We start from the raw sequence: 144,179 nt of genomic DNA on the forward strand, positions 1-144,179 counted from the left end.
CCTTCCCCCACTGCCCCTGTCCCCTAGCAACCATCATTCTGTGTTCTGTCTCTATGAATTTGCCTTCTCTAAGTACTTCATTCAGTTTCCAGAATCATACAGTATTTGTCTTTTTGTGAAAGTGTTCCCTTCCTCGAAGCCCCAGCGCAGGCCAGGCCTCTTAGTTGAAAGGGCTTGGAATGGGAGGCCCGGGGTCTGCTCTTTCACTCTGCTCGCTCTCCAACAACCTGAAGTCAAGGTGGGAGACACAGTCTGGTTCTGAGATTCTCTGCATCACTCCCCTGTTTTCAAGGTTTGATTGCCATCGAGGGCTGGACTGGGGTATGGACACAGCAGGTGCATTCTATGTAATTGGCCTGGTGGTGGAAAGTCCTCTCTTCCTGGGTTGGCTAAAATGGTGCGTGGGGCCATTTTAGCACCAGCCAGATCCTCCAAGGATTCCTTGAAGAGGAGCAGCCATAGCTCCCTTTGGCCCTTCTTGCCCTATCTCCAAGTCTTCTCCAGGAGGGGTGACTTTACTTGCCCAGGGGCCTCAGAGGCAACTACTGGCTCCTGCCTCCCACCAACCTCTGAGAGCCTTCTGATGGGACTGACAATGAATGACCTTTTCCAGGCCCCAACGGCTGAAGGGGACCATAGTGAGGCATCCCCATCCTTTCCTCAGGTACCCCACATTACCGCTTCTTCTCGTCTTGTGGGCTAGGCTGCTCCAGAAACCTCCAAGTGGTTTGATATGATTTCAGACCCACTTGTTTATCACTAAAGTGAAGTTGTTGAAATCCAGTTGTTTATGGCAAAGACAAAATACAAAGTTTTTTTTTTTTTTTAAGAAATAAAGCAGTTTTTCTATAAGAATGAAAGTTGTATCAGGATGTCATTATCTCATCTGTTGTGATCAAGAAGCAGTCAATAGCTCAGCTGCTGAAGATCCCCACTTGGGACTTATTAATAAAAACAGACTAAAAAGCAACTATGGTGAGGAAAAATATAGACAGTAAGTACCTAGAGTTTGTGAGGATTGTCCAAGAGTTTCCACCTGGGCATGGTGACTCTTTACTGACCTAAACAACTCTCTGAAGACCCTGGGGCATTACGCTCCTGCTGGGGTAAAACTGACTCTTTTACCACAGTGGTGAAAGCTGCGCAGCAACCTCACAAAGATCACTTTGCCCCTCAACAAGGCTTCATTCCCTACCAACATGCTCTACCATCAGGGGACTTCTTACTTTTCTTTAGCTACCAGCTAGACATCAGCTTGTGGTTAGCTAAGCCAACTCTCCTAAGAACCAACCTCATAGGAAAGATACACTTCAACTGAATTTGGACTTTATTTCTCCTATCTCCCCTTGCCTGGAACAACAGTGTAACCAATCTATCATTTACAGTAGGTTATTTCTTTATTGGCTTATTAAGAGACACATCCTGTATGCTATTGGCTTGTGAAATTATAATTCTCAGTGAACCTACAGTAGATAAAAATTAGCAACAATTTCAGTCTCGAGCATAATCTGCCTCAAAAGACATCTCTATCTCTGTGTCCATCTCTATTTCAATATCTCTTCCTCAGTGGGTACACAAGAAATTGGTAACAGTAATTGCTTAAAGTAAGGAGTTAGGGGTCAGTGAGAGATTTACTTTTCACTATTTATCTTCTTATATTGTTTGAATAGTATTTTCTTAGGGGATATATATGCAATGAATTCCAAAACGCTTTATAAATCATAAAGCATTCTACAGTTATTAGGGTTTTATTGTTACTAGTATTTACTAAGGCTTCCCAGGTGATACTAGTGGTAAAGAACCCGCCTGCCAATGCAGGAGACATAAGAGACCCAAGGGTTCATTCCATCCCTGGGTTGGGAATATTCCCCCAGAGGAGGGCGTGGCAATCTACTCCAGTATTCTTGCCTGGAGCATCCCATGGACAGAGGAGCCTGGTAGGCTATACTCCAAAGGGTCACAAGGAGTTGGACAGCACTGAAGCAACTTGGCACGCGGGCAAGCACCAGCAACAACATCTCAAACATTTAGCCTTTGTGAAAATTTGAATGAGTTAACTTACTACTACATATGTTAGAATATGAGGCCGTTTTTTCTTTTTAAAGTCACCCTTTGGCATATTTAATGACGTTGGAAAAATACTCAAGGTGAAAAATATAAAAATTGTACAAGTGTCTGATTCCAATTTTGTGTGTTCCCTGTGTAAACATAATATATAAAAAGAGACCGGAAAGAACCATCCACAATGCTCTGGCGGGGAGAAGGGAGACATCGTGTTAATTTTAATTATATTTTCCGATATATACCACGTTTTTTACAGCAAATTAACAAATGCTATTTGGAAAGAAAAAAATCACCATTAAACCTTAAAACTTGGCCAGAAATGAATTTTTTTTAATTTCGTGAGAATGACTTGTTGCAGACCGAGAGGACATATGGCAACAATCAAGGATAGTGCTAAGGGAAGACTGGAACCCTCCTTCCAGGCCCGGAAGTCAGTTACAAACTACAAGGAGAGGCAAGCGAGATGCTGGCCTCCACTATGGCTAGAGCGACCACGAAAAGACACAGGAACTTCCGGGGCGGAGCTCTCTGTTCCGTTCCCTACCTTGGGGGAAATGTGGGCTGCTGGCGCATTGAAAGTTCGCGATTGCTTGGCTGCTACTTCCGTCACTCTGAGACGGTGCTTGAAATTGGGAGCGACCATGGCAAAGAGCAAATTCGAGTACGTGCGGGACTTCGAGGCTGACGACACATGCTTGCCCCACTGCTGGGTGGTGGTACGACTGGACGGCAGGAATTTCCATCGGTGAGCGAGCTCGGCCCGGGGTGCGTGCTTCGCAGGCGTTTCCGGTGAACGCGGCCTCTCCGTAGCCGCCCGTAGCTTGTGGTTACCGTGGTAACGCGGCAGCCAATGACTGCGCGGCTTTAAGCATCACTCTGTGCTGGCTACAACTGGCTTGAACGCGAGTAGTCTGGATAGTTAAAATGAGACAGGGTGTTCCCCTGGTGACGAGCTGTCCATTGACAAGGCTTTGGTGGGAGAAGTCACGCTTGGGCGCTTTATTTCAGCTCTTCAACCGATGGCCAAACTGGTTGTTAGGTATCTTTGAGGGCTTGCTGTGGACAACGCTATACAGAGCATATTCTTGTTTCATTATAAGTAACAGGGCACATGGACTGGATTCAGGAGGGGAAAAGTCAGAAAAAAACAAAGTAACAGAAAGATGGGAATTTCTTTAAAAATACTACTTTGGTAATGATTACTGTAGTTAAAATTTATTGAGCAGTCCAAGGAGCCAGGCATAGTTGTGTTTGTTACCTCCCTCTAACCTGCAGGACAATCCTATGAAGTAAATTTATCCCCATTTCACAGAAAAGGGAATGGAGGATTAGTATATATGTTCCTTTTTCTCAGTTGGTCAGAGCTAAAAAAAAAAAAAAACTGGAGTTCTTAACGAAATGGATTGGGTTGTGGCTCCTGGATTGTTTGGACTCACAGCACTATTACAGTGTCTTCCTTTATGAACAGCCTATTTAATCTGTGTATTAATGACAAAGTCTCTTGCAGCCATGCCCTTTTCCCTTTTCTTTTTCCCATTTGAAGGTTTGCTGAGAAACACAGCTTTATAAAACCTAATGACAGCCGTGCTCTTCATCTAATGACCAAATGTGCCCAAACTGTAATGAACGAACTGGAGGATATTGTGATTGCATATGGACAGAGTGATGAGTACAGCTTTGTGTTCAAGCGAAAAAGCAATTGGTTTAAAAGAAGAGCCAGGTAATTATGTGGCCTAGCTCCTTCAGAAAATTTCCTACCAGCATCTGGCTTCTGCTTGGGCTTCCCTAGTGGCTCAGCTGGTAAAGAATCTGCCCGCAATGCACGAGACCTGGGTTCGATACCTGGGTTGAGAAGATCCCCTGGAGAAGGGAAAGGCTACCACTCCAGTATTCTGGCCTGGAGAATTCCTTGGACTATATAGTCCATGAGGTCGCAAAGAGTCGGATAGGACTGAGTGGCTTTCACTATCTTAATCATAAACTTGCAGACTGTAGTATTTGCAACTGCAGAATGTGTGTGTGTGTGTATGTATGTCTATATATGTATATATACACATGCACACACATTGGTAAACTGATAATATGTATAGAAGTTGACTGTTGTACTTCCGTATGTTATCTGGGCATTGTATGCTGCTTCCATTTCACATCACCTTAGCTTCTAAGCTGAACATGAAAACTAGAAACAGAAACAAAACGTTTAAGTAAGGAGGATCTCAGTACAAATTAGATCTCATATTTAATTTGGCGGTATGTTGAAACTTTCACAGAAAATAGGTCATGTAATGAGTTGGTGTGTTTTTAAAACAGTGGTGTCCCTCCTCCCAAGACTTGAAGAAAATCCTCTTGAACCATCAATTCACATCACATCCTATAGAAAACCATTTGATAATAGTAAACTACTTTATAGGACTAGAAAGAGAGGCAGGCTGCATTTTAAATATATAACTGAAATATTAAAATAGTTTTTCTTGACTCAATTTATATTATCTCTTGGCTCTCCAGACAGTTTGTGTTATCACTGTGTTACACCCACAGACCCTGTCATGGCGTTGAATTAATACCATGTATTTTCTTTTTTCTTGCTCCACCCAACCTGCCTTCTGCAAGTAAGTTTATGACTCACGTGGTTTCCCAGTTCGCCTCCAGCTATGTGTTTTATTGGCGGGATTACTTTGAGGACCAGCCCCTTCTGTATCCCCCAGGCTTTGATGGAAGAGTCATAGTGTATCCTAGCAACCAGACTCTAAAGGACTATCTCAGCTGGCGGCAAGCAGATTGTAAGTGAAACCAAATAAACAGATGTATTAATAGTTACATCACTAATTCGTTATATTAGAGGTGATGCTCTGAAATAGTTTTGGCTCGTGTATTTTGTTTGGAATGCAGTATTTCAGGTTTTTAAAATTAGTTGAAAATACTTGAAAAATTGGGTATTTTTATGTAAATATTCCTTATTTTTAGCTTTTTTTTTTTTTAATCAGAAGATCTGGCAATACTAAGTCTGTATTTCCACTTAGTATTGGTCAGACCCTGTGTAGTGACTTCTGCCTTTACACACACACACACACACACACACACGCACACACATGTGCATGTACACAGGAGCCAGTGTGCCTCTACTTCTCCGTTGTTCCTCTGGGATCACCTACTCTGCTTTCCACATTTAGGTTCATGCTGGCTTTAGTGGGTATTTGAGTTGTGACCCTGCCTTACATGATGAAATATTTGTGAGACTTTTACTCATTTGATGTGTCTTGATTTTTCCAGAAGAATTGGAAAAGAGGTGGGAATAATACACATCAAATAACTTTGAAAGTATTCTTTAGCTTAATGCACAAGTCAACAGACTTGTGTGAAGCATAGCTGAAACGAAAGGATAAAACTGTTAGAAAATAAGTTTTTTTTTCTGCTTCACTGCTTCCCTGTATGTTCCCTGTGTGTGACTTTTGACAGGTAACTAAATGTTTCTGAGGTCTCTGTACTTTAAAGAGGAGAGAGATTGGGCTCTAGTACTCTTGGAAGGGTGAATATTAAAAAAAAAAAAAAGATTCGATATCCCTACACAGTGTTACTCTGTTTTCCTTACAGGTCACATCAATAATCTTTATAATACGGTGTTCTGGGCACTTGTACAGCAGTCTGGCTTAACACCATTACAAGCCCAAGAGAGATTACAGGTATATAGATCTTACTGCATTAAGACTTCAGGGGGGACAGTTTATAATCTCTCATGACATTTTGCCTTCTTTTTAAGCTCTTAAGTTTTTACAGCTTTGTTTTGAAAAGTTACAAAGATCACACTAGTAGCAGATCTGCTGCTTGCTTGCTTTGTGACTGTGGGTAAGCTGTTAACCACTCCCTGAGCCTCAGTGTCCTCTGCTGGAAAATGGAATTAATGGCTCTACACTCCCACATGGTAATGCTTGGCTGGAGCTTGATATTGGCTGCCCTCTATACAGGGCACATGCTCGTCTTTTCTGTCAGCCCCACCTGGCTGCTGGGGACCTGGAGTTTGGGGTTAGGACTCTTGTATATCATTAAGACCCCAGACTCTGGGGAGTCAAATAATTGTACTCAGATGTTTTTGTTTAATTTTACCTCTCTGCCTTAGTTTTTCATAGGTAAAATGTGGACAATAATAGTTCCTACCTTACAGGTTTATAGTGAGAATTTTAAGTGGCATGATGCATGTAAAACACACATAGACTAGTACAAAGCACACTAAGTACCTAATAAATACTTTTGTTATTAGATGCTATTTTATTATTAGATGCTACTTGCAGGTAAACTGTGAAATGAGATGTGTTGTAATAACTCCTAATACAATGCCTGGTACATTATAATGACTCAGTAAACGGTTGTCATTATTAACAACAGTGATAAAGATGGGTAGCACTAATAGGAAGACTAGTAGATGTAGCCAGAGTTTGGAAGCGCTGAATTTAGATTTTGATTCTTATTCTTAAGTGTAAGAGCACCGTTGGCTTTGGAAACTTTATATAATCTTTCTAAGCTTCTGAGCGCTCATCTCTAAAATGGAGATGGTTATGAGCGTCAAATAAAACATACAAACTATCCAGTACAGAATCAATGCTCTTAACTATTAGTGCCTCTCACTCCATCACAGTAGTGATTGGGGAAGCCAGTTACTTGCTACAGAAGAGAACTTTATGGACTTTTGTATTTAAATAAGATTTGAACTGCTCTTAAAATTCATTAATACCTATATGATGTTTGATGAAATGCTTCCGTTTCTTGATTTGTTGCTAGCAGTTTAGATAGAGAGTGGAATGGATAGGTGGAGCTAGGGGAGAGAAAAGACCTACAGAGCCTTTTATATTTGTTTTTATTTCTTCAGGGAACTCTTGCAGCAGACAAGAATGAGATTTTATTTTCTGAATTCAACATCAACTACAATAATGAGCCACTGATGTATAGGAAGGGGACTGTGTTGATATGGCAGAAGGTAATGCTGTTATGTCTAAGGGAAAACGAAGGTCAGAAAGAAAGCCTGTGCCTAACCCATGCTTTGTCTTGCCTGCTGCCTGCGTGCTGATGTGACTCCAGTCATTAGCACAGATTAGACCCTTTCCAAAACGAGATGCTATAGATTATTATTATGGATGCTTGCTTCGTCAGTTCATCAGTCAAGTTTGTGATCTGGACTCCCCCCTTCTATAAGCAGAATTGCAGAATTTTAGAATTTATTTTTTTGTGTCATAAGCTCTCCCCAAATCAAATCAAACCCCTTTAACAGGTTTAGTGCCGATAAGAGAATTTTTGCATTCAAAGAACATTTAAAAAAAATCCCACACTGGACCATTAAATGGCCCACCCATCCCATGAGAACTATAATTTGAGGAACTGATGTTGTATGTGAAGGTTCTGTCCCTTACAGAATGTTTGAGAGATTCTCTAGACAGTCATAGTTAACTTAATATTCTGTCTCCTTTCATCTAAATCCTTAATTCTACCAATATTTTCTCTCTGATCCAGCTCCTGGGCATAATGATGTCTCTAAATTTATTTCCTTCCGTCTAAAGTATTTTTTTCTGAAATGAATGTTTTTAAGTATTAAGGGAGTAAGTATCCTAAGAGCTCAGGATCTCACTGGCAACTTCAGCTCTTTTATTAGTATTTTTTAAGTATTTGTTCTTTGGACCTGCAGGTGGGAAAGCAGAAATATCTTTAATTCTATGGTTATTGCTAACAGGTAACAAAGAGTCCCTTCTGTGTTCCTAAGATCTCCTCTCAGAATAGAGCAGCATAACTGTTTAAAAAGTGTTTTTAGTTGTAAAGAAGTTCAGGCATAGTAAGATATGTATCTGTCTGAAAATATATATTTGTCTGGGTTGGCTAAAAGTTTATTTGGGTTTTTCGAAAAACCCAAATGGATGTTTTGGCCAACCAAATATATAGCCGACTTCTCCGTCTTCTGTCCCAAAGCCACTCTCTAGTTAACAATGTCAGTGTTTTAACTTTACCTATAGGTGGAGGAAATCACAACAAAAGAAGTTAAGCTGCCAGCAGAAATGGAAGGAAAAAAGATGGCGGTGACCCGGACCAGGACTATGGTGGTGCCCTTACACTGCAATATCATTGGGGATGCTTTCTGGAAGGAACATCCAGAGATCCTGGATGAAGACAGCTGACCCTTTGCTTTTCAGTCCTGGCGTGCTTAACCATCTCGGCCCCCAAGTCTCCAGGCCTTTGCAGGCCCTAGCATCTGTGCCATGCAGAAGTGTCCCGGGAGTGACATGCCTCTGATTGGGAGGGGAGCGGAGAGAAAAGGGGTGGATGTGGGTGGTGTATCTTGTTCTGCTTTAAGTGGAACACCTTTTTTGCAGTGTTCAAACGTGGTTCCTTTGGTAGAAGTACATTTAAAAAAAAAATTGTGGTACTCTTTTTATAAAGCAAGAACTATGTTATGCCTTGTAGATGAATCATTTTTAGATTGTGGCATGGGTCTTACAAAAACCTGTCAAGCTTTTTTCACCTCTGCTAGAAGATGAGCCCAAACTTTACTGTCACCTGCTCTTTCTTTACCACAGAATCCAGTGACCCCGGTCACCTCACCTTTCCCAGCCACCTAATTGCATTCGTCTTTGGCAGACCTGGAACTAGTATAGGTTGATGCCTTCCCAGTGCCTCTGAATGCAGGAATTCCAGGGCAAACTCAGGGCTTTGTGCCATTATCCAAGTTGGCAACCTGCGCTGAACTAACGAGTTGTAGCTTGGGTGTCCTTCATAAATATTGCGTGGACTGATGTTGTGGAGTTGTCAGCATGACCCTCCTCATCTCACCAGGGGCGGTGATCACAAGGCTGCTTACTCTTTCTCAGGAGAAAGAGAGTTACATGTCTATATGGGAGAAGGAAAATGTGAGATTGAATGAGCCAGGAGGAAGATACTCTCTGTCGTCTTGGCACTTCAGTTTTGAAAGTCACCTTCCTGTTGGACTTCCTGAAAAAGATTCTCAGGTAGCCTCTGTATAATAAAACAATGGCATTTGACTTGGAGAGCAGAGGGACCAACACTCATCTTTGGGTCACAGGTAGTAGAGGAGCCCTAATGGTTCTACCTGCTGACGTGGAGTTGGGCGAGGAGCCGCAGGAACTGCATGTTGCTCGTGGCCTCCGAAGCGAGGAGGCAGTGGGGATTGTTGGTCGAGAACTCACATTTCCTTTTATGTTCATTTCATATTTTAGAGGGAAAAGATTAATTTGGCTCTATAAAGAATTAATTAAAAGCCCACATCACAGTGCCTGGTCTTACACTGTAGAATTTACAGCCAAGAAAATGTATTTTTGAAAGAGCGATGACTGGTCTCATCTCACTAATTGACACCCCATCTGTTGATGCCTTTTTTTCCCTCCCTGTTCTCACTCCACGGGAATAGGAGACATGGCTTACAGTTGGTAATTGATAAAATTTCTTTGAGAAGAAAAAAAATAAAGGTTTCAACTCCCTTGGCCTGATTTTTCTTTTTTCTTTTTTTTTCATACAAATTCAGTATATGAGTCCAACTTCCATGTGTGAACGTCCTTACATAAGCCAGGCTCACATCCCTTCATCACAGTGGTGGTTCACAGACTTCTAGATACAAAAATTTACTTGAAATGCTCTTTTAAAATGCCAGTTCCAAGCTCTCTCCCCATGAAGAGTTTGGGATTCAAAGACTTTTGATGGGTGTAGTCAATATACCACACTTTGGGTAACTATACTAAAACCTAGACTTGTACATCTAGATACACTGTGATAGGCCAAGTAAGGCAGTAAGAATGTAGCTCTTGATTGGCAAACATAATAGTAAATAAATTTCAGCGTTCTATATCAAAACAAGTATAGATAAGTAGGTGTACAAATTTTTAAGACGGCCACCCAAGAAAGTTTTGTTTTCTGTGGGTGTTATGTGATACTACAAAGGTATCACTTGATTTTGTTATAAAATAGGACATGTGCTTGCTGGTTGAATTGCCAGCAGTTGGCAGGAGTGAGGTTTGTCTTGGGGAGGGTGGTTTTGAGCGGAGGAATATCCTGGGTTTAATATTTACGCTGTAATACCTGTTGAATTAAGTAATGCTGTCAGAAGAGGTAGTATCTGGACCTTTGATGTAGACTACACTATTTTAACATCAAGAAACAAAAAAGGTTCTGCTAAACAGAGGCTCTAAAGTACAGCCAGGTTTTATAAATATGCCATCCCAGTTGGATCCTCCTTTCCTCCAGGTGCTTAGCAATACTTAGAAGATCAGTGGTGGTGAATTTTCTTTAATACTAGCATCTTTCTGGGGTATGTGTAAATTTCTTTTTGCCTAGGTGTAAGAAATGCAGTACTAGGGTCCACTCATCGTCCTTCACTTTCATTGTACACTTAATATTCCTAGAGCATTTATTACGCCCCATATGCATATCTTTCGTTCTTCAGACAGTTCCTTGAAACAGTTTCTAGCAAAGAGTCAGACACGACTAAGCGACTGAACTGTTTGTATCTCAAAAGAATGTAAAGCTCAGAGAAGCTAAATAGTTGGAGCCCAGGCGTCTGAACTCCAGTGATGCTCAGCATTAGAACAAATTGGGACATTCCTTGCCCTCTTCCTCGGCTTCCCTGATAGCTCAGTTGGTAAAGAATCCGCCTACAATGCAGGAGACCCCGTTGGATTCCTGGGTTGGGAAGATCCTTTGGAGAAGGGATAGGCTACCCACCCCAGCATTCTTGGGTTTCCCTTGTGGCTCAGCTGGTAAAAGAATCTGCCCACAATGCGGGAGACTTGGGTTCGATCCCTGGGTTGGGAAGATCCCCTGGAGAAGGGAAAGGCTACCCACTCCAGTATATGGGGTCGCAAAGAGTCGGACGCGACGCAGCGACTTTCACTTTCACTTTGCCCTCTAGCCACTGCTTCCCGCCAGTCCAAGCTACTAGTAGAACATAATACCGTAGAACCGAGAAACACCTGGGGAGCTTGTCAAGCTGACGGGCCCAGCCTCCATCCCCAGGGAATCTGGACTATCAGCAAACACCTAAAGTGATAATGATATTGATGGGAAAACGCTGCGTTAACACAAATGAACCTCTTCCCCCGCACGCTGATGCGCTCCGAGCCCCGGGCGAGTAGCTGCCGCGCACCACACCCCTGGCGGCGCAGAGCGCAGGCAGATGCTGCCCCCTGGCGGCCGCCCGGGCGCAGTGAGACACCCCGCGCCGCGGCTGCGCAGTGACGCCCTCTGGCGGCCCCGCTCCTTCTTCCCATCGGCCTCGGCTTGCGGGCCTTTCAAACATGGAGGAGCGGGAGCGGGGGGCGAGGTCGGCTCGCGCTGGGAGCCCCGCGCGCCCGCCCAGCCCGCGGCTGGATGTCAGCTCTGACAGCTTCGACCCGCTGCTGGCCCTGTATGCGCCCCACCTGCCTCCCATTCCCTACCCCAACGCGCCCTGCTTCAACAACGTGGCCGAGTACGAGAGCTTCCTCAGGACCGGGTTACGGAGCGGCGGGCGCGGAAGGGCGCGGGGCGCGGCCGCCGGCTCAGGGGGCCCCGCTGCGGCCGCCGGGCCCTCGGGCAGGACCCGCCGCCGCCCGGACGCCCCCGCCCCGGACCCCGAGCGCATCCAGCGCCTCCGCCGCCTCATGGTGGCCAAAGAGGAAGGGGACGAGGCCGCCGACGCGCGGCGGCGGGGTCCGGGTCGGAGCAGGAAGGCGCCGCGCAACGTGCTCACGAGAATGCCCTGTGAGTCCCGCGGGCGGGCGGGCGGGGGCCGGGCCGGCTGTCCGGAAGGCGGCGGCCCTGCAGGCGTGTCCCTGGTGACAGCCGCTTGGCGCGGACCTGTGTGTGTGTCAGGGGGAAGGTCTTGGTGAAGGCTGAAGAGATAACCAGCGACCGTGGGGAGGGTCAGCTTGAGGAATTCAGGGTCTGTATGGGCAGTGAGGGAAGAGTGGCAAGGCTGTAGAGGGAATAAGTAGCCCTGGGTAAGATCTGCATAACATGCGTAAAGGTGATGGGGGCCACAGAAGTGACCACAGAGGTGATGAGGAACCTGCTGAAATCGATCTGCAGGAGTGATTGGGGGGTGGGGGGTGGCCGGGGGATTCTGGAGAGGTGGTGAGCCTGGAAACGGGACATCATGGGGAAGGTTTGCAGAGGGTGATGAAGTCTTGGGGCCACGCATGGTGAGAGGAGGGAGGGCACAGCCAGTATTAGGGGAGGGAGAGTGGTTCGGTCAGTGAGATTTGTGGGTGATGGGACGCAGTATGAGGAAATTGTTCAGATAGCACAGGGGACGTAATCTCATGACCTCTGCACATTAAGTGACAGCTCGTTCTCAGTGCTGTAGGCAGAAAGGGCTGCAGGGTCTTGACACACATGTGTTCACTGGAATGCAGCAGGCACAGAAGGCCACTAAAGGGCAGACACTTTTACAGCTTCGCTGCCGGGGTGAGTGCAGGGACTCTTGTCTGTCAGGCTCCTATTACCATATGCACAGGTTATTTTGAGTTCTGAAGGTGTAAATGGCACTAGGGGATTTCTTGCAGCCTCCTAATAGTTCCTTAGAGTAAAGCTGTAAATAGCAGAGATTGCTAAGTGTGAGTTAGGTCTTGTATAAACGGAATAGAAACAGCCCAGGGTCATATCTTTGTCATCTGGCAAGCAGTTCTGACATCTGCCCCATGAACACAATGACCTACTTAGCCATTCAGAGCATCTGTATCCTGATAACTAAATTGTGGCATTATTAAATCACTGCCTTTGGAATGGAGGGTTTTGCTACGTAAAGGAATATTTTGTTTATTTCCTAGAAGTGTGTTAAGAGAGCAACATCCTAAAAAACTGAGTGTTGTTAGGGGTGCCTTTGTGATTCCAGTGCCAGAGCATCACTGCCTGAGCTAGGGTTTACTCCAGTTTGCTTGCCCAGCAGTGACACAGATTATGCGTGTGCCTAAATTAAGAGCAGTTTGGGGGAGCTTATTTTGCCCGTAGTTTTTGCCACTATCAGATCTTTGAAATGCCCTCCAAGTCTCAGATTGTAACATTTATTTCCATTTTGCCAAGTATTGCTTTGCTGCCAAGATTTTCAAGACAAAAAGAAGTATTTCTATGTGGTCAGTGGTTTTGGCTCCAGTAAGGTGGAGCACTTTGCCATATTTTTAGGATGAAAGAGTGTGAGGGCCAGCTTTATCAACTTTCCACAATTAAATGTATGCCTGGAATCAAAGTCTCAAAATGTGCTCTAGGCATTGAAAATTTTAATCCTACCTCTGGAAACAGTTGGATGTACATGGTAGAGATGAGTAGATATCACAAAAAATTGATGACCTTCAGGAAGCAAAAAAAAGTATAGAAGCAGGGATGAGGATTAGGTTTTTTCCAAAAAAGAATTGATATAGAAGTCAGCTTTAGGTCTTGAGGTTAAGAAAGGGCATGCTTGACGATAACAGCAATTACTTAAAAATAAGGCTGTTGAGCATGTAATATATGCTAAATAAGCATATAAGATATGCTAAATTACATATAGCAAAATTCACTCCTCAGGTGAGTAAAAAGGTTGTGAATTCATCACCACATTCAAGATACAAATCAAGGAGTTCCCCAGTGATCTAGTGGTTAAGATGCTACACTTCCAATGCAGGGGATGCAGGTTCAAACCCTGATCAGGAACTAAGATCCCACATGCTGTGTGGCAAAAAAAATAAAATAACATGTAAAGTTAAACTTATCATAGGGCCTGGCCCATACTGAGGGCTCAGTAATTGGTGATAATATTGGTGACAGTGATGCTGCTGCTGCTGTTGATGTGAAGGAGAGGAGCTTGGAGACTCTTGAAGTGAACCAATAGTATGATGAGGCTCTGGACTGTATTGTTGGTTGTGGAAACAGAAAAGAAAGGTCAGGTCTTAGTTATTGAGAATCTCTTGTCTGGACTTAGTATTGGCTATTCTGCTGCTGCTAAGTCGCTTCAGTCGTGTCCAACTCTGCAACCCCATAGATGGCAGCCCACCAGGCTCCACCGTCCCTGGGATTCTCCAGGCAAGAATACTGGAGTGGGTTGCCATTTCCTTTTCCAATGCATGAAAGTGAAAGTGAAGTCACTCAGTCATGTTTGACTCTTCACGACCTCATGGACTGCAGCCTACCAGGCTCCTCCGTCCATGGGATTTTCCAGGCAAGAGTAGTGGAGTGGATTGCCATTGCCTTCTCCAAAGGGAAAGATAAAAGAGTGGGGTTAAAAATGACCTGAATTTGGAAGGATGTGGCCCAAGGGTAATGGCAGTGGAGAGCGGGATTTGGAAGAATAACTTCTTCAAAGATAAGGCATAGATATAGTTTTAGAAGCCTGGCTCATATCCATTTGGAGTTTGTCACAAATACTGCTGAGAAGAGATTCAAAATGTGCCTTGTGATTCTGAATGTGGAACTTTTTTTATCTCTTGGGATTTTTGCTCTGCTAGGTGGTGTGCCAGTGTTGTATTTTTGATCACATGAGAGAAATATTCCCTGGAATTATACCTTGTTAAATCTTTGGAAGAAAAAAAAATCAAAGGTACAGATATGAAGGTTGAAAACCTGAGTTTACCATTTGTTTAATTAGAATAAGAGATTTTTGTTAAGGTACATGCTTGTCCTTTCTCCCTGATTTGGGGGTGTGTGGGGAGTAATGCCCCTGTTTTCTTCTAAGTTAGAAAAAGAGTGGCCTTTCCAGCCTTTGTGGAACATGTGTGTATGGTGGGAAAGAGGAGTGAATGTGGAAGGCAAGTAGAGTAATTTAGGCATTGTGACCAGTTTCTAAGAAATTTAATTATTGGAACTTATTCATTACATGAAACTAGAAGTTACCTAGTCTAACCTCATCTTATGAATGGGGAAACTTGGACTTGTAGAGAAAAAGTTGCCCACCAAGTTCACACAACTAGTTATAATGACCTAAATGTTGTTTACAGTGCTTGATTTGACACCATCTGTAACATGTATCCGGATATGTGTATATACACATACCTTAGTATGTCAGAGGTTCACAGAATTTTAAAATATGGCTAGAGGAGGGATGGATGGTGAAGGTCAGGCCAAGGTTCTCGTGTTCCTTTCTAAGGCCACTGTTTATGACACTCTGCCTTCTTGCTGAATCTTCAATCTGACAACCTCCTATTTCTCATCTACAAAGTCACTTAATCCAAGAGTATCTTCTTTTATTAACTTATCCCTGCCCTCATTTATAAGCCAGTTCATGAGTGAGGGGTAAGGAGGTTAAGAGTAACCACCTTAGGTATCCAAATTGAAGTGCAAGACACTTGTTCTATTTTATGCTTATACTAAAAATAAAACATATATTTTTGTTTGTTTACTATCAATGACAATAACTTCCAAAGAACTGTGCCTTTCAGACTTGAGGGGAAGAGTGAGATTGTGTAACTGTGAGTGTGTGTGTGTGTGTGTGTGTGTGTATGCATGCATGTGCAGTTTTCTTTAGGGAGGTTTTATGTAGTACAGTCACCATACTGTGATGGCTAAATTAATATAAAATAATAAAAATAAAGCTCAGTCTTGCTTTCAAGCTCTGAAAAAAAAAAGAATCCATCATAATAAAGGCTGAAGATTATAGTCCCAACATTCTTTATATGAATTGTCATACTCCTCTTTTCATATGATGCTTATCAGCAATTTCATTGGAGTCAGATACTCGGCAGGTGCCTTTACATCAGTGAGGCCTGGAATACAACCAGGCCTCCTCTTCCTCATGTGAAAATAATGTTCACTGAAACGCTAGTGGCCTAAGAGCATGGGCTTCTGCGTAATGTAGCTTAGACTGAGAGGGCCAAAAAGCCATTCTCTCTCAGATGAGATTGCATGTGTTTCAGGGTGGACGAGTCACACGGTTCATTTCCTTTAAACCTATGACCAAAGTTCTTGGTTCTTTGGAAGGCTCAAGCTGGATGATATGCAGTTCATGAGATTTATCCTGAAAAAAGGTTGTTATACAAGGCAGAGAACTAAGAACAATCTAGCTGCTGATGTGCACATTTAGTATAGTGTTTTTTTGCCCCCAAAAGTTTTTAAATGATGCTGCCTCTTAGAATCAGAGACATCATAGAAATCGCATATGGAGGTAGTGAAACATTTGGATGGTAGCCACGCAGGGGGTTTATCCATGTTCCGGGGAATCTTGTCTCATTTCAGTGTACTGTGCCTGCACTTGCCATGCTGCCCACTGGGCCTTCCTGCTCCTGTGGTGTGGTTGCCAGTGCCATACCATGTTGCCTTGTGTTGCTGGAGATGGCTGGGTGGTCTTGGTTGTTAATTCTGGGAATGAGAGCAAGTATTCATTCTGTGCTGATGGTTCTTCTTGTTTCAGTGCACGAAGGCAGCCCTCTGGGTGAACTCCATCGTTGTATCCGGGAGGGGGTGAAGGTGAATGTTCACATCCGCACTTTCAAGGGACTTCGGGGCGTCTGTACAGGCTTCCTCGTTGCATTTGACAAGTTCTGGAATATGGTAATTAAGCCTTCCTCAAGGAACTGGAGCACCTCCTAAGGATTAAATCTTTTATATATCTCAAGGACTTTATTCAGCAAAACCTCCAGAATAACTTCCTGGAAGCCCTAGAATCTTTGAACTTTCTTGGACAACAACAGAAAAGTTCTTTTTATTGTTTTCCCTAAAGGCAGTGGCTTTCACCTGGGATGATTTTACGTATGCCTCCTTCCCAGGGACATTTGGCAGTGTCATTTTTTGATTGTCACGACTGTGGGACAGAGTACCACTGGCACCTAGTGGGTAGAGGCCAGGGCTGCTGCTTCGCACCCTACAATCCACAGAATATCCTGCCAACAACAGAGAATAATCTGGTCCAGAATGTTACTAGTGCCAGGGTTGAGAAATCTAGGGATAATTACTTATTTCTTCTTTTAGTAATTTTATATTGATTTCTTACTGGTTATTTTTCGTTTGTTTAAAAATATTTATTGACTTCCTACTTTGGCTGGGCATATAGGTACAGAAATTTCAGGAAGGAACTTAAACTGCAAGTTTTGGAAGGAGAGATGAAGATAGAGGGGAAGCAGCCATATTAATAAGCCAGACACTTTGCATGGTGTTTGCTTATGAAGGAGTGTATCATGCGCCCTCAGTCTTCTAGAGGCTTACTGTCTATTTACTAGACAGACATTTGAAGAGAAAAAGGACACACAGCACAACTACGATATGAGACCGTTAGAGTAGGAGCCACCGGGCCTTTCTAGTGTTTCTTTCCATATGATCTTCCATCGCCAGTTTTTCTTCTCTTTGTGCCTTATCTTCCTCTGTGCATGCCCCTTGATAAGCACTTGCTATATGCCAGATCCTGTACAAAGGACTTTATATATAATAACTCAGTAAATGAGTTGTAAGTCTATCACTGTTTTATTTCACAAATGAAGTAACTGAGGCTGGAAGGTTGGTCCCAAAAATCACACTCTTAGTAAGTGAAAGGGACTGTAACTTTATCTTTTCTGGCTTCTGAGACCATGTTTTAAACTGTATGGAGTCATAAAACTTGGATTCAAATCCTAGCTTAACGTTTGGTGGCTGTGTAACTCGAGGCAAAGTAATTTCTCTGAGCCTCAGTTTTCTCATTTCTAAAATGTAGGGGGAAAATGTTTTATTATTGTAAGTTTACCTTTGAAGGGAGAGATTTAAGAGAATATATTTGACAGTGGTGGCAATAACAATACTGTCAGCTTATGTTTGTAAGATGATTCACACTTTTCAAAGTCATTTCTCATCCATGATCTCATTTGATCCTAATGGCTGTCCTGTAAGGTTGATCTCTCATCAACAAGAATTCACCGGCATTTCTGTGTATTATCCTGGCTAGTCTCTTCATTGCTGTCATAAAGCAGAGAGACTGAAAAGGGAAAATCAGCAGTAGTGTTCTTAAGGTGTGGTCTGAGGCTGTCCTGCATTCTAATCATGGGGTTTCTGGTTAAAACAGAAAGTTCCTGGGCTTCATCCCAGATGTACAGAATCAGAATAGCCTTAGATTTATATTTTGCCATATTATTGACCAGAGGATTTTTGCGGAAACTAATGCCTGTGGTGTTAATGCATCTCTGGTCAGTAATGTGTTAATAAGCTTCCTAGATTATTCATGCTCCCTGAAATTTAAGAGCCTCTACCCTACATTTGCAATGGCCCCTTACCATAGGAGAACCCCATCTTACATGGTCGTAACAGCTTGGCGTTCCTATTCAGAGGGGACCGTGTATTACCATTTGTTCCTGCCCAAGAGCTGAGTCACCTGTTAAGTTTAGACTGGTATAATTAGATGGTATTCTGCCATTTAAATTTTGTCCTGAAAGCTATAAAAATAATATTTTGAATGATACCATATTTTTCCTTCCTTTGGTCTCTTTTTCTCCAGGCACTTACTGATGTGGATGAGACCTACCGAAAACCTGTTCTAGGCAAAGCATATGAACGGGATTCTTCGTTGACTCTCACCAGGGTAAGCAGTTTCCCCTGACTTTGAGTACCCAGTGTGCTTTCAAGCTTAGGAATTAAGATCACTGAGCCTAGGGACCAGGATTTCCCAGCAGTAAAGCCTTATTGCTGTCAACCAGGCATGCTTGGACCAAGATCTTCATTAGTCTCTTCTCATGCATCCAGTGAGTAAAAAATGAGTCCGTATTTCTTACTTGCACATTGTTTGAGCAACAAGTTACCTCATCAGGTCTGAATGTCTTTCAGTTTTATACCATAGAAAAAATGGGTACTTTTCCTCTTGACATACTTACTGTTTTATCTGAGTTATGGCTAGAAATAGAAAATTTGTTACTCTTTTTTAAAATTGCAAAGCAGACAGTCTACAGAGCATGATTAAGGAATCTAGTCTGTCCTTTGTATGTCGAAAAAAAGAGATGTTGAAAACTGAAGAGAAGGCTAATACTTGTCATTGCTTTCCTTGCAGCTCTTTGATCGACTAAAACTGCAAGATTCCTCCAAGAAGGAAACAGATTCTAAGTCTGCAGTTGAAGACTCCACTCTCTCCAGATACTCCCAGACATCCACATGGAAGGTGGCTTCGGTGTGGGGAAGAGGAGACACCGACCGGAGTTCACGCAGACGTTCCCGCTCCGTCCCTTCTTCCTTGCAGGCGTCTGCAAGGGAGGAGTCCAGGTCAGAGCTGTCAGGGAGGACTACACGGACAGAAGGGTCCAGTGCGGGGGGTACCTTTTCCAGGGCTACCACCCTTTCCAGGGGCCCGTCCCATAAGAAAAAGAGAAAGCCCAAAGTGGATTACCAGCAGGTTTTCACTCGACATATAAACCAGATTTTCATTCGAGGTGAGAACGTCCTGCTGGTTCATCTTGCACAGTGACTGGCTCAGTCTCACTTGAGCTTTGGTTTTAGAAATACAGTGCATGAATTGCTGCTATGCTTATCCTAGTGTCCCAGTGTAACTCGAAATTGGAGTGATCCCTCTGGTCCAGCATGTGCAGAGCATAGAGCCAGGCTCAGGCCCTCTGGGAGATGAGGTCCGGAAGGGAAAACAGGGCTTGAGAGGGTGGTGGGTGTTTGCATTAATATCACAGCAAAAGTTGTACAGAGCATGGTCCATGCATCTGATTTGGTATCACGGTCTACTGCATACACTCAAACCAAATATAAGATCTTGAATTGGGGAGCATGGTATGAATTGAATTGACTCCACAGACACTATAGCATGGTGAAGGAGAAAGCCTCCTCAGGAAGAATGATCTCATTTCTAAAAGCTAGTGCCCTGAGTACTCATCAACTTGTATCTAAGAGTAGCAGTATAAATTGCCTCGAGCCCTTCATGCGCACCTTGTAACTGACCTTTAAGTTTCACTCTACACCACTCTCTCTTGATCGAGGAATGTACTTTGCTATCTCTTAATATCTGTAGGATATAAGAAGGTTGCACATTTATGTAAGAGTGAAATCCGGGTGGGTGGCATGCTCCAGTGAATGCTGTGTCTTCACCCCTCTCCATGTTATGGGAAGAAATAGGGGACCTTGTTGTTTTTCCTCTTGCCAGAGGGAGTTTCTGCAGATGGTGTACCAGTGGGACTGGAAGATGCGCTTGTCCTCTTCTTTCACTTTTGTGGCATGGTGCTAGTGCATGTGCCTGCATATTGCCCCCTGTGTATAGTGTGACCTGTCCTGTGAGCTTTATAGCAGGAGGCTGTCACCTTCATGACTGGCTGCAAAGAGTTCTGCATGAACTCAAGAATACACACACATCATGTGGTTGAGAGTACCCTTTCCGGGCAGGGCTGGCCCTGCCTCGAGTGTCTTTCAGGATGGTTTTCCATGAAACCCGGGTGGAGTGTTATTCCCTTGTGTCAGGCCAAAGAGGTTCTCACAACGTACAACAGCAGTGTCTGTAAGGGACACGTTAGTCAGCCCGGCTTGAGTAACCAAACACCAGACCACCTGCTACTATTTCTACTTGAATCATATGCTTTTTCAATCACCAGTGCAAAATAGGCTATATCTCGACACAGACTGTTAGGCAATATTGACCTTTTGTTTTGTTAGATTATGTTAGGTTTTATTTTAGATATCTTACATTCAAAGTGAGAATGAGAAATAGCTCGCTAGTTAAAATGTTTGAAAAGAAAAACTTCCTCTGCTGTATTTGTTGTGTAACTTAAAGGAGCCTTCTGAGAAGCAGGTGAGTCACGCTCAGAGAGCTGAGCCGGGACTCCTGGTCCTTCGACTGGCTGGGCCTCTGGAGTGAGAGGAGAGCAGACTAACCCCTCTGTGCCTCAGGTTTTCCCTATCAGACACCTACCTCACAGGGGCACTGAGGAACAGAATCTGGGGAAGGCATTTTAAAGTCTTTTAACATACTTAAGTGCCATGAGTAATTTTTACTCACTCTGTTTCATAGCTTGCTAGAAGTTCACTGTCTCATGAGCAAAGTAGGTGCTATATAATATAAGAACGTAATCTCTGTAGGTGTTAGCAGTTATGATCTTCTTGTCATCAGAAGGCAGTGATATTTTCAGGAACTACTTTCCATGTTCCATTCCTTTCTCCTAAGGGACAATGGAAGTTCTCAGAAGAATATCTTTAGTGAAAGAAAAGTAACAATTTTTTTGCTGCTCTCCCATATCCCAGCCCCCACCCTTTTCTGGTTGTGATGAGAGGGAATTCCCCTGCGCTTTTTTGGGGGTTTATATTGCCAGCACTGAAGGAAGGATGTGAATCTAAAAACAGCACATCCCTGAAAGGGAATCTGTGGAAGTTGTTTTATTTGATTTTGTTTCAAAATGGGCTTTAAGTATACTCTTTAGAACCAGATGAGATGCACTAAACATTTAGAGAGGTTCTAGGTTACACATGCAAGTGAACAATTATCTTTGGACACTGCCAGTCTGAGTCTTTTTAAATAGTATGTTGTAAAATCAGTCGTCTTGTTAATCATCAGGCACCCCACCTTTACCCCTTTACCGATCTCCCCTGTTTGGTTGTCCCCATCTGTCTGTCTGTCTTGTCCCTCATCTGGAAGCTGTAATAGTTACTAAATTTTCACAATAAAGGAGAAATTTGAAATTAAATGGAATATAATCAATTTCTATTCATCGTAGTGCCTGATTAAATCTAACCTGACTTATTTTAAACACATGCTCATTTCCTTGTTTGCATATAATTTTCATGTGTCCATATAACGATTGATTTACTGCTTTTCTGCCCAACTTAACAATTCTGGCTCTAAAAATTATTTTAAAACTGTGTGCGATCTGTCTTACGTGCCCATATTCCCCATTTATTGGTTTGGACAGTGATTCTGGGATGATTACTGTCTAGTAAATGTGATATTTTGTACAAAGCATGATAATCATTATTTTATAGAAGTAGATTTTTAAAATTATTGCCTTTTCTTTATTATTGGAGAAATTTTTCAAAACGAAGGAAAAATATATTCTAAAAATGTATATGCTGCTCAAAAATGTGATCATCTAAGACATTTTAACAAATTGCTATGGAAATAACTGAAGTCTTCCTCAAGAGAAGACAAGGAAAGAAAAAGGGGAAGTAACAGCCAGAACGGTAGATTTCTGGAGGCCCCCCATCAGCTCGCCAAGGGGCCCTAAACAGCCAGTATACACCACAACTGGCTTCTAGTATTCCCCAGGGATTTGAGATTGAGACTCTAGTTCTTATTTTTTTTAACATTGAACTGAAGTTCTTCAGAGTGATCTCTAGACAAGGGAGCGTGTTTTCAGGGCAGACCTATGAACTTGTTGAGGTCTTCTCAGGGGTATCCAGGTTTGTTAGAAAGTAACAAGGGACTGAGAGATGGAAGGTGTGGCTTCACCCCCAGGACGATTTCATGGGCCAATATTTGTGCACAGAGGTGGTTCTACTGCTTCACCACTAGGAGAGGCTGCACTTTAGGTTGTTTGTGCTGGTATTTAGGAAGTATTTCTGCTTTCTTTCAGAGACCAGTTAGGATAGAGGTGGGCGGTTTGCGAGATGGTTAGCTAGAGTTGTCAGTGGCAGGTGGCCCTGGACCAGTTGGTTTCTTTCTCTCTCTGCATGTTGCGTGTCAAGTCAGAAAGCCTAGAAACTGTTAGCATTAAAGTCAAGGTGCATAGGAACCCTTGCCAGTGTCGTTAGTGAATGAAGAAGGGCTTTACCTATCTTCATGGTGAAAAGGTCCAGGAGTACCTTTAGGGATTATCAGCCCCAGCCTCAGAAGCCTTACACAAACCGAGGTGTAGTGCCTGTACCCCTTGAGAAAGAACCTAACTTGATGCAGAGTGGATATTTGTATTTCTATTTGTACTATTTTCATAGCAGCAGACATGGGCAAAATCATGAAATAGAATCTGTTCTGTAAATTACTTTTAAAAATTTTCTTTTATTTTTGCCTTTAGGAACAAATTTAAATTATTCAAAGACAGCTAGCTGTCACTGGTGCTGCCCCAAAGCTTTCTAATCCTTTATGTATTTTTATGAATGAAATGGTTGCTGTGGGAAGACGAAGATTCATCTAAGAGTGTCATGGTATAAACAGAATGGTTTGTAGTTGTTTGAATTTTTCTTTTCCTGTGCCAGGTATAGAATGCAGTCGACCCCTTTTCAGTAGCTTCTGTTCATCAGCTTGTGTGTTTCTGGGTAGCAACTCCCAGAAGGCTTTTCTTAGTGTTTGTGAAGAAAGAAAATCTCATCTAGGCCTATGTTACAAAGGTGGGTGGTCTGTCGTTACTTCCTGGCAAATTGAGTTGATGGATTTAAGATAAGCCTTTGGGGTTCCTCCATCGTTTCCTGGGCTTTGAGGAAGGGTTGGGCCTCCTTTACTCCTGGTGTTTTGAGTATGTTTCAAATGTTTGTAAGTTCTCTTGCACTCCTCTAATAAAAATGAAAGCTGTCTGTCAAGACATGGCTTTGGATGGTTTGGAGATCTATCAGGAAAAAAAGAAGTACACCTGAGACCTTCAGTTGGTCTTTTATTTATTTAGAGTAAAAAGTAGTTTGATAAGCTACCAGAGCCAGTGCTTCTTTAAAAACATTCTCTGAAGAGATAGGAACTGTCCCACAGGAAAGCTATAAAAGCTATTCCCAGTACATTGCAATTGCTTTTGATTTTTAATCCTTTGGAGCAAATGTCTGATGTTATGTTTTTAGAGCTGTGGGGGTAAAATGTATTTTTAAAAAATTTAGGGGTGTTACTGAAACAATGACTGGCTGAATTATGCGTGAGCTAAGCTCTAGGGCAGCTGTCCAGTTCTTTTTCTGTTGTCCCGACAGTAAAGCAGATAGTAAGTGATGTCTTGAAAAGTGATTTGCTTATTCCATCCTGACATCTAAAGGCATTAGGCTCCTATTTGGCAGCCCTGGGGAAACCCCTCCGCACCGTGACTGATTACCTTGTTTTTTAGACAAGGCTAAACCTGGATGACTCTGTGTATTAATAGTTTCACTCTTCATATACCAGCTGCTACAAGAAAAACCATGACTTTTAATCTTGTCTTGAAATTACTCCTCATTGTTAAATTCACCTAAACCCTTCCTGTATATGGAGGGTTGCTGCTAGTAACATCAGTTTGCAATGTTCTGCTTTCAGTATTTGTCATACAGGAGTCTGGAAACTATAATAAATATGATTGTCTTAATAAACTGGCTGCTTTGTCTCTGCTAATTGAGGAGGGATGGGCGGAAAGGAGGTGGCAGGGGAATCTGTTACCCATGAAGACACCCATCTAGAAAGTTAACACGTCACAAGGCTTCTGCAGTCTCATTGTTGTAATCTTGTGCCTTTTCTTTAGCAAAGCACATGTATCTAGATCATTATCCAAGTTTATTTGAAGTTCACACTTAGAAAAGGAACTTGGCCCACGTTTGTGAATTCTCTTCTCTAAGCCCCAAGCAATGGTCATTGCCCTGTGAATTTATCCTATCTAGTAGCTCACTGGTGTTAATCCACTCTCTTCACGACCTGCTGAGATCACCATTGACTCACTCCCCTTGGAGGATTTTACCACATCTCGCTGATTGACACACTTCCAGGAATATCTGAATTTGCCACTGGTTCCTCTGTGCACATACAAGAAGTTGATCTGCCCAGAGATTTGCCACATTGATTACTTGACATCCTCTGTGTGCTTCTAGCCCTGAGTCACCCAAATAAGGTGGACAAACAAAAATGGCATTGATTCTTAGAGGGGGGAACCTCAAGTTAACTGTAAAGACCCAATTCCCTACTTTCAAAGGATACATTAAATTTGGCACAATTGACATACAAGAAGTTTGTAGCCATCACAGTGGAAAAGAGAGGCAAGACCCACATGTTCCAGTTCTGGCTCTTGCTTGTTTGTTTTATATCTCAAAGACTTGTGATTAAATAAAAATGTCCTCGCTAATCAAAATAGTCAGAAGAGTCTCCTAGCTTGACATACAAAATATTCAGTGATGGGTAAATATTGGCAGGGAGTGGAGGCCAGTGGAATGAAATTTATCATCTGTTACTCTCCTTTTGCTTTCTGGATAGGAGTGGCAAAGAGAAAACAAGTGCTTTGTCCAGCCCCGTTTTCTCCTTGGATAGATGTGAAGGGTATTTCAGTCTGCTCAGTTACCACTAGATGGCAGTAGCTTAAAGAGAACTGCTTAAGTGTAGAATCCCAGAAGGACCTGAGGCTCCAGATCTCCAGTTACTGCTACCATTTATTGCTAAACACTCGCCAGTCTGAACCTAAATAATCAAGGAAAAGCAAACTGTAATCAACCCAAGTGGCAATATAACCGTCTCTTACCACTGCTGAATTTCCATAATGTGAAAGGAAGCCTGATGGCAGCCATTAGCCAGTGAAAGTGCCTAAGGAAGAGAGAAATAGGAGAGTGTCCACTATTTCAGGGAGTCTGCTGATATTCTCACATGGTGGAGTTCCTCATTTCTTCTCAGAATGCTGTCAACTCCACCTGTCCCCTTCCCGCCTGCTGGCGGGAGATTACTTCAGAAAAACTGACTTGATTCCCCTATTTCTCAGCTGCTGTCTTGCTTTTGGAAACAATTCACTTTCTCCCAGTGTTAATGCCTGATGCTCCTTTATGAGAGAGGTTGCATTTCTCTTGTGATTCCATAACCAGTATAAAACCTCCAGTCCAAGGCTGCAAGCAAGGAAAATTTCTAATAGACACAGAAAAGTGTGGTGTTTTAGGCTGTGCTCTGGGAGCAGGAGAAATAGGTGGGAAGTGCTGGTAAGTCTCCCAGCACTTCGCATCAAGGCCTTCAAAAGACCTTCTTCTCTCTCCATCAAGGAATAATTTTCCAGCAGCCTCTGGTGAAGAGGAATATACAAGTGCCAAACCTATTGCATGCATTACCTTGTTCAGATAAAACCACAGCAAGGGGGAGATTTTATCCCCAATATGTGTGTGAGGAAACTGGAACAGATTAAATAAGTTACCAACATCTCACCTGGTAATAAATGGTAAATTTGGGGTCTGTCTCTCTGACTCTTAAGTTTGTTGCTAGCCAGTTGTACCTTAAACATATCAAATTTCTCAGGCATTGAATAGGAAGCTTTGAGGACAAGTGGAGTTAATCCCCTTAGATTAATCAGAAACCAGAGAGCTGAGTTAAACTTGAGCTTTTGGTTTTTCACATGTCTAGTTCCTTTTGCCCAGTTCTTTGACTGAAAGTGGACATATACACAGGGCTTCATGGCTCCCAGGAAGGACTGTGGCGGTGGGCACCCCCAGGGCAGTGGTCCAGCTGTGGTAAGAGTGGCTGCCAAGTGAGGACCATGTGGTATTTCATTTCACCCACCGGTTGGTTTGGCTCTGGAAGGGGTATCAACCTAACAGTCTTGTTAAAAAGCAGGTGGGACAGCTAGTGATCTTTCCCAAGTCTTAAGAACGCATGTAGAAAGCCTGCCAGCCCTTTCTTTCCAGTGTTCTCCAAAACCTGGTAAGAATGCTTTCTGCAGGTCTTGACTTATTCATCTTATTAAAACAAAACAACAAAACTTTTCTCAGTGCTAAACTCTGGACGTGCTAAAGCAGGACAAAAGGATTAGCTGAAGGCCTGTAGTCTTCCTAGAAAGATTGACAAGCTGTCTTGTAAAATTTCCCTTCAACTTGATGATGTGTTAGTTTCCAGAATATGACAATCCTAGAAGGAGCCCTTATCTTAGATGCTTACTAGTGGTTTCTAAACCTCAGTTTCCTCATCTCTAAAATAGGGATAATACCACCTGTCTTATAGGGTTGGTGACAAAGTACTCAGCCCAGACAGCAAGTTTGAATGTCATTTATGCTATGATGAGCTTGCTGTGCGATGCTTAGCTGCTTTCTTTACTTCCCTGTGCTTGTGTTTCACGTCCTGAGACCAGGCAAACAAGTGGACGCAGCACAATGCTGTCATCCTTTTTTTCTAGCACACAGACAGACCTTGAAAGATTGTTCTCAGGCTTCCTGAGTTCTTGGCACCTCCTCAGTTGTTTCTCCCTAGGTTAAAACTTGAGGATATCATCAACTTCTTCACCACTGGGAGAGTGTTGTGCTCCCCCAGGAATGACATTAGGCTCCACGGGACATTCATTAGTTGGGGTTACAAGAGGACCACAGGGCACTGGAATGGTAATTTCCTACATGCGACCCCAGTGACCCAGAGGGAGCTAGCTCAGCTGGTCTGAGCATGTGGTTAATGAGGGAAGGGTCATGGTTTCACTCCTGTGTGGGCCAATTAGTGTCACGTGGAAAAGCATGCTCCTGGGGCCCCAGGCAGCAGCTTTACACTGTGGCACTGGTCTCCAGGATGACTGTATGGCCATCATTGCTATCAGAATCCCAACCCAAAACGTACATCTTCCTTATTATTACATAGCCCATGGTTTCCAAGACTTGGGTCATTTGCAGAGCATCTCCATGATTTTTCTGTTATCCCAAGCAGACCACTGTATTTTTATTTCTTTGATGTTTTTCTACACATTGCCTCACTTTTTTAGCTAATACTTAAAAGGAAGCCGTGCGTTACTACCATCAATGCAAATTAGGGAAATTTGCCTTAAATTGAAAGTACACATAAAAATAAATAGGCAGTAATTGAAATTAAACTGTTTATCTTCAGATTATAGGCAAAGACCTCCTGAGCCACAAGTGATCGATATCCTCCCATGTGTTAATAAATGCATGGATATAAACTGCATGTCTTACATAATAAACATACTGTTCTGTAATAAAATGACCAAGTCAGCAAAAACAATATTCTAAAGCAATTGCTTCCATGGGAAAAGTTGGGATCAGTGACTAGGGAGTTTCACACTTGATGAAATTATTCTTGCAGAAATTTCAGCGCCACAAGTCTTTCTAATAGTCTTTCTAATAGCCATAAATGTATAACTATAAAACCTATAGTCTGAACCAATCTGGGGTTTAATTTATATCCAGCTCTTGCTCAAAGTCATGGCTTTTGTTCGCAGTCTCCACTGGCACTATCATTAACACCGTGCTTCTTACACATCCTTATCATTATCACCCATTTTATGATAAACAAAGCACAAACGTGCAAAGCGGATGTGTTGACTGCACAACATCTTTCTTCCCCTCCAGTCATGAGCCAGTGCACGCTTATCTCCCCAGTCAGCCAGTTCCTTATGGAGATCAAGATGTAACCAGTAGTAGTGCTGGTAGTAAAAATGTATTCCTTAATTAATTGAGCATGTTACATCCAATCCAGTTATGAAAATGTGCACTGGAGGACAAATACACATAAAAAGACACATAGCAACACATGTGGGCCTCTTCAGGGTTGAGAGGGAGGCTGGCCACTTCTGTAATTTGAGGCTCCCAATGCATTTAAAAAGCAAAGAAATATCAAAGAGTTGTAAATGTGTACATTTGTAAACTTTGGCTTGAATGATGGACAGCTTCGAGTCCTCTCTGGACCTGTGAGAGGGCTCATAGCCTCACTGGGAGAGAATCCCAGTCTGTGTGTGAGTTCTTTGAGTGTGAAGTCCCAAGTCCTTGCCCCAAGGTCCGGAGATGAGCCCCACATCTCATATAGAGATCTGGATTCAAATATACCATAAGGTAGAGCATAAAATTTTAGCCACGTGGAAACATGAAGTTACCAGGGACATAGAAGGGTTGGAAAGTGAATAGCTTTTTCTTTCTTGTGTCTTCATTACTTTGTGGATTCTTGCTGCGACCACTCCTGTTACTTCAGTGCCATTTGGGTCTTCCCACTTGGGTAGCTTTCTCATCATTCTTAGAAAGCCATGAATTAGTAGCAAAAGGGCCAGACCATTTTATAAGTGCCAGAAGACTTACTTAGATTTGTTGTTGTTTAGTCACTCAGTCGTGTCTGACTCTTTTTACCCCATGGTCTGCAGCATGCCAGGCTTTCCTGTCCTTCACCATCTCCCAGAGTTTACTCAAACTCTTGTCCGTTGAGTTGGTGATGCCATCCAACCATCTCATCCTTGTTGTCCCCTTCTCCTCCTGCCTTCAATCTTTCCCAGCATCAGGGTCTTTTCTAATGAGTCGGCTCTTTGCATAGGTGGCCAAAGTATTGGAGCTTCAGCTTCAGCATCAGTCCTTCCAATGAATATTCATGACTGATTTCCTTTAGGATTGACTGGTTTGATCTCCTTGCAGTCCAAGGGACTCTCAAGAGTCTTCTCCAACACCGCAGTTCAAAAGCATCAATTCTTTTGCAGTCAGCCTTCTTAATGGCCCAACTCTCACATCCATACATGACTACTAGAAAAACTTAGATTAGAAAATCAAAATACAAGAAGTGAGAATGCAGTATATCAGCTTTCTTCCACTGTATGTGGACCCACTGACTACTTTAACCACAAGAACTACTTTGAATGACTGCATGTGCACACACACACACACAGACTCACAGTAAAGAGAAAGCAGACGCCTCCATGCCAGGAACATCTATAAAGTTCTCATTGCATGATTTTTGCTAGATCAGTAAGATTGTGTGACTGGGGAGTGTTATATGAAAGAGTGTGAAAATAGTATTTCCTTAAGACTGATGTATTAGGATTCCGTTTGTACGGCCTTGTTCTAAGACTGATGCTTACTTTGTGCTCATTGTTTCTGAGGGCAGAAAGCAATTAGTTCATTTGAAACTCCATGTGATGCTTCTGAGGCCTATGGTCTCTTCCCTACCCTCGCCCGGTCCAGTTGTCTCAGCAAGGCATTTCACTCCTCCTCCCCATCCCCAGAGTTTATCTGAACATATCTGTTGCTCCATGAAAAGTATTTTGGCAGAAGCTGCTCTGCCCTGGGCTGACTAAGAGTCATCTGTCCTGAATGGCTCACAACTATTTTAACTTAATTTATTTTTAGAAAATTATATATAGAGAGATAGTCACATTAATATACCCTTAAATATTAATATATATGTGTCATTTTAATAGAGACCAACATTATGACACCAAACCAAGAGTCAAATGGAGATTCCAGCTCCAAAATGGTTGGGAGAAGCTGTTTAAAACCCTCTCATGGCAAAGGAAGCACAGAGAAGGATTCTGAATGTTTCCTTCTAGATCTACCATCCATATTATTCCTTCCAGGATATGACCCTCAGTGATCACACTTCAAATCTAGGCTCTCTTGCACTAAGTGAGTATTCAAAACTGAATACTAACTCTTCGATTTGAAAAAATTTCAGCAAGGACCTGGAGGACCTATCTCAGGTCACAGATCTTACCAGGAAGTAACATGCCTGGGGACTTTCTGCACAGGACTGCCCAGATGGTAAGCTGAGGCATCTTGACTCATATAATTTGAGGCCTTCTCAGTTCTTGGAACCTGTGGGCCAGTCACTTCCAGCCACAAGCATCAGTGGCTCCATCAGGGTGGCTGAATGGAAAAAGGTACAGAGGTGTGGCCCATGGCTATATGAACATCAAATCTGACAGGCCCAGTGACATCTGGATTGTTATGCTCACAGTCAAGCTGAATGCAGCAGCTCGGAAGTGGCTTCACATCTCAAAAGCCAGTGGTATCCGTTTGCCACTGCCCATTACGAGGACAAAGGCATGGGTTAGCTACTGAAAGAGTTAGTGTTCCAGGAGTTCCAGAGGCCAGCACCAGCTACATTACTTGAAGGGCTCCGTGAACAATGAACAAACATGTGGGGCTCCAGATTCAAAGTTCCTTTCAAGATGGTGACCGCAGAGCATTCAGCCAAGCATGAGGTCCTTCTAAGTGCGGGTCCCCGTGCAAGGGCATAGGTTGCACATGACATGGGCACTGACGGAAGTGTGGCACTGGCCAAGGTGGAGACAGCTGGAAGCTCAGCAGGAGTGAGGAGGGGGCAGGGCGTCCTTGGCAGGACAGCGCTGACTCTGTCTTCACACACGTTGGATTCTTTCTTCTGTTGGGAACTGACATGCCCTTTCAGTGGTATCTAACCTACCTGTGCTTAGTAACTATTCTAACTTTGCATGACTGGTGTACAAATTAAAGCATTATCATTGTTTTAAAATACTTTGAGAAAGTTCCCAAAGATTTTAAATTCATTCACACAATCTCAGGGAATTTCGACAGCACAATTGTCAATGTAAGGAAAAAAACTGTTAGATTCTTTAAATATGACTCAAATGTTGTAAAAAAATTTTGGAAGGGTTTCAAAAAGTTTTTTACTTTCATTTATATCATCTGTGTGAACAAAGTTTATTGTTAGTGATGGCTATCAAAAATTTGAAGAGACCGTGATTAGAAAGTCTTGATTGAATTAAAGTCTTCATCAGGAATTGCTATTTCAAGCATAAAATCTGATATTAAAAACTATATTCATAAAAAGCAAATGCAAATTTTTCATTAAAAATTAAAGAGATTATTTTTTAGAAATTTTATACAAATTCAGTATTTAATATCTTCCCTAAATTTGGAATTTTATTTTCTTATAATTATATAATAAAAAGAGTAATGAAGGCTTTTGCCAAGCCCCATAGAGATGCCCAAGTCCCTCCGCATTTACCCTAGGGTGTGCTTTAAAATACTATCATTTCCCTATGTGTGCTATGAAGCAAAAAATGGGAGAAGGCACAATCTAGCCAGCAGCTCTCCCAAGGAGTCTGAAGCAAGTCATTTGCTTTGCCCACTGGTGGTAATAGAGGCTATGGGGATTGACTTGAAAAGTCAAGGCATAAAACAGGATCCACGCATAGTGACAACTAACAGTAATTCATAGAGCTGTTGAAATGAAGACATGAGACACGCATGTCAAGTGCTCAGCATAGAGCCTGGAATGTAGGAAATAGTGAATGGCATTTACCGTTACCTGGCACCTTAGATAACTAGTAAGTTGACAAATTCTGTTGATTTGTATCTACAATGCCTTAGCTCTGTTCTTTGTTGTTATTGTACAGTTGCTAAGTCACATCTGACTCTGTGACCTCATGGACTGCAGCATACCAGGCTTCCCTGCCTTTTACTATCTCTTAGAGTTTGCTCAAACTCATGTCCATTGAATCGGTGATGCCATCCAACCATCTCATCCTCTGTCTCGACTTTCCCCTCCTATCCTCAATCTTCCCCATGATCAGGGTCTTTTCCAGTGAATCAGCTGTTCACATCAGGTGGCCAAAGTATTGGAGCTTCAGCATCAGTCCTTCCAATGAATATTCAAGGTTGATTTCCTTGAGGATTGACTGGTTTGATCTCCTTGCTATCCAAGGGACTCTCAGAAATCTTCTCTAGCACCACAGTTTGAAAGCATCAGTTCTTCTGTGCTCAGCCTTTCTTATGGTCCAACTGTCACATCCATACATGGCTATTGAAAAAACAAAGCTTTTACTAGATGGACCTTTGTTGGCAAAGTGATATCTCTGCTTTTGAATATACTGTCTAGGTTTGTGATAGTTTTTCTATCAAGGAGCAAGCCTCTTTTAATTGTAGGGGTACAGTCACCATCTGCAGTGATTTTGCAGCCCAAGAAAATAAAATCTGTCACTGTTTCCATTTTTTCCCTTCTATTTGACATAAAGTGATGGGACCAGATGCCATGATCTTCATTTTTTGAATGTTGAGTTTTAAGTTAGCCTTTTCACTTTCTTGTTTCACCTTCATCAAGAGGTTCTTTAGTTCCTCTTCGCTTTCTGTCATTAGGGTGGTATCACCTGCATATCTGAGGTTGTTGATATTTCACATGGCACTCTTGATTCCAGCTTGTGAGTCATCCAGCCTGGCATTTCTCATGATGTATTCTGCATCTAGGTTAAATAAGCAAGGTGACAATATATAGCCTTGATGTACTCCTTTCCCAATTCTGAACCAGTCTGTTCCATGTCCAGTTCTAACTGTTACTTCTTGACCTGCATACACATTTCTCAGGAGGCAGGTAAGGTGGTCTGGTATTCCCATCTCTTGAAGAATTTTCCACAGTTTGTTGTGATCCACACAGTTGAAGGCTTTAATGTAGTCAATGAAGCAGATGTAGATGTTTTTCTGGAATTCTTTTGCTTTTTCTGTGATCCAACAGATGTGGCAATTTGATCTCCAGTTTCTCTGCTTTTTCTAAATCCAGCTTGTAGATCTGGAAGTTCTTGGTTCATGGACTGTTGAAGCCTAGCTTGAAGGATTTTGAGCATTGCCTTGCTAGCATGTGAAATGAGCTAAATAATTGTACGGTAGTTTAAACATTGTTTGGCGTTGCCCTTTTTGGGAGTTGGAATGAAAACTGACCTTTTCCAATACTCCAAAACCTTCCAATACTTCCAAAACTCCAATTGTTGAGTTTTCCAAATTTGCTGGCATATTGAGTACATCATTTAACAGCATCATTTTTTAGGATTTGAAATAGCTCATCTGGAATTTCGTCACCTCCACTAGCTTTGTAGTAGTGCTTCCTAAGGTCCACTTGACTTCACACTCCAGAATGTTTGGCCTGGGTGACTTTACTTTCCATTTCTCTTGTTCCACAGTACCATGTTCAGCATTTTATCACTGCTCATCTGACAGTTGTATTTGCCTCTTAATTTGTCTTTTAGCTTCTGTCATCTTCATTTTTGAACCCTCTGGTTCAGTTAAGATGCTTTAAGCAGCAAGTAACAGAATATCCAACTCAAGTGTGTTCTTCCATATATTAAGATGTCTGAAGTTTCCAGAGTCGGTTCAGCAATTCAACAATATTAGGCCTCAGGTTTAGGGAATGTGTTCATGTGTGTGTGTGGCTTTGTTTGTTTTGTCTTTCCCCTCATGGTCTCAGTTTGGCTGCAATGGCTCCAAGTAGCACCGCTACTCATGCTAACATCCAAAAGCATAGAGAAAAGTCGTGTTCTCATTGTGTACCTCCTTATCCACGGTGGAAATTTCTTCCAGAAAGTCTCTTCAAATTCCTCAGAACACATCTACCTTAAACCAATCATAGGCAAAGGGCAATGGGATTGCAACAATTGGTTTAGATTTCTCATCATTTATCCCTAGGCCTTGGCCTGCTTTCCTTGAGCATAGTACTAGTCCTGTACTCAAACAGAACTGGGATTCTGATAGCCAGGAAGGAATAACAGCTGTTGAGTAAATAACCAGCATTTTCAGCCAGTCCTTCGTACATGCCTCTGGCAGATTCATCAGGGATTTCCTGCTTGAACAAGAGCTCCCAGCAGGCCCTTTGCCTGGAATTAAGTCTTTTGTCCCTAATTTAGCCAGTGAGGTCAGATGTCACCAGCAAAATGCCCTTGGAGTATCCTATATACTTTTCCTTCATAACTCCTTATCACCTATTGTAATTAAACATGAATTTAGGGAAGTTTTTGACTAGTATCTCCACCCAACTAATTCTAGAATATAAATGTCATTAGGACCAGATGTGTTTTGCTTACCCTTACACTCAACACCTAGCAATTCTTGGACAGTTCATTCTTGAGTGAATGAATGCCTATACCTGTCAAAAGGGAGCAAGCAATTTCAACAGCTAGATATTTAGACTAGCAAAAACAGGTTTCTACCTAGCTATCAAAAGAGGTTGAAAGAATTTGGTACCTCAGCATCACCAACATTTTGTTAAAGGAGTAATTGCCAAGCCCCTTGTGCACGGGGGACCATTAGTAATTCTGTAGCTATGCAAATTAAAACAGTGATGTATGATTTATAGCTTTAATAACATTCTGAAGGCTCTTAAATTTTAATCACTTGCAACATCCTTTTTAATATTCAATTACTTTATTAACTAATTAGGTCACTTGCTGAAAAAGCACATAAGGCTTGTGCTATTTTAATATCAGCTGAGCCTCACAAAATACCTTTGAAATGGTGCAAATGGTTTATTTATTTTAAACAGATCATTAAGATGCTATAATTAATAAACCAATTATGAAAAAAGGCCCAATAGTGATAGATGCACAAGTACAATAGCACTGTCCAATGGGTTAGTCATTTTTATCCACATACATCAAGGGGCTAAACTTAAGTGAAAACCCACTGTAAAAAGTGCCTTCCTAAATAATTAACGTGTGCAATGACTGATAACCATATCACGGCAAACCTGACTTGAGGCTTGTTCATTACACAAACTGTAATGTGTACTTTGGTTTCATCTAATGACACTCACGATGGAAAATCCACAGCACACTAAGCTTGGTGTTTCTTGATTACTTACAAGGGCTTAATTTGCAGATGGAGCTGGGCACTTCACGTCTTATCAGTGCTTTGGAGTGAGCCGAGCCTCCCAGAGGAGAATCAGGAGACACATGCAGGTTTGGCGGCATCCCTGGATATTGATTTCTCAGCACCGTGTTAAGGTCTTCAAAGCAAACAGTGTGAACAAAGAAAGCTGAGGCCATGCCTGTGGGGGTTCTTCACCCAATATTCTCAAAGGAGACCATGGATCATAGTACTAAGTCTGCTTGTCAAAGGCACAGAGATGTTGGGGCTATGGCTGAGGATAAGTAGGAAGCAGCTTGGAATTGAGTTTTATTTCTAGGATCAGGGTGAGGCAAGAAGAACCAGTTCCTTTGACTGGTTTGGGAAAGAATGCTGGCACTTAGAGACTAGGTGATCTTTCTTGCTTCTTGTTGTTTAGTCACTAAGTTGTATCCGACTCCTTGTGACCCCATGGACTGCAGCACACCAGGCTCCTCTGTCCTCCACTATCTCCCAAAGTTTGTCCAGATTCATATCCATTGAGTTGGTGATGCCATCTAGCCATCTCATCCTCTGCCACCTCCTTCTCCTTTTGCCTTCAATCTTTCCCAGCATCAGGGTTTTTTTTTTCCGGCTAATAACAATATAATAATAAAACCATAATAACCATCGTGTACTGAGTCCTTTCTGTCTACTCTATAAACACTGTTGATCACCTGTATCATCTGTTGGATATTTCAGGGTATTTGTTGAGTCAACATTTATTTACTGAGCACATCCTAGGACCAGGCGCTGTTCTCGGCACTGGAGATCTTGCGATGAATGGGATAGACAAGTCCCTTGCTCTCATGGTGCTCACATTCTATTAGGGAAGAGAAACAAAAATCATACAGCACAAGGGAACAAAGTATAAACAGCCACTTTAGCCAATGCAAAGTGCTAGGGAAAAGGCCAACCAGAAGATGGGAGATAGTAATGGCAGTGACTGAGGCAGGTTCTTGTGACAAATGGCCGAGGGGGTCGGGGGCGGTGTTGGCCAACTCAAACTTTGTTTCCTCCCCTCCCCCACCAACTCCCACTCCCGGTTTCACCAGTTGTTAAGGACAATGGGACATGGCATTATTATGCTGCCGTCATTAGCATCGCCATTCTTTTTGCAGGTTTAGGCTCGTTTTTGCAGTCAGACCCCAATATGAACTTGTGTGCATTTTATTGTTAGTGTGTATGTTGGTAGGTGAAAACTACACAGAGAGATATTTCTCTTCCCTTATGTCTTCCTGCCACTGTCCTGCTCTGCAAATGGTTACAGCTATGTTTATGTATTTCCAGCCTGTTCTAGCACCTACATGATGTGTTGATGAATCTTTAAAATATTCATAAATTTCCAGATTGTCCCATGGATGCTAAATTCTTTGGGAAGAGCAACATGGCCCAAACAATGACATGAGTGCAGCTCAAATACATGGAGGAAGTATCATCCCACCTGGGGCCCTAAGGGAAGACCTCAAAAAGAACCCCTATAATCTCTGTCCATTATAAACTTAAACAGTGTTCTAGCAAAGTGGGATCTTAGCTTGTGAACCACTGGGCCTTTTTAAAATATATATATATATCCATGAGGACCAGTATGTACCTGACTCCCAGCACCAGCTCAATTTATCTCTTAGAGGTATGTTGAGAACATAATTTTTGAGTAAGATAAGAAAAAGTTTAACATAAGCAGGCCCCTTTATTAGTGAATAATCACTTTTGTAGGTGAAGTTCTTTTGGAGTCAAATGAGACTTTGTTCTTTCCTTCTTTTCCAACCCACAAATGGATGCTAATCATGAATGTAAGTGAAAGGAATACACTATTGATACTCTGTATCAAGGAAGAGAAGCGCTGTGAATTTTGCAGTGAACTTGGACAAGAAAAAGCCAGTTCTGTATCTCTTTCTTGTCCTTGAAGGAGACTAGAAGGTCTTTTCAGAAGTCTTCACAAAAGTTTCTATTTTACATTCTCATTGCTTTCTCTACCTATCACATGGTTCAAAATAATTTTTTAAATTTTTGTTCCATTTAATCACTAGTATTATAACAGCACTATAATCTGTATGTCATTGCAAATGTCTATTTCTGCCACACTGAGTATTAATAGATCTTTTCTAAGAAAGTGGATTACTATAAACTGTTTTATAAAAAGATTAACTCTGAGTTATAGATGAATACTAGGAAGATTTGGGAGCCCAGTCCATTTGTGGCTTAGGTCTTCTTTCTTTTTTGAAATTTGGAGCTGGAGTACGATGGTTGGGTTTTGAGATCTCCAAAGGACTGTATCAGGGCTTCCCTGATAACTCGATAAAGAATCTGCCTGCAATGCAGGATACCCCGGTTCAATTCCTGGGTCAGGAGACGGAATAGGCTACCCACTCCAGTATTCTTGGGTTTCCCTTGTGGCTCAGTTGGTAAAAAAATCCGCCTGCAGTGTGGGAGACCTGGGTTTGATCCCTGGGTTGGGAAAATCCCCTGGAAAAGGGAAAGGCTACCCACTCCAGTATTCTGGCCTGGAGAATTTCATGGACTGTATATAGTCCATGGGGTGGCAAAAAGTCAGACATGTCTGAGTGACTTTCACTTTCACTTTTCAAGGACTGTAAAAAACAACCTATGATCCTTCCCATGTGAGGGCTGCCTCTTGGACACACATCTTTATTTAAGAGTGGTATCTTCAGGGTTTTCTACCCTCTTGCACTCAGGGATAGATAGAAGAGAGAGCAAGTGTGCCTAGAGAAAACAGTTCACAAACATACGAGTAGTGCAAGTCCTAGTCTTAACAACCCCTTTATCACATTTGGTAGTAATCACACTTTTTTGACTGAACATCCTATTCATAAATGGTGTTTAGTGTCCCACCCCAAACAGACATCTGCTCTATTGTCAGTCTACATATTAGTCATTAGTAAAGTCCAAAATCACTGCAGATGGTGATTGCAGCCATGAAATTTAAAGATGCTTACTCCTTGGAAGGTATGACCAACCTAGATAGCATATTCAAAAGCAGAGACATTACTTTGCCAACAAAGGTCCATCTAATCAAGGCTATGGTTTTTCCAGTGGTCACATATGGATGTGAGAGTTGGACTGTGAAGAAAGCTGAGCACCAAAGAATTGATGCTTTTGAACTGTGATGTTGGAGAAGACTCTTGAGAGTCCCTTGGACTGCAAGGAGATCCAACCAGTCCATTCTAAAGATCAGTCCTGGGTGCTCTTTGGAAGGAATGATGCTGAAGCTGAAACTCCAATACTTTGGCCACCTCATGCGAAGAGTTGACTCACTGGAAAAGACCCTGATCCTGGGAGGGATTCGGGGCAGGAGGAGAAGGGGATGACAGAAGATAAGATGGCAGGATGGCATCACCAACTCAATGGACATGAGTTTGAGTGAACTCTGGGAGTTGGTGATGGACAGGGAGGCCTGGCATGCTGCAATTCATGGGGTTGCAAAGAGTCGGACATGACTGAACGACTGAACTGAACTGAACTGAAAGTTATTTTTCTATATTTTAGACATGATAAATACAAATAGATACTCCATTCTTGTCATGCCTCATAGATCTTCTGGCCTTAATCTGGGCCTGTGTGAGCCTACCTTTGAAGATCACTGCTCTGAACAATTGAGGTAACTTGAGGTAAATGAATAAGTGTTCTTGAAGAAATGTACCTTATGTTGATGGGGAAGAGATCCACCTCTAGGAACACTTTAAGAGCATTTTTGGGCTTTTCTTGCATAGGAATCTGGGTGGAAAATGCATTAAATAGAACACTCTGGCCTTTGACCTTCCCTGGAGTTTCTCTTGGGATCAGTGATCAGAGCTTTGAAAAGAGATCTGCAGTTATTCATATGCCAATGTCTCCTCAAGTTCTGCCCCATTCATATTACCATCACAATTTTTACCTTCTCAAAGTACCATGGTATTTTTATTTTAGGAATAGTTGTATTTAAATTTTCTTATTTTCACTTAAATTAAAAAAGATCTTTTATATCACTATCATAAATGTAAAGTGAACTTTGCTTGCCATAAATAGTGAGAAATTAAAAAAAGAAAAAAAAAGCATGTAATTATTAAACTTTTCAAAACCACAATGAGATACCACCTCACACCTATGAGAATGGCTATTACCAAAAAGACATGAGACAACAAGTATTGTCGAGGATATGGAGAAAGGGGCAACTTCGTGCACCATTGGTGAAAATGTAAATCGGTATAGCCGCTATGGACAGGAGTATGGAGGTTCCTCAGAAAATTAAGAATAGAACTACTGTACAGAATTTTACTTCTGGTTTATATCCAAAGGAAATGAAAACAGGATATAAAAGAGATATCTGCACTCCCAAGTACACTGCAATATCATTTACAATAGCCAGGATACGGAGACAACCTAAATGTCTATCAGTGAATGAGTGGACAACGCTATGAAATGTATGTACAACAGAATATTATTCAGCGGTAAGAAAGATGGTAATCTTGCCATTTGTGAAAGCATGGATGGAGTGCTAGGGCGTTATGCTAAGTGAAATAAGTCAGACAGAGGGAGACAAACACTGCACGTTATCACTTGTAGTGGAATAAAAAGAAGTCAAACTCATACAAACAAAAAGTAGAAAAGTGGCTGAGAGGTAAGGGAAATAGGGAAAGATTGGTAAAAGAGTACAAACTTTTGCCTATAAGATGAGTAAGTTCTGAGGATCTGATGTAAAACATGGTGACTGCAGTTTATAACATTGTATCGTATAACTGAAGTTCAGCTCAGTTCAGTTCAGTTCAGTGGCTCAGTCATGTCCGACTCTTTGTGACCCCATGAATTGCAGCACGCCAGGCCTCCCTGTCCATCACCAACTCCCAAAGTTCACTCAGACTCACGTCCATCGAGTCGGTGATGCCATCCAGCCATCTCATCCTCTGTTGTCCCCTTCTCCTCCTGCCCCCAATCCCTCCCAGCATCAGAGTCTTTTCCAATGAGTCAACTCTTCACATGAGGTGGCCAAAGTACTGGAGTTTCAGCTTCAGCATCATTCCTTCCAAAGAAATCCCAGGGCTGATCTCCTTCAGAATGGACTGGTTGGATCTCCTTGCAGTCCAAGGGACTCTCAAGAGTCTTCTCCAACACCACGGTTCAAAAGCATCAATTCTTCAGCGCTCAGCTTTCTTCACAGTCCAACTCTCACATCCATATGTGACCACTGGAAAAACCATAGCTTTGACTAGACAGACCTTTGTTGGCAAAGTAATGTCTCTGCTTTTGAATATGCTATCTAGGATGGTCCTAATTTTCCTTCCAAGGAGTAAGCATCTTTTAATTTCATGGCTGCAATCACCATCTGCAGTGATTTTGGAGCCCAAAAAAATAAAGTCTGACACTGTTTCCACTGTTTCCCCATCTATTTCCCATGAAGTGACGGGACCAGATGCCATGATCTTAGTTTTCTGAATGTTGAGCTTTAAGCCAACTTTTTCACTCTTCTCTTTCACTTTCATCAAGAGGCTTTTTAGTTCCTCTTCACTTTCTGCCATAAGGGTGGTGTCATCTCCATATCTGAGGTTATTGACATTTCTCCCAGCAATCTTGATTGCAGCTTGTGCTTCTTCCAGCCCAGCGTTTCTCATGATGTACTCTGCTGCTGCTGCTGCTGCTGCTGCTGCTGCTAACTCTGCATATAAGTTAAATAAGCAGGGTGACAATATACAGCTGCTTAGATAGTAAAACTTAAATGATCTCATAAAAAAAATGTATATGAGGTGATGGATGTGTTAATGAAGTAAGTGGGAGAATCCTTTCACAATGTAAACCTGTATCAATTAAATTGTTACAATGAACTTGTTAAATATCATACAGTTTTGTCAATTATACCTCAATAAACCTCTGTTACCTTTTATTACCTCAATAAAGCTGGGGGGGGGAAGCCTTTTAAAATGTCCCTTCCCCCCAAAGAAGAAAGAATTTTCACATGCTACCGAAAATCACCAAACCAACCCAAACAGAAAATCCAAAGCACCACGTGTTGGAAAGTATTGCCTTAAGCTATTTAAAAATTAACTTTGAGGGCTTCCCTGGTGGTACAGAGTGCCTGAAGAACTGTGGATGGAATTTCATAACATTGTACAGGAGGCAGTGATCAAAACCATCCCTAAAAAAAAGAAATGCAAAAAAGGCAAAATGGGTTAGCTAAGGAGGCCTTACAAATAGCTGAGAAAAGACAAGCAAGAGGCAAAGGAGAAAAGGAAAGATATACCCATCTGAATGCAGAGATCCAAATAATAGCAAGGAGAGATAAGAAAGCCTTCCTCAGTGAACAATGCAAAGAAATAGAGGAAAACAATAGAATGGGAAAGACTAGAGATCTCCTCAAGAAAATTAGAGATACCAAGGGAACATTTCATGCAAAGATGGGAACAATAAAGGACAAAAATGGTATGGACCTAACAGAAGCAGAATATATTGAAAAGAGGTGGCAAGAATGTACAGAAGAACTATACAAAAAAGATCTTAAAGACCTAGATAACCACAATGGTGTAATCACTCACCTGGAGCCAGACATCTTGGAGTGCGAAATCAAGTGGGCCTTAGGAAGCATCACTATGAACAAAGCTAATGGAGGTGATGGAATTCCAGTTGAGCTATTTCAAATCCTAAAAGATAATGCTGTTACAGTGCTGCACTTAATATGTCAGCAAATTTTGAAAACTCAGCAGTGGCCACAGGACTGGAAAAGGTCAGTTTTCATTCCAATCCTAAAGAAGGGTAATCCCAAGGAATGCTCAAACTGCCACACAATTGCACTCATTTCACATGCTAGCAAAGTAATGCTCAAAATTCTCCAAGCGAGGTTTCAACAGTACGTAAACCGAGAATGTCGAGATGTTCCAGCTGGATTTAGAAAAGGCAGAGGAACCAGAGATCAAATTGCCAACATCTGTTGGATCATAGAAAAAGCAAGAGAATTCCAGAAAAACATCTGCTTCATTGACTATCCTAAAGCCTTTGACTGTGTGGATCACAACAAACTTGAAAATTCTTCAAGAGATGGCAATACCAGACCATGCCGGGGTCCAGCCCCGGCTGATCCAGGGTATTCAAAGGAGAGACGGCATCGGCAACCTATTTATTTAAATATTCATCAAAGATATAAAGAGTAATAAAATGAGGATAGCTCAGTGAGGAAATTCAGTGGAGAAAAGCAGCTGAAATAAGGATAGCTCAGTGAGGAAGTTCAGTGGAGAAAAGAGGCTGAAATAAGGATATCTCAGTAGGAAAATTCAGTGAAGAAAAGAGGCTGAATAAAATTCCAAAGCAAGGAATTTACATCAAGGCCGCAGGCGTCCTCCTGTTCTCCCGAAGGAGAGGAGATACTAAGGCCTCCTCAGTCAGATCTTAGAAGCCCAGGCAAAATTAGTAGGCTTGACGAGCTTCCCCGCCTCAGAGGAAAAATTCAGCCAGAAGGTGAAAGAACGACATGGGGAGACCAAGTTTCGGTGAACAAGGCCCACACTTTATTTTCCAAAGTAGTTTTTATACCTTAAGTTATGCATAGAGGATAATGGGGGAAGGGGTAGAGTCATGCAAGGACAGCAGTTCCTGGTCCTAATCGAAGCCAGGCTTTCAAACTTATCATATGCAAAAGTTTAGTTGATTTACATCATCTTCTGGCCAGGAGGCCTGTTAACATTTTAAGAAACTTATTTTTCTCTAAAGGTGATTATTCTAAAGTCAGGCGCCATCCTCTAAAAAGCACTGGATAAAGTTGCATTCCTGTAGGGCAAAGGTGAGGTGGGCTCAATCAAGAAAAGAATTAACTCAAGGGTCCAAGGTTACAAACATTAAGGCTACTACTTACATTTCTATACACCCATTATATCAATCAATACACTGCCAAGGACACAGTAGGTAAGGGATATGGAGACTTAGCAGCAAACATTGGCCCAACAAGTGAAAAACCCTTCACCAATACAATTTCTAGTCAATCTTTTAACTGCTCAAAGGAATCTGTATTTAGACAGTTTAGAACATCTCATGCCTCTCACAGTTGGGAGGCTCTGAGCAAACACATGTGGCCAGAAAAACCTATTCAGGCAGGCTAGAGGATTTCCAAAGGAGTTTGTAGGTTGAAACACTGTCACACCCAGGAATTATTAACTGGAGCTGTAAGCTAACTCTTTTTTCAGAGAGAGGTAGTGGGGGACAGCCCCCCCGTAAAGTCAGAGGTGTAGGTGAAAGCACAAAGCAGAAAGTAGGCAGACTCTGGTTTTGGGGGTAGATGCTTGAGAATTTCCAGGGGGACCCCTGAGGCTTGATCCCGCCTTTGCGTATGCCAAGCCTCCTTCCTCATGACCTTTGCCACCGGGCGGAGCTCGCTCCCAGCAAGACCACCTTACCTGCCTCCTGTGAAACCTATATGCAGGTCAAGAAGCAACAGTTAGAACTGGACATGGAACAATAGACTGGTTCAAAATTGGGAAAGGAGTTCAGAATTACATCAAGGCTGCATATTTTCACCCTGTTTATTTTACTTATATGCAGAGTACCTCATGTGAAATTCTGGACTGGATGAAGCACAAGCTGGAATCAAGGTTTCTGGGAGAAATATCAATAACCTCAGATACGCAGATGACATCATCCTTATGACAGAAAGCAAAGAGGAACTAAAGAGCCTCTTGATGAAAGTGAAAGAGGAGAGTTAAAACCTGGTTTAAAATTAACAAGCAACTCCTACAGCTCAACTCCAGAAAAATAAATGACCCAATCAAAAAATGGGCCAAAGAACTAAACAGACATTTCTCCAAAGAAGACATACAGATGGCTAACAAACACATGAAAAGATGCTCAACATCACTCATTATCAGAGAAATGCAAATCAAAACCACTATGAGGTACCATTTCACACCAGTCAGAATGGCTGCGATCCAAAAGTCTACAAATAATAAATGCTGGAGAGGCTGTGGAGAAAAGGGAACCCTCTTACACTGTTGGTGGGAATGCAAACTAGTACAGCCACTATGGAGAACAGTGTGGAGATTCCTTAAAAAACTGGAAATAGAACTGGCTTATGATCCAGCAATCCCACTGCTGGACATTCACACTGAGGAAACCAGAAGGGAAAGAGACACGTGTACCCCAATGTTCATCGCAGCACTGTTTATAATAGCCAGGACATGGAAGCAACCTAGATGTCCATCAGCAGATGAATGGATAAGAAAGCAGTGGTACATATACACTATGGAGTATTACTCAGCCATTAAAAAGAATACATTTGAATGAGTTCTAATGAGGTGGATGAAACTGGAGCCTATTATACAGAGTGAAGTAAGCCAGAAGGAAAAACACCAATACAGTATACTAACGCATATATACGGAATTTAGAAAGAGGGTAACAATAACCCTGTATACGAGACAGCAAAAGAGACACTGATGTATAGAACAGTCTTATGGACTCTGGGAGAGGGAGAGGGTGGGAAGATTTGGGAGAATGGCATTGAAACATGTAAAATATCATGTATGAAACGAGATGCCAGTCCAGGTTCGATGCTTGGGGCTAGTGCACTGGGACGACCCAGAGGGATGGTATGGGGAGGGAGGAGGGAGGAGGGTTCAGGATGGGGAACACATGTATACCTGTGGTGGATTCATTTTGATATTTGGCAAAACTAATACAATTATGTAAAGTTTAAAAATAAAATTTAAAAAAATTAACATTGAAAAAACTAAGATCATGGCATCTGGTTCTATCACTTCATGGCAGATGGGGAAAAAATGGAAACAGCGACAGACTTTTTTTTTCTTGGGCTCCAGAATCACTGCAGATAATTAGTGCAGCCGTGCAATTAAAAGATGCTTGTTCCTTGGAAACAAAGCTATGACCAACCTAGACAGTATATTAAAGAGTAGAGACATTACTTTGCTGACAAAGGTCCATTTAGTCAAAGCTATGGTTTTTCCAGTAGTCATGTATGGATATGACAGTTGGACCATAAAGAAGGCTGACTGCCAAGGAATTGATGCTTTTGAACTGTGGCATTGGACAAAATCCTTGAGAGTCCCTTGGACTGGAAGGAGATCAAACCAGTCAATCCTAAAGGAAATCAACCCTGACTATTCATTGGAATGACTGTTGCCGAAGCTCCAATACTTTGGCCACCTGATGTGAAGAGCCAACTCTAGAAAAGACCCTGATGCTGAGAAAGATTGAAGGCAGGAGGAGAAGGGGATGACAGAGGATGAGATGATTGGATGATATCACTGACTTAATGGACATGAGTTTGAGCAAGCTCCAGGAGATGGAGAAGGACAGGGAATCCTGGCATGCTGCAGTCCATGGGGTTGCAAAGAGTCAGACACAACTGAGCAGCTGAACAACAACAACAGTGGATAAGAATCTGCCTGCCAATGCAGCAGACACAGGTTCCATCCCTGATCTGGGAAGATCCCACATACCACAGGGCATCTAAATCCCGTGAGCCACAACTGCTGAAGCCTGTGTGCCTGGAGCCTGTGCTCCACAGCAAGAGAAGGCCATGCACCTCAGTGAAGAGCAGCCCCCACTCACTGCAACTAGATAAAGCCTGCACAGCCATGGAAACCCAGTGCAACTAAGAATAAATAAATAATTTAAAAAAAAACAATATGTTTTGTAGACTTTCCTTTAATTGGTTTTGCTGGCTCTCTTGACACGTGTAATCATGCCACAGATTATCTCCTGAGCTCCGTGAGATGTTTTCCTCTTCCATTTGGAAGCTGTAGACTGTGCAGGGTGTAGCACTGTGTGTGCTAGGCTTCTCAGGCGCCTTCTAGCTCTGCCACTGATTGCCGTGCTGTGTGCCACAGGACCTCGTTTCCCCAGTCACCCACTGACCTGGATCACTGAGAAGTCTATATTCTCAGCTCTGTCAATGTCAGTGGTTCTCCTCCCACATCATAGGTTTCTGGTTTTTTTTTTTTTTTTTAAAGATCTCATCTGGTGTTAGTGGTGCTAACAATTTGAGAATCAACTTGTATATTCTCTGGAAATATTTAGTCTCAGTTTTTTTCCTAGCTCTATCAAGAAAGTTATAGGACCTCAGTTTCTCCTTCTGGAAAAGGAAGCTAGCCTAGTATAACTTAAATATGATGGGCAGAAGAGTCCTTTGTTTTCTGGAAAAAAAAAAAGTATGCTGCACAGAGAAGGAAGAACCAATCTGTATAACAACCAACACCCCGATGGGCGTGAGTCTGGCAGCCTAGCTGTGACATTTCCTCAGGGCTGTGTCCTTAGTGCCCTGGGCAGTGAGTCAGCAGGGCCCGAATGTTCAACACATCTGCTGTTGTGGAGGAAAGACAGTGGATCAAGCACAAGTCAAGGCAGCATGTGGGAAGCAACTTCAAGTGCAGCTCTAAGGGGCCACATGCCACACCTCTAGCAGCCTGGGTAACAGCGCAGGCTTGGGAGTTAGGAGAGCTGCCAGGACCGTGGGCCATTTTCTTCAACTCTACTGAGCCCCTGTTTGCTCCTAATCTGGAAAATGAGGCCTACACTGTGGATTTGTGTGTTATTTCAGTAGCACTTGATAAAGAGTGTAGGCTCTTCTCTGACCCTTTCTTCTTTGAGCATGTTTGGCCTGCAAGAGATGGTGAGAGGCCCAAGTCTGCTGTTTCCTCGGCTGGGTTGAGTTTCCACCTGACTCTTTGAATGTGTCCTAGTGTTTAAAGACTCAGGTCCATATAATTACACTCCACTTTACATATATTTTATTACGTGCTATACGTAACTCTATATGTTTATGCATATATAGTTGTGTAGGCTTGTATACGCAAATCCATGACAACTTAAGGGATTTTCAAGGGCAATTCTGACACTACCCAATATCTGTCATATTCCTGCTTCTACAATCAAACCCAACACAAGCTGTAACTTCATTGTATAATAATTTCAACTGACAGGACATCATGAGAATTCAATGGGAGAATGCCCAAAAACTTTTTAGCATAATGCCTGGCACATAGATGATCATAAAGGTTAATAGAACCTTGATTATAATATTATTATTATTTTTCACCCAGAGAGGAAACTATCAGTTGTAAGTGCCTACTCTGTTGTTATTATTGATATCATTATCCAAGGAAAGAGAGAGTGATCACTTCCCCTATGTTCCTCAGTCTTCACAGAGAAGTATGGGTATTTCAACAGACATGCCATGAGTCCAGGTGAAGGCCTCCAGGATCCCAGTTCAGTGACGGGAGAACAGGCTCTGAGTGTGCCTGCACTGGGGGGCGGTCTCCCTTGGTTGGTGCATGTGAGCAGAGCCAGTGGATAAACTCTGGAGAGGTAGCCTGTAGTTAGATGGCCTTGAATATCTAGACTTGATTCAGTTGGGAATGTTATGAGTGGAGAAAGATGCATAAGATTTCTGAAATGAAGGGAAGATTAGAAACATGGAAACCAGTTAGGAAGCTGTTACAAGGTGTTTGTGAAAGTCTTTCTGAAATCAAATGAGAATGGTGGCAGAGGGAATGGAAAAGATGTTAGTAGGTTCAGAGCTATGTTAATCCTGTGTATTTCCTGAGCAGATCTTGTATGTTTTATTGTTCTTTTTAGCTACAAAGAGTTATACAGTCTCATCTTTTCAAAGTTTTTGATGTTTTTTCCCATCCAATAACAAATTTTGAAAATTCCTTTTAAAGTATAAAAATATGTAATTTTGAAAGCTAAAATAGGAATTTAAATAATGACTTAGAATTACTGAAGAATTTGATCAACCACACTGATGGCTGATTCCTGAGAATGCACCTGGGAAGCCCATAGAAAATCCTCAGCATGGGGCCCATACTTGCCATATAACAATAAAAATAGTTTTCTCTGCCTTGGCAGATTGCTCCTAACTGAAACCCACTGAACCTATTATCTGCCACCAAACAGTTTTGGAACATGGTGTGGTAAAGGGGGAAAAAAGAATAATAAGAGGTTGCTTCACATATATGTTACGAGGGGTGAATGAATAATACTACTTACATGTTCTGAGTTTAAGCTATTTGTTAGTGTTTAAGATATGCAGTTGTACGTACGAGATGCATGATAATTTCTTAGGAAAATTTTTCTTTAAAAACAAAAATTGTTTTTGTAGTTTTTGTATGGAAAATGCTACAAATATAATTACATCTGCTTGATAGTATGGCATTAGAATTCCTTCAAATAAATGTCTCCCTTCCCATTCAGAGTTAGAGATTATTATTGCATATCCAAATATATGATTTCCTACTAGTTTGTGACATAGAATATTATCATAGTTACATGAGCAATACAACCTGTTCTTCCCTTCTAAACCACTTTCCTTTATCACTGAGTCCATCATTTGAAGTTTTTGGTATTTGACTTTGCATCTGTAATGTGAGCATATTAAAGGGGGTGGTAGATGTGGTGTCGATTTTTATATAGTTTTTTGGGGAAATGGATCTTACATTCCTACAAATAATGTAATAATTTCTGTGTAAGAATTCAAGGTAATGTTTTATTTAACAAAGGAGTTGCTTGCACAACTGAGAGATTACAGAATTTTTCCTTTGTATTTGATACTATGGGTTCTCTCAAAGACAACCAAAATTCTCGATTTGTGACAGAATACCTCATTTGTAGTAAAACATTTTTCCTGGCATAGGGAATGGGTGGGTCTTAATTCCCATTTTTAAACGTATTCCCATGGTATGCATTTTCACTTATTTTCCAGCCATGAAATGAGAAAAAAATCAAAACAAACAGAATAAAGTCTAAGCGCTTTCTTCTTGAAAAGACCAAAGGGGGAAAATGGAACCCAATCAAGGGCCCCATATCAAGGTAAGATGAACCCAAATCCAAAATAAGCCAAATGACACTTCCTAAAAATTAAACACAGAATTATTGCATGATCCAATAATTTCACATCTGAGTATATACTAAAAGAATTGAAAGCAGGAGCTTGAACAGATATTTGTGCACCCATGTTCATAGCAGCATTATTCCCAACAACCAGTAAGTAGAAACAGTGTACGTTTAACAGGCAGAATTTCATTCCTCTTAAGGCTGACTAATACTCTATTGTGTATACATACTTTCACAACAACAACAACCGAAAGTACGTACACAAAGTAGAATACTGTTCAGCCTTGAAAGGAATGAAATTCTGACATACTTTAAACTTTGGATGAACTTTAAGACATGCTAAGTGAAATAAGTCAGACACAAAAGGACACATACTATATGAATCCATTTATATCAGGTCTCTGCTGCTGCTGCTGCTAAGTCACCCCAGTTGTGTCCAACTCCATGCGACCCCATAGACGATAGCCCACCAGGGTCCCCCGTCCCTGGGATTCTCCAGGCAAGAACACTGGAGTGGGCTGCCGTTTTCTTCTCCAATGCATGAAAGTGAAAAGTGAAAGGGAAGTCGCTCAGTCGTGTCCGACTCTTTGCAACCCCATGGACTGCAGCCTACCAGGCTCCTCCATCCATGGGATTTTCCAGGCAAGAGTACTGGAGTGGGTCGCCATTGCCTTCTCCGTATCAGGTCTCTAGAGTAGTCAAATTCAGACAAAAAGTAGAATGGTGGTTTCCAGGGGCTGAGGTGAGGAGCAAGTGGGAAGTTAGAGTTTAAAGAATACACAGTTTCAGTTGGGGAAGATGGAAAAGTTCCAGAGATGGATGGTGATGATGGCTGCATGATAATGTGAATGTACCTAGGCCATAGAACTGTACACTTTAAAATGATGAAAATGGCAAATTTGATGTTATTTTACCACATTTATACACATAAGTTCACCACATTATACACATAAAATATATTATATATTTTTTTACCACAGTTTAAAAAGATAAGCCAAATAAAATAGAGAATATAGTTGAATTGAATTTATGAGAATTTCCAATTTTCCCAATTGCCCTTAATATTCTCCCAAATATATATGTAAGCAAGTACTTCAGTGAAAACAAAGTGATGGGTAGACATTTAGTTGTGAAAATGCAAGTTCTCTTAGGTCTAATATCCCCTCATCTAGGATATAATCTCAAACAAGTTTTTCATGCATATATCCCTCAAGAAATCTCATCAATAAACTAGGGAAGTGTGGTCCTGATCACACAACTATTAGATGGGTGCACCACTTACTTGAGGGCCTCATTTAGATTGGTTATCAATACCTGACTCCTACCTGCATGGGGAGTGAGGGATGCCTTTGAGGGATCCAGCAGTTTCCAAGTTACCTGCAGACACATAGCATTTCCATTCTAAATAGTCTCTAATTCACTTCAAGTCCATTTTGTATCAACTTGAGCCTGATATTTCCTGCCTTTCCCATCTGGAAAAGCAAAGGCTTTCCCTGCCTTTCCTTTTGTCGTTGTTGTTTAATTTTATTTGCTTTTGGCTGCGCTGGGTCTTTGTTGCTGTGTGGGCCTTTGTCTAGTTGTAGTGAGCAGGGGCTACTCTCTAGTTGTTTCTTTTTGCAGAACACGGGCATGCGGGCTTCAGTAGTTGCTGGCACGTAGGCTCAGTAGTCATGGTTCCCGGGCTTTAGGGAACAGGCTCAGTAGTTGTGGGGCAGGGGCTTAGTTGGGCATGTGAGATCTTCCTGGACCTTCCAGGAAGGAAGGTCCATGTGGATCTTCCAGGGATCAAACCTGTGTCTCCTGTACTGGCAGGTGGATTCTTCACCACTGAGCCACAGGGAAAGCCCAAGACTCCTTTGCTTTAAGAGTCTTGGCAAGTATGTGGTTTAGTAGAACACAATGGAAGACATTTTTGAAGCATAGACATTGTAAGCCTCAAATCAGGCACTCAGGAGAAAGAAGTAGTACATAAGGAGTGTGGCCACCAGTTTGGGGAGAGTGTTAGCGCGAGTACAGAGCTACAAAGACATGAGTAGCTAACAGTGGATTGTTAACCTCCCAAACTCGATTCAATGTGACAGTGACACTTCACAGCACATTGCATCCAATCTCATTTGAAGCTGACAAAGATTGTTTCTGCTTTACATCTATTGGTTTATTAATGGTCTACAGCCTCTTAAGCAGATGCATATTCATTAGGTAGCCAGCTGTTAGGAGGTTCCCAGATGTCGAATGTAACTGTGTCTTGGAACATTTTTTTTTTTTTCCTTATCATGAAACAAAGTAATTGAGGCCTTATTAAAGAACTAGTTAATTACTAAAGCGATACCTTATGGCACCCTTTTTATCATTCAAATTTGAGAGCTCTTGGGATATCTAAAAATTTGGAGAAGAGACAGCATTTAAGAGCCAATCTTTATTATATAATAGTAAATATATATAGGCAGATATTTTACATGTGGAGATAATATATACATACTTTTCCATGTGGGAGAAGTTAAAAGTAAGTGAAACGTTCCTAACAACTGAAAAATTTCAAAGTATCCTTTCCTTTGTTCAATTAGGTCCAAAGGACAACACTGATAAGCCTACTAAATTAATTAAAGTTACTTTAATATTTCTTTTATCTAACTTTATCACTTTCCTATAAAAGACGACTTGAAAAACGGGTCTTTGTGAAGCATGCCTCACTTACGCTTTCATTAAAGCTCCTATTTTTTCTGTCAAAAATAAGATAGTTCAATTACTAGCAAGCAAACTAGGATTTTCAAATTGCCAAGTATTTCTAAATGCCCTTTATAGCAGTCTGTATACATAGGGAGAGAGACTGTGCCATATATATATGTATATATTTACATATATATATGTGTATATGCGTATATATGTATATGATTGTGTTGTTGATCTCTTAATTTCAAATGCATTGAAAAACCCTCCATTTGTACTCTCCTCCTTTCACATTTACTCTTTTTGATGTCATATTTTACATCAATTGTTTTATATATCCCTTAGCTGCTTATTGTGGATATAGATAATTTTACTGCTTTCGTCTCATAACCTCCCTACTTAGCTTTGTGTATGGATGATTTCCTGTCTTTACTGTATGTTCACCTGTACCAGTGAGCTTTTTCATTTTGTGATTTCCTTATTTCTAGTTGTGGCATTTTCTTTTTTGCCTAGAGAAGTTTCTTTAACATTTGTTGTAAAGCTGGTTTGGTGGTGCTGAACTCTTTTAGCTTTTGCTTATCTGTAAATCTTTTGATTTCTCCATCAATTCTGAAAGAGAACATTGCTGGGTAAAGCATTCTTGGTTCTCAGCTTTTCATCTTTCATCACTTTAAACATTATACCCCTCCGGCTGGACTGAATTTCTGTTGAAAAATCAGCTGATAGCCTTATGGGAGTTCCTTTGTATGCTATTTACTGCTTCTCCCTTGCTACTTTTAATATCTAATTTTTGTCATTTTGATTACAATGTGTCGTGGTGTGTTCCATTTTGGGTTAATTCTATGTGGGACTCTTCACTTCCTGGACTTGGGTGACTATTTCCTTTCCCAAGTTACAGATGTTTTTAGCTATTATGGCTTCAAATATCTTCTTAGACCCTTTATCTCCCTCTTCTACTTTTGGGACTTATGAATGGAGAAGGCAATGGCAACCCACTACAGTACTCTTGCCTGGAAAATCCCATGGACGGAGGAGTCTGGTAGGCTGCAGTCCATGGGGTTGCTAGGAGTCAGACACGACTGAGCGACTTCACTTTCACTTTTCACTTTGATGCATTGGAGAAGGAAATGGCACCCCACTCCAGTACTCTTGCCTGGAGAATCCCAGGGACGGGGGAGCCTGGTGGGCTGCCGTCTATGGGGTCGCACAGAGTCGGACACGACTGAAGTGACTTAGCAGCAGCAGTAGCAGCATGATATGAAGATTAGTGTACTTGATGTTGTCCCAGAGGTTTCTTAAACTGTTCTCATTTCTTTACATTTTTACTTTTTTCTGATCAGTAGGAGTGATTTCTATTACTCTGTCTTCCAGCTTGTTGATTCATTTCTCTGTATCATTTACTCTACTGTTACATCTTTCTAGTGTATTTTTCCTTTCAGTTATTGTATTCTTCATCTCTGGGCTTCTAAAAAATATTTTCTAACTTTTTGTTAAAAACTTCTTTGTGCATCCATTCTTCTTCTGAATTCTTTGATCATCTTTAGATCATTACTCTGAACTCTTTCTCAGGTAGATTGCCTATCTCCACTTCACTTAGTTCTTCTGGGGTTTTTTCTTTTTCTTGCACATGGAACATATTCCTCTGTCACCTCATTTTGTCTGAGTTGCTATTTGTTTTATTTATGTCTGTGGTTAGTTATGTTTCTTGACCTTGGAGAAGTGGTCCTCTGTAGGAAGTGTCTTATGCATCCCAGCAGTGCACTCCCCTCTGGTCACCCAAGCTAAATGCTCTAGCGGTTCTGCCTAACAGGGATGTGTGGGACCTTCTGATGTGGCGACTGACCATGTGGGTGGTCTGGTAGGCTTGGCTGGCCCCTCACTTGGTTGATTGCCGGGCCCTGCTTTGTGTGGTTGCTGCTGGCTAGAAGGGTCTGGTCACTAGGTGGCTGACTTTTAAACCCTAAAAGGCCCTGGGTCTAGTGCTAACTCACTGGTGGGTGAAGACAGGGTTCTGAAGAAGATTCTGGGGCTGTTGCTCACCCACAGGTAAGCTAGTGCCAGACTACTGTTGGCAGGCAGAGCTGGGTCCTTGAGTCTGGCTGCAGGGCTCAGGGATCCTAGAGCTAGTATCAGATCACTGAGGGTGGGATAAAGAGGAGGGGGCTGGTTCCTAGCACACATTTGGGTATGAGGCCTGGGGTATCCTGAAGCTTTTTGTTGGCCTGCTAGTGGAAAGGGCCAGGGCCCAGCTGGTCCCAGGGCAGGATCTGGCCTGCTCTGGGTGGACTGGGTCTGCAGGCTGTGGGATTGTGGTTTTCTTGTGCCTGGTGTCTGCCCCCTGGTGAGTGAGGCTGATCCAGAGGCTAGTTTAGGCTTCCTGGAGGGCAGGGCTGGTACCTGGCCACTGCTGGGTGGAACTGAGTCTCAGCCCTCTAGTGGGCAGCAGTGTGTCTAGTGGGTGGGTCTGGAGGTGGCTGTGGGCTTGAAAAGTCTTTAGACAGACTGTCTGCCGATGGGTGGAGCTGTGTCAGATCTTGTCCTGCTCACTCTCTTCCTATTTTTCCCTTCCTTCCTTCATCTTACTAAATTTTGCCTGGATCTATATATTCCTTTCCGGTGGTCAAGGACTCCTGCCACTATTCGGCTGGTGCTCTGCAAGATCTTCTGCATCTGAAGATATACTCCTGATGCATCTGTGTAAAGAGATGTGCTCCACATCCACCTACTCCTTGGCCATCTTGTCTTCCCCCTCCAGGGTCTTTCTACTCTGGCATCTTGACCCCTGAATTTCTCCAAATGCCTTATAAAAATCCCGTTCTATACCTGTGAATTCAGATAGTCCCTTAAGAGCACCTTAAATCTAGAAAATCCATTTCTACTTTTATTTGGTGACTGAGCATCTCAATTCTATTTCTCAAATGCAAGGATCACAGGAGCTAATTAAAAATTGCCAAAAGCACATAATCTTTAGAAAATATTGCAGTGCTCTTTTTGGAAATGGATTCCCTAAACAAGTAATCCAAGGCCATCCAACTGTACTGTGGCTTGTTCTTTATATGTCTTCCCATCCCTTGAGGAGCCTTTGTGTTATGCTACTCCAAATCTATTGGGATTTCCTGCCTTTGAGATTTGGTTAATGTCCTACACAAGTTATATCACTATTTCTACAAAAGAAGTAAAAGGTTTTATTCTTCAGAAGAGATTAGTTTTTATTTGCTCTGTGGCTCATATCCTGCTGGTAACCTTTAGAAAATGTAAATAGATTTCAGTGCTTACTTAAAAAACATAGTAGTTAACAGCCATTTACTAGCTGTCTACTACGTATGGCATCTGGCCCAATGTGGTCAGAGATCAGGGATATGCGAGGAAAACCGACAGTATCTCTGTAGGACATGACAGTCTTCAGATTAAAAGCTCTGAAATATTAATAGAGGAGTAATGTGGGATAGTAGAATAAAATTGGATTTGGATTCCAAAAACCTATCCTAGGAGATGTGGTTTCAGTCACAGCTTTGCTCTCCTGGAGCCTGTTTCCTCATCTTTAACAAGGAGATAATAACTGTTTTACCTTCTTCAGTTCAGTTCAGTCGCTCAGTCGTGTCCGACTCTTCATGACCCCATAAATTACAGCATGCCAGGCCTCCCTGTCCATCACCAACTCCTGGAGTTCACCCAGACTCACATCCATCGAGTCAGTGATGCCATCCAGCCATCTCATCCTCTGTCGCCCCCTTCTCCTCCTGCCCCCAATCCCTTTCCAGCATCAGAGTCTTTTCCAATGAGTCAACTCTTCGCATGAGGTGGCCAAAGTACTGGAGTTTCAGCTTTAGTGTCATTCCTTCCAAAGAAATCCCAGGGCTTATCTCCTTCAGAATGGACTGGTTGGATCTCCTTGCAGTCCAAGGGATTCTCAAGAGTCTTCTCCAACACCACAATTCAAAAGCATCAATTCTTTGGCACTCAGCCTTCTTCACAGTCCAACTCTCACATCCATACATGACCACTGGAAAAACCATAGCCTTACCTTCTTAGCTTAGGACTGTTATGAGTATCAAGGAGGAAATGACTATGAAGCCATTCTGTAAACTAATATGCAAATGTAGGTTATGACTATTTGAAATACTCAGCTGGTCTTTCTTTATAAATGCCCCTGAGGTACCAAAATTCATATCTTTCACATATAAATGCACTATTAATGTATTTCTGATTCAACAATAAGTATCAAACTATTGCCATACAGTTTGCCACTCAAGTTTTTAAAGTGAGCCCTATGATACTCTGTAATGACTTATATGGGAAAAGAATCTAAAAAAGAATAGATATATGTATAACTGATTGACTTTGCTGTACAGCAGAAGCTAACACAACATTGTAAAACAACTATACTCCAATGAAAATTTTAAAAATAAATAAAGTGAGCCCTGTGACAACCATGGCAATGAAAACAGGCTAGGGCTTCAGAATACACTGTCTCTGGTGGTCGAAGTTCCCTCTGAGGAACTTTTGAGGAAAGTAATTACTTACTTCAGCCCTCAAAGCACCAATTATTTTTTAAAACTTTTAAATGCTTTAGCATAAATTATTAAAAGATTATAAAGTGTACATTTTTAAAGGAAGGGATTTGTGACTTTTTAAAATTGAGGTATAGTTGATTTACTGCTGTACAGCAAAGTGATTCAGTTATATGGACATGACTGAGTGATTGAATTGAACTGAACATTTAAAATATATATATATATTCTTTTCCATTATAGTTTATAATAGAATAGCAGGAGACCAGGGATCGATCCCTGAGTCCAGAAGATCCTGTGGAGACGGGAATGGCACTCCAGTTTTCCTGCCTGGAGAATCCCATGGACAGAGGAACCTGGCAGGCTACAGTCCATGGAGTTGCAAAGAGTTGGACATGACTGAGCGACTAATACCAGAGCAGACTATTGAATATAGTTTTCTGTGCTAGGACCTTGTTGTTTATCCCTTGTACACATGAAAGTTTACATCTGATGATTCCAACCTCCCACTCTACCCACCCCTCCCTCTTGGCAACCACTATTTTGTTCTGTCTGTGATTCTGTTTCTGCTTCATAGAAAGGTTCATTTGTGTCATATTTTAGATTCCACATATCACGTGGTATTTGTCTTTCTCTAACTTCACTTAGTATGATAATCTTTAGTTGCATCCATGTTGCTGCAAATTATTTCATTCTTTTTATGGCTGAGTGGTATTCCATTATATATATGTGTGTGTATATATATATGTATATATACACATATATTTATATATACCACATCTTCTTTATCCATTCATCTGTTGATGGCCATCCATATCTTGGCTGTTGTGAATAGTGCTGTTATGAACATAAGGGTGTGTATATCTTTTTGAATTATATATTTGTCCAAGTATATGCCCAGGAGTGGGATTGCTGGATCAACACGTAATTCTTAGTTTTCTGAGGAACCTCCATACTGTTTTTCACAGTGACTGCACTAACTTACCTTCCCACCAACAGTGTAGGAGGGTTCCTTTTCTTCATACCCTTGCCAGCATTTGTTATTTGTAGAGTTTTTAATGGCAGCCATTCTGATCAGTGTGAGGTGTTACCTCATCATAGTTTTGGTTTGCATTTCTCTAATAATTAGTCATGTTGAGCATCTTTTCATGAGTCTCTTGGCCATCTATATTTCTTCTTTGGAGAAATGTCTATTTAGGTCTTCTGCCCATTTTTATATTGGTTGTTTTCCTTGTTGTTGAGTTGTATGAGCTGTTTGTATATTTTGAAAATTAAGCCCTTGTCTGTCACATCATTTGCAAATATTTCCTCCCATTCTGTAGGTTCTCTTTTCATTTTGTTTATGGTTTCCTTTGCTGCTGAAAAGCTTGCAAGTTTGATTAGGTCCCGTTTTTGTTTTTCTGTTGCCTTGCCTTGGGAGACTGACTGAAGAAAATGTTGGTGCCATTAATGTCAGAGAATATTTTGCCTGTGTTCTCTTTTTATGTTTAAGTCTTTAAGCCATTTTGAGTTTGTTTTTGTGTATGGTCAGAGGGTGTGCCCTAACTTCATTGATTTACATGTGGCTGTCCAGCTTTTCCAACACCACTCGCCAAAGAGACTTTTTCCTATTGCCTCGTTTGTTGACGATTAATTGACTGTAGGTATGTAGGTTTATTTGTGGGCTCTCTAGTCTGTTCCATTGATCCATATGTCTATTTTCCTGCCAATATCATGTTTTGATTAATGTAGTTTTGAGTAGTCTGAAGTCTGGGAAGATTATGCCTCCTGCTTTGTTCTTTTTCTTCAGGATTGCTTTGGCAATTCTGGGTCTTTGTGGTTCCATATGAATTTTAGGATTATTTTTTCTAGTTCTGTGAAAAATGTCATGGGTAACTTGATAGGTAGATTGCCCAAAGCACCTACTGTCACCATGTCCTTGCTATCTCCCCAATCCCTTTCCTTTCATATGGAGCTCTAGATACACCCTTCTCAACTTCTGTTACTTATCCACTTGGAGTTTTCACATGCGTAGTTATTAGGGCTGGCTCCTTCTCATTATTCTTCAGATCTCTGCACGAATAAACACATGGAAGAAAATGTGGGTAGTCGTTCTCTGGTTAAGTGGCTTATTACCATATCTCAGTCTTGTTTCCCAGCCGGGTGGGTTTGGACTTTCTACAATTCTATCATGACTGTTTTGGGACTGTTTTCTTTGACTTAATTTTTAATGATTAAGTGAAATATCATGAAAAAAAAATCTAGGAATACTTGAACACAGTCTACTACCTAATACTTTAGCTACATTTTAGAAAATACAGTCCAATAAAACATGTTTATAAATTACCAGACACTAAAGATCAACTCAGAGACCTTCAGCTTTGACCCATTTACTCTTTCTTCTCAAAGGATGGTTGAACCTTGAAAGGAGGCTCAAAAGTTTCATAATTCACTAAGCACTCAACACCCAGTGTCTCATTCTAAGCTTTCCCAAAAAATATAGAGCAGGTAAGAAACTTCATAATTATAAGAAGCTAGTAAATATACACTATGTATCAGAAGAAATAATCTCAAAATCTGAGCAAAAGCTCTGGTGTCAACGTCCAGAGAGCAATTTCATGACAGGCATTTTACTTGTGACTAAAGTGAAAGGCAAAACTAAATTCTTTGTACCTCAAGTAAATCACCTTATAATCAGAATAAATCAAGTAAATGGATACATAGTTACCAGGAAATACTTATCTATTAATTCTCAACAGATAGCAGCAGTTCCCCAAGTGTGGCCAGAGGACCACTAGAAAGCCCTGAGACCCATTCAGGGACTTATGAGGTTCCACCTTTTCCAACCAGTTATTTCTGAGGCCGGATTTTTTTCATGTATTTCCACCAAAACAACATGGCATAACAGATTGAATGCAGAAGCAGGTTAAGAGAATCCAGCTGTGTTTCATTAAGCCAGGTAATAAAGAGAAATGTAAAACAATGCCACTCTTCCCACAAATTTATTTTGAAAAACATATTTTTTAATAAAAGTGTAATTTGGGAGATAATGGGCTTGTTACAGTAAAACCAATTGATATTTTTAAAGACTTCTCAGTTTTTAAAAATGTTAAATATTTTATTTGTATTTATTTTTGGCTCAGCTGGGTCTTCATGGCTGCATGTGGGCTTTCTCTAGTTTTGGTGCCTGGGGACTACTCTTTGTTGAGGTGCGCAGACTTCTCATTGTTGGCTTCTCTTGTTGCAGACCACGGGCTCTAGGCACGTGGGCACAGTAGTTGCGTCACGTGGGCTCGGTAGTTGCCTCGTGTGGGCTCTAGGGCATGCGGGCTTCCATAGTTGTGGCTCGTGGGCTCTAGAGCACAGTCTCAGTAGTTATGACTCAGGGGCTTAGTTGCTCCACATCATGTGGGATCTTCCCAGACCAGGGATGGAACACATGCCCCCTGCATTGGCAGGTGGATTCTTACTGTGCCATCAGCAAAGTCCCTAAAGTTTCTCAGTTTTTATTTCAAATACAGTTAATATCATTAGCTATGACCCACATAAACAAAAGCTCTTTGGGGTACTCGTTAATTAATGGCATTAAAGGGATCCTGAGGTCAAGCTACTCTATACACCAACTATAAGCACTTTTATCTCAAAAACAATGTGTTTGGAGCATATAAAGAATACAGATGCAAGATGGACAGTTAAGAAAAATCAAATGGAAATGTAAGGTTCCATAGTCCAGGACTCCATTATTTAATGTAATGACACTTTATTGTTTTTATCTATTTTTTTGGCTGAGCCGTATGGCTTGTAGGATTGTAGTTCCCTGACCAATAATTAAACCCAGGTCACCACTACAGTGAAGTGCTGAGTCCTAACCACTGGACTACCAGGGAATTCCTGACATTTTTTAAAGAGTAACAAATTATATTTGCCCATCAGAACTTTCAAATCCATCCCAAATTCCTGGGAAAGTAAACACTGAATTGGCTGCACGCTGATTTCCCACCTACTGGGGTAAGCCAGGGCAGTGTGACAGGGTGCCAGGAGTACAAGGCTGCCACTATCATAGAAGGAAGACACTTAAGAATTAAGGTTATAATGAGGTAAAAATACACATAAAATTCTTTTTAAAAAAGTCTTTATATCAGACTGCTTCTCTGGATGTTAGAAGAACAGTAAGATCTTAGTCAACAAAATTGCAAGAAGTCGGTAGAAAAGTTGAGATCTCTACTGCTTCTAAAAGCTGTGAACATTTAACAAGGGTTATTTGTGTGGCAAATCAAGAGCTCACTTTCATTGTTCTCCCCCTTACATCTGCACTAATGCAATAAGTAGGAGTCAATACATTAACAAAACAGCTCATTTACAACTTTGTTAAAAATAATTAAATGCAGGCAAATAGGAAAATCCTCAATTAGAAATCAACTTAGTCTCTCAGGCTTTAATTTGTATTTTTGGTTGTACTGGATCTTCGTTGTTCTATGTGGGCTTTTCATTGAGGTGGCTTCTCGTTGTCGAGCACAGGCTCGAGCGCGCGTTTCCGTAGCTGCAGCACACAGGCTCAGTAGCTGAAGCTTCCGTGCTCGAGTGCAGGCTCAGGAGCTGTGTGGTACCAATCTAGTCGCTCCCTGGCATGTGGAATCGTCCCAGGTCAGGGATTGAACTGTTGTCCCCTGCATTGGCAGGCAGATTCTCATTCACTGTGCCACCAGGGGAAGTCCTTCTCATGCTTTCTTGAAAAGTGAAAAGTGTTAGTTGCTCAGTCATGTCCGACTCTTTGCAACCCCATCGACTGTAACCCACCAGGCTCCTCTTGTCCATGGCATTCTCCAGGCAAGAATACTGGAGTGGGATGCCGTTTCTTTAATTACACTCATATTCTAGGAATATGAGGTTTGGGGGTTTGACGTATGGGTTAAAATGACATGTGGTGAAATGGTTGGCACAGTGACTGGCGCATAGGAAGTTCCTGACATTGAAGCACATTTACATAAACGATAAAGACGAGACGCAAAGAACAAACATTTACAGCATATATGTCAGTGCTGCTGATCTCACCATTTAATTACTCAACACTTTTAAATTTTAAGTTCATTATAGAAAAAAATATGAGGGCTCAGAAAAGTCAGATAAATTGATCAAGGTGTCACACAGAAAGTGAGAGGTTAAAATAGGATTAGATCTGCTTCCAAGTCCGTGCTCATTCTACAATGCAATGCTATCTCCTAGGACAGCACACAAAGCCAGTTTGTTTCAGAAATCTATTCACCATTAAGGTGTGTTCTGTGCTTAGGACAGTTAGCTTTATTTCACTATTTCATAAATACTTGAGAGAAAAAAAGTATTAACTCTTCCTTCCAAATATAAGTACCTATAGGCCTCAATTTATTAGTGACTAGCCCCTAACCAATAGCATTATGGATATCATTCAGGCAATTAATTAAAATTTAAAAAAAAGTAAACATCCAAAGTACTATACAAGACCACTGTATACATTTATGGTTCCTGAAGATCATAACAGAGAAGTAAAAAACATCTGAAGAGGGAAAAAAAGTAAATCTGGAATGGCAGTGGAGATTCTCACAAGTGTATGTAAATTGCAAGAACAGTAACTAATTCTCCTTCACTCCCCCAAATATTAAGCAAATATTCAGAGATAAATCATTAAACCAAATGGAACGCCAATGAGGCAAGTTTTGTTTTCTTTTCATGGGCTCTGAAACAAAAACTACTAGTAAAACAGCAAACTGTATGTTGAGACACAGTAATAACTGAGGTAGGGGCTCACTTCTGTCTTCAGAAGTACGACACTGGAAGAAGCCATAGTATAAAACATGCTTGAGGTAAATCTCAGTTTTATTAAAAAATTTTTTTAAACACAAAAGTTTGGAAACAAACTGTTTAAGGACCGTATATATTTGAGAAGGTGATGCTATACTTCTCAATTTAAAGAAAAAATTCAAGATTACAGATTTCAAATATCAATGAAGATACTCTCCATGCTGCTACCAGAGCCTGGTTTGATTGCTCTGAAGTAACAGCACTTGAAAGCTCCTATTCTTTGAAACTAATTTAAACACACTGAATTGTTGAAAGATTAAAAACCACAGTCAGCTAATTACACTCTCTCTCATCTCTTATTCAGCAAATGAATCACTTTTCATTACTGCTTAGCAGAAGTACATGAATTTCTGCCTAATTAGAAATGTTGTAGATGGAACATTAGCAAAAATGGAGCAGGTCAGGATATCTTTGCTGCTTCATTTTTAATTCCTAACAGTAGAGTCTGATAGGAAGGAATAGAGAAGTCATTAAATAATTTTAAATTATTTATAAAAATTACTTTACCCAAATTATAATTATTTTTTCCCCAAACGGTCTCAAATGTCTAACATAATGAAAGAAAAAGCAGTTCAACATTGATTTTAATGAACATTTTAATGTTATGTATAACAGAACTTTATGAATACAATGGAAACAAAGTTTCATCAATTTAATTAAAAAAATTTCAACACAAAGTGGGGAGGTAATAATTTGATACCTATATTATTCATTTTAAAAAATATTCCCAGCTTGAGGGTGAAACAATTTTGCATTCCAAACTCTAGAATCATGATTTTCATGTGAGCTTAATGCAGAATTACAGCAGGAAAACAAAAAACATCTTAATTAATTTCCTTTATTTGCATTAAATCAATAAAATCTTTGACTGCTACAGGTCTCCTTTAATAATATAGATATTTAACTTGCCTCTATTGGAACCATATTGCTAATGCCATATTATATACATTCAAAACCAAAACAAAACAATACTGTATAAAATCTAAAAGCCAACATTGTTGAGTTCTTACATTTATATTTAAGGTCTTAATGAATTTTCACCTTTTCAATTTTTTTAAAAGACACCAAAAAAAATAAATATTTTTCTCTTTTGACTGTTCCTGACTATTACGTGGTGGCTACAGGGATAAACATGGAAGGGAAGTCTTGCCAAGTTAATCACTGCAAAGTGTAAATAATGACTGCTAAAACCAAAAATACTGGAGTTTTTTTTTTTTTTTAAAGGAAACCATAGAGCAGTCCCGAAAAAAATATTTTTTCTAGTTCTGCACAGGATAATTATAGCAGAAGAAATGGGAAAAGTCCCATAGCTGTCACCAATTGCTTAAAGAGGTTTTGTTACAATAAAAATTTGGATAGTATAATAGCAGTGTTGTTGGAACATTAGCAAAAGTATATACATTCCAGTTACCTTTGATTTAGCCATAATCACATATGTATGCCTTTTTTGGACAAAAATATATATTTTTATAAAAAACTGATCATCCAACTTTAATGATTTCATATATGGACTCAAGAGTGGTAGTAAAAGGAACAGACCCAATTGTGACAAGGTGATTCAGGGACAGAAAAATCAAGTTCTTCAGGAAAAGAAAAGTATAAAATTAGAGATTCAAACATGTTTATTCAGCCCTATTCTAGTCTTCCCACATATTATGATATTAAAATTGGCTCTTCAATTTATAAAGGCTTTCAACAATTTCACTACCCCATTTGTGGTCTCACTGGAAAAATGTTTCAGACTGCCTCATCTGAAGTGCCCTTGCCTGGCCATCTAAAATACTAGACATTTCACTTTTTTTTTATAAAACAGCCTTTTTGGCTCTTAATGTAGGTTTATTTTAATTAATTGATAAAAGAAAGGGGAGTTGATTAGCATTTTCCATCCCAACATCACCTATCTACACCGCTAAAAATCCTTCACTCAATCTGTTCCTTTATATTCTCTTATTTGCTAAAGTTGGCGAAATTTGCAAAGGCATCTTGCTTGGGTTGCATAGTTCCAGAAGTCATGGCTAAGTTGGGCGTGCCCATTCCCATTGTGCCTGTCAGGCCCATCCCTGTAGTTGACATCCCTATGTTCATATTCATGCCCATCATGCTCTGGTTCATCATTGGACTATTTCCAAGAGGGGCCATCCCCATGGTGCCAGTCATCACATTGGGCATGCTCATAGGCATGGGTCCCCCCATCAAAGGATTAGTTTGAGGCCGGACAGGAAGCATGTTCGATGGAGAACTGAGGTTTACAGCTCCGAAACTTTGGGTCATCATATTCATAGGCTGTTGCATATCTAACAGAAGAAGAGAGACAAAAGAACTTTACCATTCTGAATAATCTTAGACTTAGAGAGCAGAAAAATAATACAATCTTCCTGACCATCAATACTTGTAAGCCTCAATAAAATTACTTCATAGTGATTTTATAAGAGAAGTCAATTGTCAATTAACTTGTATTGATTACTCTTGAGAAATATTCAGTGGCTGTCAGCTCTGGTTTCCCCAAGATGTAGAAACAGTAAGAGTGGCCTGGGGGAAAACATCAGGCAATTTAAAATCATTCCTATAAAATCTATTATTGAATCCAACGTAACAAGTTGTCAAGAGCTATTGTGTATCAAAACCTTTAAAAAGGTTTTATCCTTTGACTTGCTCTATTTTTAGAACATCATACTAAGGGAAAACAATCACAAGTACAAAGATTTACACAAAATCATGGAGTTATTTATGGCAAAAAGCTGGAAACAATGGAAATAGAGGAACTGCACAGTAATATGATGGATAACTATAAAGATTCAAAAGTCATACTTTCTTAAGAATATTCAACATAGGAAAAACAACAATTTAATGTTGAATGTGAACTCCAAGAAATATAGACATAACACTCTAAAGCATTAAAAATGCGGTTAGCAAAGATGGAATGTGAAGAAATATCAATTAATAGTGATTATCCCTGGATTATGGAGTTCAGATGAGTTTTGTTTCCTTGACATATCTGCCTATGTTAAAAACAGTATTTTTTATTTTAGTGATCAGGCTCCTAAAACTCACCATCATACAATAAATGTTATCATGCTAAGACCACAATACAAAGCAATTTAATGCGACAGAAGGGATACCAGATCTTATGTGAAAAAAAATCTTAATGTGAACACAAAGCTGCCTTCAGTACGTTTTAAAGTAGTCCTGGCATAAGGGCAAAGGATTACAAGTACACAAACAAATGGATGTCTTGCAGTAACTTACTCTGTTGTTGAATCATTGTATTGAGTGATGGCTGCTGGGGTTTGGAAGGCTGCATACCAGGTAGTAAGTTGTCTAGGCTGATGTTTACACTGGGGTCAGACCAAGTAGAGGGCAGGGTTTTGCTGACTGACTTCTGGACCATATCTGTATTCTGATTATAGAGAGGATTAGGCTTCTGCAGCACTGTGCTAACATTTTGCAAAGGCTGGAAAATAGAAAAATGCTCTAAAAATTAAGTATCTTATCTATAAAGATTATGAAATGGCAATTTAATCACAGTAACTCCAAATACTGATATATACTAGACTCTGTAATAAACTTCTGAAACTTTTAATGTTCTATATTAAGGTCTTCAATACCCTTCCTGTACCACTAGCCTCCCATAATATTCCTCCTGAAGTCCAAATCATATTTGGAGAAAAAACTAAGATATTTATATTAACAATTATCCTCCCATCACCCCAAGTCTAGCAGCCACCATCCCAAGGTAACTACTAACTTCAGGTTAGTACAACTTTAAGGAAATACAGAAGTGGAAATTTATTCTTACAAAATGGAATTCAGGGTATAAGTTCTCATGCTAAAAAAAAAAAAGCAAAATCATCAAGACAGCAAATTATACTCCAGAAAACCCGACTGATATATTCTTGCTCCATGTACATTTCTATTGCCTAAAGTGAGCAACACTAGTGGAACTTGGTATAATATGGACCAATTCAGGAGAGATTCAGGAAAAAGCAGCAGAGGTACCTGGTAATTACTACCAGAATAACTGCAGCAAGGACAGAAAAAGGGAAAGAGAGAGGAGTAGGAGGAATAATTAAAAATGGACCAATGCAAAGAATCACAACACAGATGCAATTAAGACTGTAAATAAGTAGACTGGCTTTATGATGAGACCATACGAAACAAACACTATAAAGAATAAACTAGCTTGGGCTTGTTCAGTTCAATTTAATGGCACTGGTATGGGTTTTATGTCCTTTGTTTTTAATGTTAGGTCTAATATCTGTCATACAGATGAGTCACCTTTCTGTTTCTTCCGTCTCTTCCCTCATCCTAACACCCCAAAGAAGATAATCTACACATTAAAGTGAATAATTAGCATCATAAGCAAATATTCTGAATAGCCTGAGTCAGAAATAGCAAGTTCCTGGTACAACTCAGACAAATATACACTTGTTTTAATTCTAAGTGAGTATTAGGTGATTTAGATTTAATTTTTTAAAGTGAATTACAAAGTTCCTATTCAGTTGTTTTTCTTTATGAAAGTGAGAGTTGAAAGCCTATATAAACATTATATAATGTATAGGAGGCCCAGAATAGGGAAGAACATTATTTTAGAGAATAATCTTCTGTATTAGCAATATATCTCTATTCCTTCTTCTTAAAAACACTTTTTTAAACTATTAAAATAAATACTATTTGTTCAATAAAATTTTCAGCAAATGCCTCCTCTGTGAAAGGTATCACACTTGGCTTTGCAGGGACAGCCAGATGGGTGAGAAAGCCTTGCCCTGGAGAACCAAATGACTATTCCAGGGGAAAGGGCATAATGCAATATACAAAAGTAATCTATGTATCACATACTTATTTTTCTGTTTTATGCCAATCTTCCGTTAGATTAGTCACAGCACCTCAAAAATTATGAACTACCATTTCCAAGGGAGGCAGGTAACTTACCTGTGATCTTGACATGGGCAAACCCAGCCCTACAGTATTAGTGCTCATCATGGAGAAATTCATACTCTGGGAAGATGTCATGGTTGCCTGTGATGAGCCCATAAGATCAAATAGGTCTGAAGAATTTGAGGCAGCTGGAGGTGGGCCTAAAGCTGGTTGTGAGCTACTGACAAGCTCTACAGCTGGCTGTGAGGCACTGCCGAAGAGCTCGCCACTGGCAGCAACAGGGACTGATGGGGCTTGGTTGAAGGCACTCCAGTCACCAAAGTCTCCATTCCCACTTGTTGCTGTTACTGAGAAAGAAAGAATGGTAAGGGTAAGAAAGTTTCCGAGATGCTGAGAACAAATGTAACAATCTACCAACTGAAACAAATTAGAGCTGATCTGTGTCCATCCAAATTAGCATCTGTAGGTACCATCTCCATCTGGACATCATTTTTTCTCATGAATATTCCATGAGTGTTATTTAACAAGGTGGCAAAGAAAAAATAAAAACTTCCACATATAAAGTAAAATCCATCTCTGGCCATTGGCAGGTCTAAGGTAACACCAAGAAATGATAGAAACCAGAACTTTACTTCAACCTAAGCATGCATATCAACTATGTTTCTAGCTAAATTAATATGAACTAGCCTGCTGCTGCTGCTGCTGCTAAGCTCCCCTCAAAACAAGAACAAAACTCTAAACTGGTTAAACCTTTTGCTGGGAGGGTTCATTCATTATTTGGAAAGGGTCAAAGAGAAAGCAAGCTATGACTTATACCATCTCATGGAAATAAAACCCCAAATTCATTAAAACATGAAACAAAAATGCAACGAAATTAAGAGTAGGACTAGTAAATTTCTGTAAGAAGTTCTCACCCATTTGGCCATGCTTCCACTTAAAATATAAAGGCTACAGAGAGCTATGATATTATAACCTTAGAAAACTGCTCACTTCAAATGGAACTGTTCAATCTATTTATGTTAAAAAGTGGGGCAAGTCTTAAGAGGGGAACTCATGCTAATATTTTTTTAAAAAGGAACAAAACTATCACTATGCTTCAAAGTATAATAAGTTTAAGAACTTAATGTATTTAATAATATAAAAATTAATAGATTAATTAATAGACTGAAATATTTGAGAACAGACTCTGTCCCTAACTGACTGTGTGGCCCTACTTAATCTTCTATATGCCTTACCTTTGGATTGAACCTGTGCCCCCTGCAGTGGAAGTGCAGAGTCTTAACCACTGGATAGCCAGGCAAGCTCCCTGTGCCCTACTTTTTAAAAAATCTAAGTTGAGAGGATTAAATAACTTAATATATAGTAAATGCCATTTAAGGTTTGTTATTGTTACTTTGGATTAATTGTGAAAAGACAGAGGTGAGCTCAAGTGTCACTCTTTCCTTCAGGAATGCCATATAAAAGTATAAGTCAAGCTTCTATAAATTCTGCATACAATATTAAGTATTTAGAACACAATAAAGTCAAGTTATACTTAAAAAAATTTTTTTAAGTTAGTCTATACAAAATAAACAAACCTTACTTCAAGAAAGGGACAAAGAGATACATATGAATTAATGGAAGTTGAAAAAAGCAAAGGTGAAGAAAGAGCTACATGTGAACTGTCCTCTGAAAGTGAATAGTGTGCAGTTCCGAATTAATCACACCATTGCTTTGCTATCTTCACTTACAACTTGGAAATGCATTTTGTCTAGCCTAAAAGGTAAGCAACCACCATAATACTGTATCTCATTATGCTAAATATCAAAAGAGAACAATAACATTAAGTCTTTACAATTATATTCTTCTATTACCATATTATATTATAAGCACCCTCAAAAGAGAAAATAATTCATTAGAAACCCCAAGCTGTATCAACAATTTAATGTAAGAACTGGGCTAATATTCATTACCTCAGGGTTTTGCTAAAACATGTCTTTGATCTTCTTTACAAAAACGACTGAATTAAGAGTTTTACAATTAGTTCTATATATTAAACAATTTAAATTAATTTAAGGAAGACTGCTGGATAAAGGTAAACTGTATGCTGATTTTCTATCTGCTTGATCTAGAAAACAGAGTAAGAATGGAAACTGGGGCAAAATGTGTTGCCCCTTCTGAAAACTTTATCTGAAATGATTAATCATGAGAGGAAGAGATTTCTAGTGAGGCATATATTGTTCAGAAATGATTAATCATTGTTCCAACAGTTTCAGCCCCTTGCGTAATGGTGATCAGGTTATATTAATCACATGCATACAGATGAAGAGATGCATCACTTACCAACACTAACATATTTGAATTATTTGCATAGTAGGCAACTTTATATACATAAAAACTTTTGAGAATTACACAAGCAGCCTGTAAAACTGGGGCAATGTTTATTTTCCACTTTGATTTGCCTAAAGTAAGGTATTAATGTTTAGAAGTCATAGTCACACTTTTAAAATGAAGCACTTCATTACTCCACAATGCTAATTTCTGGGAAATACTTGGAATTTATACAAGTTGTCCAAATAACGCAATTCACATTAAAAACTATGTAACTTTCTTCCTAAATCCTCACAAACCTAAACTAGCTGTTACTAAATATAAATTTTAATCTAATTAATAATGGGGACATACAACTCTACTTAAAATAAGACTGAGTTTTTTCTCTTTGCCTCACCTCATACTTATGATTTTTATATGTAAGTTTTTTATATTATCTCTCAAATTTGAGACTGACCAGATTTTATAGAAAAAACAAACATTAGAACCAACACTTTACAACCTAAGAGACACTTAATAATGAACTTAAGACTCCATTCTACACATTTCTATAGACATTATAAAGAACCATGACAAGAAGCATTATTCCCAATCTTAGAAAAGGTAGAGGCTCATATATATGGCAGAGGCAGTAAGATAAAACATATTAATAAAAAAGGGAAAAAATACAAGCCCTTCACTCAATACACGATGTTTAAGTCTGTATTTTGCTTAGATGTTAAAACTTTTTTGCCATTAAAAAAAAATTGAGGTCTAATTGATATGTAACATTCTGTTAGTTTCAGGTAGACAACATAATGATTTGATCTTTACAAATACTGTGAATCGATCACAGCAATCTAGGGTATTTTAAAATTTCTTATTTAACTAACACAGAATGAGGAAGTTTTATTTTCCTCACATTCAAGGATATGTCAAAATGAAGTTCAGTTAGTTTTCATAAAAATTCTCTTAAGATACCTAAATTTCAAAGAAATGAATTTTGGCAAAATAGTCTGCCCAATTCCAATGTCCCTGAATTTCATTCAAGAAAATCATTAATATTTTCTTTTGCTAAGATGAGATTTACACTTATTCACACTCCTACCCACCTACCCCCACCCACTTCCTCCCTCCAAAGAAAACGAAACAAGAGTCACTTATGAGTGAGGAGAATTTTATTTAGGTGTACCTGAGTAGTTTGCAATGAAATTAATTCATTGGGTACATTTAGGATACTGCTGCTGCCGCTGCTGCTAAGTTGCTTCAGTCGTGTCCGACTCTGCGCGACCCCAGAGACGGCAGGCCACCAGGCTCCCCCGTCCCTGGGATTCTCCAGGCAAGAACACTGGAGTGGGTTGCCATTTCCTTCTCCAATGTATGAAAGTGAAAAGTGAAAGTGAACTAGCCTAATAAAAAACCTTTGTGAATAAATTCTTTGATAAGTGGGAATTACAAATACTACAAGTAGAAAAATGGCCGAAAGAAGCAGATAGGGAACAGGGTGGGGGAAGAGCTGTTTTGGTAACCTTTTCACTGCCTCTAGATATCTGGCCAGTCAAATCATATCATACCTTGGGAAGGGAAGTTGCCTGATGCAGCAGCTGAGCCAAAGTCAGCAAATCCTCCAAATAAATCAGCTGAGCCGCCTAGAAATTAAATATGAGGGAAAAATTGTTAGGACCACAGCACAATTGATAGCAGTTTTATTAGGAAGCTATTTTAGCACAGTACTCAAAAATTACTCAATATATTAGACCCCAAGACCTATCATAAAAGCTAGTTAGCTGATCTAGCTTTTTATGCCACCATGTTCCCTTTAAGCTATCACCAACTCTCTAACACCCTCAGTTCTGTATCTACTGATTGATACAACTGTTATTAAAGTTATCCCTTACTTAAACACTTCACAAACCTAATGTAGGCATACCGTTTATCTGGCCAATCACGCCCTATATAAGAATCTTAAATGGATGCTAAAACCTGGGAAACATGTTTCAGGGTAATAGGATAATCACATATTCTCAAAGCATCACCCTACAGATTATTTAAAAATAAAAAGGGATGAAGCTATTTTTACAATGCAGAAATTAGATGGATACCATCTTAAACAATGTCAGGTGCTCAAACTTAATGTCACTAATAATTGGAGAAAATAGTACTCATAGGCCTTCTAATGTAAAGGACTAAAAAAGAGATCATCACCCATGTAGAAATTTTCCCAGAATATTTAACCAGAATCCAATCATGAGGAATAAATCAGACAAATACAAATCGAGGAACATTCTGCAAAACAACTCTCCAGACTTTTCAGAACATGTCATCATAAAAGACAAAAAAGACTGGGACCACTCCAGATTAAAGAAGCCTAAAGGAACATGACAAGTAAATGAAATGCATGAAATGAGGTAATTGAGATACCAGGGAAATGTGAATATGGTCTATTATACAGTAATACTGTTTTAATGTTAAATTCCCAAAGTATGATCATTATATTATGATGATGATGATGGAAAATGTCCTTGCTGTAAGGAGACATATACTCAAGTATTTTAGGGTAAAACGTCACAATGCTTGTAATTCTCTCTCAAACAGTATACAATAAGAAAAAAAAAAAAGAACTAGAAAGAGAAAGAAACTGTGACACATTTTCTGCAGCTTGGTATTTAAAAAAATAGAAACAGGAAAAAAAAAACTTTGAAGTTGATCTGCACAGAAGTCAGTTTTAATAACTACAGGAAAAACAATGAATGCAATGATTTAGGTGGACTTTTTTTCTCCTACTATTTACTTGCAAATACTTGCATTTTTAGTATTTGAAAAAATAGTAGCTTTTTGCTACTTCCAGACTCGTGTTTCTAAAGAGGTGAGATTCAGATCATAAGGCTGCAGGTCAATCTCTGCTTGCATAACATCACATTCTCATACAAATTTTCACTTGTAAACACTACATAAGTAAGAATATTTCCTTTTATCTACAATTTGAAAAGTAAATTTTATATTCTACTTCCCAATTCAGTTACCAAGGAAATAGCAATAGTCAACCGATCTAAAACCTTAAATAGCTGTCCTTGTTTTTTGTTTGTCCTTAAAGATTTCACCTCTTAAAAGAGTCACAACCTTAGAAATTTAGAGCAGCAGTTCAATTATAGTGCTTTTAGTGTTATGTGAACATTATATAGGTTACATCACAGCTGCTTAGCCTGCAGTGCTTAGAAACTAGCCAGGTGGGACTAGAACATCTGGGCTGCACTCAAACACCACCAGGGACAGCTTCCAACATCTGGTGCCATTTCTGAATTGTCTTATCGCTGCAAGACATTCTGCCCCATCTGCTACACTCAACTGGGTTAATTAAACTAGAACCATCTCCCCTTCTTAATAAATGGCCAGCAGTAATAAAAGGAACAAATCAGTTTCCGATACATGTATACTTGGTATTTCTTTTTAATGCACATTTACTATAGTCACCTATCAGCAGATCTAATGAATTCCTCATTTCTTCACCTCATAACAGATGCACAAATTCACATATATACCCATTCACCATGAACTAATAACTTCCATGAAGGCCGAGGTTCTCTACTCTGAGCAACAATTACAGCTCACATGTCTACTTCTGCTTTATCTAAAGATAAATATCACAATGATTTCTCTCTAAAGGTACATATGTCATAATATATACAAAAGATGATGTGTACAAAAGATCAGTGAGCTATATTTTTTAACTATATAAACAAGCACATATGATCCAAGTATACAGTTAGGTAACAGAAAGAGAATCTTTTATTATAGCATTAAGGGATTATTAATAGAAGGAAAACTGGGGATTATTTTCATTTTCTTCATTTAAGCAGTGAATAGATATCAATATGTAATTTATTATGCCAAATAAGTTAGGGCTTTTCAAATCTTATCCAGTCCGGGCTACAAAGAAAATTCATGCTGTGAAGAAAAGCACTGAATACCGTGAAATCGTAACTTCATACTGGTGACATGTTTTATTTTTGTCACATCCTGAATTTAATATTTCAAGTGATAATCTATTTTAGTTACTCTACTGCTCTACCTTCTAACACCTAAACTAAAATTATACAATGTTCATAATGTATCTACAGCAAATATTATTATTTTCTCCAACCATACTATAGGGAATTTAATTTCAAATATGACTAATTTAAGAACACTGGAGGGGAAAGAATAGAAACACAAATATAAATATTTTACAAATAGAAGCCACCTTTCCTTGAAAGGGATTTAACTCTTCTACATCTTTTCAAGTACTGCAGATTATGCTTCTACTTATGTTTTACATAATGTGATCCTCAACTTTGGAAACTATCTCAGAAATTAAAAATCTTTTATTTCATTTAGAAAAGTTTCTCACTCTGAGAAGGGACTATCCATACCTATATGCATGTTGTTATGCATACCAATGCTTAAATTTAACAAAATTTCTATATTTAAGCATTTTTCTAGATAACATCTATCTAAGGGAATTTAAATAAGAATAATGTACCAAAAATTGCTGCATGGGGAAGACTGCTAAATTTCACAATAAGAGCTATCCTTCAAGATTCCCACATGAGAGGTGTCATTATAAATGAACCATTTCCATCTGCCTTTTCAGGGCAGCAAGGAGGTTATTTACAGTCACCAGCTGGGAACATGTATTTCCAAAGCAATACTGTGAACAGGAAAAACACAGCTGAACTAGACAGTGCTTCAACTACAAATGGACATTTTCTTTAACAAAGAATTTAATCTAGATTATATTTTGAAAACTTTTGCAAGAGGCATTTTAATAATACAAAATGAAAATGCAAAAAATTATAAATATATGATGAGTAACTAATATAAATAAGTTTTTTACAAAAATAAGGATAAACAACCCCATTTTTTTTAAAAAAAAAGGACGAAGGAAATGAATAGACAAGTTACAACTGGCATATAAAACATGAAGAGTTTCAAATTCAGTCATCAAACATGTACAAAATAAAATGAAATATTATTTTTCTCCTTACCAAAATGCAGTATTTTCAAAGATACTATTTCACTACTTTTATAACAGAGAAAAGTTTGGAAACAAAACCTAATGTCCAAAAAATAAGACGCTGACCAATCAAGTAGATTACAGCATATTTAGATAATGTTAAGATTATAAAGCAATTAAAGGTATGCAAATATCAACTATCGTTAAGGAATGGTCATGAGATTTTAAGTGAAAAAGAAATTACAAAAAATGTAATAATGAAAAAATCTTTATCTAGATGAAAAAGATTTGAAAGATAATGCTTAAATATACTGATTGATAATATAGAAAATATAAAATAAGAATATTCACCCCAATTATTAACAGTTAACTTTATCTCAGTTACAGTGAATTATTTTCCATAAAATTTCTAAAATGAGCATACATTAATTTTAATTAGTGAAAAGAGAATATGGTAAAACATTTTATTTTTAGTAAACTTGGTTTAAACTAGAGACAACTCCCATGAAAATTCTAATATATATAAATTGGTTTGTAACAACCAGTAACTTGGCTACCTTCTCCAGGGGATCTTCCTGACCCAGGGATCAAACCCGGGTCTCCGGCATTCCAGGCAGACGCTTTAACCGCTGAGCTACCAGGGAAGCCCATATCCATGTAAATATCCTCAACTAACTAACTGGATAGAGGGTAACAGGTTAAAATGTATATAAAGTGAAGATTTTGGATTTGATGTATGTTATTCTTATGTATTTTTTAACTTAAAATCAAAACATATTGCAAGCCTTGTAAAGTCTATTTTCTCTTCAACCTCATTAATTGTACTAGAAATAACTTATAGAATAGTATGTTAATCAAGACCTAAATTCATTAATTACAAAAGGGACAAAGGAGACAACGTAAACTTTTAGGACAAGATATACTAAAAAATGAAACAGAATGACTCTTGGCATTATATTTGTAACTGGCTTATTTTTTAAATACAGCAAATATACTATACATAAAAGTCATCAAAATATTATTTGAGTACAGATCTTAAAAGAACATCACCAGAGTGGGATATTTATCAAGACAGTCGCAAATAAATCTTGATAAATGGGTTTCATATGTCTATTTTTAAACTTGGTTGATATTCCACAATGATTTTACCACATATACTTCTAAAGATGCTAACAAGAAGGATGTAACAACACGTAAAAAAAGAAAATCCATTTTCTCCAAGGAGACATTTTTCTGGTGAGTGGTACAGAAGTCATATCTGCTTAGGTTTACAGTTCATGCCCATATTACTTGCATGATGGCACCATTATAAACACAGGCACATCTGGTAAATGACACCCAAATGGCATACCAAACAGCAATGCTAGTATGGTAGATTCTTTAAGACTTTCTCACATACAGGTGCTATAGATTTAAAATACAATTTTTTCTCCACTGCTGAATTCAATTTAAAATGTATTATTACTAAAAATATTTAAATAGAAATTCATGGTAATGAAATTCATCTTACTGATTGGAGGGGCTTCTGCACAAACTGGTTAAACAAACTGTTTCAAATAGGAGAGAACTTTAAAAAATAATTAGGTTGTCAACCCACTATCAGATGGTTTTTAGAAAATATTAAAATAAAAAATTAAGACAAGAAATATTTCGGATTTCATTCAGACTTTGTCTCAATTACTGTATTAATATTAACTACTACTTCTATTTAATTAGTCAATCTACTATTAGCACTGGAAAAGAAAAATCACTCAAAGGTTTCTTGCCAAGTAAAGGAAGCATGTTGGATTTAGTAATTCTCTCTGTTCAAAGCAATCCTGATAACTAACACCAAGGAAAAGCTGGATTCACTCATCTGACCTTCCTAGTTAATTCTTCTCTGATTGCTCCATTAAAACTTTACATAGATGCATGAAAGGGGCTCTTAAATATTTCATACCAGGAAGTCCAAAATAGTTGATATTCTGTAACACTAAGTCTCTACTATATGATTACATGCTAACTACCAGTTAATACTACAGTTAAAATCTTCAGCATACAAAAAGACAGCACATAAATTGTTAAACAACTAATGTGGTTGTTTGTAACTTTGGGCATGACAGTTCAATAGAGTTTAAAGAATAATTTTAGGAACAGTTATAGTTACAGAAAAAGAGAGACTGGAAATTGAAGAATCTCAGACATTGGTTTGAACCAGACACCCTAGTAAGTTAACACCCAATCTAAGAATTAATTTTATGGTAATAGGTAAGGAGCGGGAGAAAATAATCCCACTGTAAATTATTAAATTAATCACATGTACTAAACTATCAGTGAGAAATAATTTTCATCATAAACATCCACTTAAACTCTAATGTAAATTTTAAAATAATTAAGTTTTGAAAAATCATTACACACAACTACAAACAATAGATTTACTTTGACATTTCTATGCCTATCTTGCCAGTTATATTTTAATGTGAAATGGACTTTAAACAAAGATTTATTAAGCTACTTTGACTTGTAGTAGTTTATTATGACCCCACAGTCCTCAAATGCAACCCTAAAAATACCAATTTTCTTGAAAACAACTTATAGGGGATTAATTAAAAAAAAATCTACCACATATTAGCAATCAAATTGAAGAAATCATTGAACTTCTCTGTGAGAAAATCATGGTGAATGGACTATTATTCTTTTGATATAGCCCTCTTAAAATATGTAAGGTAGATAGTCACACACTTTCACAGAATGCCCTTTTCCTCTGTATATGTGTAACTATTTGTGACCCTTTACTAAGCATTATATCAATACCTCAAGCACCCAGGCCAGTGTCTGGTTCAATAAATGTTTACTGAATAAATGAATGAAAAGTGTAAATGAACTCTGCTGCTGCTGCTAAGTCACTTCAGTCATGTCCGACTCTGTATGATCCCATAGACGGCAGCCCACCAGGCTCCCCTGTCCCTGGGATTCTCCAGGCAAGAACACTGGAGTGGGTTGCCATTTCCTTCTCCAATGCATAAAAGTGAAAAGTGAAAGTGAAGTCATTCAGTCATGTCCAACTCTTGGCGACCCCATGGACTGCAGCCTACGAGGCTCCTCCGTCCATGGGATTTTCCAGGCAAGAGTACTGGAGTGGGGTGCCATTGCCTTCTCCGAAATGAACTCTAGGCATGGCTAATTTCAGAATATGAAAAGACAGTGAAATGAGAAGAGCAGTATATTTCACTTATAGAGAAAGTAAAGGGACCCCAAATACTCAGTTCTAAGGAAATTGAGAGATTACTGAATTATCAAATACTTAAGTACTCGTTTTCCTTATTTTAGGCAATTAAATATTTCCTCCTAAATAATGCTTAAGGCTCATTAATTTCACTTTAAAAATAAATCTACTGTAAGAAAAATTTTTTAGAAATTTTCATTCCATCTCTTATTTGCCATTAAAAAAAATTACTCTGAAACCAACCAAAAGCCAATGTCGAAGCTTACCTGTTGATTGGCTGGTACCGTCAAACAGATCGACAAGGTCACCAGATGACTTGCTGCTAGGCACTGAAGTCTGGAAACACACACAGAACTAATAAACTTAGGAAACAAATTTCTACCACTTAAAAAAAAAAAATCTGCTCTACTCATCTCTAATTCTCAACTTAGACACAAAAACCTGTAATTATCTGAATAAAGGCAGATTTCCTTTTCTGAAAAAAGAAAAGTGAACTTGAATCCCTTTAAAGAGATATTTTTAAGTAATTATATTCCTAACTTATCCACACTCCTCTTTCCCCTAACTCCTTTCTTTTCGGAAATCAGATGAGTTTGGCATGTCCACTACTCCTGGATTACTTTCTCAATTCTTTTCTTACTGTATTTCACTATGAGAAAACATACTTTCCAGATCCCACTCAAATATTAACGCAGAATCATTTGAGAAGCACACACACACACACTTTATACGCATATATACATATACACATATATATACAATATGCTGAATCGTAATTGCCCAGGGTGGGATATTGGTCTGTAAAGTCTTACAAAGCTCCCTTGGTAATTTCAATGTGTAAGAAGGTCTGAGATCTACTGGATTGGAGGCCAAGATCCCATCCAGCTCTACAATTTTATGATTCTGTGAAGTTTAGCAACACTTTGTATATCATATTTGTCAGTATAATTCTATATTGGTTTGATATACTTTGACATATGTTTTATATTTAGTTTCCAAACTGTGGGGCTAGAGTTGTAACTTCTTTCTTCTCCATAGTCCTAAACACTCTAATACATAGGTCCAATATTTTCAATATAAACACACTAAATTAGAACAAAAGTGCTAGCAATAGGGAAATACTGTAAATAGTAGGCATATTAATTTGAGGTTCGAAGATTAAAACACTGTATACTGTGGTTCAAAAAGGCCTTGAGATTGAAAGATATCTGAAGTGGTTGAGTAACTTTTCAAGAACTTCGAGTTCAAAACATCTGTTCAGCAGTAAAAGAAAGTCAAAAAGCGTATATACTACAAATATAAAATATTTTTGGTGTGACATACATTCAGGCTGTACTACAAATTAATATTTAAAATCTTTTTAGATGAAAAAAGTTTCAGTTTATTGTTTTAAAAAAATATACAGATTGAATGATTTTCCTCATGCAACCTTAAATGAATTCTCCATATGACAACCATCGTGTATTTGGGTTTTAATTATGACTACCAAATCTTACAGAGTCATCAGTAAACTAACTGTATCTACAGCAGGGGAAAGCTAACACACAAAGAAATAACAGCGCCATTTCCCCATTTTAACTGCAACTAAAGTTGAGTTATAATTTTGAATTCTGAGGTTTTCATCAAATCTATAAAGAGGACAATATGAGTGAAACACCAGAAAATATTTGGGAAAAGTTGACACAGTTCTTGCCACTAAGTAGGACTAGCTTTATTTTTAGAGTCACCTGCAATTCACAGAATACACTAGCAAAATATTTTCTGTAGGCTACATTTGATGAGCAGGTACAAACTGTGAGAACACTAGTAGGGGTACAGTAACAAAACAACTCTTTAGCCTTTTGGGGTAAACCTCCCTCTGGCAGATTTCTGCCCAAAAGACTAGCTTGCAGTCAGGTATCTGGCAAGTGGATTTCATTTCTTTGGTGGAAAACAAAATGATGATGGTACATGAAGTAATGCTGCCACTAATCAATACTGACCACAAGGCAAATTAACCTCCCATCACAGGCACCATCCCTGTATTAAACAAGACCATTTCCCCTATATATTAACTTGTCATATATATACATTATCATTGCTTACAACTTCCAAACACTACCATATTTTCCTTAATGAATCTGGCACTTCATACAGTGGTAGTGTCTAGTACGAAATAAAGGCACTACATTCTGATTCACAACTTTTCCCAAATGAACCAAGAGTGTCATTACTATTTCCACAGAAAGTGCACAGATAATCATTCAGCAACTGGACAGGTTTCTTCCTCCAAAGAGATTTCTTATTATTAATGACTGAGTAATATATGCCAGATGATCTATAATTAATAAGATTACCTAGAAATGCCTGAGACTACTAATGCAATAAATCTAAAAGTAATTTTTTAAGACTAAAATTCTGTATAATGTGTAAACTTGTGCCATTCGCACCTTAAGTGAAGACTGAGGTGTATGAGTTGAAGCATTCTGATCTGGACTTGCTTTGTCCCCCGTGTAATGTGCTGCTGCGCCAAGATCAATGGTTTTGGAAGGATTTGCTGTGCGCTTGTGTCTTGTGGTGGTGGTCTCTGTGGCCTGTGTGATATGGATATGCTTTGTCGTCACAGTCTCCTCTTCATCTTTGAATTCACCTTTGGGAGATCTGCCTCTTCTTGCTTTCTTTTCCTCATCACTGTCACTAAAAGATATTAAAAATGAAGGAAAATAATAAGACAAGAGATTATTTTTAAATGGAGCTTGAGGTAAAGAATTTCAAATGCAGTCACTCCAAAATTCTGTACTTTGACTTACTTGACAGTGATCAAGACAATGTTATCTAAGCTATCTGAATATGATATCTGTGCCCTGGGGAGGGGGAGTGGAAATCCATCAAATTCCCCAGGTAAGACTAAAACACTGCTACAAAAAAGCATTTACATAAATGTGTACAAATAAAAAGGCCTGAAATAATTCAGGTGCTTATTTATAATAGATTTAAAGTTTAATTAAAAAATAAATTAGCTGTATATTATCATATCAGAATCAACTAATGAGACCCTGGGAGCTCAAACAACTGCAAGTTACATTTTTTTGAAATGGATTTTGTGCAACAACTACAGTTTCATTTATATAACATAATTCTGTCAGTGACTCCCATATACTAAGCAAATATATAATTATAATTTCAATGGATATCTTCTAAATATCATCCTATCTGAATTCAAATGATTAAACTCTCATCTGTAAATGCAGAAACAGGAGATAATGCACTTTACAACAACTGTGCTCTAATTTACTATATATAGAATCAGGAGATCAAACTTTTACAAAACTATGGAAACTGTTCTACAGAAAATTTAAATGTATTTTAAATGTTTTGAAATAATTCTTTTTTGGGCATATTAAAAAAAAACTTATTTTCCTTAACAGTGTGAAAGTAAAAAAATAAAATAAAAATGCAGAATGAGTAAAAAATGCATATTTCATATGCCACGAATTAAAAATGTCAGCAATAATGTATTCTCCAGTAATGATGTATTGAGGGGTTTTTTTCTGGTGCAAGTCAGACAGAGAAATTACCTGAAATATGTTCCATTACCTTTATTTCTTAATTTTAGAGTAGGTGGTTTAAATTATAAATATTCTGAAATAAAATACTTAAAATTCTCCTTAAAATTATGAGTATTATTACTGATGCAAATTAACTAAGACTAAAGCAATTTCTACTTAAATATAAATCAATTTGGAGCCTGTATAAATCAAGAATCAAGAAGAATGACTTCCCACACTGAGTAAAGGGGTTAAATGTATTTTTATCTACAAGCATTTTAAGGAATCTACTAGTTCTGATTAAGTATTCAAAAGCCCTTGTCACTACCTTCTTAGCAACAAATAACCTGAAGATTCCCATCATCAGTCCTGTATCTAAAACTGAAATTTCTTACCTTTCTCATGTTCAATTTGATTCCAGAGCAAGATAACTTCTTTACAAGTTGAGAACAGAAACCTGACTAGCACACAATGAAATGGAAGCTTCATATATGATCAGTGTTCAAGAATTTCTAAATATAATGATGAATGAAAAGTCTGAAATTCTGATAACATGCCAAAGAGGTCCCATGCAACTTTGTCTAAAAATCCATTCTTCTCTCACAAATACTCCAAGATATAAAGTCCCTAGCGTGCTCTTTAGTAACTAAAACAAACAACACACACTGAATTTTCACTCTTTTAAATCTGAATACTCTATTTAAAAGATTTAGGAACTCTCAACAGATCCTGTCTTAGAGGCAAATGTAGGGGAAAAAAAAAATCAAGGGAGAAACAGGAAGAAAAAAAAAGAACAGGAAGACAAAAACAAAGAAAAATTGAGTATGGAGGGCAAAGAGAAAGTAATAGAACAAGAAGGTACATAGATCTCTAACCAGCCTACCTACCTGACTGCCATACTTCTTCAGGATATAACAAGAGAAAATGTGGCCATTATGTTTTCTAAATCAAACCAAAAATGTAAATGCTAGGGCCACAAGAACACTAATGAGGGAAAAATACCACAGAGTATTTGAAGTAGGCATCATTTTCCAAAGTTCAACTATTTATTATTACTATATGCATATACTTTCAGTATAAAAGAGCTAGAAATCTAGTTGTAAAATATATTCAAACTATTAAAAATAAATTCTGGTTCTTCAAAGACCATATTCCATAAATAGACAGGAATTCCATAGATGAACCTTAATAGTTTCAAAATTGTATTTTTATTTCTTTTCCATGACCCCTAATCTGAACTGTCAAAGAGTTTTTTTAATAAGAGAAAAAGAGATGGTACTTAAGTTAGATGAACTCACTTGAAGTTGTGGTTGCATCTCTGTGTAACTATAGGCAAGTTCCACACAGATGATTGGGCCTTAGGTTTTACTTCCAAAAATTAAGGGTAAAATCCTTGCTCTAGACTACCTACTAGCAATATGGTGAGACACAAATGACAAAGATCTTATAAAACTTGCTTTGCAGATTAAATGCTATATATTTTACCCTCTTAACTGGCAGAAAGACTAATTAATAGCTATACTGATAGGTAAGAACAAAAAGTGAATGTTAAAAAGTTCCAAGTACTATTCTATGTGAAACTAAATACAAATACCCCATCATCAGAAAATAAAATCTACAAAAATACAGGTGATGTGAAAATATTTTAGCTCAAAAATCAATCTGGATTTTTTTTTTTTCTGGTATACAGTGACACAGAATCTAAATGAAATGTCGCAGAAAGAATTAAATTTCAACCCCCTTAACTTCTGTTTTAAACCTAATATACTAAACTTCATTATCCCTCAGCAATACCTTAGGTCCCTGGATCATCAGATGCTCAAGTACAAAATAAACCATCAAAGTTCTTACTGGAAAAAAAAAATCCAATTAAACAGCCTGAATAAAAACATATAGGAAATGTGATCAAATTTAGAAATAAATGGACACAGACAAGGAAAATGTGCCAATACTAAGTGCAAACAATGTCTGATCTACCATCTTATAAACAGCTATACTGTATATATTATGTATGTATGTGTATATATATATATATACACACACACACACACACTATATGCATAAATCAGCATATACAGAAACTGGAACAATAGAGAAAATCTGCATTCCTGGGAATTGCCTGGTCATCCAGTGGTTAGGACTCGGCACTTTCACTGCCATGGCCTGGGTTCAATCCTTGGTTGGGGAACCAGATTAGTATGTCCCTATGCAAGGACAACAGTTCACAGACTATTCTATATTTTCACACAAGCACTTTTAGGGGAGTGATACCACTCTGTGTGGTTCTGTAATGGTGGACACTATGCATCTGTCAACTGTACAACACAGTGAACCCTAATGCAAACTGAAGAGTTTAGTTAACAATACTGGTTATCAATTGTTAATAAATGTACACATGAATGCAAGATGTCAGTAACAGGAGAAAGTGTGTGTGTGAGCACACGCTTGTACTCAGGTCGGGTTATGTGGCAGCTCCCTGTACTTTAGGCACAATTTTTCTATAAAACTAAAAATGCTCTAAAAAATAAAATCCATTAAATAAACAAATAATAAAAGCTGAATTTCAGATAATGCCAACACTCAAACAAAAAAACCCAAGACCCAACTGCATAAATTTAGTACCCTTTCCGAGAGACCCAGGAGACAAAGTGTTAATACCTGCATCTTTCTGGAGAGTCTTCTCTATCTTTCCTCCGGAACTTGCTGATGGTGTCATCAATTGTGCTTCCAATTTTATCACTCAGTTCACCTAATTTATCACTGAATGGAAAAGCACTCTTGTTTTTATCCCACTCCTCATCCCATTTTGATTTGGGCTCAGGATCATATCTTTCACCTATATAAAGCATTAAAAAGAGAAGCGATTCTAAGGACATTAAATTCAAAAAGGGTCTATAGTCCTTATTTCTGAAGCTTTTCCTCATAATAAAATAGTTTTCAAAGGAAAACAGAAAGCTCCCACAGTGCTGAATCAACACAATTACAGCAAGGCACAGCATGGATCGCCAGTCATTAAGTGGCAGGAATGCAGATTCAAAAGCTTTTGTTTATGAAAACTTATACAACCTTAATGCAAAGCACAGCATATCCAGAAGTTCTTAAGGGCTGTTGAAAGGAGTCAAAGAAAACACAAAAACCAAAACAGGATGTATAAGCAAAAGAGAAATGGAAATCTTTTTGGTTTTATGTGGTTTTGTGGGGTTTTTTGTTTGTTTTGGCCATGAGGCACGTGGGATCTTAGTTCCCTGACCAGGGATGGAACCTGCACTCCTGCAATGGAAGTGCAGAGTCTTAACCACTGGACTGCCTGGGAAGTCCTGAAATCTTTTTATTTTTACAGAAGTCGCTTACTGCATTATATTTCATTCTCATCTCTTAATGGTTTTTCAATTATTAGAAAAGTATCAGGACAGCAACAATCTCTTAAAAGACACAAACTATATAGGAAACACTATTCTGAATGCTACATATCTCAATAGTGTAAAGACTCATAACTGTCATTCTTTACTATCAAACTAGAAAAATAAATGTCTTTCATCACCTGGGAAAGCACCTTTCAATTATTTTAAAGAGAAAATAATATTCTAACTACCAAAAACTATACAGACTAGAATGATGAAATATGCTCAAGTGGTTCAGAATAGTGATGATCTATTCAAACACCAAGTCCAAACATATGCTGGGACTGGCAAAACCTAGGGAGCCTCTGTGTGAATCTGTGAATTGAGTCAGTAGATCATTGGCAGTGGAAAAAAGCCCCCAAATCTGTTTTAGTCCTTGTCCTTGAAGACCTAGAGGAGAGATAGGAATTGCAGGTACTAACTGGAACCTTTTCCATTTCCATGTCCAAACTTAAGAGCCAAGAGTAAAATGTCAGAGAAATCACGTGAGGTTAAAAAGAAGAAAAGACTGAAAACTAAGCAGGGTGCAGAGAAAAAGGAAAGACCGATAAGAAACAGCAAAATAATCAAAAGGTGGATAATTGAGCTTTTATCGTAAAAGTTGGTTAAGAAGTTCGGATGGCATACATGCCCACTGGAGATTGAACAAAACCATTTTGTTGAATTACTAAGTAAAACTACAGAGCAAAATTTTCTGTAAGAGTCTGAGGATTTAAAAATATGTCTACTAAATCTGAAAGTGATCACCAACTTAAAGAGAACATGACAAAATGTTTTCTAAACAAAATTAAAGCCAGGATGGTATTGTAAAAGTGAGTAGCTTTGCAACAATGTATATGTACACTTCAGTAACAATGTGATGAACTAGGTGTTGAAAAAACAAGTTTATAGGAAAAAATGAAAAAAGCACATGAAAACTAAAGTGATTAGCATGGTAAACATCATACTGAGAAAGTGTCAAAGAGACTGCATATTGGCAAGACGTTTTCTAATGTCAAAATGAAAACCATGTAAAATAGTTAAAGTTGACTACTTAAGTCTCTGAATAATACATATAGCATTAAAAACAACGTATAAAAGAAACCAATGCAGGTACACAGGACACTGAATTCTATCTCTAATGCAAATGCTGTAATTAGTTCACTCTGAAGTCTAAAAACTTATTCAACTGTCTAAATGCATCTAATTATATATTGCGCTGATTTAAAAAAGAACTACTAGCAAGTAGAATGAGGAAATAAGTGGCAAATAGCTATTTCTGCTAAAAACCACATTGATCTGCTAAAGCTACCTTGAAAAATCTAAAGAATAGAGTATCTATTGAATACATGGGTAAAAAATAAAAGACTTCTTACCTCCCTAAACAAGAACTCCAAAACATATTTATGTAATTTAAGAGTAACATTTTTGCCAATTCAAGGACTGACTAGTATGTGATATGAGACATAAAAGGAATTTTTCTGCCATTAGAAACATTAGCCTATTAAGTGCAGTACTTTCTTTAATGGCAAGAAAAGCAGAGGAGCAAAAGAGTGAAGACATTTTATAGATACAAAGTAAGAAATAGAAGATTTTTACATGTTTACAATGAAGAATCATGAGATCTCAGTGAAATTCAAATATAAAAAACAGCTATGGTTGTGGGTGGTTAGAGAGTTCCAATATGCAGCTGCTAAGTATACAAAGCATTGGCCAGTCCCTTACACAAAATGGCAAGGGACTGTCAGCATTCACAGAATACAGAACGAGTCCAAAGGAACATACTGTGAAACAGAGTTCTTACTTTCTGTATCTGTTTCAAGCACCTACCTAGTGACCTATTTTAGGAAAACTATATTATACATTAAAAATAAACATGAGAGATGAATGTTCTAGCTGTCCTTAAATATATTAAGAACATATATCTGACAGGCCTAGATGAAAAACTGTTGGTATCGTTACCTTTTTCTACATCAAATTAACACAGTGCTTAATTAAGGGAGGGAATTAAGGATGGACTAACTTGCAGCTCTATTTTTAGCCAAAAATATAACTAAACTGGTTTCGAATTAGCAGGATGAATCTCCTGATCAAACTTTTTTTAATTGCTCTAAATGATTAAGTTAGAGGAATCCTTTTCTTCTTAGAATGGGAACTCCAAGAGGAAAGGACATATATCTATTTTATTCTTTGTATGTCAACTCAAAGTTTGGTCATTCAATAATGCTTAATGATTAAAATCATATTCTTGAACCACAAAAGTAAAAAAAACAGATTCACAGGATCCAAAGGAAACAAAATGAGTATTACATATGTCTTAGTATCATATATATTCAAAAGAGCATTTTTGTCTTCTGTGATTCTTAAAATATACCCAAGAAGCTAAACTGATGTTCAGGTGCTAATCTGTCTTTGATACTCACTGTATCTGAATCCTCCAACACTGTCTGAGGAAACCCCAACATATTTGTCTTTGTTCTTCTTGGCTTTCTTTCGCTCTTCACGAAGCCTGTCATCATCCTGGGCAAATTCAACCAATTCTTTCACCTTCTGGCGAATATTTATACCTTGATCCTTGCCATGCTCATCTGTGAGGATGGTAAGGGAGAAACAAAACCTTAAGAATTCAGTTAATATGCATTAAACCTTTTAACACACACACAAAGACATGAAAATTTCAAAGTAAGAAACCACCTTCAGTATTTTTAAATTAATAAAAAGAGGCAAACTGTGTTACTGAATTTTGTCATTTCCTCATCAAATCCTAAGTCTTGAGATGCAATTCTGGCTTATAAGAGCTTGCAGAAATGAACTAAAAAGGACCACAGATAACGGTGCCATGCAAAATCAATTAAAGATCCACTAAAAAGGATTACTAACAATAATCATACAAAAATGGACTAATATCCAAAAATGTTATTTTCTCTTTCTATAGTATTTTAACAAAACAAAATCTACATTTTAATGACTGAAAAGCACCTAAATGCCTTCCTCGCCCCAATACAAGTTTGAAAACACGAATTACCAGGATTTAGTATAGCTGAAAAACTGAAATTTTAAAGTGCTTTCAACTGGGGTACACTACAAAATGAAATGTGGTTCATTCTGTATCCTCTTTCACATTCAAAACACACTCTGGCCTTGCTGCCTTTGCACAGTAAATATTATTTGGTGGGAGGAAAAAAACCCCAGCTTCAAACAGATGTGTGTGTTTTGGAGCTCTAACCTTTTCTTCCCATATGATTAAAGCTATTCCTTTATGGACACCACAGGGGACCAGTCTCCAGTGCATATTTTAATATAAACCCGAACACTCATGTTGTGTTGGTTCTGTTGTTATTAGCCAGTCTTTTCTGCAAGTTCTTGTCTTCACTAATTAATACTCTAGGGCCCCACGTCTTGGATTCTGCACTCGTCACACAACCAGCAACAGTCACATTCTAATTAGAGCAGAGAAGCTTCTAAGCTGGTTCAGGTGACTGACAACTCCAACTACTGTTTTAATTTGCTTATAAGGTTTTTCTATTGCTCACCTACAAAGTGGTAATTTTCCAGGGATCGCAAATCATAAATGTGTTCTCTGGCACTTGTAACAACACGCTCTGATCCATTCCTTATGAGGTAAGCTAGGAGCAGCAATGACTGTAAAAATACAAAGCACCAAATGATTTAACGAAATAAATTCTGGTAGAGCTCTGGTAAATAGCTTAAAAAAAATAAAATCTAACAGCAAATAAATAATCTGTATGTGTGTGGGGTGGGGGGAGCGGAGGGAGGGAGGGCATTCTTTACCATACATTAGACTTTAAGTACATTTAAAACCTCGTATTTTCAATTTAGAGTTCCTCTTACACCAAGCATAATAAATAATTATAAACTGTCCACTGGATACATGTGTCAAAAGATTTAAAAAAATTAATCTTTTAGGAAAAAGATGTTAGGAAAAATCTGAATGTATGATATAAATGAACACTAAGCTTTTAGAAAGCTGATTCAGTTTTACTGTTAAAAACATTAAAGAAAATAATTATTTGGTAATTATATGATCTCAGAGCACTTTTCCCAGATAAAATTTAACTTGGGAGGTTTGTGATGTTGCTTTTGTTTAAAAAACTTACTGTCAACAAATATGAGAAAAAAACATTAAGAATTTCTTTTTGAGGTGATGAAAAATGTTCTGATTTAGACAGTAGTAACAACGCACAACTTTGTGAATGCACTAAAAAAATCACTGAATTATGAATTCTGAACTTTGTTTGGAGCAAACCTCACATAAAGATGATTAGACCTATGAAAATCTAGTTAGGCTGGAGAACTGAGGAACAAAAAACCCTCATCTGAGCAGGAATTTAATCTTTAAAAAAGTAGTTTACTCTAGAATTATTAAAACAAAACCCTCTAATTATAAAAAATTAATTTATAGGAATTTAAACTATTTCATCACTACAACTGTACAAGCTAAAGAAATGACAGTAAACGTTTTCAGAAACAAACATCATCAAAAACATGGAACTAAATAAAGCCACTAATTTTTAACGCTGAAAGCCAGAAATGTTATTTTTAAAGCTTCATATATGAATATTATAACAACATTTTGGAAAGCATAAAAAAACCTTCCAAGTAGCAAGAAAATATAGTGGAGGTGGAGGAACCGATTACTATCTTGTTTAGAATTCTACACTATATGATGAGATCAGAATTAAATGAAAGGAATCTAACAGAAGGGTACATATCTGCAAGTTTTAAAATGTTAGAATTTTAATGATTTAGAATTTATTATATTTAAAAATAACACATTTCTGGTGCACAATACTGTAATACTACTGGAAAATTTTTATGTAGAGATGACAAATGATATTAGAGGGTGGTTTTATCTTAAATGCTCAAACACTAAACACAGATACACTATAGATTCATTACTTTTGATATGCACAAATATATGAATAGCTATTTATGGTGATTAAAAAATACAACTCAAATAGCAAATCAATTTTTTATCTGTTTTAGAATATTCTAGTCTAGGATTCAATGTCCATCATAATCACTTATGTATGTACACTTTAAAATTTCATGTCTTCTACATGTCAAGTAATAAATACAGACTAATACCCATACCTTATAAACTCTTCTCCAATTTTTTTTGTTGTCTTTTAACATTCGTGACCAAAGCATGTTCATAAGTTCTGGAAATTGTTCATACATAAAGGTAGCCCTGAAAAAAGAATAGTTTTCCTCAAGAGTTTGTAGTATGTTGATTTGACAGTAGATGGCAGGCTTGTTCTAAGTTACTGTATTTTCCTAAAGAGCTTTAAAAAATAAGTTTAATTTTTAAAAAATTTAGATATGGTACCTTTAAAATGTCTATTTTATATAGTATCTAGCACATAAATCCCACTAATATCATATTTCATGAGCCCTTCATTCAGTGGCATAGTCAGCCAGATGTTTGTCAGGAAAAAATTTTCCTAGTTTTAAGTCATTTTATATGCATTTGTCAAAATTTTACATAGTTAAGCTACAGAAAGTCTCTAAACTTCATTGAAAAAGAAAAATTTTGTTTACTTTATTGAGCTAATATTTAAGAGGAATGGATCCTCATAAAATTTGCTGCACTGATATCTGAACGATTATATGCAAAATTTATTATTATCTGGCAGTTGAACAGTTTAAAATTGAAAGCAAATTTCACATTTCTGGGTAAAGATAGTTGCATTCTTTCTGCACTGCTGAGTCAAATTATCACTTACTTGGCAATCTCTCCCATGAGTTGCCCAGAAGGTCCCCAAGGATCGTCATTCGTTGCTTCTCGAACCTTAGACTCGATCTCTGAATAATTCATAACCACATTGGTGCTGAAGACAAAAAAAAATGCACGCACATACACACAAAGATTAGCATCAAAACTGAGAAACACATGAAAACTTAATAATGACACTACTGGGTGTCCTAATGAGATACCTCTACAGGGTGGGAAAGAAAACATCTTTTGTGCACAAGCTACCCTTAGGACACTATATAACACATTTAAGTTATCTTTAGGAAGATTTTACTATTCCATTAGTCTTCAAGAATATAAATGAGAGATTACATTAGAGCTGGCATAAGTCCAGTAAAAAATGGCTTTAGGTCAAATTAAAAAGGAAATTGAACATGCTAAAGTCTATTATAAAACTAACTTGTCAGTTTGCTGACCAGACCTGGTTTACATTCAGTCTTAGGTCCCCTGTTTACAGAAATTCTTTAAGTTAATGAGCAAAATTATATAGAAGCTGAATGTTATTTATACTGTATTTAAATTAAAACGCAATAAAAAAATCAAACACTAAAGATGTCTAGAATCACTATGGATTTTAACTGTAATCCTTGCCTTTTTTAATTTACTGTACCACATTCATTTTCTATGTCACTGTAACCCTTACTTTTAATGGCTACATAATATTCCATCAGAGGATTATATGACAATGTATTTAATTTTCACTTAAGACTTCATCAGTGGTCCAAAACATGGGTTTTAGGAGTCAGAGAGATCTGACTACAATTACTTTGTGATCTTTAGCAAAATTATTTTACTTCTCTTACTGTTTCCTTAAACGTAAAAATGGGAATAAGGAGGAATATTATTTACTACCTCAAAGAGTAACATATCAAATGGTATACCACAGTACAGTGTCTAGCTAATATCCCCTATTAGAATTTTAAAATATTAAGTAATATTTTTATAATAAAGAACTACCATTGAAAAAAGCACCTTACAAATAAGATATGAGATGGCAAAACATCTGGTTGTTAAAAAAGAATTTCTCATGCTTATATGGATTTAAGAATTCAAAGACATTCTGAGGAATAAATAAGAATGTGACATACTGTAGTAGTGCTCATTTGACATAGAGAGCTCCAATTATTACAGAAAAAATTATTGTATCAGATGCCTGTGAATTTGGTAATTCATCCACTTAGTTTTAGCAATAGTCAAAAAGTGAGAAATTGCTAACTGTTATGGGCTTCCCTGATGGCTCAGATGGTAAAGAAGCTGCCGTGATGCAGGAGACCCTAGTTCGAAGACCAGGTTAGGAAGATTCCCCGGAGAAGGGAATGGCTACCAACTCCAGTATTCCTGCCTTGGAGAAACGATTCCCATCACAGAGGGGCCTGGTGGGCTATAGTCCATGGGGTCACAAAGAATCAGACACAACTGAACAACTAAACATGATGTGACAATGACATTAGTTATATCTACCCCACTTTTGTTATATGGTTTTTCAGTTATCAAAAAAGTTCTGTTTTTTAAGTAATGAAGGTTTGTTAATAACTGGCACTCAAATCTCTCACATATAAACTTCAAATTTATTACAAATACTTCAATTAATAAACAGTATTAGTTCAAATCTTAAAGGAACCATTATGCATAAACGACTTGCCAAATCACAAAACTAATCTGGCTTCTAGGTTTACATTCAGTTCTATTAAAGTAGAAAAATGAAATTTATTACTTTCTTTCAAATCTTAGAGAAAGCCACACTGGTTTGATAACATAAATACAAATTATTTCCCTAGCACTAAAATAAATCCATGGTCTCTACTGCCTCTTTAAAATTTAAGACTATTAGTGAATGGACTTTTATAAAAACCCAGTGATCATTCTATTGGCAATTTTATGTATAAATATAGAGAGATAACTTTTTTCCTCATTTTTGCTAACAGTGGAACCAAAATAAAATCAAGGCAGCCAATGGCATATCTGCAATTTAAGATGCCACGAAATAACATATTTCAAAATGCTTTTGTTTATCTTACTGGTTGAAGAATGCATGCGTTAGGCAGTTAATAGTGTCAAAATGCAGCATGGGAATGAACAATAGCAATCAGGATTATAATTCATCCAAGCATTTCATGACCAAGAAAGCACTTGAAATTGTTTGCACTGTTTAATTTGTTGAAGAACGAGATGAAAAGAGTTAATCTCTAGTCCATGTACATGAAATATTTTTACAAGAGCCTTCATAAATGCTGCAGCTTTCAGAACACTACTTTCCTTGTTCAAGTTACAAAAGCCCATGGGTCAAATGAGAAAGGTCCTGTTTCCCTAACCCTTCACAAGATCCTTAACTGAAGGCCTGTGTGTTTGAGCCCTGTGTGTTTAAGAGGAAGAGGTGGCAGAGAGCCAATATCTTAAGAATCTCCTATTTCCTTGGTTGAAAAACAATGGGAACTATGTAAAAGGACAACTTGCCATTAGAACATACTCACAGTATAAAATGGCAACAATATGGAAAAATACGGCAACAACAGTAACAAAAAGTAACCAAGTTAGAAAACTCCATGAAAAGTAATCAGGCTCTGTTTTGAAACCATTTTCCAATGAAAGCATTGCTTTCCAGAAACTGAAACCACTCAGGATAAGAATCTAATGAAGAATTCCAAAATGAAATATTTTAAAGCTACACTTAATTCAGGAACAAATGTAAACTAAAACAAAACAACACTGTATAGTTTGGCCTTATTCCAGGTTACTTAAAAATAATTATTTCTTAAAAGGTAAAAATAGCATTTTGATCCTTCCCGTCCCATGTTTTCTATTGCCCCCAATCCACACCCTGCCCATAATTCTAGTGACCTTTTTAAGAAAGGAAAAAAAGTCCCCGCTTTCCCTCATAAAAAAAAAAAAAAAAAAAAAAATCATGTCCAGATGTGAAAGGAAAACACAGCTAGCTTAATTCCTAAAACCTATGACTGACATAAATGTTTTAAGAATGGGTAATTCAGACACTAGAGGGGGATCTCTCATCAGTTTTTTAAAACACAGAGAAATCAGACAAAGGTTGAGGATCCGCTCTGCAAACAAAATTACAGGAAATTACCAGGGAATGACCAGAGTGAAGAACATTAAGAAGCTGCTCATGTGCTGAAGATTTTTACCTTAAAGCAATACAGAACTACTGCTTTTTATAAGGATAAAACCCACAATTGAAATCAAACCACTTACACACTTTCACATTTGCTCCTTATAACATCCCAGCAATAGGATACAAGACTGACTACCAGTCCCCAAGAGGAATACTTAACTCTGAACAACCCAGCACTACACCCAATCACTGGATTTTCAATGCGAACTTCTAAAAGTTACACCCTCAAGTCCTCTACATACACTTCTATGGCTATATGAACACAGTCAATATTCATTCAATTACTCAATTTGTAAATAATTAGTGTTCATTTTGGCCCTCCTCTTTATTCCCCATTTTCTGCTTATTTCACTGGTCACTACTGATAAAATACCACATTATTTTACTTGGTAATAGTTTTGGTCCAGGGTTTAGAGGCAAAATTGGTTCAAAGTAAAAGCTAAAATGGAGTTTTGACCTACAGATGGTCAATGATTCTTCTAATGTCCTTAAAGAAGAAACAGTAAAATAACAGACAAGAAAAAACTTAGTCTTATGGTATTTTTTTCCTGCCAAAAATTCAAGAATATTCTTTGCTAAAACAAAACTACAAACCAAGAGAAAAGGTAAAGTATAGGTATAATCCAGTCCTAACTGCTAACAAAGGATAATGAAAATTGAAATTGATTTAGTAAAAAGTCTTTTTCCTAGCCTGCTTAATTTTACATTAAAAAAAATAAAATCAAATGGGTCCATATTTTTAATAGATTCTACTGTTTGTTTCAAAGTTATTATAAAGACTATTCATTCTGAATTCAGGAGAAAATATTTAGCAGTATTTTCTATTAGACGGTTTTCAATTTGTGTTTTTTCATACGAACATCCACACTTACATATACAAGAGAGTCAGAAAAACAGAGGTAGAGACGAGACAAACACAGCATTCAAAGTAATGGTTTTAAATAATGTTTTTTTTTTCCTTCAAACTATTTTCTTTTTCCTGTATTTTCCAAAATTTCCCCCATGAATATTATATTGTAACAAAGAGGAAAGTGTTAAAATGCCATTAAGAATACAAATGAGTACTATATCATCATTAGCAACATTTTAACTATTAATAGGCAAATAAGCATCATGGTATATCAAATGAGTATTATTTGTACTTCCAATGTCCGACTGAGCGACTGAACTGAACTGAACTCAACTGAATGTCTTATTATTATCAGACTAATAATTGCAGCAAACTAGTAACTACACATATGTATGTACACATACTAAAATATGTATACCAAATGCTACCTGTGTAAAACCACAGGGATCAATTTAGGTACCTAATATTGAAATTAACTTGCTTAAAAAAACACCGTATTAGAGAAGAATGATTCTAGACATTAAAATCTATATTTAAAAGTGACCTCTCTATCTTAATGCCACAGATTTCAGAATATACTTTTATGATATAGGTAAAATTATAATGCTCCCTCTAAAATCCTAATCTTTTAAAAACTTATTAAAAACAATAACATACTTTTAAAATAAACACTGAAAAAAGACAGTTTTCTCAGGTAACAAGTTACTTAAGCCAGGAAAATCTGTTCCTTTTTAAAAATGTTTCTAACCAAAATAGCAGGGAAATAATTTTAAGAATACCTGCTCTAAAAGCTAGATAAAGGACCATGTGACATTCATTTTTCATCAGGGGATGATGGTCTTCACCACATTATCCTTGCTTGCAAGCTGAACAATTATAGGTTCAATACTCGTATTTTAAAACAAAGTTAGATGTTACTACAGTTCTGTGAATGGTATCAAATGTATGGTCAATAACGAAGAAGTCTAGTACTCCTAAATTTGACAAATACATAACTCTCATTTTTATCAAAAAATCTTAATGTATAGAAATAGGGAGGGGAGGTGGGAAAATTGGTTCATCTACTTGGCTGGGTATTTGCTACCCATTTAAAAAAAAAAAAAAGCCCTTTCTGGATCTGAAAATGAAACACAAAGCAATGAATAATGTCCTAACACAAGTAATGATTCAGTACAGGAATTAATGCTGCTAAAGCCGATATTATCATGTTTGATTACATAGCATCTTAGTTATAAAATAGCTACAATGCTAAAACAAAGAAAAAAACTACAGTACTCCCTCCATAAGAAAACTGGTAAGTTAACTACTGAAAACTACAGAAGTAACAAAATAACAAACCCAATGCTTGCCACTTTCTCTTCAGCCTGCCATTACTAGCAAAAGTCCCTCTACCAAAAAATAATTCAAAAATTTGAGAGAGGAGGAAGGGAAAAATATTTAATAGCATCTCCTTAGTAGAGAAGTTTAAATAAACTTACACTCAGGATGAAAAGACTAGTAAACAGCAATAGATGTTAGGGTTTTGAATTTTAATTAAATGTAGCCCATTTCCTATTATGCCATAATGCTGCAGAATCAGAGAATTAATAATATCACCTAAGCTAAAAGTCTACTAGTTGATATAGTTAATATGTAGGATGACATCACAAGTTATGCTACAAAAAGAACTAAATGCTGAATTAATATTTTAAAAAATATATTCTTGGTCATGGAAATTACATTTCCTTTGGTTTTACTAAAATTAAATACAAACTAACCAGTTAAAAAGGAGGAAACCAATGTACCCCTCTCTTAAACATACATATTCTTAAAAGCAATGTAAAGAAAACATCAGTTTAAATAGGAAATAACTGAGACTGAAAACATCTAAAATCTGAGGCTCTCTTAACCATGCTCCTGCAGTAACAAGATTTCAGAAAAGACTAACCAAGCTACTTAAAAAAAATGACCTTATATCAATCCACTTCCACTTATAAATATGTACTGACAGTATGCTCATGTGCATATTATTTATGATCACTTATTTACACAGAGGACTATGCTGATTATGTACCTTCTGTTTTCCTTTTCACTTTTCAAGAGAAGAACATTAAAATGCTAAAATATTTAACCTGCTACTTTTAAAAATAATCAACAAGAATAATAGGCACTGAAATATATCTTATTCTTTAGCTCTCACAGTCAAGAAACATTAAAACCAAATAAATATTAAATAGCAATTTATCAGGTTTTATTGAGGGAGGAAGGGAGTCCCATAATCATTTTTAAAGCTTCTAACTTTTAAAATAATTCTGGATACTTAAAGATCAAGTTATGAAGATCATACTATAGCCAGATACTGAATACATTTGAAAAATACGGCACAGGCAGAAAAACTAAGTCCAAAACTCAAGCAGCCTGCCTATATGACATTAAAACCACAGAAAATGTATTAATGTTCAAAAACACCATATTAATTATTCTCTCTCCACATAGTAGTAGGTAATAGAAAAGTTGTTGTTCAGCTGCTCAGTCGTGTTGCGAGCCCATGGACTGCAGCATGCCAGGCTTCCTTGTCCTTCACTATCTCCCACAGCTTGCTCAAACTCATGTCCATCAAGTCGGTGATGCCATCCAACCATCTCATCCTGTCTTCTCCTTCTCCTCCCACCTTCAGTCTTTCTCGGAATCAGGGTCTTTTCCAATGAGTCAGTTCTTCACATCAGGTGGCCAAAGGATTGGAGTTTCAGCTTCAACATCAGTCCCTCCAATGAACATTCAGGATTGATTTCCTGTAGGACTTACTGGTTTGATCTTGCAGTCCAAGAGACTCTCAAGACCACAGTTCAAAAGCATCAATTCTTTGATGCTCAGCCTTCTTTATGGCCCAACTCTTACATCCATACATGATTACTGGAAAAACCATAGCTTTGACTAGACGGACCTTTGTTGGCAAAGCAGTATCTCTGGCTTTTTAAAATGCTGTCTAGGTTTTTCATAGCTGTTTTTCCAAGGAGCAAGCAAGCATCTCTTAATTTCATGGCTGCAGTCACCATCTGCAGTGATTTTGGAGCCCGAGAAAATAAAGTTTCCATCATTTCCCCATCTAATTGCCATGAAGTGATGGGGCCGGATGCCATCATCTTCGTTTTTTGAATACTGAGTTTTAACAGAAAAGTACCCCTGATATACTTTTAAAAATTCTAATTGTTTTAAGTTGTAAGAAAATTAAGGACTATATACTCTTTTTTAATCAAAAGCTATTATCACATCAATCCTACTACCAAATTCTTTGATGCATACTGAGTGATGCTGGCCTTCAATTTCAATAACAGTTCAGACCAGTACTATTATGGGGCTGGAAAACTGAAGTATAGAATTTTAATCACCTGTGGTGTTTTCCTATTACTGAACACTGTTGATAGATACAGCTCAATATTCTTACAATCTTAACTCAAAATTTTACACTGCATTTGTACTACGTACAGATAAAGTGGAAGGATAAATTCTACAAAACTATTTTCTATAGAAGTATTTTTCATTGCAGTGGCATGGTGGGGGGAGGGGGGAGGGCAGGGAGTAGAATGAACAGAGAACAAATGAAGCATTACTTTGAAGGTAGAAGAAGCTATAAGAATAAACCCCTAACACTGTTGAAAGATAAACTGAAGACCTTTGTGTATAAAAATGCAGACTCTTGACAATCTCCCAAATTCAATCAAGAATTAAAGTATCCTCTGCATATTATATTTCCTCAATACAAGATAACCAATATTTAAATTAACCAAATTATATTTCTTAGGTAAGCAACTTTTGCATGGCAGAACATGTTCCATAAATTTCTTCTACTGATTCCATATAGATTTGATTGTGTCATCAATCCAAGGTACCACCAAACCCAATGCGTTCCTCTTTAAATATGTATAAAACTTCTATTTTCTGTCTGTGAATTTTATAAGGCTCTGCCACATTCAATACCAATACTAAACACAGGCTTTCTGTGAATTGTTTTTCACAAAAAAGCTAAGGTGTTATCACAGCCTGAGAGTTGGAACACAACAAAGCTGAGCTCCAAGATGGATACCAGTGACTGACTTAGCTAAGTGACTAGTTTCCACACATGCAAGTCAGATTTGGATCATAATAAAATTAAACATTATTTCCTGTTAACAAATCCTCTTTAAGAAGAGTTTAAAACTCAAAACTCTGAACAGAAAAATCTATCAAGACTCTACTGTATTTTAGAAAGAACGGTTACAACAGTAGGAAACGTAATGCAAAAAAATTAATCTAAGAACTTTTATCAGTAACTGACACTAACCAATTTATAACGTACTTTCTCTTTTAATCTCTAAAAACACCCATTACAGATTTTCAGTATTCCAAATGATATCTTTATCTAAAGATTACAAGCTCAAAACCAGCACTCCAAAGCCACACAATTTCACAATGAGTGTTAAAAAAATAACTTAGTTCCTTGCTTTAGTAAATTTACCGAACATTCCATGAAAATTTCCAGTGTTCATTATCAGTTTGCATAAGCCAAAACGAACCAGACCCACATCTAATATCTCTGAGATTTCTGATTTTTTCATCATTTAAGTGTAAAGTGGTCCTAACATGTAACCAGTATAAATAATAAATCTTACGAATTTCCTCCCCCCCCGCAAAAGAAAAACACAGAAAAATCATTATTCTATGGTTTATGCAGAATTCAAGGTCAGGAAAGGGCAAAGCTGTTAAAGAAACCAACATTCCAAATTTAGTTTCAAATAGCAAACTTTGTACCAGACTAGAATGTATAAATAAATTGATCACGGAAAAGATAAAAACTTAACAGAAGCAGTAACTAAAATACCTCATTTTATACGAAAGATCATTAAATATTTATGGTCTTTTGGGAAACACATTAGAAACCACATATAATTTTATTTCAATGCCTCAAAAAAATATAGGAATTGATCCAAAAAAAAAAAAACCACCTTAAATTGGGATGGTAGTTGGATTTCTGCCCCTCAGAGTCTGTCATTTAATTCTTTTTTTCCAAAATGTACCACCCCTTGATCACTACTAGTGTGACAAACTGGCAACTTTTCAAGGAAGTAGTTTAGTAATTTATGTAACAGATGTGCAAAGGAAAACTATATGGATCAGATAAGTCAAGAAAAACATCCTGATGTCCACAACTAAATTATGACCTGTAGGAGGAAGAAACTATAAAACTATTTCCCTTCCTGTACAACATCAGAGGTTAGCAATACCAAATTAAATAATCCATTTGATGGCAGCCCATATTCAGACATTAAAACAGGCTTGGGCTTTGACTCTGACTCTAGGAACTGGTCCAAAACACAAGGCCACACTAGAGGAAAACACTGTACAACCACTAATTTTCACAATCTGCTTCATCTCTTATGGCTATTTTGTAGAAAATATGTATAGTAATTGACCAGTAATTTAATAGAAATGAATATGGCCCATATCTTATCTCTGATCCCTGGATAAATCAACCACTTATGTGTCTCAGCTACCTAATCTGAAAGGTAGTTCCTATGTATTACTGAGATTAAATTGAATGGCATGTAAAGCATTTACCACACATGGTTATGTTTCTGCCAGAATTTATCATTTTCAATTTGAAGATATTCTTTATATGGCCCCTTAGAATATACTGGCATTAATACTTATTACTTACCTATGCTATTCATTGTTGTGGAACTTTAGAGTCAAGGTAACCGGCAGCCTATCTGACCCACAGTATGCATGCTGAAATGAAGAGTTCAAAGATATAACTACACTTCAAGGCAGGATGACTATTATTTAAAAATGGCCAAAGATCTGGAAATGAGTTTCTCTAAGGGACAGGACAAGTATCAATACAAGCCATTTTACAAACAGAGTTTGTATTCTGAAGTTCACTCTCTTTAATCTCAGTACCACCAACCATGTTCTAGGGTTTTAGTTTACATTAAGCAGCAATTTCTCCTATATTGGTAATCTGATATCATCTGATAATGTCTTTAACATTTTTTTGGATTTACTAAACTAACTCATCTGTATCAGCTACTAGAGTCAGACATTCCAAAAGCAAATTATGGGAAAAACAAAAGATGTTTAAGCTATTATAAAAAGAAACTTTCTCAGCATGAAGTTTATATCTACAATTTAGATACTGTAAGCTGTAGAATTTTAAGCTTTCAAAATGCCAAAAACAAGGTCCATGTAACTGATTCCATGAAGTGTCTACCTGAACAAAGGATGTTAGAAAAGCCACAACAACCAGTTTCTCCATTCAGTTTCCTGTGTAACAGCACAAATTATTATCCTAGGAAGTGTCTGGATATTCACAGGTCTTATATGGAAGCCCTTCTCTCTAGCACAAGTGCTGCTAACATGAACTGGACAGCAGATGACAGGATTAGAGAAAAGCTTTCCCAATGTAGGCTAGTCCCATGATGCTACAAGTTATTATTTCCAGAGAGGCACTCTGGCAGCAATAAGATTTGAGGAGGGTGGCAAAATGGAAGACTTTTATTGTGTGTGGTTCAAGAAAGCAGAATGAGAAGCTGCTCCCAAAATGCTACAGCAGTGTGCTTGGAAAAACAGCAACAGAACAGGCAGAGGCAGCCACCAGTAGGAAATTCTTCCCTTCACAGCCATAAGAAAGCAGCTCTCACAATACAAAATTGTATGAACACTAACTACCAACTATATAAAAACACGTGTGCATGTGGACAAAGCCTAAAGTTAAAAAGCCCATAAAAAGTGTTGGGGTGGAGGCACACATTTAAAATTGCATTTATACAATGACAAAAAAAAAAAAACTAATTTGGGGGGGAAGAAAAATAGTACTTGTATATACAACTTCTTTACCCTTGCTAGGGAAGTGCCCGCTGGCTGGGCTGATTTAATTCTGCCGAGGATCGGCTTCCACTCCCCTGGCTCAGCAGCCTGTATGCTGTGCACAGATAAAAGCTTTCTGAAAAGAGAGCTACGGATAGAAGGCCAGAAGATAGAAGTATCAAGTTACTCTCGGGCCCTTGGCTCCGAAGGACACTGCTGCCTCGAAAGGAGCCTGTTCCCAAGGAATGAATGCAAGCCCCAACCCAAAACCATTTTCTATTTCCAGATGACTGTTTTTTTCTTTTAACACATATCTCTGTAACTGTCAAGATTTTCCGTTTTTATTTTCTTCTGAAACAGTACTCTAGTGTTTTGCGAAAAATACTCTGGGAGACATTAATAGGTGTTATGTGAGAAATGTGTTCCATGGTGAGGTTTAGGAAATGTTACATAAAACAAAGGCAACTTTATTACTGCAACACTTCTTGGAGACTTTACTATTCTCATGTGCATTATGAGTCTCCAAGAGGGGACTATATTAAATATTTCTGAAACTTTGGGGACAACATACCTTTTCCCTGGAGCATTTCCTAAGTGTCCCAAGAAACCCATTTCAATGTATTTTTAAAAAATGGCCCTTTTCCCCCAAACTTCTAAAAATATTGTCAGCTGATACCTTTTACCATTGTTTTTACTTTCTATTATTTCTTATCTTTAATCTCATGAATAGTTTTTCCTTTAACCTTTTATGTTTTTAGACTGTTGGTTGGCTTTCAGCCTTTAACCTTGCTTTACTTCTTACCTAGTTTTATCATACTTAAAAAACAAACAAAAAACCTTGATCTTTATTGTTAATGTTAGTTTTCTTTTTCTTTTTTTAATATGGCCACGTCACGCAGCTTGAGGGATCTTAGTTCTCCAATTAGGGATCAAACCGTGGCCCCGGCAATGAAAACCCCAAGTGCTAACACTAGATCGCCAGGGAATTCCCCAGATATTATTTTAAGTCTCATCTGTTTTACTCTTTTTTAACCCATTCTGCATTGGGTTTTTTAAATGTTTAAAACTTTATTCCAACCTCTCCAAAGTTTTCACTTTATTTTAGCTTCAATTTTTAATTTCTTAATCTTCATTTAATAACCATGTTAAATATCTTATTTAAATATCTTTATTAGTTAAATAAAGTTAAATATCTTTATTTCCTGCATATTTTACTGATTTTATGATATTTTATGAAGCACAGCTAAACAAAAAGAAACACAGCAAAGAGCTCAGGAAGAGATAGATGACCTCTCCCCACGGGCCTTACTCTCACACTAGTAGCTGCTTTTCTAGGCTCCCTCATGCAGACCTAACATTTTTCACAAGGATCAATACCCATATGAGATACCCCAATAGTCCCAAAGTGGAAAAAATGACTATTCTTACAAATTAGAGCTGCTTTTTAACAAGAAAACGTCTCTATGTATTTTAAGAGGTAGCAACACGGAGGCAGCTTCACCATTTTTCACCCTGATACATTATCTCAAAGCACATGATAAAAGCTGGGCAGGCTGGGTGCAGTTGTTAGGATGTTCGGAGTTATCTTTGGGAGTCTCTTCCCACAGTGCCTACTTCCTATTAATTTCCAAAACCTGTTCATTCTGCATTAAAAATATAGGTACTCACCTCTAGCCCAGGCTCCCACAAAAGCATTTAACAATCTCTCCAATTCAGGTGTATTATCCTTTCATTCATCCTCCAAAGCAAAACAGATTCATCTTCCTAGTGTTTAGTGTTGGTCATGTTAGCTTACCACAAACTCATTAAATCCATCTTCCCCGAAACATCTTCCTCCTCCTGTGCAGTGGACAGTACCATCCAGGGTTATAGTTTGAACATCTCTATTGATTACTTCTCTCCCCTCTTCTAGCCAGCATCCAATCCATTCCCAGGCCTTTTCAACTCCGTTTTCTAAGTATCTCTCAAATATGTCCATCTGCTTCTCCCACATGCACCCCCACTACCTTAGTCCACTACCACCATTTCTCACAGGGATTACTGCCAACAACCATGTAACTAGTCTGCTTCCCATCTATCTCCCAACAGGCCAGAGCCAAAGTGAACTCCTGCTGAAATAAAAATCTTATCTATCTGACCTCCCATTTTAAATCCAGCAAAGATTTCCTTACTACCTTCAAGATGAAGTCCTCAATCCTTCATATGAGATACCAATTTATTTTTTCAGTCCCACCACTGCCATTCTCTCCAGGTCTTTGCACATACTTTCTTTTGGTTTTTAAATCCTCTGCCCATCTATCCCATCCCCCCACCTAATTCCAACCTTATCAGATTTTAGCTTAAATGTTACTTCTTCCAAGAAATCTTCTTTCAACTTTGGGGAACTGCCTATATGCTCTACATGGCAAAGAACAGTATGTGCTTTCTATTACCTTGAACTAAAACTAAAACTGGGCCACTATATAATGGGCATGTTTGTTTCCTTGCTTGTCTCACCTTCTAGACTGAAAACATCCAGAGAACACAGATTTTGTCTTTCTCACTTAAGAACCTCAGTACCTGGAACAGGTTTGGTGACAGCAGATGTTCAGTAAATATTTATTGAATAACTGAACAAAAGGATTATAATTCTTAAATATTTTCTTTCCTCTGACTAAAAAAGTCCTAATTGACTTTTGATAGTAGTCCTCAACCAATCTCTCCAGCCTTTTCTCCCACTACTTCTGTTTCATTTACTTTATGAGATAATCATATTGTATTACTAGTTGAAATTTAAGCATGCTTCCCTGGTGGCTCAATGGTAAAGAAGCCACCTGCAATGCAGGAGACATGGGTTCGATCCCTGGGTCAGGCAGATCCCCTGGAGAAGGGAATGGTAACTCACTCCAGTATTCTTGCCTAGATAATTCCAAGGACAAGAGGAGCCTGTGGTACAGTCCATGGGGTTGCAAAGAGTCAGACACAACTAAGCAACTAACACTTCACTTTACTTTCTTACCTGACTAACTGTTCACTCCCGGAATCCCCACCTCTTCTTTGAGTTAAAATCAACCCTAGTTTTAAACAAAGATGCAAAAATGAAGTCTTCCTGACTCTTTCCAACCCATAATCTTCCTTTCCTATGAAGAAATAAACATTACATTTGTAACTCTTATGAATTATATTCTGCCTTGTACAACGGCTATAACTGAATTTAATTTCCTTAATATGTTTAAAAAGCAAGTAGAGTTGACTATTTGAGGACTCAGTTTATTTCCTTGCCAAAATATATTTTTAACACCAAAATCAATATTCATAGCACTTTCATGGTCATTTGTCAACAGTGTGCAGCAAAACTCTCAGTTACCTGTCTTACAGTCCCAGATGAGGTCAAAAAGGTGACGCTCTCGTTTCAGTTCTCATACTGTAAACAAATGTCCTTTCTCTGGTTTACTCAGTGCCATATTTTTCACATCTTTATGATTTCTCTTGATTTTGTTGTTTAACATGGCCCCCAAGCTGAGTGCTAAAGTGCTGTCTAGTGTTTCCAAGAGGTTATGATGTGCCTTATAGAAAAAATATCTTCATATAAGACACGTAATATAGTTGGCCCTGGGTTCAATGTTAATGAGTCAACAATATATGTAATAAGGAAAGCATCTTTAAACAGAAATACACATAAAACAAGGTTACATACTAACTGGTTGATGAAAATGTTGTGATCAGAGGCCCACAGGAACCTAATCCTGTATTTCCTCTAAGAACAAAGATTCAGTGTTTGCAGTAACTTTTAAAAACATAACTACCTCAATTAATCAGTACTGACTGTACTATATATTATGCATTTTGTTTCCCTCTCAGTACCTAACAATGGATGCCTCACATAAAATGGAATATTTAATAACTGACCGGTGAATACATAAATGAAATCTATGATCTCTTGGTAACAGAGAGTATTAGACGGGGGGTGCGGGGTGGGGGGGGGATGGAAGATAAGGACTTTGAGATTAAGATATGAATAGAGAGGACTAAAATAAACACCCGCTGACCAACATATACATATACACAAACAGAATGACATGAGAAGTAATAACCTCACAAAATTTCTTTTTAAAGAGCTGTCACAGATGTTTCAATCCCAGGCTTTTTGGAGTCAGTCTGAAAGATTTGTTAAATTATTATAAGCCCTAAAATTAGCTTACTGACCCCCAGCAAAGACTTTAAAAGGTAAGATACCTCGGCCCAAGACTTCTGTGTCCCATATAAATATATGAAAAGCTAAATATGAAATTTAAGGCTAAAAAAATTTTGTTAAATCTCGTACTCATGCTCAGTATCAACTATGAATTTGAAAGCATCGTGGATTTCACTTCTCCAGATGCTGGAATTCTAATACACAAGCCTCCTTTTGCACAGCATCTTGTTAACTGAAACTCCTACGTATTGGACCAGGCTCTCACTTTGCACAATCTATTACCACAGAAGAACAAAGCAAAGCAAATATTGTATAACAGTAATTCTCATGTATTCCTTCCAAAGTAACACAAATAAGAGGCAAACAAACACATTTTATTGCCCACTTTACATTCCATTCCATAACTGTCATGCTATACTCATGATTTTAACCAGTGCCCCTTTCTACTCATGTTCCCACCTCAACCTCCAATCCATTATTCAACTCAGCACCAACAGTAAGGTAACATAGATGGGATCACTTCACTCCTTTGCTTATCAAAATTCCACTGTTTAATATACTTAAAATAAATCCAAACTCCATGCAATGACCTACAAATCCCTGAGCCTACCACTCTTCTTCCACATGCTCCTGCCACACTGTTCTCTAATATTCTCACCAGCTCCTTATTTGCTCACTCCATGAGTGAAACACTCCAAGGATAAAACACTCTTCCTTTACTCTGTGTGCTCTAAATTCTTTACAGATACCATATCCTCAAAAAGGCCTACTGCTGCTGCTGCTAAGTCGCTTCAGTCGTGTCCGACTCTGTGTGACCCGACTCTGTGCGGCAGCCCACCAGGCTCCTCCGTCCCTGGGATTCTTCCAGGCAAGAACACTGGAATGGGTTGCCATTTCCTTCTCCAACGCATGCATGCGTGTTAAGTCGCTTCAGTCGTGTCCAACTCTATGCAGCCCTATGGACAGCAGCCCACCAGGCTCCTCTGTCCACAGGATTCTCTGGGCAAGAATACTGGAGTGGGTTGCCATGTCCTTCTCCAAAAAGGCCTACTATCACCACCCTAAATGAAATAGCCCCATTCACCACTCTCTACTTCAGTCCCTTTTCTTCGTAACACTCAAAAAATGTAATTATTTTGCTTACTTTTTCTTTTTAGTTATTTCTCCCCACCAAAACTTGCTTACAACTGTACTTTAAGTATCTGAAAGAGTTCCAAATGCTCAGTGAACAGTCATTTAAGTGAATGCATGCATGCACACATGCTAAGTTGCTTCAGTCTTGTCTGACTCGGGGCGACCCTACTGACTGTAGCCAGCCAGGCTCCTCTGTCCATGGGATTCTCCAGGCAAGAATACTGGAGCGGGTTGCCATGCCCTCCTCCAAGGGATCTTCCCCACTTAGGGATTGAACTTGCATCTCTTAAGTCTCCTGCACTGGCAGGCGGGTTCACCACTAGCGCTACCTGGGAGGCCCTTGTAGATGAGTAAGCCAGGTTATCGTGTGGCTTCCCTGCAACCTTTAGTGTACTTCATTCTCCTTGTCATACGGGTAATCTGACATGAGAAGCAGACCTATAATTTGAGTTTCCTTTATTAAGAGATTATCTAAGTATTAAGAATATATAACTCATTCATGAAAAGATTATCACCATTTATTCTAAAAAACTCATATCTTAAAAATGTTATCATTCTAGGATTGTTTCTCTTATGTTGCCAGAATGCCTCTGTATCTCTGCCCCCTCGTCCTCTCTGGCTATCTCTTTCTGAAAGTGATGGATCTTCAGCCAAAAAAAAAAAAAAACCTTATCGGTCTAAAAGGAATGTTAATTATATATTGGTATTGTTTTCAGCTTATTCCTTATATATCTCAACATAGCCAAAAGGAGATTACCTATGTTAAATTCCAACACCAAGGCTATATCTCCAGCAAATTTCTCAAGTTCTTTTAACTCTTAATGTTCATATTACTTGTATTTGTTTTAATTATTTAATATTATATAATCTTGCTGCTTTTTACATTTATACATACATAATTTGTTAATTGTTCAGAAAATAAGATTCTCAACATATGGACCAGTTCCTTCCAATTCAGGTCAAAAGGATTTCATATTCCAACTGAGTTATCTATTTGGTTTGGGGGTAAAGTAGGCATTATGTCTACACTTAAGATAGATATCCTAAGATTATCTACAGAAAATTATTATTCAATACTTATTTCCACAAATGTCATAATCAAGTATTTTATATTTGCTTGCTAAATAAAGTGCCAACATTCAGCACTCTAATTAGAATAGTACTGCCATAATTAAGTGAGACTTAAATTACTCAGTAATCAGCTGCTAGTATAAACAATTCAAAAGCCAAACAGGAATTTAGTATGTGAATTACAGGTTGTAACAGGAAATACCATTAGGAAAAGTACATTCTAGAGGGCACTTTATTGACATAATCACATTATCTACAATATATATACTTGTACAGAAAATGCTTTGCTATTTGTCTTTTCATACTTAAGTGATTTACAGAAAGCAAACTGCATTGTTGGGGAGAGAATGGCAATGTAGCACCCTTCACAAATCTTTAATTATCTTAAGGTTTAAAAATATGAAACAAAAATGTAAAACCTTAATTATTCAAAAGAAAAATACCACCACCGCACTTCCAAAGAGGTCTTTATCCCATGTGCCAACTCTTTTACTGTAGGTGGTCCTACACATAGGGAATTCTAGCAACATCTTAACTGTGACAGAAAAATCTCTCTGGTCCACCATACATTTCCTTTAAAAATGTGTCCCATTGCTAAAAACAACCAAAACCAGGGATCCTTGCAGAAATCGCCAACTCCAGGGCTGAAGTAGTGAAAATACAGGATAAGCTTGAAGCAGCTTGTGCCAGAATGTAAGAAAGTGCTCAGAAAATAAAACAGCATGACAAATATAATCATTCCTCCATTAAAGCAGTAGAGTTTTAATACAGTGAACATTGTATGTTATGCTTTTAGATACAGAATGCATCAATTTTAATGTAAAGGAAGTTTATAGTTAAAACATGATATTTAGGCTCACCTGATGTCTTATAATTAACGTCATTTTATTTTATAATTAAGTTACAGTAAAAAGGAACAATTAGTAATATAATGTATGCAAATCTTATTCTTTTGGTACATCAACCACCACACCCCTTGCCTCAAACCAGGTTAGCATGTCAAGCAATCTTATTCATATGAGTAAAAAATCCTAAAGGTTAAACATTTCAAGCAACTAACAGGCCAATCACAACCTCAATGACTCTATAGGATTATTCTAGTTACAAAGTGTTCATGAAAAATTAGTAATATTATTATTTTTAATGACAAGTTAATAAAACCTAGTAAAATGTTACATTTAGATACAACAGTAATATTCTATTTATGACTCTGAATAACTAGAGCACAGATTCCCACTTGCCAGAATAACTTTTAGAGAAATATTCAGCATAAAACATTTATTTGAAAATTGTTCTGGAAATACCAGTCATTACAAACTCAACTATATATGTTATGACACACATTATCAATGCAAGCACAAGTTTCTCAAATGCCATTTCTAATAAATTTTGAAAGCATATGCTACTGAGGTCCATATTTTTTTTAAGTACAGGAATATTATTCCTATTCAAAAACCAGAAACAGTCCTATTCTGTACTTAAAGCAGCTTTAGACTTGCATTGTTTTGTGTATAAGTTTACTTGTGAAACTATCTTTCCTATTGCTGACAACTGCTTAAGGTCACTTAAATAGGTTATTTAGTAAATCAATTTCTTCTCAAAAAACAAAGGACAGTGTGATATTTATCTTTATCAAGAGATGTGTATGTTAAACTGATCTCAGAAGCAAATCAAACATCCCAGGGTATTAAAAAATGGATACAGCATAAGAATTATTAGCATTATACATCCCAATTCTAGTTTTTACAGGTACAACAAAATAGTAGCTACTAAAATAACTTTAATAGTAAAGATTTTGTTAAAGGGGTTTAAAGTTTATTAAAAAGTTTGGCCAACTTTTAAATTCCTACTCTTTGGAACTAATCCAAGGAATGAGTTTTTGTTCACCTTTATCTCTTAATTTTAGGTTACAGCTTTTTAAAGTTACCTCATGATTAAACAAGACCAAAGAACCAGAATTTATTGATAACACAATGGTAAACCTTTTTATAATATATTATCTCATTTAATTCTAACAGTCCTAGAAGGTAATAGATCTTATCCCCAGACTTATGCCTTCCCTCAAATTACTCCTTCCACCCCTCATTTAAAAACAAAATTGAAACTCAAAGAAGTTAGCTCAGCTTGGGCATACTCATAAAAAATTATCTTTTAAAATATGTGGCAACCTATTTAAAATATCCTATTAAGATAATTTTATTAACTGTATTGGGCTTCCCTGGTGATTCAGTGGTAAAGAATCCATCTGCCAGTGCAGAGGATGCAGGTTCAATCCCTTCTTTAGATCCCCTGGAGAAGAAAATGGCAACCCACTCCAGTATTCTTGCCTGGGAAATCCCATGGACAAAGGAGCCTCGTGGGTTACATACAGTCCATGGGGTCGCAAAAGAGTCAGACACGACTTAGTGACTAAACAACAACAATTATTAACTGTATTATGAGACTTCTTCAGGAAAGTAATGTAAAAGAAAGCACCAAAATTAGTTAAGCTTAAAGAAAAGCATAAAACCCTTCTAAGAGGAGAAAATGATGAAACATCCTACACTGGGAAATATGTGAAAATTACACCTTTGTAGACACAAATGCTTGACATTGTACAGTTTGACCACATCACTTATAGGTATTTCCACCTCTATGTGATTAAGTTCAGATGTACTGCCAAATATCAAACACGAAGTGAAAGAATATAAGAAATCCTATCAATAGAATAATGAGAAATCCTGCACCTCAGCAGTGAAAGTTTGAGTTTATAGAACTACCTGTAAGTGAACTCTAATACTTGATATTTTTAAATTTTAAGTGTTATTTAAAATTTTTAAATTAAGTCAGCAAAATTTTCTCCCACTTTCATCCATGATTAAACTTAGATTTACCTAAGATCGATTAAACTTAGATTTACTCAAATGACTTTCAAATCCCAAAAACTAGACTCAACATTTCTGACACTAAAGAAATTGTTCCCAGAACATAACTACTAAAATTTTGAAACCTATATAATTTATTTCCCCTCAAACTCTCAAACAAACACACACCATCAAACACCTGTGCTTTATTTAATCTGGACTATCTGGGGATAGAAGGGGAACTTCCTTTTGAAACAGAACAGCTTCTAAGACAGTATCACTGATGTCATCCTCTGCTTGGAACCATTCAGCAGTAGGTTCTTATTAGCAACCACATCATTTGACCTGTGTTTCAGATGTTTCATTCTATGTTTAATACCTTTTTCGGCCTTAACGTCCTTTCAGTAGATACACATTTCTGAAATACTGAAATACCAGGATTTATCTACTTCATTAAGCTTTTGCTCAGTCTTAATTGTTCTTTCCATTCCCTGAATTTCTACATATTTACCTATACCACAAATCTGGCTATCATACCATCTTATATTATTCTGTCTTTTTCATGTGCTTGTCATGTGCATACACTTAACAGAACCATAAGCTGCACTGGAACCATAAGGTCTGTCACTCAGTTTACAGTGCTCTACAATGCTCATGGTAGATATTTAATAAGCACTCACTGAAGGATCCTTGTAAGATTAGTAAGAATATCAGTAATGTACTTTCAGTTATTGTATACTATTTAGATATTTACAACCTACGCCATCCTCCTTGGATAGGCACATACTGAACTAAGGAAAATTATTTTCAAATTACCCAATTTAAGCTGAGTGTAAGAAAAGTTGGAAAACTTTGGACATATATCAGGGATTAATACAACACAGCACTACAGGCACAGCTAACTGACATAAAGATCAAAGACTTGAGGGAAGTTTATTAAAGCTGTGGGAGCTGATTACAGGGTAATTTTGAACCTATGATACAGCTTATGACTGTCATGAACTTTTTTTTAGGATTAATTACAATGAGTAAGTTCATTATAATAGCTAAGATTTCCTTTTCCACTAACAAAACACCTGTTTGCATCTCGATCATTGAAGGGCATCCTACTTATAGACAATATTCAGAGGCTAGAAAAATTTTCTTTTATGACCAGTATATATAGGGAAAAAAAGAATAAACGCTTATTGAATTTGATTCAGAAGCTTATAAACTTCTTCCAAGTACTTTTTAACTGGTTTAAGTAAAACCAGTAATTCACCTTTATTACAGTAATGTCTTGTACAAGTTAGCAACAACTGTGAAATATATGTTCTAAAAGCTGACACTAGACTTAAATCTAGACTCCATTTTCTATATGTGTTATTTCAGGCAAGTTTCTGGACTTCTCTGTGGCCAATTTTCTCAATCACAAACTAATATTAATAATAATGCTGTCACTATTGTTCCTGGCACATGGCAAATACTCAATAATGATTTATTAGAAGTATCTGGACTTGCCCTCAAGAGGCTTACATCCCAGAGGCAGCAGATGGACAGATGTAAATAAAAGTAGCAGAAGTGGCTTGTGCTAAAATAATAGCAGAGCAGCTTGTGTGAATGCAGGCATCTTATTAGACTGACACGGAACAGTGAATGAGGGAGAGTGGTGGGAGACGAGGTCAGAGGGAGCTGCAGAGCTAGACCAAGTAGAGGCTGGTGAGCAGCAAAATAAAAAGTGGCTGGAGAGTTCTGAACCGATGTGACTTAAACAGTTTTAAAGGATCACCCTTGTTGCTATGTGCAGATTACAGGATTAAAATTTTTATTTGGCTTCATGAGAAATGAAATACACTTCAGAAACCCATTCAGTACCAAACTTATAACTATAAACCAAACATATCATACCACTATGGTTTAACTGTTAATACGAAGTTTTAATCACACAATCTTAAGTCACTTAAAAATTACAAGTGATGAATGTTCTTTAATGATTGCTAATATTGCATGAAAATAAATAGCAAGAAAAACAAATTGAATTTTCAATGTATATCTTCCTTCTCTTACAAAAATAAAGGCTATCTAAGGGAATTCCCTGGTGGGCTAGTGGTTAGGACTCCACGTTTTCACTGAGAAGGTCTGATTCAAGGTCTGGTGGGAAAACTAAGATCCCACAAGCCACGATGGTACAGCCAAAGAGAAAAACAAAAGCGGGGCCAGGGTGGGATGAGTCGCCAGTATCTAGATAAGAATTTTTTTTTTTTTGAGTGAAAAATTTTACCTGATGAGTTTGTGTGGAAGTTATAAAAAGTTGGGCTTCCCTTGTAGCTCAGCTGGTTAAGAATATGCCTGCAATGCAGGAGACCTGGGTTCGATCCCTGGGTTGGGAAGATCCCCTGGAGAAGGGAAAGGCTACCCACTCCAGTATTCTGGCTTGCAGAATTTCATGGACTCTACAGTCCATAGGGTCACAAAGAGGTGGACATGACTGAGTGACTTTCACTATAAAAAATTATTCATAATTAGAATTATGTATAACTTACTCTCCAGGTGTGTGCGTGTGTGATCAGTTGTATCTAACTCTTTGAGACTCCATGAACTATAGCCAGCCAGGCTCCTCTGTCCATGGAATTTTCCAGGCAAAGAATACTGGAGTGGGTTGCCATTTCCTTCTCCAGGGGATCTTCCCAACCCAGGGATCGAAACTTACTCTCCTGAGAATTTATAAACTAAGCAAAATTCCTATGTCAAAAGAAGACACTCCAAAACAGGGCTAACTGGACTTAAGTACAAAACACGCCTGGCTATTGTTGCACATTAACAAAATTATTCATATTTAATAATTCATTAGCTAGATCTATCCACAGTCATGAGGAGCTATCAACTGGTTCCAACGTGGGAATGCATTATGTTACTCTGCTGCTGCTGCTGCTAAGTCGCTTCAGTCGTGTCCGACCCCACAGACGGCAGCCCACCAGGCTCCCCTGTCCCTGGGATTCTCCAGGCAAGAACACTGGAGTGGGTTGCCATTTCCTTCTCCAATGCATGAAAGTGAAATTGCTCAGTCATGTCCGACTCTTAGCGACCCCATGGACTGTAGCCCACCAGGCTCCTCCATCCGTGGGATTTTCCAGGCAAGAGTACCAGAGTGGGGTGCCATTGCCTTCTGCGATTATGTTACTCTACCTATATTTAATTTTCTGGCTAATGAACTCTGGTAAGCCAAAATGATTTCTTACCAACTTGGGACAGTGTATCGAAAAACTGAAAAGCACACTGTAACATGCTTTCCTTGTAAATGTGTGCTCACTCAGTTGTGTCTGACTCTTCACAACCCCATGGGGACTGCAGCCTACCAGGCTCCTCTGTCCATGGGATTTCCCAGGAAAGAATACTGGAGTGGGTTGACATTTCCTTCTCCAGGGGATCTTCCTGACCCAGGGATTGATCCCATGCCTTCTGCGTCTCCTGCATTGGCAGGTGGGTTCCTTATCCGCTGAGCCACTTGGGAAGCCCCCTTTCTTGTATATACTGCTTGTCTACTATCAGAGATTATGAATTGGGAATCACATTTTAGAGTTACTTTTCTTGATTCTGTTCAGTTTCTTTAAGGATAGATTGTCCACTTCAATTTGCCTTCATAAATCTTTATGTATTTTAGAAGAAATATTTTATATTAGCAGCATCTTTAAAACCTTGAGAAATACAAGCTGAAAAAAAATGAGCAGATGGAAATTGCAATATGTCTTTCCAAAGACTTTATTCCTCAATGTGTCTTTCAAAAGCGTTTCTGTAATATGCTTTACAATATTAAAGGCATTTGTGATTTGCTAAACACAACACAAGGCATACATAACAGAGATATTTTTATGAGTTCTATGGGTTGCTTAATGTGTCTATTTAGGTGAATACACATTGAAAATAATGATTTATGGATTAAGACACAGTTCTTACACACTTGTAAATAATTTAGTTTGACATTTTCTTTATTCCTTCAAACACTATATCTTTTGATTTTTTCTATGTTATAAATTGTTATAAATTATTTTGTGCTTTGCACAATAAAAGTAGCATTTCAAGAGTTTATTTTACGTCAAGCACTATGCTAAGTGTTTCAAATTTAATCCTCACAAGAACTCTGTAAAACAAAATATCATCCTATTTTATAGATGGGAAAGTTTGGAGATATTGTCCTAATCCTCAGGATCACTATTTCTTAGTGATGGACTTAGGATTTCAATCCAGTTCTGATCTCTGAACCACAAACTTCTTCCCAGATTCACTCAACACCAGATCGAAGTGCCTAAGTATAAGACAGTGCATATAGCTAGAAAAGTAATATAAAAATATATACAGGGACTAGCATACATAATTAGACTTAACAATGAAAGGTCATAAGAAGTGACACCTAAAAAAAAAAAGATAAACAGTTAAGTATACTGTCCTAGAATGTTAGGTAATGTCAGCTAAGACTAAAAAGAGCTAATCTTTATACATAAGACTCATTAAAAGTACTGCAAATGTACTTTGACTCTATGAAGTAGTCCTGTTGTCCCCAAAATTGGAATTTGAATTTATCAAGTGAGTAGATACAATTACCAAATTGCAAGACATATAGACGTTAGAGAAACAAACAACTGTATGGGAACCAATTAACAAAATCCAAACTGAAGAAAGTAGAAAAAACTTAATTTCTTCAACAAATAAATAGTATGAGTGCAAAAAAAGACCGGGATTGAACCTAGACAAAAAGAGAATCAAGAGATACACCCACCAACTCAGAAACATCAAAGAGGAATCATGAGGTAAATGAGAAAGGAATGATGACTGGACATTCGATATAAAGTAATCATCTTTTTTAAAAGGTATGATAATCTGGTTATAATAATAAAAAAAAGATGACTCTTTACCTTTTGGAGACTGATACAAATGAAATGATACATTGTCTTGAATTTGCTTCAAAATAATATGGAGTGGGGATAAAGCAAGACTAGCCAAACTTTGAAGCTAGGTCTGTGTAAGCAGGGATTCACTACCTCCATTTTTGGATATATTTAAAATTTTCCAAAATAAAAGCCCCAAATTAAATTCCAATTAGATCTAAATATGAAACATAAAATAAAATTTCTTCACGATTAAAAAAAGTTAAGCTGCCTATACTCTTTCTTTCCTAAAGGAAATATTAAATAAACATTGGAAATAGGAAGAAAATAACACAAGAGCACAGAAAAAGGTTCAACTATGAAGCCTTACGGTAAAACCTAGGAGTGTTAGTTAGAGGTACTTAAAATTTAAAAAGCCAAATACTTTTAGTGGATTTATCAGTAAACAGACGGAAAACTGCTTGAAAACACTAGGGCACAGGAAAACGTAAGATGCAGCTAAGAGCTTTTAAGAAGCACCTTGGCAACAGTACTAACTAGACTAATTTAAACTACAGAAAAATCACTCCTAAGATATGCTCGCAAAAGGTAAAACTCATCTTTCTTGGGAATTAAATTCTTAGTATTTACTTGTGTCCAGTTACTAGAAGAGAGGACGACAGGATAATGATTTTACTGTTTCAGCAATAACAACTGGTTTAAAGAAAAGTTGATATGGAGAGACTAGAAAGCTGAAAATCACCTTTATTTTTAAATTCTAAGAAGCAAACTGAACAGAGATTTACTAGTAAGATAGGGAAATTAGGGGGAATACATCTGAGGACTGAAAGGGAAAACCAATGATAAGTTCAAGTTGTAGTGGCAGTTTTTTTAAAGACAGGTATTGTATTTTTCAAGTTCAGAAAATACAGTACTATTCCAATAAATAATAAATGTATTAACTGTTGAAATAACTGAATGAAATATTTTCTATTAAAAGCAAGGGGTTCTCCTTCTGGGGTCAGCTAGACTAAAATAGAAATTTGCACGATTCTATTATGTTATGCAAACATTTAGAAACTAAAAATATGCAAATACACCAACAAAAATCATCTTAAAGGGGAAAAAAATGCAAGCTAATGCTTAAGAGAATAACTTAAAATGGACAATCTATAGCAATTGCTAGCAGTTTGAATCACTATCTTAAAGAGAGCAAGGGCCACTGATGAAATAGATTTACCATTAATGTTACTCCCTGCATGAAAGAGAAGTGTTGGCTGGCCTTGAACAGGAAGCAGTAGTAAGTGGTTTGATTCTCCACTACCAGGTTACCTTCACTGCATTTCCAAAATTTGAAGAACACAACAGAACTACAGCAACTTTCAGTTCATACCAAAAATGGGGTAACAGAATATTAAAGTGCTCAATTTTATTTCATCATCACATGAAGAGAGGCAGGTCAAAGGATGACAGTGGTCAAGCTAGTCCCAGTTGGTGGGAGTGGTGCCACTTATCCTTTCCTGCCACAGCTCCCTTTAATGCAACTTGAGTACATGTGGGAGGAAACTGGCACTCCAAGCTCTGGTGAGCTTTTGGTTTTATCTGCTTTTCCTCAGTTCCACAATGTCCTGCAAAACAGAGGCATTTAATACCACGAGCAGGTTCAAAACTTGTGGAAAGTATCTCCCTAACCCTCCGTGAAAGTTTTCAAATTCTCAAAAGTCAATATTTAAAATATATCATTATACTTAAGAACTGCCATCATACTGGATCTAACAGTAGCTTCAGAGGACACAAGAGCATTTTTCCTTCTGAAGTATAAACCTCATTGGGTAGAGATATATACTAAATAAAAAGTCCTAATTTTCCAGTCATGGATTGCACTTTATTTATTGCATAAAGCAATTAAATATAACATTTATTGACTGTCACATAGAAAAATTGTCTTTTCAGCTGAAACTGTCTCTGGTGGATAATGACTTTCTAAAATTTATCTGCTGTTATGAAATACTTGCTCCATTTTTCCCCTGACAGAAATTCGTATTTCCAAAATGCCAACAAGGTTGGAAAAAGTCATTCTAATACAATCCTATCATTTTAAAGATAAGGAATCCAAGCTCTGGAGAGTCTTATGATTCTGCCTCAAATTATACATATGGCTAATTTAAAAAGCAGTATCAGAAGGTGAACCCAGGTCTCCCCAAACCTCTAGCCAGGGCTATATCATATAAAGCCTCATTTCTATTCAACACAGCTCTCAGAGCAGTCCTTAATCACTTTATTGTTTCCCCTTTTGCAAGTTTCCTCATCACCTTATCCCCTTGATAATCTGAATAGCTGTTCTATGGATCTGTTTCACTTCCATTATGGCAATTTAAGATGAACGGTCTAAATGGGCATAATGCCACAGGTACTGGTTTTGTAAAATGTTTGTATTTGGGGTGGATGACTATTTCTTTTCTTCCAATGAAAGATGAAAATTAAGTACTCATCAGTAAAATAACCTCATGTTCTAATCCTAATACGTGTCAGACACCACTGAAAGTTTTTTAAAAAGTCCTTGGTGGCAACATTCTTACATGTTCTTGAGTAACTTGGTTTAAGTTTCCACTCTTTTTAAAATCTTTTAAGCTACTTATTTAATTGGCTGCACCTAGTCTTAGTTGCTGCATGTGGGATCTAGTTCTCTGACCAGGGACGGAACCCGGCCGGGCCCCCTGCACTGAAGCCCCAAGTCTTTGTCACTGGACCACCAGGGAAGTCCCCAGGTTTCCACTCTTATTTGGGTAGTAAAAAGGAAGACTGAAGTTATTTTCCAACAGCAGCTCTTCCATTAGATTGACTTGATAGCTATTTATGTGACAAATTTAATCTGAGGTACTTGAAACTTAGTAACAAAGGTGAGAAAAACAACATGAAAAGAACAACAAGAACAAGAATATTGCCTTGATTTGTCTCCTGAAAAAGTGTACCTTGTCTTCAAATTTTTGAGTACCACAAATTTAGTCCCCTAAGGTAAGAAGGTGTTTTAGTGATTTTTTCTTCCACCGACCTCTGGTTAAGAAACAGTTCTGTAGAGATTTTTGGATCTTCAAAGACTGTTTAAGCTGGTATCCTTTACACCATATATAAAAGAACAACCAATAAACCTGGATTTAAAAAAACCCAAAAAACAAAAACATGATTTTATTTTTACCTTTGGAAAGCAAAGGATATATAAATAGCAAAACAAAACCAAAATAAAGGACCGAGGACTTAATGGTCAAATAAATGGTTGACAAAGCAAAACCACCAAATCACTTTTCAAACATGGAGCTTTTCTCTTAATGAATTTTAATATTACTCTTGATGTAGAACATGTGCTATAATTATCAAAAGCATACTGATCTAAACTTACTGCATTATGGCCTTTATATGCTATTTAAGTTCTTCACCCTTAATTCTCACAACATTCTAAGGTAAATATCCATCACTATTTTCATATTTCACCTGAGAAAACTGGGACACTTCAAGGGTAAGTCATTTGCCAAGGTTACAGAGCTTGAATCCAGCTCTGCAGGTTCAGAAATCTGTGCTCCTTAGGCACTCTACTGCATTCTCAGTAGCACAGAAAACTTGAAAATACAGTCAAACTCCAAATTCTATCTGATGCATTATCCAAGCCACTGAATTTTTTCTTACTTAAGTATAGTTGATTTATTAGTTTCAGGTGTACAAACAGTAATTCAATAATTTAACAGATTATACAGTTTAAAGTTATTATAAAATGGTGGCTGTATTTCCTGTGCTGTACATTATATGCTTGGATCTAATTTATACATAGCAGTTTACAATAAGTTATTTTTTGGGGGGTCAATAAAGCCAAGAATTTGCCATCCTCACTCCCTGATTTTAGACTGGATGAGTGGCACAACTGAACTGGTTTTGCCATTACACTTATTATATCATCGCTAAAACCTGAAAAGAGGGGACTAGTTAAATTCTTAAACTTTACTTCCTGCTGTTCTGGAAGACCTTACTTAACCACTGTTATAATGTGTATGATACACTCAGTGTAAGTGTTAAGGTTTCCCTAGGGTAGTAAGATACTAAAGTGATCACTTAAATCTTAAAGACTATCAGCTATGCATTAGTCATTTTACCTGTCTGTACTTACAAGTAGATCAACAGGATATAAACCTTGGTTGTTTCCTTTTTTAGGAGACATTTCTTGTTAATTCAGTGATTAATTAATTAAACTAAATGGAACAAATGGCCCTCCAAAAATGAAATGTAGTGGAAAAGGAAACAGAGGAAAGGAATCACAGTAAATTACACGGTGATCTACTCTCACTAGTGTTAGAAAAGCAAAGGAGAGAGTCTGAGTAACTTCAGTCTGACCACAATGGCCACTTGTTACACCTACCACCCACTACAATACCTCAGGCTCATTAGGAATTAAAAGAAGCTCAGCAAGGTAAAGGACACATCCCAACCAGGCCTAAGGTCTCTACAACCGCTGAGGAGCACAGGGAGCCACTGAAATAAGTTTCCCCAGCCTCAAGTTTTCACTGCTGCCCAGGAGGCAAAGACCAAAAGCCAGGGGCCAAGACAGTTCTCCGGCCAGGGCAGTGACCCAGCTCGAGACAACCCTGCCCCGCCCCTGATCAAAGTGTCCGCGCCTAGAGGGGTGGGGTAGCTGCAGGGTGAGGAAGGCCTGGATAGGAGATAAGGGGACTAAGATGTTTCGACAGAGAAAAGGTCCCTTCGGTTGGCGGATCGGGACGCGGCCCCGGGCCGAGAAGAGAGTCGCCCGCCGCCATGATAGGGCCGACCCATCTGGGGGGCGTGACGCGGACGGCCCGGAGCGCAGAACCGGCTCCCTTTTCCCCCCGCCCCTCCCCCGCGTGGGCCTCGGCCACAACTGCCCCCCGATACTCACGCTTTGTCCACCAGCTCCCGCACCTTCCACATGTTCAACATCTTGCCCAAGCGGGCCGGGCCTCCACCTCCCTCTCCTGTACCCCACGGACCCCGGAACACTTCCGCGCCGGGGCAGATCCAGGCCGGGGTCGCTGCCGCTGTCCACGCCGCCTCCGCCGCCGCCCGCCGCCTCAAACTCCCCCAGTCAGCTCCTTCTCTTGCCACAGCCGCGGCGCCGCCAGTGACACGTCGAGACGCGGGGGCAGAGGCGCTGCGTGGAGCGGAAGTGCCTGACTTTCCGCCCGCTGCGCACGGGGCACGCTGGGACTTGTAGTTCTCTGTGCGCCAAATTAGGCTGAAAGAGTTTCAGAGGAAAGCTAAAGTTAGAATTCTTCGGTAAAAATGCTCTCTGGATTCTCCGCACCCCTACACAGTAGTCATATATAGATGTGAAAGTTGGGCCATAAAGAAAGCTGAGAGCCGAAGAATTGATCCTTTTGAACTGTGGTGTTGAAGAAGACCCTTTAGAGTCCCTTGGACTGCAAGGAGATCCAACCAGTCCTAAAGGAAATCAGTCCTGAATGTTCATTGGAGGGACTGATGCTGAAGCTGAAACTCCAATACTTTGGCCACCTGATGCGAAGAAATGACTCATTAAAAAAGACCCTGATGCTGGGAAAGATTGAAGGCAGGAGGAGAAGGGGACGACAGAGGAAGAGACGGTTGAGTGGCTTCACCAACTCGATAGACATGAGTTTGAGCCAGCTCCAGGATATGGTGAAGGACAGGGAAGCCTGGTGTGCTGTAGTCGATGGGGTCGCAAAGAGTCGGACATGACTGAGTGGCTGAGCAACAACAACAACAATGGACAGAGGAACCTGCCAGGCTGCAGTCCGTAGGATCTCAGTCGGAAACCACTGAAGTGACAGCGTGCACGCGATGACTATAAGAAGTATAATTGGCATATGAACTCCTCATTGACAGAAGTAATTCTGTATTTGGTTCCAAATGCCCAGATATATTTCCTTCCCTGGGCTTTAGTTTCCATCCTTGTACATTGAAAAGGTTGTATCTTAAAACCTATTCCATTCTAATTCTACCATACAGTGCTCTTATATTTAGACAGATACTTAATATCCTTGTTAGATACTTACTATAAAGTTCAGAACCTCAGTTCACACTCCATGGGAAATTGTAGAAAAACAACACTACGACATTATGACGGGCCCAAGAACCTGACAGGTGTATATTCTCAAAGTGTAGATACACACCTACACGGCATTCATTATTTTATTGCAATGATTATTGTCACTTTATTTTTCACTTACTCATTTTTTGACAATGTTCATGTTAGAGCCACAAACACTCTTAAAGTTCATTTGGTCAAACTGCTTAAATTTTACAGTTCTTTACATTCTACAAATTTTTATTGAACATTTTCTATGTGAGAGGAGTGGGGAGAAGGAGAGGGGGATGACAGAGGATGAGATGGTTGGATGGTATCATGACAGAGAGTAAGGCGAGAGTTGGTGATGGACAGGGAGGCCTGGTGCGCTGCAGTCCATGGGGTCGCAAAGAGTTGGACACAACTGAGTGACTGAACTGAACTGAACTGAAGGAGTGGAGAACACAGCTGGGAGGAAGACAGGCAAGGCCTCAGCTCTCTTGGATCTTAAAGGTCTTTGGAGGAAAACATAGTAATCAAGGAAACATTTAAGATAATTGCTGATAGAAAGTGAAGAAAACAGAAGAGAATGTTATAGAGAATGATGTTAGAGGAAAATAGTATTAGGGAATATTTAGGGTGTCTTTGAGGACATTTTTTTAGGGGGTAGGTAGGATGTTAGTTCCCCCACCTGGGATTGAACCCACCCCGCTGCAGTGGATGCATGGGAAGTCCCCTGAGGACATTTTATTTAAGCTGAAACTTTAATGATAAAAAGGAAATGGCAAAAAAAATTTTTTTAACCTGCAAGAAAAGAATTTCTATTGAGGACTGATTCACAATGGAGACATGAAATTGATTGCTGCTAGTTATGAAGCTAGGTAAAAATTATCCCAAATCAAGAATCTAGAACACCTGACCCGTAGTTAGTTCTTCAGGTCAAATCAGTTCCTCATACTGCATCCATTAAATAACTGGAAGGAGCTCTGGAAGATTTCCTGAGAAGTCTGTATGCAGGTTCAGAAGCAACAGTTAGAACTGGACATGAAACAACAGACTGGTTCCAAATCAGGAAAGGAGTATGTCAAGACTGTATATTGTCACCCTGCTTATTTAACTTATATGCAGAATACATCATGTGAAATGCTGGGCTGGATGAAGCACAAGCTGGAATCAAGATTGCCGGAAGAAATATCAGTAACCTCAGATATGCAGATGACACCACCCTTATGGAAGAAAGTGAAGAAGAACTAAAGAGCCTTTTGATGAAAGTGAAAGAGGAGAGTGAAAAAGTTGGCTAAAAAGTCAGCATTTGGAAAACTAAGATCATGGCATCCAGTCCCAACACTTCATGGCAAATAGATGGGGAAAATGTGTAAACAGTGACTGACTTTATTTCTCTGAGCTCCAAAATCACTGCAGATGGTGACTGCAGCCATGAAATTAAAAGACGCTTACTCCTTGGAAGGAAAGTTATGACCAACCTAGACAGCATACTAAAAAGCAGAGATATTACTTTGTCAACAAAGGTCTGTCTAGTCAAGGCTATGGTTTTTCCAGTGGTCATGTATGGAGATGAGAGTTAGACTGTAAAGAAAGCTGAGTGCTGAAGAATTGATTCTTTTGAACTGTGGTGTTGGAGAAGACTCTTGAGAGTCCCTTGGACTGCAAGGAGATCCAACCAGTCCATCCTAAAGGATATCAGGCCTGGGTGTTCATTGGAAGGACTGATGTTGAAGAGGAAACTCCCTTTGGCCACCTGATGCAGAGAGCTGACTCATTTGAAAAGTTCCTGATGCTGGCAAAGATAGAGCGCAGGAGGAGAAAGGGATGACAGAGGATGAGATGGTTGGATGTCATCACCGACTCAATGGACATGGGTTTGGGTGGACTCAAGGAGTTGGTGATGGACAGGGAGGCCTGGCATGCTGTGGTTCATGGCGTCGCAAAGAGTCGGACACGACTGAGCTACTGAACTGAACTGAACTGAAGATCATAGTATCTGGTCCCATCACTTCATGACAAATAGATGGGGAACAATAGAAACAGGGACAGACTGTATATTTTGGGGTTCCAAAATCACTGCAGATGGTAACTACAGCCATGAAATTAAAAGATGCTTGCTCCTTGGAAGAAAAGCTATGACCAACCTAGATAGCATATTAAAAAGCAGAGACATTACTTTGCCAACAAAGGTCCGTCTAGTCAAAGCTATGGTTTTTCCAGTAGTCATGTATGGATGTGAGAGTTGGACCATAAAGAAAGCTGAGCACTGAAAAATTGATGCTTTTGAACTGTGGCGTTGGAGAAGACTCTTGAGAGTCCCTTGGACTGCAAGGAGATCCAACCAGTCAATCCTAAAAGAAGTCAGTCCTGAATGTTCATTGGAAGGACTGATGTTGAAGCTCAAACTCCAATATTTTGGCCACCTGATGCAAAGAGCTGATTCATTGGAAAAGACCCTGATGCTGGGAAAGATTGAAGGTGGGAGGAGAAGGGGACGACAGAGGATGAGATGGTTGGATGGCATCACCGACTTGATGGACATGAGTTTGAGCAAGCTCCAGGAGTTGGTGATGGACAGGGAAGCCTGGCATGCTGCGGTCCATGGGGTTGCAAAGAGTTGTACAGGACTGAGTGACTGAGCTGACTACTGAGCTCTAGAACGGCTTTCAGTAAGACTTCAGGATTTCACCAAGACAAGTTGAAAGAATTGCCAGGCAGAAAAGTATAAAAAGCACAAATCAGATCAAAACTGTCTGAGAGCTTTGTCAAGATAGGAGTGCTCAGGCAGACAGAAGTAAAGTGAGTTGAAGAGGTGGGTGGGGAGGTGCACGTAAAGAGATAGGCAGAGAAATAGGGCTTTCAAATGAGAATTTTGTGTTTCATGTTGGATAGATTGTCCAGCTCAAGATTTGAAGGGTGGAATGTGGCCAGGGAAGATAAGAAAGAGAATCTGCTTTCCATAAATAAGAGCTCAGCAAGTTAACTTTCAAACAAGCAGGTCCAGGGTACACCAGCAGAAAGAGCCTGGCATGAAAATAACAGCCTTCCCTGCCCTAGGCCTGTTTACACGTTCATAGTAATTCATGATCAACCAGAGTAACCCAATGAGTACGATGTTGTCACCTGCTTTGCCTGCTCCAATAGCAAGTTTGAAAGTGTCTAGACTTATTCCAATGTTGTCACCTGTGGTCTGTTCACAGTTGACCAGTGCCATCTAGAATATAACACCAAAAAACCTGCCTGTCTACCTTTGACTCAAAAGAGCCTTTAATAGAAGAACCAAACAAGGAGAGTTTGTTGAAAACTGGTCTGGTCTCCAAAGACTAATCATTTGCATTTTAACAAAGTGTTCCATTTTTACCCTTTATCTTGCAACTTTGAGAGCAGTTTCCATAGTAACATCGTTGTGGCAATTTAAATGTGTCCACAGTAGAAAAATAAACAAGAAAATGTCCCACCTACCCCTCTTCAGGAAAACATATTTTTTACTAAATGGGCTTTTAATGAGGCCAAACCAGCACAAGGTTTGAAAGCAAATGTACTCAGCAGTGTTACTTATGTGTGAGGAGCAATTGTAAGTATGCTTATCTCCTATGGCTGGCTCCTTGGTGTGTCTTTCAGAGGAGTTTAATTCCTAGTACAGGGCTGTGGCAGCCATGGGAAGGCACCTCCCAGATCTTTCTTCAGGAGAACCCATTGAGGGGAGTGTGGATAGCTAACAGCTCCAGCAGCCACTTCTACTTCTTGGGAATGAGGTGCAGCATTTATGCCAAGGCTGTGCTGTCAATGGGCTACTCCCAGGCAATGACTGAGCAAGGTGTTCTGGAGCCAGCCAATGCAAGACTCCTTTGCTGAGCCAGCAATTTCCTTTGTCTCCCCTCTGCCCCAACCTGGCCCTCATTTCCTCAGTTTTGCTGCAACTGGACAGATTATCTTCCAACCCAATCTTCCTTCCTTCTCCTTTCTCCCTTGACAGAACTTCTTGTAGCTTGAGACTCTTCCCATATACTCTTGTTCCTTCTTCCATTTATCCTTTAATAAATCTCTGACCTACACTTCTAATTCCAGCTTGGCTTCTGCTTCTTGCAGTATCTAAACTGAAACAAGAGGCAGAGTTATACCTTGGTTTCAGTATTTGACCCAGTGACTGTTGTTTTTGATCACACATAACTGCTTTTCTCTAGAAGTCAAGATATTTGATTTCTGATATTAATATGAGGGTTGCCACAAGAGCTAGGCAGATTTTGTATTGTACAACCCCAGAGCCCCAGTTATATGTAATACTGTGAACTGTCAGTCAGTTAACCACAGAGAGAAAGTATAAAGTAGTGGTTCAAGAGTGCAGGATCTGTACTCAAACAAACCTAGGTCCAAATTCTGTATCTGCTATTCAGTAGCTTGGTCATTCTGGATAAGTTAAGTAAACTCATAAAGCATAGAGGTTGTGAATTGGATCTCTGGAGCCAGATTGCCTGGGTTTGAATCTTAGTTTTGCTACTTACTAGCTGTAAATATGTGACTTTGGAATTATTTGACATCTCATATAGCTCAGTCGGTAAAGAATCTGCCTACAATGCTGGATACCTGGGTTCAGTTCCTAGGTTAGGAAGATCCCCTGGAGAAGGAAATGGCAACCCATTCCAGTATTCTTGCCTGCAAAATCCCAAGGACAGAGGAGTCTGGCAGGCTACAGTCCACTGGGTTGCAAGAGTCAGACACGACTTAAGTGTTATCTTTTCTTTTCTGTGACTTAGTTTTCTTATCATAATGAGGAATAACAGAAACTCATCTTAAAAACTTTCTCAGACAATTAAATAAGCTAATGTTTAAAAATAACTTAGAATAAAATCTAACACAAAATAAACACTCAGTAAATGTTAGTGATCCTCCTGCTACTTGGGCTTCCCAGGTGTTGCTTATGGTAAAGAACCTGCCTGCCAATGCAGGAGATGTAAGAGACCCAGGTTCAATCTCTGGGTCAGGGAGACCCCTGGAGAAGGGCATGGCAACCCACTCCAGTATTGCCTGGAGAATCCCATGGACAGAAGAGCCTGGTGGGCTCTGGTCCATAGGGTTGCAAAGAGTCGAACACAACTGAAGTGACCTATCACAGCACACTGCTGCTACTACTACTATTACTGCTGCTAGTAATTATATTAATTCGCAAAATTTATTCAATATTACAAGTATTTAGTAAGCTGCTACTATGTTCTACACACTGTGTTGAGTGGTGAGGTGGTGGGCATACAGTCAGAGATAAAACAGACATATTAAACAAGCAAATAAATTTGGTAAACATAGTAAACTCAAAGTGATATGCTTAGGATTGAATGAGGTAATACAAATAACTCATTTCACATTGTGTCCTGCATGCAGTAAGTCCTCACTAAATTCTACTTTATCATTATTATCAGTCTGTTATGTGGATCTCTGGCTTCCCTGGTAGCTCAGATGGTAAAGAACCTGCTTGTAATGCAGAAGACCCAGGTTTGATCCCTTGATTGTGAAGATCCCCTGGGGAAGGGAATGGTAACCCACTCCAATATTCTTGCCTAGAGAATTCCATGGATAGAGGAGCCTGGCGGGGTACAGTCCATGGCGTCGCAAAGACTCAGATAGGACTAAGCAATTACCGCTTTCACTGTTTTTACTTTGTGGATCTCAACTTTTTCCTTATAATGAGGGGTTGGTCTATCAGAGTATCCTAAGCCTAACCAGACAGAGTAAGAGAATTTATTGACCCAGGAGACAGAGGAGTTCAGAGACTGAATTTGCCTCAGGATCTTAGCAAATGACGGTCAGAACTCTCTCTGATTTTCATGTTCCTTTATTGCAGTTAACTTTCTTCTAGTTGGCAGGAAATAGGGTATTAGCTTGTGGAGAATAGATTCCATTTTTTGGTTAGAACCAATGGGAAAGAAACACTTTAGTCTTTCATCCACTGAGTCTAATAGCACAGGGAATGACTGACTGGCCCAGTTTGGCTCACGTACCTATCTTGCTGCCATGCATTGTGCGATCATTAGCCCTAGGAGAACTGTGTAGAGTGAAAACCAAAAGCTCTCTGAGGAAACTGAAGAAAGCCATAGTTGTTTACATAGACAAAAGCAATAGTTGTTAACTACTGTAAGTCTAAGGTAGGGTCTGCGTGAGTGTGTGCGTGCTCAGTGGTGTCCAATTCTTTGCGATTTTTTTTTTTTTAATTTGGTCTACATTACAGAAAAGTTGGGTTGTGGAGAGCAAAAGAGAAAAGAATGCCATGGAGGATAACTGAAAAGAAAAGATGGCAGTGAAGAGGAAGGAGTTAAGTGGAGCCACAGTGTCATGTCGCAGGTAAGCTGGTAGCAGGGCATGCCCTCGTCAACTCTCTGTTCTGGTCTTCTTGGCTGAAATGCAGTTTCCTTTCAGGGCTGTCAGCAGGGCTCAGGCGGATCTATTCAGAGACCCTGGTAGGTGCTCTAAAGGGCCAACACATTCCATTCTTGCAGTCCTTCTGCAAGAATGTGCAGGTGCTGGCAGTAGTGAGATGGGGGCAGAGGTGCTCTTGGAATCATTTTCCTGTCTTCTGGGGTGCTCTCTCTCCTGTCCCCTGACCACAGGCGAGCCCAGAGTAGGTGCACTGTTTCTAGTGGCTGGATCTCTGAAAACTCTATTCACAGGAAGCCAAGGTGCCATCAATGAAGCAACTATGTGGCTTGTGACTGTGGGAATTTATCTGGCTGTCAAGTCAGATTCAGGAGTGACTGGGGTGGATATCAGAAAGGATGGGCTGGCTGGTTTCTGAGGCAGAGTCTTTCTGGAAAAAGTCAAATGTCCTGGGAAAGCCCCCAGATGTCCGGACTTCACAGGAGACTTTGCTGATCCTTGAACTCTTATCAGTTTAGTAAAAGAATTGTGCTCTAGGAAGAGCACACTGCAGCGGACACCAAGAGTCAAACTGTCAAACTGCTGCTCTTTAATAAACAGAATGAATGTGGCTAAAGACTGGGAGTAGGGCAAGAGGTCAGTCAGCACAAGTCATTCCTTTCTGGTAGGAAAGAGTTGACATTTGGTGTCTATTGGGCATCATGTGCAGTGGGGTTAAACAGATAACCAAAACCTGTTGTTATCCAAGAGGATTATAGTCAAATATGGAAGACAGAAAGTGAAAGTGAAAGTGAAGTCGTGTCCGACTCTTTGCGACCCGTGGACTGTAGCCCACCAAGCTCCTCTGTCCATGGGATTCTCCAGGCAAGAATACTGGAGTGGGTTGCCATTTCATAAACAAATAAGCAAAAGCACTGAAAGGTATTTATGAGGCAGTATAATGGGGGAGGGGTATGGAGGAAGGTCAGGGCACTGTCTAAGGTATCGGTAGAATTTGGTTTTCAACGTAAAGCTGTGTGATATTGACTAAATCCTGGTGCCCTTGTTGGAAAATAGGGCTGAAAAGAGTCCCTGACTCAAAGGGTTGTTGTAGGCGGTGAATGAGATCGTTCAGTTCAGCTCAGTCGCTCAGTCGTCTGACTCTTTGCGACCCCATGGACTACAGCATGCCAGGCCTCCCTGTCCAACACCAACTCCTGGAGCTTGCTCAAATTCATGTCCATCGAGTCGGTGATGCCATCCAACCATCTCATCCTCTGTCATCCCCTTCTCCTGCCTTCAGTCTTTCCCAGCATCAGGGTCTTTTCAAATGAGTCAGTTCTTCGTATTAGGTGGCCAGAGTATTGGAATTTCAGTTTCAGCATCAGTCCCTCTAATGAACATTCAGGACCGATTTCCTTTAAGATGGAATGGTTGGATCTCCTTGCAGTCCAAGGGACTCTCAGGAGTCTTTTCCAATGCCACAGTTCAAAAGCATCAGTTCTTCAGCTCTCAGCTTTCTTTATAGTCCAGCTCTCACATCCATACATGACTACTGGGGAAACCATAGCCTTGACTAGACGGACCTTTGTTGGCAAAGTAATGAATCTGCTTTTTAATGTGCTATCTAGGTTGGTTATAACTTTTCTTCCAAGGAATTAGTGTCTTTTAATTTCACGGCTGTAGTTACCATCTGCAGTGATTTTGGAGCCCCCAAAAATAAAGTCTGTCATTGTTTCCACTGTTTGCCCATTTATTTGCCATGAAGTGATGGGACCGGATGCCATGATCTTAGTTTTCTGAATGTTAGGCTTTAAGCCAACTTTTTCATTCTCCTCTTTCACTTTCATCAAGAGCCTCTTTAGTTCTTCTTCACTCTCTGCCATAAGGGTGGTGTCATCTGCATATCTGAGGTTATTGATATTTCTTCCAGCAATCTTGATTCCAGCTTGTGCTTCATCCAACCCAGCATTTCTCATGATGTACTCTGCATATAAGTTAGATAAGCAGGGTGACAATATACAGCCTTGACATAGCCCTTTCCCTACTTGGAACCAGTCTGTTGTTCCATGTCCAGTTCTAACTGTTGCTTCCTGAGCTGCATACAGATTTCTCAAGAGGCAGGTCAGGTGGTCTGGTATTCCCATCTCTTTAAGAATATTCCAGTTTGTTGTGATCCACACAGTCAAAGGCTTTGGCATAGTCAATAAAGCAGATCATTCTGTTATTTTTGAGATTGCATCCAAGTACTGCATTTCAGACTCTTTTGTTGACTATGATGGCTATTCCATTTCTTCTAAGGGATTCTTGCCCACGGTAGTAGATATAATGGTCATCTGAGTTAAATTCACCCATTCCAGTCCATTTTAGTTCACTGATTCCTAAAATGTCAATGTTTACTCTTGCCATCTTTTGTTTGACCACTTCCAATTTGCCTTGATTCATGGACCTAACATTCCAGGTTCCTATACAATATTGCTCTTTACAGCATCGGACTTTGCTTCTATCACCAGTCACTTCCAAAACTGGGTGTTGTTTTTTCTTTGGCTCCATCTCTTCATTCTTTCTGGAGTTATTTCTCCCTTGATTTCCAGTAGCATATTGAGCACCTACCAACCTGGAGAGTTCATCTTTCAGTGTCCTATCTTTTTGCCTTTTCATATTGTTCATAGAGTTCTCTAGGCAAGAATACTGAAATGGTTTGCCATTCCCTTCTCCAGTGGACCACGTTTTGTCAGAATTCTCCACCATGACTTGTCCATCTTGGGTGGCCCTACATGGCTCATAGTTTCACTGAGTTAGACAAGGCTCTGGTCCATGTAATCAGATTGGTTAGTTTTCTGTGATTGTGACTGAAAGCAGACAGGCTTTCAGTCTGTCTGCCCTCTGATGGAGAAGGATAAAAGACTTATGGAAGCTTCCTGATGGGAGAGACTGACTGAGGGGGAAACTGGGTCTTGAGCTGATGGGTGGGGCTGTGCTCAGTAAATCTTTAATCCAATTTTCCGTTGATGGGTGGAGCTGTGTTCCCTCCCTGCTATTTACCTGGGTGAATGAGATGGTATACATTAAATTCCTAGCACACTGATTGACATGTAACAGATTAAATCAGATCTGTTATCATTGCTACACTGTTAGTATCCAGAGATCATGGGTGATGTGGAGAGGGTACTAGAATAGGTTCATTAAGTCTTAAAATAAATATACATTGATATTTGGGCATTTATCCCATTGCTAAAGCTGAAACTCCAGTACTTTGGCCACCTCATGCGAAGAGTTGACTCATTGGAAAAGACTCTGATGCTGGGAGGGATTGGGGGCAGGAGGAGAAGAGGACGACAGAGGATGAGATGGCTGGATGGCATCACCAACTCAATGGACGTGAGTCTCAGTGAACTCCAGGAGTTGGTGATGGACAGGGAGGCCTGGTGTGCTGCGATTTACGGGGTCGCAAGGAGTCGGACACGACTGAGTGACTGATCTGATCTGATCCCATTGCCAAGAACTGTACTGTGAAAACAGACACAAATTTCTGTTCTCACGAAATTTAGTCTGAGGGAGTAGACGGATGTTAAAGAAATCATTCCTTGGTAAATCTGTCATTGTATGTGATAAAGAGTGTGGTAGGAGAAAAGAACAGGGTGGTCACAGCTAAAAGATCCCCTGTTCTACAACTAAGACCTGATGCAATCAAATAAATAAATATTTTTTAAAAAGAAAAGGAAAAAAAACCAAGGTGCTATGAGAGAATGTAATGGTGGTGTTTCCTTCAGATGGGATAGAGAAAAGGGCCAGGAAAGACCTCTATGGGAATGAGACATTTAAAGTGAAGGTGAAAATACAATTTTGAGTTAATGAGGTGGAGAGGGGAAGAGTACTCCAGACAGAAAGAACAGCCTGTGCCCAGGCCCAAGGCCGCAGGCAGCTTGGCTTGTTTCTGGATGTGAAAGAAGGCCCAGTGGTGGGAGCGGGGACAGGAAGAGTGATCAGAGATGAGCCGAGGAGGTGAGCACAGCTTGCTGGTGATTTCCTGGCTCAACCCACTTCCATGGATTTCTCTGCTTTGCTCTGTGCCCTCCTGACCTCTGTGCAGTTCATCACCTGCATTCTTGTATGTCAGGTTAAGAACATGGCCTTTTAGATTTCTATCTGCAGTGCAACAAGAAAGTACAAACATGCTATAGTCACTTCCTTGTCACTTTATCTTCTTCCTGCTACAGCCCCGTTTCTCTGCTCTCTTTAAAGAGGGTTGTCTTCTTCACAAAGACGCTCCTTGTCATTGCTTCTCAAGTCACAGTGGATCACTTCTTCCTTCTCAAAAACTCCTTCTCTCTTAGCTTTCATGACCCCATAGTCTTTTAGGCCTACATGTCAGCTACTTCAGAAATCCTCTGTTCCTCTCCCTGGCTTGTAGATGTTGAAGGGTTCTCTAGGGCTTCTCTCGCACTGCCATTGCTGACCTTAATTATCTCTCACCTGAACTACTGCAAATGCCTCCTAATTTATTCCTCCAAGATCTTTTCAATTCTTATATCAGACCATGTTACTACTTGCACAAAATAATTCATTGGCTTACCATGACACTTAGAATCCAAACTTGAACTGTAAGAGACCCATCTCTGGTCCAAACAGCCATATCCTAGAGGAAATACTGATGCTCTGACCTTCCTATGAGTTAAAACTCAAGGCCACTTCTAAGAAAAGGGTGATAGTGGACCATGGGTTTAGCAGGTACCCCTAAAATCTGTCACTGATGGTGTGAAAATGAAAGTGAAGTCGCTCAGTCGTGTCTGACTCTTGGCGACAACCCCATGGACACCAGGCTCCTCCGTCCATGGGGTTTTCTAGGCAAGTGTAGCAGTGCCCTTTTATTAACACTTAAAAAAAAGTGTTTATTCTAGCCAGTCCTTCCTAGAATAGGTCTTCATTGTTATTGACTGGATTTTTGTAGCATTCTGGACTTTCAGTTTAAGTTTGGAAAGTTACCAAGGTTTAGTTCACAATTTGTTTATAAACTCTCCCTTGCAGTAGGGTTACTTCTGCTACTCTTTTTCTTGATGTATTGATTTGACTTGGTTCTTCTTTTTCATGCTAAGTATCTATTCTGGTGGCATCTTGTTATTGTAGAAAAGGAGTGTTATGAGTTTTGTTTTGTTTGATTTGCAAGAAGTTTCCGATTATGGAAGCTGCTTTTCCTGTGTGTTAGCAGTTCTCTTAAATTATCATTTGAATCTGAAGGCTTCTTGTGGGTGTTATCTAAATCGAGTTCCTGTTGGGCAAGTATAGCATTAGAATTTCCTCATCTTTGATGATTCATCCTGAAAAGTAGTGGGTCACTGGTCTGGCCTGGGAAGCCTAAGAACTGACAGACAAACGCGAACACCTACTGGGAAGGGAGGGAGTAGACAAAAAGATAGCAATGATTATTATCTTTTTGAAGTACAGATTCATTTTCTTTCTTCAAAGTTTTCATTGGAAATGTTTTTATTGTTTTTTTAATTTTCAATAGTAAAATATGTTCTTGCATCCTTATATATCTATCATTTGTGTCAGTAATTCAAATACTAGGTATGTATCCAAGAGAAATGGAAATCTACATCAAAATTATTGTGCAACAGAGAGCTATATTCAATATCCTTTGATAAGCCATAATAGAAAAGAATATAAAAAAGGATGTATGTATGCTGCTGCTGCTAAGTTGCTTCAGTCGTGTCCGACTGTGTGCCACCCCATAGACGGCAGCCCACCAGGCTCCCCCGTCCCTGGGATTCTCCAGGCAAGAACACTGGAGTGGGTTGCCATTTCCTTCTCCAATGCATGAAAGTGAAAAGTGAAAGTGAAGTTGCTCAGTAGTGTCCAACTCTTTGCGACCCCATGGACTGCAGCCTACCGGGCTCCTCCGTCCATGGGATTTTCCAGGCAAGAGTACTGGAGTGGGGTGCCATCACTTTCTCCGATGTATGCGTATATATAACTAGATCACTTCTCTGTATAGCAGATAGTAACATAACATTGCAAATCAACTATACTTCAATAAAAAAATTATTGTGCAAGAATGTTCACAGCAGCTTTATTTACAATAGTCAAAATCTAGAAACAACCCAAATGTCCATTAGCAGGATATGGACAAATTGTAATATACCACTTGAATGGAATGCAACTTAGCAACAAAAGGAAATGAACTATAAATACATTCAACAATCTGGATGAATCTCATAGACACAGCAGTGAACCAAAAGAAGCCAGACACAAAAATGTATGAACCCATTTATGTAAAATTCTAGAACAGTTTAAATTGATCTAAAGTGAAACAAATTAGGTCTGCTTGCCTAAGGTGAAAAGAGGGGTGGAGACAGGAGAGTTAAATATGAAAGTGACATATACTCAACAAGTGAAACAGTCCAAAAATACATAAAGGAAATTTAATTCTTTTCCATTTGCTTTCACCCCACTAAGGTAATCTTGTTAAAGCATGATAGGTATTTTTCTATACTGTCTCCATGTTCATACAAATATAAACAAATTTATGTGCACATATGTAAGTTTTGCTTTAGGATCATGCTATACATGGTGCTTGCTTTTTAAAATATCTGCTTAATAGTATATTATAAATATCCCTTTAGTTCAATAAATACAGATCTAACTCATTTTTTTTTAATACAAGTGTGATTCCTTGTGAATCACACTTAATGTGAATGTCCCATAATTTATTGAACTATTTTCTTATTGGTGGATAATCAGGTTGTTCCTACTTTTTATTTTTGCCACTGTAAACAGTATTGCAATAAAATAGATCTTTGTACATCCATCTTTACATATGGTGGTTAGAATAGATTCTCAAAAGTGGGGCCAGGGGAAGATACGTTGCATTTTTTTTTTTTTTAATTTAAGGATGTTGGCAAATTCTGTACCAAAGAGAGGACAGCAGTTCTTACTCGCACCAAGCAACATACTGAAAAGCCCACTTTGTCACATCCTCATCAGCACTAGATGCTATTGCTCTTTACAGTTTTTGCCAATTGTATTGATGAAAATATGTTGCCTTAATTTCAAATTACTTCTAACTGTGGGAAAAAATATGCTTTCATACCTTATATAAAAGTCCCTTTTAATGTCCCTCCCATTTTTTAGTCCTGGTTCTTCTTGGGCAGTATGGCGCACACCCATCAAAGTTGTACTTTCAAGACTTCCCTGGTGGTACAGTGGATAAGAATCCATCTGCCGTTGCAGGGGACATGGGTTCAATCCCTGGTGTGGGAAGATTCCACATGCCACAGGAGACGAAAGCCCATGTACCACAACTACTGAGCCCGAGCGCCTAAAACCTGTGCTCTGCAACAAGAGAAGCCCCGCAATGAGGGGTCTGTGCACCGCAACAAAGAGTAGCCCCCGCTCACCACAACTAGAGAAAGCCAGAGAGCAGCGACTAAGACCCAGCGTAACCAAAATAAATGAATACATTTTAAAAATCATACTTTCAGGTATATTGGGAGATGAGAGGAAGCACACATGGCAGGGAAGGAGCTGTTCCCATTCTTTCTGTTTTTCTTCTACTTCAAATATCCAGCCTACTGGGGCAAATGAAATGAGTGCTCTACCCAGAGAGATATGAAAGCAATTCCAAGCTGTAACTCTGTGGCCCGGGGCAGAGACACCACTCTTTCTGGTGAAACAGAACTCAAAAGGGTTTATTTCAAGAGAATGAAGTCAATGAACCATTCATGGAGTCAAGGTCAGGGCAAAGGTATTAATAAGGATGTTGAGTACTGGGGACTAGCAGCAGTGAGGACCCATTACTATCAGTTTCAGTTGTCTGCTGCTGTGTAACAGACTGCCCACAACTTGGTAACTTAAAAAAGTACCCACCATTTATTTGCTCACAGTTATTCAATTTGAGTAGGGGTTGGTAGAAATGGCTTATCTCCACTCTCTACTTGATAGAGTTGGCTGGGGAAATTCACCTGGAGCTGAGTGAGGATCCGAAATGGGTGCATTCATACATCTGTTGCCTCTGTGCTGGAGTGGCTGGACTGGTGAGTGTTGGACTAGGCCTATATCTCTTTCTCTCCTTATTTAATAATTTAGCCTGAGCGCTTATTAGGTGTCTGGGTCCCAGGAAAGTCAAAGTGGAAGCTGCTGGGCCTCTTAAGGACTTACCCCAGAACTAACAGAGCATAACATTTGCCACATTTTCCTGGTCAAAGCAAGTCGAAAGGCAAGTCCAGTTTCAAGGGGAGGCAAACTGGCTACTACCTATTAAGAGGCGGATCAGTATGAACATAAAGGGTTGAAATGAATCATCGGTAGCTATTGTCTCAGATAATCTTCATTTCTTCCTGGTGGCTCAGATGGTAAAAAAAATCTGCCTGCAATGCGGGAGACCAGGTTCAATCTCTGGGTCAGGAGTATCCCCTGGAGGAGGAAATGGCAGCCTACTCCAGTATTCTTGCCTGGGAAATCCTATGGACAGAGGGACCTGACAGGCTTCAGTCCCTGGGGTTGCAGAGTTGGACACAACTGAGCAACTAACTCTTTCAGATAATTTACCACATGTGCTTTGGTATAAAAAGTCAGAGGAAGAAAGTAGAATTTCCAATGAGATCTGGCACTGCGGAGAAAGTCTATTTTACAGGAGATGTAGTAGTTGAAATCTGCCAGAACTGTAGGGCTGAGGCAGGGAGAAGAAATACCCTGATCTCTCTCTTCTTGCTGTCTGTTTCCTGCTTGTAAAAGGGAGTCTGGTTTATACCATCCACAGATATGCACCCCACCTCTCCAGAAGCAGATCAGAAAAGGCTATTGAATAGATTGGGAATGGGAAGGCCCTTGAAGACAAAAAGCATGCTTTTTATTATCCTTTTTTCATATTAGAATATGAGTTTAATCAATGGAGAAGAACATCCACCTTGATCATGATGGATTCCCTGGGTCTAAGAAGTATCTGGCACCTCAATAAAACATATTGAATGAATTGAGTTCATTTATCTGAGAAGGAGTCATAAATTTGACCTTGCTTCTTTCTGATACTGCAGAGGAAACATCTGAAAGATGGCAAGATGGAGGTTAATGAGAAATGAGATCAGCTTTGTCCTAAGACTGTAGCTTCACTTTGGGGCTGGTCATGGTATAAGCATGATGCAGATTTCCTAGAGACTGATGTGGAGTGCTCCTAGAATACTTTTAGTCTTAACAGCCAAACTGACCTCCCTGGTGGTTTTCTGAACATTATTCTTTTCTTACTGGGTTCCCTGATGATGGTTTTCATGTATGCTAAGTCATTTCAGTCGTGTTCAACTCTGCAAATCTATGAACTGTAGCCTGCCAGGCTTCTCTGTTCATGGGATTCTCCAGGCATGAATACTGGAGTGCGTTGCCATGCCCTCCACCAGGGGATCTTCCCAACTCAGGAATCAAACCTTCCTCTCTTAAGTCTCCTGCATTAGCTGGCAAGTTCTTTACCACTAGCACCACCTGGGAAGCCCCAGGTGATGGGTTTGCTGCTGCTGCTAAGTCACTTCAGTCGTGTCCGACTCTGTGTGACCCCATAGACGGCAGCCCACCAGGCTCCCCCGTCCCTGGGATTCTCCAGGCAAGAACACTGGAGTGGGTTGCCATTTCCTTCTCCAATGCATGAAAGTGAAAAGTGAAAGTGAAGTCACTCAGTCCTGTCTGACTCCTAGAGACCCCATGGACTACAGCCCACCAGGCTCCTCTGTCCATGGGATTTTCCAGGCCAGAGTACTGGAGTGGGGGTGCCATTGCCTTCTCCAGTGGTGATGGGTTTAGATTCCATGAATTAAGTGATTTATTTGTCTTCCTTAGTATAGCGCCTATAAGAAGCTGGAAGTTATTTTTTTTAATTGAGATATAATTCACGTAGCATAATATTTGGTCTTCTAACATTAATTCAGTGATTTTTAGCATATTCACATTTGTTGCTGTTGTTCAGTCTCTCAGTTGTGTCTGACCCTTTGCGACCCCATGGACTGCAGCATGCCAGGCTTCTCTGTCTTTCACTATCTCCTGGAGTTTGCTCTAACTTATGTACTTTGAATCGATGGTGCCATCCAACCATTTCATCCTCTGACGCCTGCTTCTCCTCCTGCCTTCAATCCCTTTCAGCATCAGGGTCTTTTCCAATGAGTTGGTTCTTTGCATCAGGTGGCCAGAGTATTGGAGCTTCAGCTTCAGCATCAGTCCTTCCAATGAATATTCAGGTTTGATTTCCTTTAGGATTGACTGCTTTGATCTTGCTGTCCAAGAGAATCTCAAGAGTCTTCTCTTGAGAGTCTTCTTTTGCTCACAGTTCGGAAGCATCAATTCATCGGGGCTCAGCCTTCTTTATGGTCCAATTCCCATATCCATACATGATTACTGGAAAACCATAGCTTTGACTATCCAAACCTTTGTTAACAAAGTGACGTCTCTGCTTTTTAATACACCATCTAGGTGTAGCTTGTCACAGCTTTTCTTCCAAGGAGCAAGCGTCTTCTAATTTTATGGCTGTAGTCACTGTCAGTAGTGATTTTGGAGCTCAAGAAAATAAAGTCTGTCACTGTTTCCATTGTTTCCCCATGTATTTGCCATGAAGTGATGGGACCAGATACCACGACCTTAGTTTTTTGAATGTTTAGTTTTAAGCCAGCTTTTTCCCTCTCCTCTTTCACCTTCATCAAGAGGCTCTTTAGTTCCTCTTTGCTTTCAGCTATTAGGGTGGTGTCATCTGCATATCTTAGGTTATTGATATTTCTCCTGGCAATCTTGATTCCAGCTTGTGCTTCATCCAGCCCAGCATTTCACATGATGTACTCTGCTGCTGCTGCTAAGTCGCTTCAGTTGTGTCTGACTCTGTGCGACCCCATAGATGGCTGCCCACCAGGCTCCCCCGTCCCTGGGATTCTCCAGGCAAGAACACTGGAGTGGGTTGCCATTTCCTTCTCCAAAGCATGAAAGTGAAAAGTGAAAGTGAAGTCATTCAGTCGTGTCCAACTCTTCGCGACCCCATGGACTGCAGCCTATCAGGCTCCTCTGTCCATGGGATTTTCCAGGCAAGAGTACTGGAGTTGGGTGCCCTCGCCTTCTCCGGATGTACTCTGCATATAAGTAAAATAAGTAGGGTGACAATATACAGCCTTAATGTCCTTCTTTCCCTATTTAGAACCAGTCTGTTGTTCCATGTCCAGTTCTAACTGTTGCTTCCTGACCTGTTTACAGATTTCTCAAGAGGCAGGTCAGGTGGTCTGGTATTTCCATCTCTTTAAAAATTTTCCATATTTTGTTGTGATCCACACAGTCAAAGACTTTAAAAGCATAGTCAATAAAGCAGAAATAGATGTTTTTCTGGAATTCCCTTGCTTTTTCTATGATCCCACGGATGTTGGCAATTTGATCTCTGGTTCCTCTGCCTTTTCTAAATCCAGCTTGAACATCTGGAAGTTCCTGGTTCACCTATTGTTAAAACTTAGCTTAAAGGATGTGAACATTACCTTGCTAGCACATGAAATGAGTGCAATTGTGCAGTAATTTGAACATTCTTTGGCATTGTCCTTCTTTGGGATTGGAATGAAAACTGACCTTTTCCAGTCCTGTGGCCACTGCTGAGTTTTCCAAATTTGCTGGTATATTGAGTGCAGCACTTTAACAGCATCATCTTTTAAGATTTGAAATAGCTCAGCTGGAATTCCATTACCTCCACTAGCTTTGTTCGTAGTGATGCTTCTAAGGCCCACTTGACTTCACATTTTAGGACGTCTGGCTCTAGTCCAGTGATCACACCATCGTGGTTATCCAGGTCATTAAGACCTTTTTTGTACAGTTCTTCTGTGTATTCTTGCCACCTTTTCTTAATATCTTTTGCTTCTCTTAGTTCCATACCATTTCTGTCCTTTATTGTGCCCATCTTTGCATGAAATGTTCCCTTGGTATCTCTAATTTTCTTGAACAGATCTCTAGTCTTTCCCATTCTATTGTTTTCCTCTATTTCTTTGCATATTCACATCCCACTGTGTAATTCCCGAACATTGTCATTAAACATATATTTATTAGCAGTTATTTACCATCTCCCTCTCCTCCCAGCCCCTGGCAACCACTAATATACTTTCTGTCTCCGTGCCTTTGCCTATTGTGGACATCTTATATAAATGGAATCATGTGATATGTGACCTTTAGTGTCTGGCTTCTTAAACTAAGCATGGTATTTTCAAGGTTCATTCATTTATGGCATATATCAGTTCTTCATTTCTCTTTCATGGCTGAATATTATTCTGTTGTATGAATATGCCATATTTTGTATATCTATACATCAATTGATGTGCATTCTTTCTGCTTTTTGGCTACTTTGAATAATTGTAATGTGAACATTTGTGTACAACCTTTTGTGTGTACATATGTTAATTTCTTGAGTATAAACCCAGGAGCAGAATTGCTGAGTCACATGATACTTTTTTGTTTATCTTTTTGAGAAACTGACAGAGTGTTTTCCAAAGTGGCTGCACTATTTTACATTCCTACCAGCAATGTATGGAGGGTTTGTTCACATTCTCTGTAAGACTTGATTATAGCCATCCTAGTAGGTACAAAGTGGTACCTCATTGTGCTTTTGATTTGTGTCTCCCTGGTGGCTAATGATGTTGAACATCTTTTAATGTGCTTATATGCCGTTGTTTATCTTTTCTGAAGAATTATGTATTCAAGTCCTTTGCCCATATATTCATTGAATTTTTTGTCTTTTTATGGTTAAGTTGTAAGATTTCTTTGTATATTCTAGATATAAGTCCTTTATTAGCTAGATGATTTGCAAATGATTTGCAAATACTTTCTCCCATTCTATGCATTGTCTTTTCACTTTCTTGATATTCTCTTCAGAGACAATGTCCTCTGAAGCACGACATTCAAAAATTTTGATGAAGACCAACTTATCAATGTTTTCTTTGGTTACTTGTCCATTTGATGTGGATTCTAAGAAATTATTGATTATTTCAGGGTTCCAAAGCTCTACCTCTGTGTTTTCTTCTAAGAGTTTTATAGTTTTAATTCTTAGATTCAGGCCCTTGATTCATTTTGAACTAATTTAATATAATGATACAGGGACCAATTTCATTCTTCATGTGTGAATATCCAGTGCGAATGTCCCAACACCATTTGTTGAAAATATTATTCTTTCCCCAATGACATATTTTAGTTGATTGATGATAACTCTCAGATGTTATTCCTAATGTCAATAATGATATCTAGAATTATTTTTTTGCTGGCTCCTAGTTTCCATAAGGAATTTTTGTCTTCTCCAGTTTGAGTACTTTTCTTTCAGAGGTCATTCCAGGATCTCAGACTTGTATTCTTTTTTCCCCATGTCTACCTTTTAATTTTTATTTTATTGTTTTATTGGGGTATAGTTGCTTTACAATTTTGTGTTAGTTTTTGCTGTACAGTGAAGTCCATCAGTTATACACATAAGTATATCCACTCTATTTTAGATTTCTTTCCCATTTAGATCACCTCAGATCATTGATTAGAGTTTCCTGTGCTCTATAGCATGTTTTCATTAGTTATCTATATTATACATCACAGTGTGTATATGTCAGACTTGTATTCTTGATTAACACACTGCTGAACCCACTAAGGGAAGTGGCTGAGGAAAGACAATGATGTAAAGTGACTGAGGAAAGACAGTGATGTAAGTTCCAGGCCTAGTCCGAAAGCCCAAGAGCCAGGAGTTCTGATGTCGCTGGCAGGAGAAGAAGATATTCCAGCTCACAGGCAGAGATAGCAAATTCACCCTTCCTCCACTTTTTTGTTTTATTTGGGTCCTCAACAGATTGGATAGTGTCCACCCACATTGAGGAGGGCCATCTGCTTTACTCAGTTCACCAATTCAAATGTTCACCTCTTCTGGAAACACTCTCAGAGACATTCACAGAAGCAGTGTTTTACCAGCTATCTGGGCATTCTTTAGCCTAGTCAAGTTGATGCATAAGATTAACCATCACAAGGATTAAATGAGTTTTAATAGATTCCTATAGAACTATACATTAGGGGAATAACTGAAATGCTTTACAGATATAAAGAAGGCAAACATCAATGCTTTGGCTAGGCTGTCTGAAAGCAAGCTTTGCACTTTAATTAGCTGAGTGACCTTACCCAATCACTTAAATATTCAATTTCCTGTTCCATTGAACGGAAGTAATAATGCCAAGTCTAACGACCTTTCTGCATTATCATGAGACTGAAACAATGTAGTTGGTGTAAAAGTGCTTTGGAGAACTTATTATTCTGTGCATTGCTTTCATTCTAAAAACTGACCTTGAATTGTTTATAGTACCAATTTATCCCTGTGTTTAAAGCCAGCCCCAAATAATGTTTACCATAATAAAATATTAACACGAGATTTCTTACCACTTAGCTGGGTAAGGGCCAAGCCCTGGTACTTACCTTAGAGAAAATGGTTATACAGTATTTATTAACAACCAAGCCCTCAGGGATCTCTCAAATACTTTTGGTGCTGGGGTAAAATGTAACTGAGTGATATCAACCACAATCTTTTACTGATGTCTTAGAATACAGAGGAAGTATGTTTTTAAAAAAAGTCTCAGATGACCTTATTTATATTGTGGTGGGGCTGGAAGACCTAAGCCTTCATACCCTCACCGACATACTTCCTATCCGCCCCAGACAGTTATGGAGAGGAAGATGGTTTGCCTAAGGAAACCATACTGAAGGGAGGGGCCAGTGAACCCCATCAAGGAACCACGGTAATTCAGAGCCCTAACTCCAGTGTTGGGACAGATACATTTGCAAATTATGAAGCATTTTGGTACAGTTCTTTGTAACCCTATGGAGTGGTTTAGATTTAACTGCCTCTGATGATTAATGTTAAGCTTAGGGTAGATTCAACAGTTATTGACAGGCCAAGATAGACGATTTTTAACTGTCACCTATCATGTCAGAGAGACACCAAAGAGGGCTGGACACCTGGAGTACCAATATCCCGCTCCCCTACTCTCCTCCTCCTTGACTTCTGAGTGTTATGCCAGACTGTGTAACTCAGAATTTGAGATATTTTCTCTAGTGGCAACCCTCTCCAATTTTCTTGCCTGGAAATTTCCATGGACAGAGAAGCCTGGCAGGCTACAGTCTGTGGGGTCGCAGAGAGTCAGACATGACTGAACACGAACACACTCCCTAGTGGAAAGGTCGGGAAAGAGGTATGACCTTGCAAGAACAGTCCCTATAAGGAAAGGTGGGTTTTCTAGAGATTGGTAGAGAAAAGAGCTGTTTTCTCATATGAGAATATGAGGGTCCAGAAACAACGATAGGATCCAGGGGGTTTCCAGGAAGGAAATTCCCTTTATGAAGGGTTTAACCTTAGCAGCTTTTCCTTTTAATCACAGACAGCTATAGTTAGTATTTAATTTATACTATTTCCCTCACACTCTGTAATTCCCTTTGGCTTCTGCCAACTCTTCAGTAAAGTTTGATACACAGCTTCTTATCATCTGTGCCTCAATTTCCTTATCTGTAAATGGAGATAATATCTACCTCTTAGGTGAGGATTAAATTAATTAATACATGTTAATTAACATGCTAATTAACAAGTCAAATTAGGATACCAAGCAGCATTTGGCTCATAGAAATGCTTAGTATATGTACACTGCTGTGACTGTTATTACCATACCTTCTCCTCTTCCTCTTCTCAGAGGCCTTTCAGATATCCAAAGAGGCCAGAGCAACTTCCATTTTTTGAGGCTGCCGTTGTATTAAAAAACAAGGAAATTACAAAATATGATTGCAAAATACTGGTATGCTTTAAACATTCACATATCACAAATTAGTGCTTTGCAACACACACATGCAAAATACAAGCAATGAAAGTGTGCTTTTAACAGGGTAATTACCTGGTATACAAATTGCATACTATGGGTGCTGTAGCTCAGGGATTGGATACAAGCCTAAAGCTGAAAGGCAAGGCAAACATCAGTATCTCCCACTCCTGTCAGCCTTTTTCTATCTTTATATGTAACCCCACTTAGAAAAGTCTGTAAAAGAAAACGTTAGTCCTTTCATAAATGAGATGTCAGACCAAAAGGCCTCTATGTATCCCTGTACTTCCAATCCTTTGTGTTCGATTCGAGGCAGATTCATAAAGGGAAAGTAAAGGCTCTCTTTCCCCAGATCCCTCCCAACACCTTTGCAGATAGAGACGTGGCCAGAGAACAAGCAGCTTGAAGGAGCAATCAAGCACATGATTCTGGAAGGGACAAATCATTAGTGTCCACCTCCACCTCAACTCTTTCCCTAACCTTCATGAGGGAGATAAAAATCTGGGGTGAGAGATAAACTGACATTCTAGTAGCTTGAGTAATGCTTGGTTGTGTAGAATCACTGGTGAGCCAGGCTTCAGCTTCAAGGGCTGATCCTTTCATTGTTACCTGTCTTGATGGAGATCTTTTAAAAATGGAGTCTACTTCCCTGTGTTATTAAAAAGAGTGTAGTGAAAATAAAAACGGAACCAAAGCATACTCTACAAATGAAAAAAGATGGATGCCATTTTATTTGAGATAACATGTGCATATGAATCATGTCTGAAGAGTTTTATTTTGGCAGAAAGGAACACCTAGAAACTAATAGCATAAGATAAAGAATGCACATATATTTTCCACACTATCTCTGTTTTCTTTATACTTTTCAAATTGGTGTTATAGCTCTACGTATATTACTATGGAGGTGAAAAAAAGGCTCGGTATTCATTACTGTAAAAATGAGCCTGCAGGAAGTTCCCTGTTGGTCCAGTGGCTAACAATCCTTGCTCCCAGTGCAGAGGGCTTGGGTTTGACCCCTGATCAGGGAACTAGATCCCACATACCACAATTAAGAGTTTGCATGCTGCAACCAAG

At 38.8% G+C, this 144,179-nt stretch overlaps 3 protein-coding genes across 7 annotated transcripts; 2 read left to right on the forward strand and 1 right to left on the reverse strand.

Annotated features, from left to right (window-relative positions):
• The first annotated feature begins 2,591 nt into the window (after positions 1-2,591).
• On the forward strand, positions 2,592-9,540 carry THG1L (tRNA-histidine guanylyltransferase 1 like). 2 transcript variants are annotated; one of them, XM_005908326.3, is made up of 6 exons: positions 2,592-2,809; positions 3,608-3,784; positions 4,675-4,844; positions 5,656-5,744; positions 6,926-7,033; positions 8,058-9,540. In XM_005908326.3, the coding sequence occupies exons 1-6, from the start codon at positions 2,619-2,621 to the stop codon at positions 8,217-8,219; spliced, it is 897 nt and encodes a 298-aa protein (XP_005908388.1). In that variant the 5' UTR covers positions 2,592-2,618; the 3' UTR covers positions 8,220-9,540. The 2 variants fall into 2 exon arrangements, with proteins under 2 accessions (XP_005908388.1, XP_070229113.1); XM_070373012.1 differs by lacking the exon at positions 2,592-2,809 and having other exon boundaries at positions 3,646-3,784; positions 4,679-4,844.
• Positions 9,541-11,328: 1,788 nt separating this feature from the next.
• On the forward strand, positions 11,329-35,770 carry LSM11 (LSM11, U7 small nuclear RNA associated). Of its 2 annotated transcripts, XM_070373014.1 has the most exons (5): positions 11,329-11,790; positions 16,406-16,545; positions 18,452-18,535; positions 18,998-19,206; positions 35,146-35,770. In XM_070373014.1, the coding sequence occupies exons 1-5, from the start codon at positions 11,346-11,348 to the stop codon at positions 35,267-35,269; spliced, it is 1,002 nt and encodes a 333-aa protein (XP_070229115.1). In that variant the 5' UTR covers positions 11,329-11,345; the 3' UTR covers positions 35,270-35,770. The 2 variants fall into 2 exon arrangements, with proteins under 2 accessions (XP_070229115.1, XP_070229114.1); XM_070373013.1 differs by lacking the exon at positions 35,146-35,770 and having other exon boundaries at positions 18,998-24,177.
• A 26,773-nt stretch (positions 35,771-62,543) lies between these two features.
• On the reverse strand, positions 62,544-120,043 carry CLINT1 (clathrin interactor 1). Of its 3 annotated transcripts, XM_070373015.1 has the most exons (13): positions 119,794-120,043; positions 99,662-99,732; positions 89,982-90,086; positions 89,350-89,446; positions 87,768-87,876; positions 86,658-86,822; positions 83,513-83,690; positions 79,757-80,003; positions 77,594-77,663; positions 70,704-70,778; positions 66,895-67,187; positions 65,212-65,416; positions 62,544-64,259 (listed from the first exon to the last, which is right to left on the reverse strand). In XM_070373015.1, exons 3-13 carry the CDS (start codon positions 90,071-90,073, stop codon positions 63,913-63,915), a joined length of 1,878 nt encoding a protein of 625 aa, XP_070229116.1. In that variant the 5' UTR covers positions 90,074-90,086; positions 99,662-99,732; positions 119,794-120,043; the 3' UTR covers positions 62,544-63,912. The 3 variants fall into 3 exon arrangements, with proteins under 3 accessions (XP_070229116.1, XP_005908385.1, XP_005908386.1); XM_005908323.3 differs by lacking the exon at positions 99,662-99,732; XM_005908324.3 differs by lacking the exon at positions 99,662-99,732 and having other exon boundaries at positions 65,212-65,362; positions 119,794-120,042.
• Positions 120,044-144,179: the final 24,136 nt, after the last annotated feature.

The sequence above is a fragment of the Bos mutus genome, chromosome 7 (genome assembly GCF_027580195.1).
Source record: "Bos mutus isolate GX-2022 chromosome 7, NWIPB_WYAK_1.1, whole genome shotgun sequence".
Taxonomy (NCBI): domain Eukaryota; kingdom Metazoa; phylum Chordata; class Mammalia; order Artiodactyla; family Bovidae; genus Bos; species Bos mutus.

Coding starts and splice junctions, on each gene's coding strand:
- THG1L (XM_005908326.3), top strand. CDS start 2,619: ATGTGGGCTGCTGGCGCATTGAAAGTTCGCGATTGCTTGGCTGCTACT. Junction 4,845..5,655: donor CAGCTGGCGGCAAGCAGATT/GTAAGTGAAACC, acceptor TTTTCCTTACAG/GTCACATCAATAATCTTTAT. Junction 7,034..8,057: donor CTGTGTTGATATGGCAGAAG/GTAATGCTGTTA, acceptor CTTTACCTATAG/GTGGAGGAAATCACAACAAA.
- LSM11 (XM_070373013.1), top strand. CDS start 11,346: ATGGAGGAGCGGGAGCGGGGGGCGAGGTCGGCTCGCGCTGGGAGCCCC. Junction 11,791..16,405: donor CGTGCTCACGAGAATGCCCT/GTGAGTCCCGCG, acceptor TTCTTGTTTCAG/TGCACGAAGGCAGCCCTCTG. Junction 18,536..18,997: donor CTTCGTTGACTCTCACCAGG/GTAAGCAGTTTC, acceptor CTTTCCTTGCAG/CTCTTTGATCGACTAAAACT.
- CLINT1 (XM_005908323.3), bottom strand. CDS start 119,834: ATGTTGAACATGTGGAAGGTGCGGGAGCTGGTGGACAAAGC. Junction 90,087..119,793: donor CGGGAGCTGGTGGACAAAGC/GTGAGTATCGGG, acceptor TTTTGTCTTCAG/CACCAATGTGGTTATGAATT. Junction 87,877..89,349: donor ATTGGAGAAGAGTTTATAAG/GTATGGGTATTA, acceptor GTATTTTTACAG/TCATTGCTGCTCCTAGCTTA.